The 144,179-nt window shown below is 40.7% G+C and overlaps 3 long non-coding RNA genes across 4 annotated transcripts; all 3 read right to left on the bottom strand.

Annotated features, from left to right (window-relative positions):
- Positions 1–52,269: 52,269 nt before the first annotated feature.
- LOC138931154 (uncharacterized) lies at positions 52,270–64,933 on the bottom strand. The gene is made up of 2 exons (XR_011446426.1): positions 62,511–64,933; positions 52,270–58,068 (listed from the first exon to the last, which is right to left on the bottom strand). It is a non-coding gene; the product is annotated as an uncharacterized lncRNA (long non-coding RNA).
- A 6,014-nt stretch (positions 64,934–70,947) lies between these two features.
- On the bottom strand, positions 70,948–83,953 carry LOC138931153 (uncharacterized). Of its 2 annotated transcripts, XR_011446425.1 has the most exons (3): positions 82,735–83,953; positions 73,636–73,761; positions 70,948–71,319 (listed from the first exon to the last, which is right to left on the bottom strand). It is a non-coding gene; the product is annotated as an uncharacterized lncRNA (long non-coding RNA). The 2 variants fall into 2 exon arrangements; XR_011446424.1 differs by lacking the exon at positions 82,735–83,953 and having other exon boundaries at positions 73,636–73,813.
- Positions 83,954–85,283: 1,330 nt separating this feature from the next.
- Positions 85,284–129,782, bottom strand: LOC138931152 (uncharacterized). Its single transcript, XR_011446423.1, has 2 exons — positions 129,375–129,782; positions 85,284–89,351 (listed from the first exon to the last, which is right to left on the bottom strand). It is a non-coding gene; the product is annotated as an uncharacterized lncRNA (long non-coding RNA).
- Positions 129,783–144,179: the final 14,397 nt, after the last annotated feature.

The raw sequence follows: 144,179 nt of genomic DNA, 5'->3' as shown, positions 1-144,179 counted from the left end.
ATGTTAGCTAATCTTATTGTGATACAATTTCACAATGCATACCTATATCAAATCATCACTTTGTACACCTTAAACATAAATAGGTCTATTAGTTTCACAGGAAAAAATCCAAGATAGGAAATTGTACTTTAGTCAGAAAGTCAAAGTCAATTGAAAATTTCTTAAATATCCATTTTCCTTCAAAAGAACCCATAATGAAACCTGTGGTATAATGATATACTGAGCTGACTGACTCAGTCTTTGCTTATATTTCTCCACATTTGTAACCAGAATATGTTGGTTACTCAATACCAATGTAATGGGAAAATGTAAATCAAAACCACAATGAGATATAACCTCATGCTGCAGAGAATGAGTATTATCAGAATCATTTAACAGAATTCAACACCTGTTCCTGACAAAACTCAGCAAACTAGGAATATAAGAAGACTTCTTCAACTTTATGAGACCTCTTTTTTTTTTTTTTTGGCTGCACCACACAGAATGCAGGATCTTATTTCACTGACCAGGGATTGAACTCATGCCCCCTGCAGTGAAAACACAAAGCCCTAACCACTGGACTGCCAGGGAATTCCCAATATAAGAGACATCTATTTTATTTAAAAAAAAAAAAACTGCTAACATCATACTCAATGATAAAAAAAAATAATTAATGGTTTTCACCTAATCAGGAAAAGGCAAGGATGTCCACTCCCACTGCTTCCTTTCAATTTATTAATCACTGTAATAGGCAAGAAAAAGATGGTAAGTCATTGTGATTGGAAACAAAGGTGTAAAATGTTTTTATTTGCAAATACCATGATTGTGTATGTAGAAAACCCTGAAAGTGAAGTCGCTCAGTCGTGTCCAACTCTTTGCAACCCGGTGGAGTGTAGCCTACTAGGCTCCTCCGTCCATGGAATTTTCCAGGCAAGAGTACTGGAGTGGGTTGCCATTTCCTTCTCCAGGGGTCTTCCTGACCCAGGGATCTAACCAGGGTATCCCACATTACAGGCAGACACTTTACCATCTGAGCCACCTGGGAAGCCCCGTAAAAGAGAATCTGTTTAAAAAAAAAATCCTAGAACTAATAAGTTAATTTAATAAGGACAGAAGATACAAGTTGAACACACAAAAATCAATGGCATTTTTATATACTAGCAGCAATTGATTGGAAATGGAATTTAAATATAATGTAGACGCCCTCTCTTACAGTGAACTGATTTGATACTTTATTACATCTGTAAAATTCCTTCACATTAGCACCTAGATTAGGGCTTAATTGCATAATTTGGAGATGCTGTGTGTATACCAGATAGCAGGGATCTTGGGACCTGTCTTAGAATTCTATCTACCACAAGTATTGATACACTTAACAGTATCACTGACTCAATGGACATGAGTTTGAGCAAACTGCGGGCGATAGTGGTGGTGCTAGTGGTAAAGAACCCACCTGCCAAACACAGGAGACATAAGAGATGCAGGTTTGATCCCTGGGTCAGGAAAATTCTTTGCAGGAAAATTCGGAAACGGCAACCCAACCCACTCCAGCATTCTAAGACTGAAGCCGCTCAGCACTTAGCACGAGTGGAGACAGTGAAAGACAGGGAAGCCAGGAGGGCTGCAGTTCATGGGGTCGCGAGGAGTAGGACACGATTTAGCAACTGAACAACAAGAGAAGCTAGTAACTATTGGGAAACCGTGGAATGTGGGGTGGAAAAGAAAAGCTCCCTCAGTTTTTTGGAGGGAATAACTTTAAAAATACTTAAATAGCTACGTTTACTTGGTGCAGTTAAGATTTAAACTTGTTGATTTTAACATTGCTGTTACATCTGAAAATAAACTTATGTGATGTTCTGGTAGAAAAAAAAAAAAAAAAGAAATACACATGCTGAATTAATTCACTCACATAAAATTCCAGAAAAAGCAAGGATAATCTGTAACGAGAGAAAGTAGATCAGTAGATGTGCCTTTCTGGAGCTGGGATGTACTACTGATTGTAAATGGGCACAAAGGTACTTTAGGGATAATGGAAATGTACTATATGTCGATTGCAGTGTTGATTACACAGGCATACACATTCATCAAAACTCTCTGAACTCTTTAGATGACTGTATTTGGTGATATATAAAGTATGTATCATTTCAATTGATCTTTCAAGTGAAGGCAAAAGGAGATTTTTTTAGATGAACAAAAGCTGAATCAATTTCATATCATAAGATCTGAACTATAAGAATGACAAAAGGAAGGCATTTAGCCTGAAAAAAAATGATAGCAGATTAAAATTTCCATATATACAAAGGAATGAACAACACCAGAAATAGCATATATGAGTAAATGCAAAAAGAGGGTGTTTTTTCTCATTTTGTTGGCTATCTACATAAAAAATAAAAGTAATTTATTATTGAATTTATAACATAGGTAACAATAAAATGAACAATAACACAAAAGATGTGAAGGAGTAAATGGCAATATACTGTTCCAAGTTTCTTGCATTATACATGAAGTGGCATAGTATTGTACTATTTTGCTGCATAGTATATGGATCATAGGGCTTCCCAGGTGGCATTAGTGGTAAAGAACCTGACTGCCAATGCAGGAGACATAAGAGACACAGGTTCAATCCCTGGGTCGGGAAGATCCCCTGGAGGAGGGCATGGCAACCCACTCCAGTATTCTTGCTGGCAGAATCACATGGACAGAGGAGCCTGGTGGGCTACGGTCCACAATGTCACAAAGAGTCAGACATGACTGAAGTGACTTAGCAAGTACATAAGGATCATAAGGCTTCCTAGGTGACTCAATGGTAAAGAATCTGCCTGCAATGCAAGAGATGTGGGTTCAGCCCCTGGGTTGGGAAGATCCCCTAGAGAAGGAAATGGCAACCCAGTCCAGTATTCTTGCCTGGGAAATCCCACAGACAGAAGAGCCTGGTGGGCTACAGTCCATGGGGTCACTAAAGAGCCAGACATGACTTAGTGACTAAACAACAACAATGATATGGATCATAGGCTATGATAAGCTAAAGAGGCATATTTTAAACCCCAGAAATACCATTTAAAAAAAAACCAAATACATATAGGTAATAAGCCAATTGGAGATAAAATGGGATACTAAAAGAGAGTCAAATTTAAAAAATCAAGAAAAGGAGAAAAATGATCAAAGAACATATAGAACAATTAGAAAAGAAATAGAAAGATGTTAAAAATTAAACTAAACAGTGTATATAATGAAGTCATGAAGATTTTTGAAACATTCAATTAAAGATAGATATTTTCAGATTAGATTTTAAAAGACAACTGCATAGTCAAAGCTATCTTGTGAAATAAAAACTGAACTGGAGGGACCAGGCTCGCTAACTTCAGAATATACTACAAAGCTATCAAAACAGTATGGTACTGGCGCAAAAAACAGAACTAGATCAATGTAACAGGGTAGAAAGCACAGGGAGAAGCCCATGCATCTGTGGTCACCTAATCTTTGACAAAGGAGGCAAGAATATAAATGGAGAAAAGACAAGCTCTTCAATAAGTTGTGCTGGGAAAACAGGACAGCTACATGTAACAGAATGAATTTAGAACACTCACCAACATCACATGCAGAAATAAACTCAAAATGGATTAAAGACCTAAACTATAAAACTCTCAAAGGAAAATATAGGCAGAACATTCTTTGACACAAATCGCAGCAATATCTTTTTGCATCTACCTCTTAGAGTAATGAAAATAAAAACAAAAATAAACAAGTGGAATCTAATTAAACTTAAAAGCTTATGCACAGCAAATAAAAGCAAAAAAAAAATGAAAAGCCAACCCTCAGAATGGGAGAAAATATTTGCAACTGAAGCAACCAAGGGATTAATTTCCAACATATACAAGCAGCTCATGCACCTCAATATAAAAAAAGAAGCCAACCCAATTAAAAAATGGGTGGAAGATTTAAATAGACATTTCTCCAGAGAAGACATACAGAAAGTCAACAGGCACATGAAAAGATGCTCAACATCACTAATTATCAGAGAAATGTAAATCAAAACTACAATGAGGTATCACATCACACGAGTCTGAATAGCCATCATCAAACGTCTACAAACAATAAATGCTGGAGAGGATATAGAGAAAAGGGAACCCATTTGCACGGTTGGTGGGAATGGAAACAACCTAAATGTCCATAGACAGAGGAATGGATAAAGATGTGGTACATAATATATACAATGGAATATTACTCAGCCATTAAAAAGAATAAAATAATGCCATTTGCAACAACATGAATGGACCTAGAGATTGTCATACTAAATGAAATGTCAGTCAGAGAAGGAGAAATATCATATGGCATCCCCTTTATGTAGAATCTAAAAAGAAATGATACAAATAAACTTACTTACAAAACAGAAAAAGACTCACAGATTTAGAGAATGAATTTATGGTTGCCAGGGAGAAAGATAGGGGAAGAGATAAGGAGTTTGGGGTGGACATGTACACACTGCTATATTTAAAATGGATAAGCAACAAGGACCTATTGTATAGCACATGGAACTCTGCTCAGTGCTATGTGGCAGCCTGGATAGAAGGAGAGTTTGGGGGAGAATGGATAAAGTCTACAAACAATAAATGGTGAAGAGGGTATAGAAAAAATGGAACCCTCTTACACTGTTGGTGGGAATGTAAATTGGTGTAGCCACTACGGAAAACAGTATGGAGGTTCCTTAAAAAAAACAAAAATAGACTTACCATATGATTCCACTATTTTGTTCTTCAGCATATATCTGGAGTAAACTATAATTCAAAAAGATACATATATTCCAGTGTTCATTGCAGCATTTTTTATTAATATAATAGCCAGGATATGAAAACAACCTAAGTGTCTATCAACAGAAGAGTCAATAAAGATGTAGTACCTATATACAATGGAATATTACTCAACCATAAAAAACAATGAGACAATCCCATTTGTAGCAACATGGATGGACCTAGAGACTATCATACTAAGTGAAGTAAGTCAGACAGAGAAAACAAGAATCATATGATATCACTTATATGTAGAATCTAAAAAATGGTACAAACTAGAAGGAGATAGAAGAAATACACAAATATATTTGGAGATGTCAATAATTATCTTAGTATGAATAAGACAAGACATGAATTCATTATGATAATACTTAATCAACAGTATCAATCAAGTAGCCTTGATTGATATTTATAAAACACTATATGCAACAACTTCAAAATATATATCCTCAGGAGCATACAGGAAATTCACTAAGACTGATCACATGTTGGGCCATTAAATAAGATTCAATATATGTAGAAGGGCTGAAGTTATGCAAAGTATTTTTTCTTACCACAAAAGAATTAAAGACAAATAGAAATATATATTTTAGAAAGCCCAAGCATGAAGTTATCACACTTTTAAATCATGGGACAAAGAAGAAATGACAAGGAAAACTAGAAAATATTGTGAACAGAATGAAAAGTTAAAACTGTATATAGCTAAAGCAGTATATGGAGGGAAAGGTACAGGTCTAAATGATTTTTTCTACTTATTTAGCTATGATTGACAAATTTAAAATTGTATATGTCTAAGGTGTACAACATGATGTTTTGATGTAAGTATACCTTGTGTAATATACCAAAGTGGAGCTAATTAACATATCCATAGCCTCACACCGTTATCATTGTGTGAGAGTTGAAAACACTTAAAACCTACTCTCTTTGCAAATTATAAGTATACAAAACATTATTAACTGTAATTATCATACTGTACATTACATCTCTAGATCTTATTCATCTTATAATTGAAAGTTAACACCCTTTGCCCAATATCTCCTTATTTCTCCCATCCCACAGTCCCTGGCAACCATCATTCCATTCTGTTTGACTATATTCCCTTTCTCTTTAGGTTCCATATACATGCAAGACAACTGGCAGCTGGAGTAATTATTGCCTTGATCCTTAGAGGGGAAAGATTGAAGGTGGGAGGAGAAGGGGACGACAGAGGATGAGATGGTTGGATGGCATCACTGACTCCATGGACATGAGTTTGAGCAAGCTCCGGGAGCTGGTGATGGACAGGGAAGCCTGGTGTATTGCAGTCCATGGAGTTGCAAAGAGTCAGACACAAGTGAGCGACTGAACTGAATTGAGAGGGGAAATAAGGTATATGGTGGCACATTACAGTATACATGTATTAATAGAATGACCTGGTTTATTCCACCTTAAACACCCTTTCCCCCAATCTTCATTCATGTCTAATCCCTCTAGCATCATACTCTGTTCTAATTCCTCGTTATTTAGTTCTGAGTGCTTCCACATCAAATCTCAGATATTCTTGATTAATTAGGAAATATGGAGAGGGTGCTGACCTCATTATTCTCAGAAACCTCAGTAGCATAGATAGAATACCTCAAGCTAACCTAAGTTACTCAAGATGGTGTCTATCAAGGCCCTACCCCTAGAAGTGCTCCATCTGAGTTTGTTGTGAATCTAGTAAGCCATGTCCAAAGGAGCCAATATATTTAGGTTGTAGAGTTCTCAGACTTGCCTGGATTCAATGAGGTGCTTACCCACAGCAGCCTAAAACAAAGCACTGAAGAAGAGTTTAAACTATCACCAGTGAAGGAAGTTGGAGGTCAGAGCCAGAAAAGGAGCACCCATCAAGTCTGAGGGATAAGGCAAGGTCTTAAACATTAAAAAAACAATAACAACAACAACAAAAAAAAAGGCAGTATTTTCTTACGTTAACCTGTCTAGGTGGCCAGCCGGCCACCTATACTATTTGGAAATTCTCTACATTAAATATGTATTTTTCATTAGAATTTGTACACAAATAGCATGAGGAAGTGGTGGTCCAAAGAGCGGAGCGCTTAACCAGGGATTTAGAGAAAAAATGTCTAAAGAAACACGACTCTGTCACTTACTCATATCACATACAATAAATCACTTAACCTAACTGAGACTCACATTTTTCTCATATCTAAGATGAAAATATGAATACAGTACCCATTTCCCAGAATTGTTGCTGGGATTCAGTGAATTAGCAAATATAAAACTGGCTTCACATTAGTGGTTAGTGAAAATGACTCAAGTAACAGTGATACAGGCTAAGTCCTAGATGGACCTGCTTCATGCAGATCTGTAAGAAGATACTTCTCAGCACATCACAGCACTACAGGCCATCCATTAAATGGACAACTTTTCCGTTTGTGTTCATAAAAATTAGTTCCTGATTGACTCTTTTATATCTTTTGGAGCAGCTCACTCTCTCGGTTCTCCTGTAACCTGCTGTCAAGGTGGTCTCGTGAGGTCTTTCACTGATCTGTAGCCTCTGGCTGCACTTCCTGTTTTCGCTAATGAACTTAAGGTTCTTAGTCTGCTGTCTTTCCTTTCTTTCTTTTTCTTTCTTTCTTTTTTTCTCTCTCTCCTCTCATATGTTTAGAGTGCAGCTGCCCTTCCTCCAAGCACAACCAGATATACTGGAATTTGCTTTTCTCAAAAACAAGATCTTCCCTCTATGGATTCTACTGAAGATCGTACCAGAAAATAGAAGATATCAAAAACAACAGACTCCAAGGTGTATCAGTAGGTTACAGAACACAGATTTTTCACCATCCCCATTCTCTATCATTCAAAACTCCCTTTTGAGTTGGGTCTTCGACCCCGGTAAGTGGAGCTCCCCCTTTCTGCCCACCTTCAATTTCCTGATTGCCACCTGAGGGTGTATTCTACATCCTTTGAAAGCTCATCTTGAATACATGCAATGCCCTAAATATCCCTTTCTCTAAAGGCCAGTAGGCATCTCTGAGGTAATCCAGACAGACTGACCCCTTGCTCACGAAACCTCTGGATATTTTATTGCTCACATTGCTCCTCACAGTCTGCAGCTCCGCTCCTGCTTAGTCTTTCCACTTTATAATAAAAGTTATCCTGCTTTCCAGCTCTCATTCGTCATGTTTTATGTCTGTATTCTGACTAGCGTACTTCATTCAGAGGACACTCGGCCATTTCAAAAACCAAGATACAATCTTTGTTCTTTTCCATGCCCACAACTATTCTAGCGCCTAAGAATAGTAATGTGTGCTCCTTCCTGGAAGAGCAGTAGAATTGATCACAGACACAATTCTAATATGCTCCCCAGACACAGCCATGTACACGACCCAAGCTGGCCTCACTTCAACCATCTCCATGGAAACTAGAAAAAGTATGCATTTTGAGCAGCCAGAGGTCAAGTCCCTGCGGCACATATATTTTCCACACTGAACGATGCAGGTGAAAATGACTCAAGTAACAGTGATACAGGCTAAGTCCTAGATGGACCTGCTTCTCCCTAGCCAACCATCAAAGGTCACACTGAGGTTTCTCAATTTGCCATAATACCACCAACTGACAGAATGTTATCATAAACTTTCTTAGCCTTGCTATCCAAGTAGCTAAATTTTCAAAGAGGAACAAGCTTTGAGAATCTATGGCCTCTTTTTCTCCATCACCCAAGCATGAAACGCCCTGACCCATGGGGCCATCCATTCATTCATTCATGAAACAATTTTGTGTGAAAAGAATTTGCAGAATGGTGCATTACTATGTTGTTCTTGCCTCCTCCTATATAAACAGCCTTAGGACTGAGCTGTCCAGTGCTGTAGAAAGAGTCACCTTCAAGGTGACATCATTAAGGTGATGACATAGATTGTTCATGATTTTAGTCCCCCTTAGGAGAAAACGAACTAGTCACTATCCATAGAAAAGATTCCATCGTGAAAATTCCAGAACCCAGGGATAAGGCTGAAACCCCTCCCTGGACCACAGAGACTGAGAAGGACTACATGGGAAGGATACTTGGACCACAAGACCCTTACCCCATGCCAGCACAGTGCTGCACTGAGAGGGCCTCTCTGAGCTTTTGGTTCCTCCAGTGGGAACATAGAGCCCAAGGTATAACAGGACACTTCCAGGAAGGCCCACTTAAGTTTCACCTAATGGGGATCACTGGAAGAATCTATGGGGCTCAACTACTAAAGATCAGATAGGGACTGAGAAAGAGGACAGGATTTATAGCAACCAGCACTCAGCTCTTACAACTCAACAGCAGGAAAACAAATACTCCGATTAAAAAATGGACAAGAGGAGGAATCAAGATGCCAGAATAGGGTGATGTGGCCTTTGTGTCTCTTCATGGGTACATCAAGAATACATCTACAAATGGAACAGTTCTCATAGGGTACTTGCTGAACATTAGCAGACTTCAGAAACCTAATATGGCTTACCTGGTGGCTCAGACGGTAAAGCGTCTGCCTGCAATGCGGGAGACCCAGGTTCAATTCCTGGGTCAGAAAGATCCCCTAGAGAAGGAAATGGCAACCCACTCCAGCACTCTTGCCTGGAAAATCCCATGGATGGAGGAGCCTAATAGGCTACAGTCCATGGGGTTGCAAAGAGTCGGTCACGACTGAGCGACTTCACTTCACTTCACTTCAGAGACCTAAAAGGACAAGAAAAATCCTTTTGCAACCAGGTAGGATGAAAGAAAGAAAAGAGGAATCAGAAAAGGGACCAGCAACCCTGGAGGGAAGCTGAAGGTGAGGAGACGTTTCTTCACTCAGCAAAAGCCCTCACAGTGAGGAAATTAGCTCCAACAGAGAGGGACCTTCTGGGGATCTAAGAGGAATAAGGCAGGGCATGGACAAAGGAAGAACCGTATGGTCTGTGCCACAGCCCTGCGCACCCCAGCCTGAGTTGTGTGTCTCCTGTTGCAGAGGGGGGCTCAGTACTGGAAACTGAGGTTTGGAGAGCAGACCCAGGGTGTGGACAGCTGTGGGTTGTGAAAAGACAGTCTTAAGGGACACAGGTGAGGAGTTGCACAACCAGTTGTGGCCACCACACTCCCCCCAGTCCTGAGTGAGTAAGTGTGCCCTAGTCAGCCACTGCTTTTGACTTCTCTCACCTGGGCAGGGAACAGATGACTGAGGGTGGCACACACACAGCTGCTGCTGCTGCTAAATCGCTTCAGTCGTGTCTGACTCTGTGCGACCCCATGGACGGCAGCCCACCAGGCTCTGCCATCCCTGGGATTCTCCAGGCAAGAGTACTGGAGTGGGTTGCCATTTCCTTCTCCAATGCATGAAAGTGAAAACTGAAAGTGAAGTCGCTCAGTCATGTCCAACTCCTAGCGACCCCATGGACTGTAGCCTACCAGGCTCCTCCATCCATGGGATTTCCCAGGCAAGAGTACTGGAGTGGGGTGCCGTTGCCTTCTCCGGCACACACATAGAGGTGGGGCCAAAACCAAAGCTGAACCCCAGGGGCACTGTGGCTAAGGAAGAGGACTGGAAATCTTTCCATGCATATGCACAAGACACAGATTAAATCCCTGTGATTGGCTTGCTAAATCCTGCATCTGTGGAATATCTCAATAGACATCAAGTGTTCCCACAACTGAGACCAGTCTAGCTTTAGCAGCAGTGGAATCTGGGGCAAGCACACATGCGCATTGGGCCAGGTCAGAGTCTGAGCTGGTCCCACAGTGCACACAGCAGGTCCAGAGACCTACCTAGAAGTATCTACCTCAGCACCAAGACCTGGCTCCACCCAAGTGTCTGCAGGCTCTGGTGCTAGACACCTCATGCCAAACAACCAGCAAGACAGGAATATAGCACCACTCATCCTCAGACAGGCTTAAAGTCATACTAAGCTCACAGACACCCCAAAACACATCACCTTATGCAGTTTCTACCCATCAGAGAGAAAAGACTCAGCTCCACCCACCAGAATGCAGGCACCAGTTCCTCTCACCAGGAAGTCTACACAAGCCCCTGGACCAACCTCACCCATCAGAAGATAGACAACAGAAGCGAGAGGACTATGGATTCTCCAGAGTACATCACATCTTGGGTAACAAAACAAGTCTCAGTATATTTAATAAAATTAAAATCATATCAAGCATCTTTTATGACCACAGCAGTATGAGATTAGAAAAGAGTTACAGAGAAAAAACTGCAAAAAACACAAACACATGGAAGCTAAACAATATACTACTAAATGAACAAGAGATCATTGAAGAAATCAAAGAGAAAAAAAAACTAGAAAAATTACCATGAAAACACAATGACCCAACACCCATGGGATGTAGCAAAAACACTTCTAAGAAGGAAGTTTATAGCAATATAATCTTACCTCAGGAAACAAGAGAAATCTCAAACAGCTGACCTTACACCTAAAGCAACTAGAAGAACAAACAAACTCCAAAGGTAGTAGAAGGAAAGAAATCATAAAGGTCAGAGCAGAAATAAATGAAATAGAGACAAAGAAAACAGTAACAAAGATCCATGACACCAAAGGCTGGTTCTTTAAGAAGATAAACAAAATTGATAAACCTTTAGCCAGACTCATCAAGAAAAAAAAAGGGGAGAGGACTCGAACCAATAAAATTATACATGAAAAAGGCAAAGTTATAATAGACACAAAAGAAATATTAATACAAAGGATCATAAAAAACTATTACAAGCAACTATATGTCCCTGTCCTAGAAGAAATGGACAAATTCTTAGAAAAGTACAACCTTCCAAGACCAAACCAAAGAGAAACAAAATATGAACAGACCAATCACAAGCACTGAAATCAAAACTGTGATCAAAAATCTTCCAACAAACAAAAGCCCAGGGCCAGATGGCTTCATAGGCAAATTCTATCAAATGTTTAGAGAAGAGCTAACACCTATCCTTCTCAAACTCTTCCAAAAAATTGCAGAGGGAGAAACACCCCAAAGCTTATTCTATGAGGCCATCATCACCCTGATACCAAGACTAGACAAAGATATCACACAACAAAGAAAATTACAGACCAATGTCACTGATGAACATAGATATAAAAATCCTCAATAAAATACTAGCAAACAGAATCCAACAACACATTGAAAAGGATCATACACCATTATCAACGGGAGTTTATCCCAGGGATGCAAGGATTCTTCAACATATGCAAATCAATCAATGTGATATACCATATTAACAAATTGAAAGATAAAAACCATAGGATAATCTCAGTGGTTACAGAAAAAGCTTTCAACAAAATTTAACACCCATTTATGATTAAAAAAAAAGCTCCAGAAAATCAGCATAGAAGGAACCTACCTCAACATAATAAAGGCCATATACAACAAATCCACAGCAAATATTATTCTCAAGGGTGAAAAACTGAAAGTATATTCTCTAAGATCAGGAACAAGACAAAGGTGCCCACTCTCACCACTATTATTCAACATTGTTTGGGAAGTCCTAAGCCATGGCAATCAGAGAATAAAAAGAAACAAAAGGAATCCATATTGGAAAAGAAGAAGTAAAACTCTCACTGTTTGCAGATGACATGATACTGTACAAAGAAAATCCTAAAGATATCATCAGAAAATTATGAGTTAATCAATAAATTTAGTAAAGTCACAGGATACAAAATCAGTACACAGTGTTGGTATATTGTAAAAACCAACACAATATTGCAATTATCCTTCAATTAAAAATAAAGAAAAAAATTTTAAATCAATACACAGAAATCCCTTGCATTCCTATACACTAACAATGAAAAATCAGAAATAAAAATTAAGGAAACAATCTCATTCACCACTGCAACAAAAAGAATAAAATACCTAGGAAAAAACCTACCTAACGACACAAAAGACCTGGATGCAGAAAACTGAAAGATGCTGATGAAAGAAATCAAAGATGACACGAACAGATGGAGAGATATTCCTGGATTGGAAGAATCAATGAAAATGACTATACTAACTCAAAGCAATCTACAGATTCAATGCAATCCCTATCAAATCACCAAGGGCATTTTTTTCACAGGACTAGAACAGAAAAATCTCACAATGTGTATGGAAACACAAAAGATCACAAGCAGTCAAAACAATCTTGAGAAAGAAAAACAGAGCTAGAGAAATCAACTTTCCTGACTTCAGGAAACCTACAGTAATAAGATAGTGTGGTATTGGCACAAAAAAAGAAATATAGATCAATGAAACAAGATACAAAGCCCAGAGAATTTTCTGTAATTTCAACCTCTCACCCTCTACTGGCTTCTTAAATAAAATGTCTACTGTTGCTCAGATTACTCAACTCCCATTTACTCCGAATCTGCTACTTTCATGCTCGTGCTTCAATGACAATAGCTCTGGAAGAGTTCACAAATATCTCTCATATTGCTACTGTGAGAGAGCATACCTCAATCTAACCTTATTTGACCTTTCACAACCTTAGACGGTTGCTGAATACAACTTGGCTACACGTTTTCTCTTCCCTGAGCTCAACGGCATCACTATCTCACGGTTTTACTCTTCTCTCCACAGCTGCTGCTTTTCCTTCTCTTTTACTGGAATCTTTTTTCCCCCATTACTTAAATGTTGCTATTTTTCAGGGACTTGATCTTTCCAGGACTTACTACCATCTCAGACCATACCAGTTTTTTTTTAACTGACAATGCTCCAAAATCACCTGTGTAACACTTTTCAAAAAGTTTAACCAAATTCCATACCTAGAAAGTGTGGCCAGTAGACTTATTTTCCATCTTTCTTTCCTTTCTCCCTCCTTCCCTCCTCTCTTTCCTTCCTTCCTTCCCTTTTCCTCATTTTATTCCTTCCACTATTTCTCCCTGCCTCTTTTTCACTCTATTTAACTCTCTTTCCTATTTTTCCCCCTCTCTCTCTCCCACCTAACCGATAACTAAGCATTTGCTGAGCACTTTATATATTTCAGATATTATGTTTTGCACAGTGAATGAACCAAAGACTATAAACATATATACATTGCTTTAGAGGACATTGTAAAAAGCAGCTAAAATTGAATGTGAAAGCCCCATTTCGTACCCCAATCAAATCTTGCTCACCTTTATCATAAGCATAAATTTGAATCCAGATTAAGACAGTGAATCTGATGCCTGAATTGCTATCCCCCTGGTACGTTTTTGAGACTGGGGAAATGTTGAGGCATGTGAATGAGATGGCCAACTCTGCTCATTCTATTAGGAAGCAGATAATGTGACTGAGTTGCCCGCGATGAACTCTGAAATGAAACCTCTTCTCATTCACTGAAGAGGAGAAACAAGAGTAGCATGAAGACCTCACATACCATGGGATAATTATAATTTAAAAATAAAATAAAAAACAAGTGCTGACAAGAATGTGGAGAAACTGGAAGCCTTGTTCACTATTGGTGGGAACATAAATGATAAAGCAGCTATAGAAAACAGTATGGTGGTTTTTTAAAAGTTAAAAGCAGAACTATCACATGATCCAGCAACCCCACTCCTGGGCACATATCCAAAAGCACTGAAAGAAAGGTCTTGAAGAAATAATGGCGCACCGTGTACATAGATGCATTATTCACAATAGCCAAAAGGGAAAACAACCCAAATGTTCACCAACAGATCAATGGAGAAGTAAAATGCAATATATACAAATAATGGACTATTATTTGTCCTTTAAAAGAAAAAAAATCTTTCACGTGCTTCAGCATGGATGAACCTTGAAGACATTATGCTGTTAAATAATCCAGTCACAGAAAAACGAATAGTGTTCTGTTCCACTTATATGAGTGTCTAGAGTAGCCAAATTTACAGAAACAGAAAGTAGAAGAGTGATTCCCAGGGCCTGAGGGGAGGGGGGAAATGCAACCTGGCGATAGGGCTTGGAAACCTCAACGTGACTGCAGTTACATTTCTGCCTCTCTGTCAAAATTGAGATTCAAAGTAGAAATAAGTTTAGTTATTTTCTTTTAAAATAGCTCTATTTCTGGTAGGCTTGAGAGTCATGATGAGATGGAAACTTGCAATGACACCAATCATACCTTAGAAGTATGCTCATGAGAACTGTCATCTCTATTCATATCAGTTTCAGTGCTCTCTCCAGTGGGTCTTGAAGGTGGCAAGACACCGACACTCTGCAATAAATATTCCAGTTTACTATCTCTGATTATTCAGATGGAATATAAATGTGTGAGAAATGAGTGAGCTCTGGAAAAAGTGGTTATAAGAATTTGGGAGCTGTGTGTAAAGAAATGAGGAGCTAGAAGTGCAATGTGATAGGATTTTACAACCTATCGAACTCAGCAATAGACCTAGGATCGGCTCTAGAGCTTCCAGCAGGACCAGGTGCAGTGGACATGACAGAATGACCAGCACGAATCTCTTACTTGATGGTTTACACTGGTTAGCCCTACCTGTAGACGGAAACCACAGAATGATCTCAGTCCAACTCAAGGCTATCCTATAGATCATATAGTCCTTCCTGACACACAGCAGGCCCTGATGTCAAAGTCGTGCTGGTGGGCGTAGAAAATGCAAGTGTGAAACTCACAGTGGCTTAGTAGGCACGTGCAAGAAATATATATGTTCTTCAAGTGCTATATTTAATTCATATACTTCCTCTGGTTTGAGAGTATGAGGTCATGGATATTTAGGTATGAATCTGTAGGGCCTAAAAGTGAACCTTCAAGCCAGAATGTTTTCATGTGAGTCAACCTAATGCAAAACCTGGTCCAGAAAGCAATGCCCATCTGACAGTGAGTCAACAAGTCCACACACCCATACTGGCTATTTCTCTGTCTCTGGATGTATAATTGGAATGCACATTCTTAGATTCTACAAGATCTCTCCCATCGCTTCTCTGACCTCTGGATTAAGGACTATCAAAATAGGAAGGGCCAAATGAAAACCTCCGTTAGAGGGTTTTCTTCCCCTCCCAGAAATCCAAACTGGAAGAATCACCACATTGCCAAAGGGACTGCAGAAACTAATGTCAGCATCAAAGATTTCAAAGATAGGCTAGAAGGATCTTATTATAATTCTCTCAATTCTCCAAATTTACCCCTACAAAATCAGGTGGTTCATGCCTGGTGATAGCGAACTATTATAAGCTTAACAAAACTGGAGCCCTGCTATGCTGGATGTGCTATTTTATGAAGGCAGTTCAACCTAATATCAGGCACTTAGTATAAAGCTATTGATTAGACGGAATGCTTCCTTTGTGACCCACATGAGCAGGGAAGACTGATAGCAATTCACTTTTTTGTGTCAAAAGTAGCAGAGTACATACATTTTCTTGTCTGAGTGCTGTGTTAACTCTCTTGCTCTTTGATATACTATCATGAATATCTTGACCCTGAATATCTTGAAATTCCTCAGAATATCATTATGGCCTGCTGCTGCTGCTAAGTTGCTTCAATCGTGTCCAACTCTGTGCGACCCCATAGACAGCAGCCCACCAGGCTCCCCCGTCCCTGGGATTCTCCAGGCAAGAACACTGAAGTGGGTTGCCATTTCCTTCTCCAATGCATGAAAGTGAAAAGTGAAAGTGAAGTCGCTCAGTCGTGTCCAACCCTCAGCAACCCCATGGACTGCAGCCTTCCAGGCTCCTCCATCCATGGGATTTTCCAGGCAAGAGTACTAGAGTGGGGTGCCATTGCCTTCTCTGCATTATGGCCTACCTTACGTTAATTGGACTTGATAATCTGGAAATGGCAAATACCCTGAATAAGACCTGTATACCAAAAGGTGGAAAATAAGTTCTATAAAGATTTTTGGACCTACCATAGTGTTAAAATTTTTAGGGGTTTGCTTGTACACCAAAAGGTGATAAAGAAACCTCAAAAAGTTTTGGGGGCCTGCCATATTGGTGAAGTTTTAGTAGGGGGGTTGTCTTGAAAGATACTACAATATTTTTCTAAAGTAAAAGACACATTGCTGTACTTTGTAACTCTTAGAACCAAGAGAGAGGAACAGTGGCTATTTGGCCACAATAGGAGAGTCATAAAATAGTCACCAAGGGATAAACAAGGTACTACTGTATAGTGCAGGGAACAATATTAAATATCCTGTGATAAGCCATAATGGAAAGTAATATGAAAAAGAACATGTGTGTGTGTGTGTGTATCTATCTGAGTCACTTTGCTATACAGCAGAAATTAACACGACATTGGAACTCAGATATACTTCAATAAAATTTTTTTTAAATAAAAAAACAGACACCTAGGACTCTAGAGAAAGAACACACCTTCCACAGCAGAGAAACACTGTTTACAAAATGTATTCTGCTGAATTACTGTGCCCTGGTCAAGACTGGACACCTGCCCAGAGGATACCAAAAGAACTTGCAAAGAGAGATGCCCATCATGAGAACACCACGGTGTCAGAGCCACCACGACATAAGTCGGGGTAATTAGAACAGCTATCCATTTAACCCCCTGTACAATGAATTAATGCATTTGGAACTAGATTGAGGCAAGTCCAGAACGTATGAATCAACTACATGAGTAGATGGCCCAGATACCCACGTCGCCTAACTTTGTTGCATTAACGCCTGTTCTTCAACTCATATCAGTGGCCTCATGAGATCTCTGTAACCAACTGCGAGAAGAGGGAATCACAAGGTGCTAATTTATAGACAGAGCAGCACAGTAGTTTGGCATCAGAAATAGACTTCTGCTGCCATGTTACAGCACTACTCCATGACCAAAATTGGGGGACTGAGTATAAGGAAGGGGTATATGGATGAATCCATGGGAATAGACATAAAACACATATATCTTTATGTCTCAAGTTAATATCTACCAGATAATAGACATTGCAGAGAAATTTCATAACAATCACGTAGACAAGAGACTTACTCATGAAGTGGATCTCAGCCCATGTCTCTCCTCAGCTACTCCACTACTTACACAACGTGCTCCTGAAAAAAGGATGCCAGCTATGCGTGCATGAGCCCAACCACATGAGCTCCCTTTGAAAAAGGTTAATCCATCTGCAACTGCTGATTATTTCAAACTTGTACTAGTAGAACCCAATATGGCATCATTCCTTGAGTAGCTCAGCCAGACAACTGGTAGAAGGGCAATTACAACAGACTCCTTCCAGTTTAGGCAGAGCCTCAGTTACCCTCTGTCTGAATAGATACATATAAGATAGGTGTTTGCCATCTTTGTAGAACCTCCATCCTCCCCACCAAGCAAGAACTGAGAAAACTTCTGATCCACTGGCATTGAATTTTGCACAAAAATGTCCAATACCAGCAACCTATATTACAGCAAAGGAGATGCAACAATGGGCTTATGAACATGATAATCCCTGGAGTTACCATGTATCTCATCAGCTAGAATCAGCAAGCTTACAACAATGGTGCATAGACGTGTCCAAGGATGAGCTAAGGCACCAGCTCAGCCACAGCCTCTTTAGATGTAGTATAATCACTAAAGCCATCATCAGTATATGATTTTCTTGAAAAGCTGGAAACCTTAGATTCAGGAACCAAAGTAGGGGGCTACTTTCACTTGATGACACCCACAGTAAGTGTTTCAATGAACCAGAAATTGCAATTCCTATCTTGCAACCTTGGGCAAGATAGGACGTTCCTAATGTCAATGGAACAACAAGCAAAGAAACAAACTCTTATAAGGTCATCACCCTAATTTATGTCAGCAGAGTCACTACTTTACACAGAGATAGGGAGAATTATGTTTGGAACTCAGGATATCAACTGAAACATTTCTTAAAGTGTCTATTCTCAATGATAACTGAATACCTAATTGTAGCAACCCTGGCCCAAAAAGGAAAAGGCAACTGAGTGCTCAGACCCCTCCAGGATGAAGGTCAGGGTCCTCTCACCAAGCAAGAAACCTAAATTAGCCAAGATGCTAGTTTATTGTGAGGAAAATACTAAAATGGTGGTCATATAGGGAGATGATTAATATAAATTAAGGTTCTGGGGTGAGATAGAATAGCAGGAACTGTATCTTGGTGTAAAAACCCTTTTGTGAAGTCGCTCAGTCATGTCTGACTCTTTGCGACCCCATGGACCATAGCCCACCAGGCTCCTCCGTCCATGGGATTCTCCAGGCAAGAATACCGGAGTGGGTTGCCATTTAACCCTCTTAGACCTTTTCCAAAAAGTATAAATGGCCACCATTTTGAAGAAATGCTCCCTCATGCAGGAAAGAAACAGAGTTTCCAAATGATAGTATCAAGGGGCAGATGATATCATCCTGAATTTATGCCTGTCTTCAGTTTACACAAGAGGAGTGCCTGACCTGCCAGGTCCTGGGCCACTTGCTCAAAGGTCATCTCTGGCTATTACTGCTATCACCTTGTCTTGTAATATCACTGACGCCCATGGCCTTCCTTGGGCTGAGATCTAGGTTCCACTAGGGCCCCTTCATGCCTGATTTGATGGAAATGACAGCAGCCTCAGCACAAAGCCTGACCCTATCAGACTCATGGAAACTCTGGCTTTTTCCACTTCTTTCAGCCTTAAATGAAATGGTATTCCATGGGCTGTGGGCTCTGACTCTCCAATGATTATTTGAAAGATGGAGAGGAGGAACACAAGGGCAAGCTCAAGGGATCTTAATCAGCTGAACCAGGGCGCAGTGGTTCCACAGTGCTTATCCAGACACATCCACTGTGAACCAGCAACCAGCTGTGTTTTCTCATGAAACTGCAGGAATCCCTGGAAGTGCTACTTTGTATTGCTTTCTCTCCCTCCTTGCCTCATTTCCTCTCTCTGCCCACTCTTAACTGCTCTGAAATTGCAACCCTCGATAAGCCCTTAGCACAAAAGCTTTGCTTCAGTCTCTGTTTTCCAATGAACTCAGGCCAAGACACGCTCCTATACTTCTTGGTCATCAGCACCATAACTCCAGTTTCAAGGGTCACAAGCCTTAAGGGTGTTCCCACACACTTCCCTCTTATTCAGTCTCCATGTCCACTCCCGATCACCAGAAAGTCTAAACACTGAAACCTGGTGAACGATGACCTCCATGCTGCAGCTCCTGCCCTCTCTACAGCCACATTCCTTGTTCTTTTCCTCGTTTTGAGGTTCCTCTCAGCTACCATGATCTACTTGCAGGATCTTGTATGTTTCCTTCTGTACATCTTCTCATGAGCCTCTGAAATTCACCGTTTTCTGTTCCTTTGTTCTCCAGGTCCACCTGGCAAAAAACTACTCATCACTCAAGGTGAAGTCCATAGGTCAGATCTTCCATGCAACTGTACCTGACACTGCTGCTAGAGAGAATTTAAAAAACACAAAACACACACAACTAAAACTTAGGTATTAACAGTCGTTACTCTGTGCTGTCCTAGGTGCTTGGCATGTAATATATTCACTCAGTCTCTGCAATAATCCTATAAATTACACACCAAGATTATGCCCTCTTCCCAGATAAGGAAACTTACACACAAAGAACTTAGGTCACATAAGTAGGCCAGTATTTACGTGGATATCTATGTTCTTAAAAATTGCACTCTCCTGTCGTGCCATCACACAAGTCTGCCTGGCCAGGCATGCTGTATTCTCTGCTCTATCACAGCATGATGTTTGATGACCAGCTTTGTTCAAACACGTGCCTCCCAAATAAACTCTGTTGCCAGACCTTAAGACACTGAAATCACTCCTGTGTGCCTAGCAGAGAGCACAGAATAGGTACCTGGTAAACATTTGCTTAACTAATTAATTAATTAATCTGGTACAATTTTTAACAATGGTAGATCTTAGACTTGAGTTTGCTATTTTACAAAACACTTTCCCATGAATCATCTTATTTGGTCCTTGCAATATGACTATGCCAAAGCCTTTGACTGTGTGGATCACAATAAACTGTGGAAAATTCTGAAAGAGATGGGAATACTAGACCACCTGAGCTGCTTCTTGAGAAACCTGTATGCAGGTCAGGAAGTAACAGTTAGAACTGGACATGGAACAGACTGGTTCCAAATAGGAAAAAGAATATGTCAAGATTGTATATTGTCACCCTGCTTATTTAACTTATATGCAGAGTACATCACAAGAAATGCTAGACTGGAGGAAGCACAAGCTGGAATCAAGATTGCCGGGAGAAATATCAATAACCTCAGATATGCAGATGACACCACCCTTGTGGCAGAAAGTGAAGAAGAACTAAAGAGCCTCTTGATGAAAGTGAAAGAGGAGAGTGAAAAAAAATTGGCTTAAAGCTCAACATTCAGAAAACTAAGATCATGGCATCCAGTCCCATCACTTCATGGCAAATAGATGGGGAAACAGTGGGAACAGTGGCTGACTTTATTTTTGGGGGCTCCAAAATCTCTGCAGATGGTGGCTGCAGCCATGAAATTAAAAGACACTTACTCCTTGGAAGGAAAGTTATGACCAACCTAGACAGCATATTAGAAAGCAGAGATATTACTTTGCCAACAAAGGTCCGTCTAGTCAAGGCTATGGTTTTTCCAGTGGTCATGTATGGATGTGAGAGTTGGACTGTGAAGAAAGCTGAGTGCAGAAGAATTGGTGCTTTTGAACTGTGGTGTTGGAGAAGACTCTTGAGAGTCCCTTGGACTGCAAGGAGATCCAACCACTCCATCCTAAAGGAGATCAGTCCTGGGTATTCATTGGAAGGACTGATGTTGAAGCTGAAACTCCAATACTTTGGCCACCTGATGCAAAGAGCTGACTCATTTGAAAAGACCCTGATGCTGGGAAAGACTGAGGGCAGGAGGAGAAGGGGACAACGGAGGATGAGATGGTTGGATGGCATCACCCACTCAATGGACATGGGTTTGGGTGGACTCTGGGAGTTTGGTGATGGACAGGGAAGCCTGGCTTGCTGTGGTTCATGGGGTTGCAAAGTGTCAGACATGACTGAGCAACTGAACTGAATATGTCTATAAAATATTTATTCTTAGTGTGGTTAAAGATTTAATAAGTGCAACAGGCAAGGCTTGAACTCAAATATTTTCACACAAAACCCAGTGCTTTTCCTGAGTGTATACACTGACTCATCTGTGGTTTGTGTGTGACATAAGGTGAATATTAGGAACAGTTGTGAATCTTCTCATTCTTCTCCCTCCAGGGCTAGGTAAGACAGCTACATCTATGGAATTCTTTAAAGAGATGGCTAGGCTTGGGCAAAATTTTATAGATCCAAAGTTGTACTTTATCACAGTAGATTCACTCTAACAGAAAATAAGATTAAACAAGCCATCTAATTTACAGAAAAGTTACAATCTGTTCTGGCCAACAAATTGTATCACCAGTATGTTAAAGACAGTAGTACCAAGCATTGCAAAAGTTCTTGCCTTTGATGTTAAAGGACCCTTCACCTCCCTTAGTAACCATCTTTTGAAATTCCCCTTGGTAATCCTCCTAATAGGATTTACTAACATTTAAATTTATTAACATATGTCCTTTAGTCAAACCTTTGAAGCTCACTGAAAGTGTTATTAATGTATTTAGCCACTCAGACAATTTAATTGAATGGTTCAAAATGAAAATCATTGTTACGTCTTGAAAATAATTACAATCTTTCATACAAACAAATGATCATGCAAACAATGACTGAAATTCTAATATATACTAAACACTGTACCTAGCACAGCTGGAAATGAAAGAAGTTCCAAAAGCGTGTGGACACTGTTTTAACTCACTATTGCCTCTAAATAATTAAGCACAGTGCTTGGCAAGAAGGAGGTACTCAAAAATATTTGGCATAATATATAAATAAAATATCAGGAGTGCATGGCTGCTATCCTTGAAAATATTGCAATATACAATATTTGAACCTCAAGAATCTATCTTGAGCCCATGGACAAGTTTATGGTCCACAACTGCACATGAGCATTTGTGGGGCCACTAGACCAACCCAGGAGAGCCAATTTTAGGTATGATATGATATAATATTTGCATTTCAGGCAAAGATGGGCACAATAAAGGACAGAAACAGCAAGGACTTGACAGAAGTGGAAGAGATTAAGAAGAGGAGACAAGAATCCACAGGACTATACAAAAAAGGACTTAATGACCTGGATAATCACAATGGTGTGGTTACTCACCTAGAGCCAACAGTCAAATGGGCCTTAAAAAGCATCACTATGAACAAAAGCTAGTGGAGATGATGGAATTCCAGCTGAGCTATTTCAAATCCTAAAAGATGATGCTGTGAATGTGCTACACTCAATATGCCAGCAAATTTGGAAAACTCAGCAATGGGCACAGTGTTAGAAAATGTCTGTTTTCATTCCAATCTCAAAGAAAGGCAATGCCAAAAAATGTTCAAACTACCATACAATTGTGCTCATTTCACATGCTAGCAAGGTAAGTACAAGATAGATTCAGAAAAGGCAGAGCAACCAGAGACCAAATTGTCAACATCCGTTGGATCACAGAAAAAAACAAGAGAATTCCAGAAAAAAACATCTGCTTTTGCTTCACTGACTATGCTAAAGGCTTTGACAGTGTGGATTACAACAAACTGTTGAAAATTCTTAAAGAGATGGGAACACCAGACCGCCTTACCTGCCTCCTGAGAAATCTGTATACAGGTCAAGAAGCAACAGTTAGAACCAGACATGGAACAACAGACTGGTTCCAAATAGGAAAAGGAGTACGTCAAGGCTGTATATTGTCACCCTGCTTATTTAACTTTTATGCATAATGTGAAATGCCAGGCTGGATGAAGCACAAGCTGGAATTAAGATTGCCGGGAAAATTATCAACAACCTCAGATATGCAGATGATATCACTCTAATGGCAGAAAGCAAAGAGGAAACAAAGAACCTCTTTTTCTTTTTTTAAGAGCCTCTTGATGAGAATGAAAGAGGAGAATGAAAAAATTCAACATTCAAAAAAGTAAGATCATGGCATCTGGTCCCATCACTTCATGGCAAATAGATAAGAAAAAAATGGAAAGAGTGACAAATTTTATTTTCTTGGGCTCCACAATTACTGCAGACAGTGACTCCAGCCACAAAACTGAAAGACACTTGCTTCTTGCAAGGAAAGCTATGACAAACCTAGACAGCATATTAAAAAGCAGAGACATCACTTTGCTGACAAGGTCAAAGCTATGGTATGGTTTTTAGTAGTCATGTATGGATGTAAGAGTTGGACCATAAAAAAGGCTGAGAGCTGACAAATTGATGCTTTTGAACTGTGCTGCTGGAGAAGACTCTTGAGAGCCCCTTGTACTGCAAGGAGATCAAACCAGTCAATTCTAAAGGAAATCAACCCTGGATATTCATTGGAAGGACTGGTGCTGAAGCTCTAATGCTTTGGCCACCTGACGTGAAGAGCCAACTCATTAGAAAAGCCCCTAATGCTGGGAAAGATTGAAGGCAGGAGAAGAGGGCGACAGAGGATGAGATGGTTGAATGGCATCACCGACTCAATGGACCTGAGTTTGATCAAACTCCAGGAGATAGTGAAGGATAGGAAAGCCTGGCATGCTGCAGTCCACGGGGTCTCAAAGAGTCAGACACAACTGAGCAAGTGAACAACAACGATAATATGAAAAGCACAGTGACATGTGGTGTTAGAAGGGAGAGGCCAAGATCGTGGAAAAGAAAAATGACATAGGTGTGCTCAGGGCTCTTACAATGCTCACTGTAGGAGGCTCCATTTCTCTAATTGATCCCTTTGGAGAAAAGAATCAGGTTGGGGAATGTCGAGGCTGTTCGGACGATCTTTGCAGAGAGCTACGACATAGTAGGTGTTTCATACATACTAGGGCATGAATGAAACTGAGTCAAATCAAATGGCTGCTCAGCCCCAGGAGACACAAGAGACTCCAGCTAAGCTCTATATCAGCCTCTTGTGGTTATCATTGCACATAACACCCAGGCCCAGAACCAGGACTGAGGAAGATCAATTCACTTCCACAAGTGGGTGAGGGCAAAGAAGCTTAGTGGTGGGTGGGAAGTCGATGGGGGAGGGGGGACAGGCAGCAAACGTTTTCTAAGGGAAGGGCTGCCCCCCACCTTGGTGGCTCTGTCCCAGGACTTGGTGACCCACAAGCAGGGGCTTCAGCAGCCTATTCTATTTTCTGTTTAGAAAGGCAAGTCTGGGCTAGAACTGGGCTGACAAAGTGATTTATCTTGAGAAATTTAGGCCATCCCAGAACTCAGAGAATAGGGTTGGGGTAAGTACCTGCCTTATCTTTCCGACGCCAATGTTAAGCAGTTTGGGTGAAGGTAAGGAATTGAGTTGCCATATCACAAATGTATGAAAACAAAAACTGATCTGAAAATGGCAGAATTGAGAAGACATATAATCCTGACCTGGAAACAGAAGGGATAAGTTGGAGAGGGGTTTATTCCATCAGTCCTTGAATGTTAGATCTACCCTCCCTACTCATATGCCTCAAAAGACACTTTTTTTTTTTTCATCCACTTACCAGCCATAAAAAGAAATGAAGTACTGATCCAGGCTACTACATGGATGAACTTCCAAAATGTCATGTTAAGTATAAGAAGTCAGACACAAAATGCCACATATTTTATGATTCCATTCATATGCAATGTCAAGAACAGGCAAATCCATAGAAACAGAAAGCAAATCAGTGGTTGTCAGGAGTTGGGGGTAGGGGTGGGAAACTGGGAATGAGAATGTAATAGATATGGGGTTTCTTTCAGGGGTGATGGAAAGTCCTAGAATTAGACAGTGACAGTTGTTGCAAAGCTTTGTGAATATGCTTTAAAAAAGGCACTGTATTGTGCATTCAAAAAGGGTAAATGTTATGGTATGTGAACAATATCTCAATTTCGTTAAAAAAAAAAAGCAGTAAGAATATACAAATCAGACACAAGAAGAAAATTTCAGGCCACCCTGAACTTTGTGCACAATTCTATGCAGCAGGTCAGCCTTTGGGAAACCCTGGGGACTTCGGTCATTATCAAGCAGCATTGTACCCTTGAGTGTGCATAGCACCGCCCGCTGGGAGCTTGGCTACTGTCCCAGAAGCAGCATTTTATGCATGGGCCCTAAAGCTGTGCTCCTGGGTCAAATATTTACACCAGACGGAATGGCTTTCTGTCTGTGGGTGGAGGGAGTTTCTACTTTCATATGTTCCCAGAGAACACTGGGACTCAAATAATATGCTGCCAGGCCTGTCTCAACCCAGAGCATAGCAGCAACTACACCAAGCGCAGGGCTTTGAAGAAAACGAAGACCAAAGAGCACTTAGCAGCCACCAGACACAGTTTATAAAACCAGGACAAAGCCCAAAGACAAAAACCAGGAGCTCTGAGTGGGAAAAGCCATTTAAAAGGAGAGGGGTAATTTCGGTGGCCTCACCATGAGAGTCCACGATGACAAATTAGAGGAGCTACCATATATGCTAGGTGTCCTCTGAAGTGTTTAGACATACAGGTTCATTTTGTTCCCACAACTCCACGAGGTCGGTACTATTGCAATTCTCCCTGTATTTATGAGGACACATAGGCACAGAGAGGTTAAGTAACTAGCAGAAAGTCACACAGCTACCAAGATGTTGTCTGTGTCCTTAGCCCAGCCCACAGTAGTTGTTGGCTGGGTTATGCTGAAGTCAAGAAAGAACATGGACGCCCGTCTTCTACAACGTGAGGGAGGAGGGCAATAGGTCCGGGGAACACAGGGACAGTCAAAGACAGCTGCATTCGCAGCATCTATCCTTGCTGATTTTATTGCTGGAGGGAGTCATTCACACTGTGTGATCAGAGAAGGGACAGGATGCTAAAGGGTGGAGTGTCCCGGGTAGAGCAGGAAGTGGTTTTTTTCAGCCTTCATTCACTCAGAGATGTGTGTGAGATATGAGGGGAAGACACGGGGGTGCCGTTTGTCCCCAGTCCTAGTTTCACTCACCAGTTAAGGACGAACTTGACCTGTGAAAAGCTGCCCTTAGCCCTGGAAGAGAGGCGAGGCGTCCAGGCAGGTCTCTGTCTCCATCTAGCGGCCACTATCGGGAACGACACCCAGAGGCGACCCTGCAGCTGAGAGCCGAACTCAAGTTGGGAGGAGAATAGAGGAGGGGTTCTGAGCTCCAGGGGTTCGGGGGAAGGGCGGGAGGTTGTGTGAACATAAATCCCCTTGAATCATATGTAAAAGCAGCTGCGGGGCATTTCCCCGCAGCGGTCACCAGGTCTGCAGAGGCTTTTGTGAAGCACACAAGTTCAGAACCACAGCTGGAGTGTCGGAAAGTGGGGCCCAGAGCAGGTGGCTCCAGGCTGGGGGACCCTCCCCCTGTGTCGGAGCCCAGTGAGCAGAGAGCCTGCAGGCGGGGCCCAGCCCTGCGCCCTCTGCTCACAGAGGCAGGACGTTGGAGGGAGTACTGCACCCACGAGACCTTCTGGGTGGTGGCGTTGGGGCCCTCTTGGTATTCAGACGGCCGGGCGGGCCTCGTGACAGGGGCCCCTGGGACGGCTCACCTCCTTATCGGTCAGAGGCTGGCCCGTCGGCTCTCGGGGCCTTGCTCCCCTCAGCAGCCCACAGACTGGCACAGGCCCAGCCTGTCGCCCAGGCTCTCCTTCCCTCCCTTTGCTGTAAGACCCGGGACCCTGCCTCCTCCCCTCTCTGTAGCTGCCCCCTCCACCCCTCCCTTTGCTTGCCCTTTTCCCTGGAGGCCTGGCTGCGGAGGGGGTCACAGCCCCCCTGCGCCTCCCTTCCTGGGCCTGGAAGCCAGGCAGGCAGAGCATCCTGCTTCAAGGGCTGCCCTTCGGATCAGGCACGAGACGTTCAGGGCACACACAGCAGGGCCACTAACACTACCAACTAACTACTAACACTACGTAACCAACCACTAACACTACCAACTAACTACTAACACTACTAACCAATCACTAACACTACCAACTAACTACTAACACTACTAACCAACCACTAACACTACCAACTACCTACTAACACTACTAACCAACCACTAACACTACCTACTACTAACACTACTAACCAACCACTAACACTACCTACTAACTACTAACACTACTAACACCACCAACTAACTACTAGCACCACTAACTACTAAACTACTACCTACCTACTAACAATATACCGAGAGCAGCAGGAGAGCGCCCTCCAGAGGTCTCGGAGGCCCCACTGCGGGTCTGTGGGTTTCTTCGGCCTTTGACTCAGTGCTGACACCTGGAGGCCAACTTGGGCTCCTGTCCTTCCCTTTCTTCTCTGATGGTTGACTCTACGCACCTTCCCGTTTTAGTGTGCCGCCTTGAAGCATACTCTCTGACCTGAATTCCGTTCCTCATCCCGAGGAAGTAAGGATTCTTCTGAGCTGCGGAGGCGTTTCTCTAACTCCAGATCCCCTTACACTTTTTTTCTTCCATTAAGTAAACCTCACTATTCATATTTAAAGACTGCATGCGGGCTTATCCGCTCAGTCATGTCCGACTCTGTGGGATCCTGCGGATTGTAGTCCGCCAGGCTCCTCTGACCATGGAGATTTTTCAGGCAAGAATACTACAGTCGGTTTCCATTTCCTCCTACAGGGGATTTTCCCCACCCAGGGATCGACCCCGTGTCTCCTGCATTGCAGGTGGATTCTTTATCCAATAGCCACAAGGGAAGCCCAATATATACTTTCTTCTATTTGCAGTGCAAACCAGCCTCACATGGGGTTGTGCAGGAGAGCTGAGCCTTTTTCTCAATTTCTTGAGAAAATTATTCTCAGATGAAATTAATTGGCCCTTATCTGCACAGGAATTGATAGTCAAAGATCTAGTGGTAAGAGGATACCTGGTTCATCTTTCTCAGAAATACTAGCGTGGGCAAGACAAACTCTAAGCCACCCCAAAGTCATGTTATCTGGATACTGTTTGTGAGTCTGGGATAAACTCAGGTAGAGGTGGGTGAGTTAGAGTATCAAGAATAAGGTGAAAGACCTTGGGAGCTTATTAGAACAGGCAAGAACCAATGTAATCAAGTAAGTAAGTCTGAAGGACTAATGCTGAAGCTAAAACTCCAGTACTTTGGCCACCAGATGTGAAGAAATGACTCATCAGAAAAGACCCTGATGCTGGGCAAGATTGAAGGCAGGAGGAGAAGGGGACGAGAGAGAATAAAATGGTTGGATGCCATCACCGACTCGATGGACATGAGGTTGAGTAAACTCCAGGAGTTGGTGATGGACAGGGAGGCCTGGCATGCTGCAGTCCATGGGGTTGCAAAGAGTCGGACATGACTGAGCGACTGAACTGAACTGAAGTATGAACCACAATGAATGAGAAAGGCAAAGACCAGAGCTTGAAAAGCTATAGGAAACACTAGTCCTGACCTTAGCTCAGATGAATGAGGGAAGACTATAAATAGGCAGAATGGAATTGTTCAGGTCAGAGGCATAAAGATTACAAAGCAAGCAGGGAACAAGGGACTGGTAAGAATGAATAAGAGGGAGGCTGCAACCCTATAAGAGAGTCAGAGGTTTGTTTTCATATGGTACCAACTACCGAGTGTTGAGATATTGAAGGTAACTTCACTACAATATGATTCAGAAAAATATTCCCTATGACTCAATTTGTTTAGTGCTTTAAAAACTTACCCCATACGGCTTTTTTTAAATGTCATAAGGTCTCACAGAGAGCGAAATTACAAAACAAATTCGTGGAAATTGTAAGGCATTCCTTAGAATGCCTCCACTTTCAGGAAAAATTAAACGTAACTTTCCTTAGGAAAATGCACTGATTACAACCCAGCCATAATTCTAAGCTTCAGTCAACGACTCAGTTGCTAATAGATTCAGTGGTTCTCAACCAGGGGTGATGGCATAGGGTTTCGGGGGCATAGCAGAAACACTTGTGAAAATTAAAAACACTCATGTCCAGTCTACTTGTACCCACCATGCTTGGAAGGGTCAGGGGGAGGACAGGACAGAGGCAGCAACACAGAAAAAAAAAATCTTTCCCAGGTGGTTTAACACATAGACATAAACACATTTTTCCATTGAAGAAATGTTGAATTATGATGAGTAGTTAAAAGTAAGCACATCTTTTTTTTGGGGGGGGGGGTGTTAGTTCTAAAAGGTCTTGTAGATCTTCATAAAACCATTCAACTTCAGTTTCTTCAGCATTACTGGTTGGGGCATAGACTGTGATACTGAATGGTTTGCCTTGGAGACAAACAGAGATCATTCTGTCGTTTTTGAGATTGCATCCAAGTACTGCATTTTGGACTCTTTTGTTGACCATGATGGCTATTCCATTTCTTCTGAGGGATTCCTGCCTGCAGTAGTAGATATAATGGTCATCTGAGTTAAATTCACCCATTCCAGTCCATTTTAGTTCACTAATTCCTAGAATGTTGACGTTCACCCTTGCCATCTCTTGTTTGACCACTTTCAATTTGCCTTGATTCATGGACCTGACATTCCAGGTTCCTATGCAATATTGCTCTTTACAGCATCAGATCTTGCTTCTATCACCAGTCACATCGACAACTGGGTATTGTTTTTGCTTTGGCTCCATCCCCAAAAAAGATCTCCTTTTCATTATAGGGGACTGGAATGCAAAAGTAGGAAGTCAAGAAACACCTGGAGTAACAGGCAAATTTGGCCTTGGAATGCGGAATAAAGCAGGGCAAAGACCAATAGTTTTGCCAAAAAATTTACTGGTCATAGCAAACACCCTCTTCCAACAACACAAGAGAAGACTCTACACATGGACATCACCAGATGGTCAACACCGAAATCAGATTGATTATATTCTTTGCAGCCAAAGATGGAGTAGCTCTATACAGTCAGCAAAAACAAGACCAGGAGCTTACTGTGGCTCAGATCATGAATCCTTATTACCAAATTCAGACTCAAATTGAAGAAAGTAGGGAAAACGGCTAGATCATTCAGGTATAACCTAAATCAAATCCCTTATGATTATACAGTGGAAGTGAGAAATAGATTTAAGGGCCTAGATCTGATAGATAGAGTGCCTGATGAACTATGGACGGAGGTTCATGACATTGTACAAGAGACAGGGATCAAGACCATCCCCATGGAAAAGAAATACAAAAAAGCAAAATGGCTGTCTGGGGAGGCCTTACAAATAGCTGTGAAAAGAAGAGAGGTGAAAAGCAAAAGAGAAAAGGAAAGATATAAGCATCTGAATGCAGAATTCCAAAGAATAGCAAGAAGAGATAAGAAAGCCTTCTTCAGCGATTACTGCAAAGAAATGGAGGAAAACAACAAAATGGGAAAGACTAGAGATCTCTTCAAGAAAATTAGAGACACCAAGGGAACATTTCATGCAGAGATGGGCTTGATAAAGGACAGAAATGGTATGGACCTAACAGAAGCAGAAGATACTAAGAAGAGGTGGCAAGAACACACGGAAGAACTGTACAAAAAAGATCTTCACGACCCAGATAATCATGATGATGTGATCACTAATCTAGAGCCAGACATCCTGGAATGTGAAGTCAAGTGGGCCTTAGGAAGCATCACTATGAGCAAAGCTAGTGGAGGTGATGGAATTCCTGTTGAGCTGTTTAAAATCTTGAAAGATGATGCTGTGAAAGTGCTGCACTCAATATGCCAGCAAATTTGGAAAACTCAGCAGTGGCCACAGGACTGGAAAAGGTCAGTTTTCATTCCAATCCCAAAGAAAGGCAATGCAAAAGAATGCTCAAACTACCACACAATTGCACTCATCTCACATGCTAGTAAAGTAATTCTCAAAATTCTCCAAGCCAGGCTTCAGCTTGTTTTAGAAAAGGCAGAGGAACCAGAGATCAAATTGCCAACATCCACTGGATCATGGAAAAAGGAAGAGAGTTTCAGAAAAACATCTATTTCTGCTTTATTGACTATGCCAAAGCCTTTGACTGTGTGAATCACAATAAACTGTGGAAAATTCTGAAAGAGATGGGAATACCAGACCACCTAACCTGCCTCTTGAGAAATCTGTATGCAGGTCAGGAAGCAGCAGTTAGAACTGGACATGGAACAACAGACTGGTTCCAAATAGGAAAGGAGTACGTCAAGGCTGTATATTGTCACCCTGCTTATTTAACTTATATGCAGAGTACATCATGAGAAACACTGGACTGGAAGAAGCGCAAGCTGGAATCAAGATTACTGGGAGAAATATCAATAACCGCAGATATGCAGGTGACACCACGCTTATGGCAGAAAGTGAAGAGGAAGTAAAAAGCCTCTTCATGAAAGTGAAAGAGGAGAGTGAAAAAGTTGGCTTAAAGCTCAACATTCAGAACACGAAGATCATGGCATCTGGTCCCATCACTTCATGGGAAATAGATGGGGAAACAGTGGAAACAGTGTCAGACTTTCTATTTTGGGGCTCCAAAATCACTGCAGATGGTTACTGCAGCCATGAAATTAAAAGATACTTACTCCTTGGAAGGAAAGTTATGACCAACCTAGATAGTATATTCAAAAGCAGAGACATTACTTTGCCGACTAAGGTCTGTCTAGTCAAGGCTATGGTTTTTCCTGTGATCATGTATGGATGTGAGAGTTGGACTGTGAAGAAGGCTGAGCGCTGAAGAATTGATGCGTTTGAACTGTGGTGTTGGAGAAGACTCTTGAGAGTCCCTTGGACTGCAAGGAGATCCAACCAGTCCATTCTGAAGGAGATCAACCCTGGGATTTCTTTGGAAGGAATGATGCTAAAGCTGAAGCTCCAGTACTTTGGCCACCTCATGGGAAGAGCTGACTCATTAGAAAAGACTCTGATGCTGGGAGGGATTGGGGGCAGGAGGAGAAGGGGACGACCAAGGATGAGATGGCTGGATGGCATCACGGACTCAATGGACGTTGAGTCTGAGTGAACTCTGGGAGTTGATGATGGACAAGGAGGCCTGGCGTGCTGCGATTCATGGGGTCACAAAGAGTCGGACACAACTGAGCAACTCAACTGAACTGAGTTAAAAGTAAAATGTACTTAATGATCAGTTCAATTCACTTCAGTCGCTCAGTCATGTCCCATTGTGCAACCCCATGGACTGCAGCGCCAGGCCTCCCTGTCCATCACTAACTCCCGGAGTTCACTCAAACTCATGTCCATCGACTGGGTGATGCCATCCACCCATCTCATCCTCTGTTGTCCCCTTCTCCTCTCACCTTAAATCTTTCCCAGCATCAGGGTCTTTTCAAATGAGTCAGCTCTTTGCATCAGGTGGCCAAAGTATTAGAGTTTCAGCTTCAACATTAGTGCTTCTAATGAACACTCAGGACTGATCTCCTTTAGGATGGACTGGTTGGATCTCCTTGCAGTCCAAGGGACTCTCAAGAATCTTCTCCAACACCGCAGTTCAAAAGCATCAATTCTTCGGTGCTCAGCTTTCTTTATAGTTCAACTCTCATATCCATACATGACCAATGGAAAAACCATAGCCTTGACTAGATGGACCTTTGTTGGAAAAGTAATGTCTCTGCTTTTTAATATGCTGTCTAGGCTGGTCATACCTTTTCTTCTAAGAAGTAAGCATCTTTTTATTTCATGACTGCAGCCACCATGTGCAGCTATTTTGGAGCCCAAAAAATAAAGTCTGCCACTGTTTCCGCTGTTTCCCCATCTATTTGCCATGAAGTGATGGGAATAGATGCCATGATCTTCGTTTTCTGAATGTTGAGTTTTAAGCCAATTTTTTCACTCTCCTCTTTCACTTCTGTCAAGACGCTCTTTAGTTCTTCCTCACTTTCTGCCATAAGGGTGCTGTCATCTGCATATCTGAGGTTACTGATATTTCTCCCGGCAATCTTGATTCCAGCTTGTGCTTCCTCCAGCCCAGCGTGTCTCATGATGTACTCTGCATAGAAGTTAAATAAGCAGGGTGACAATATACAGCCTTGACATACTCCTTTTCCTATTTGGAACCAGTCTGTTGTTCCATGTCCAGTTCTAACTGTTGCTTCCTGACCTGCATACAGGTTTCTCAAGAGGCAGGTCAGGTGGTCTGGTATTCCCATCTCTTTCAGAATTTTGCACAGTTTATTGTTATTCACACAGTCAAAGGCTTTGGCATAGTCAATAAAGCAGAAATAGATGTTCTTCTGGAACTCTCTTGCCTTTTCAATCATCCAGCAGATGTTGGCAATTTGATCTCTGGTTCCTCTGCCTTTTCTAAAACAAGCTTGAACATCTGGAAGTTCACGGTTCATGTATTGCTGAAGCCTGGCTTGGAGAATTTTGAGCATTACTTTACTAGCTTGTGAGATGAGTGCAATTGTGAGGTAGTTTGAGCGTCTTTGGCATTGCTTTTCTTTGGGATTGGCATGAAAACTGACCTTTTCCAGTCCTGTGGCCACTGCTGAGTTTTCCAAATTTGCTGGCATATTGAGTGCAGCACTTTCACAGCATCAACTTTCAGGATTTGAAATAGCTCAACTGGAATTGCATCACCTCCACTAGCTTTGTTCATAGTGATGCTTTCTAAGGCCCACTTGACTCCATATTCCAGGATGTCTGGCTCTAGGTGAGTGATCACACCATCATGGTTATCTGGGTCATGAAGATCTTTTTTGTATAGTTCTTCTCAGGAGAGGCTGAGAGGGGCTACCTCACGTTCAAGGTCGGGACGGCGACTGAGAGGAGCAACCCCACGTCCAACGAGCGGCGGCTGCATGGTGCAGGAGGGCCAAAAGGAGCCACTCCACGTTCAAGGTCAGGAGGGGTGGCCATGAGGAGGTACCCCTAATCCAAGACAAGGAGCAGCGGCTGCGCTTTGCTGGAGCAGCCGTGAAGAGATACCCCGTGACCAAGGTAAGAGAAACCCAAGTAAGATGGTAGGTGTTGCAAGAGGGAATCAGAGGGCAAACACACTGAAACCATAATCACAGAAAACTAGCCAATCTGATCACATGGACCACGGCCTTGTCTAACTCAATGAAACTAAGCCATGCTGTGTGGAGCCACCCATGATGGACAGGTCATGGTGGAGAGGTCTGACAGAATGTGGTCCACTGGAGAAGGGAATGGCAAACCACTTCAGTATTCTTGCCTTGAGAACCCCATGAACAGTATGAAAAAGCAAAATGATAGGATACTGAAAGGGGAACTCCCCAGCTCAGTAGGTGCCCAATATCCTACTGGAGATCAATGGAGAAATAACTCCATAAAGAATGAAGGGATGGAACCAAAGCAAAAACAATACCCAGTGTGGATGTGACTGGTGATAGAAGCAAGGTCTGATGCTGTAAAGAGCAATATTGCATAGGAACATGGAATGTCAGGTCCATGAATCAAGGCAAATTGGAAGTGGTCAAACAGGAGATGACAAGAGTGAACGTCGACATTCTAGGAATCAGCAAACTAAAATGGACTGGAATGGGTGAATTTCATGCATTATATCTACTACTGTGGGCAGGAATCCCTTAGAAGAAATGGAGTAGCCATCATGGTCAACAAAAGAATCCAAAATGCAGGACTTGGATCCAGTCTCTAAAACGACAGAATGATCTCTGTTCATTTCCAAGGCAAACCATTCAATATCATGGTAATCCAAGGCTATGCCCCAACAGTAATGCTGAAGAAGCTAAAGTTGAACAGTTCTATGAAGCCCTACAAGATCTTTTAGAACTAACACCCAAAAGAGATGTCGTTTTCATTATAGAGGACTGGAATGCAAAAGTAGGAAGTCAAGAAACACCTGGAGTAACAGGCAAATTTGGCCTTGGAATATGGAATAAAGCAGGGCAAAGACTAATAGAGTTTTGCCAAAAGAACGCACTGGTCATAGCAAACACCCTCTTCCAACAACACAAGAGAAGACTCTACACATGGACATCACCAGATGGTCAACACTAAAATCAGACTTATTATATTTTTTGAAGCCAAAGATGGAGAACCTCTATACAGTCAGCAAAAACAAGACCAGGAGCTGACTGTGGCTCAGATCATGAACTCCTTATTGCCAAATTCAGACTTAAATTGAAGAAAGTAGGGAAAACGGCTAGATCATTCAGGTATGACCTAAATCAAATCCCTTATGATTAAACACTGGAAGTGAGAAACAGATTTAAGGGACTAGATCTGATAGACAGAGTGCCTGATAAACTACGGATGGAGGTTGGTGGCATTGTACAGGAGACAGGAATCAAGACCATCCCCAAGAAAAAGAAATGCAAAAAGGCAAAATGGCTGTCTGAGGCCTTACAAATAGCTGTGAAAAGAAGAGGCAAAAAGCAAAGGAGAAAATGAAAGATATAAGCATTTGAATGCAGAGTTCCAAAGAATAGCAAGGAGAGATTAAGAAAGCCTTCTCCTCAGCGATCAATGCAAAGAAATAGAGGAAAAGAACAGAATAGGAAAGACTAAAGATCTCTTCCAGAAAATTAGAGATACCAAGGGAACATTTCATGCAAAGATGGGCTCGATAAAGGACAGAAATGGTATGGACCTAACAGAAGCAGAAGATATTAAGAAGAGGTGGCAAGAATACACAGAAGAACTGTACAAAAAAGATCTTATGACCCAGGGAATCACTATGGTGTGATCACTCACCTAGAGCCAGACATCCTGGAATGAGAAGTCAAATGGGCCTTAGAAAGCATCACTATGAGCAAAGCTAGTGGAGGTGATGGAATTCCACTTGAGCTCTTTCAAATCCTGAAAGATGATGCTGTGAAAGTGCTGCACTCAATATGCCAGCAAATTTGGAAAACTCAGCAGTGGCCACAGGACTGGAAAAGGTCAGTTTTCATGCCAATCCCAAAGAAAGGCAATGCCAAAGAATGCTCAAAGTACCGCACAATTGCACTCATCTCACATGCTAGTAAAGTAATTCTCAAAATTCTCCAAGCCAGGCTTCAGCAATACGTGAACCGTGAACTTCCAGATGTTCAAGCTTGTTTTAGAAAAGGCAGAGGAACCAGAGATCAAATTGCCAACATCCACTGGATCATCAAAAAAACAAGAGAGTTCCAGAAAAACGTCTATTTCTGTTTTATTGACTATGCCAAAGCCTTTGACTGTGTGGATCACAATAAACTGTGCAAAATTCTGAAAGAGATGGGAATACCAGATCATCTGACCTGCCTCTTGAGAAACCTGTATGCAAGTCAGGAAGCAACAGTTAGAACTGGACATGGAACAACAGACTGGTTCCAAATAGGAAAAGGAGTATGTCAAGGCTGTATATCGTCACCCTGCTTATTTAACTTCTATGCAGAGTACATCATGAGACACGCTGGACTGGAGGAAGCACAAGCTGGAATCAAGATTGACAGGAGAAATATCAATAACCTCAGATATGCAGATGACAGCACCCTTATGGCAGAAAGTGAAGAAGAACTAAAAAGCCTCTTGATGAAAGTGAACGAGGAGTGAAAAAGTTGGCTTAAAACTCAACATTCAGAAAACGAAGATCATGGCATCTGTTCCCATCACTTCATGGGAAATAGATGGGGAAACAGTGGAAACAGTGGCTGACTTTATTTTGGGGGGCTCCAAAATCACTGCAGATGGTGATTGCAGCCATGAAATTAAAAGATACTTACTCCTTGGAAGGAAAGTTATGACCAACCTAGATGGCATATTCGAAAGCAGAGACATTACTTTGCCAAGAAAGGTCCGTCTACTCAAGGCTATGGTTTTTCCAGTGGTCGTGTATGGATGTGTGAGTTGGACTATAAAGAAAGGTGAGTGCTGAAGATTTGATGCTTTTGAACTGTGGTGTTAGAGAAGACTCTTGAGAGTCCCTTGGACTGCAAGGAGATCCAACCAGTCCATCCTAAAGGAGATCAGTCCTGGAGGTTCATTGGAAAGACTGATGCTGAAGCTGAAATTCCAATACTTCGGCCAGCTCATGGGAAGAGTTGACTCACTGGAAAAGACCCTGATGCTGGGAGGGATTGGGGTCAGAAGGGGACGACAGGATGAGATGGCTGGATGGCATCACCAACTCAACGGACATGAGTTTGGGTAAACTCTGGGAGATGTTGATGGACAGGGAGGCCTGTTGTGCTGAGATTCATGGGGTCACAGAGAGTCAGACATGACTGAGGGACTGAACTGAAATGAACTCTGTGTATTCTTGCCACCTCTTCTTAATATCTTCTGCTTCTGTCCTTTAATGAGCCCATCTTTACATGAAACGTTCCCTTAGTATCTCTAATTTTCTTGAAGAGATCTCCAGTCTTTCCCATTCTATTGTTTTCTTCTATTTGTTTGCACTGATCACTGAGGAAGGCTTTCTTATCTCTCCTTGCTAATTCTTTGGAACTCTGCATTCCAATGGTTATATCTTTCCTTTTCTCCTTTGCTTTTCACTTCTTCTTCTTTTTATAGCTATTTGTAAGGCTTCCTCAGACGTCCATTTTGCCTTTTTGCATTTCTTTTCCATGGGGATGGTCTTGCTCCCTGTCTCCTATACAATGTCACCAACCTCCATCCATTGTTCATGAGGCACTCTGTGTATCAGATCTAGTCCCTTAAATCTATTTCTCACTTCCACTGTATAATCATAAGGGATTTGATTTAGGTTATACCTAAATGGTCTAGTGGTTTTCCCTACTTTCTTCAATTTAAGTCTGAATTTGGCGATAAGGAGTTCATGATCTGATCCACAGTCAGCTCCCGGTCTTGTTTTTGCTGACTGTATAGAGCTTCTCCATCTTTGACACTCAATGATAACTCGAACTTTAAAAAAAAAAAAAAAGAAAAGAAAAAAACATAAAGACAAGTGTGAAACATTTAATTGTATTTATTTAATAATGTAATTGCCAAAGTATATATACTTTAATAGAGGTATGAAGAAAGTCATTTGTCCATTTCTTTGAAGTGATGAACAAAATGTTATATAAACAGAAATGGGTGGTTACTTGGTTGTTTTCACAAAAATGCAATCATTTACTCCATAACTTGTTTTTCTCACTTACTATATGATGGACATCTATCCGAGTCAACTATATATATATATATAATTGCTTTTAATAGTTGCATAGTAATTGATAGCAGCAATGTATAACACTTTATTTAACTATTCCTTTCTCTTCTGGGTGAAACTTCAGTTTGGTTTCAGTTTTTTTTTTTTTTTTGACAGTACAAGTAAAGCTGAAATAAATATTTTGTACATATATCTTTGTGATCCCAAAGGACTGATTCCCCAAAGTCAGTGTGCTGAGTAAAAGAAAATGTTTTATACTATTACCAAACATTATCATAACTATTTCATTAAAAGCTTCTAGCAGTTTATACCCCCACCAGCAGTGTGTGGCCAGCTCTTTCCCTCTCCATCTTCACCAGCAGAGGATTTGCTCCTTTAGTGATTGGTGCTTCACTTTGCAGCTCCCTCACAAATAATAAAGTTAAGAATTTTTGCATGTTTATTGGACATTTTTATTTTCTCTTCAGGGAATTTCCTGTACATCACGCATTTTTCTATTCATTCGTTTGATTCACTCTGATCAAGATATATTTAATCTTTGTCTGACACATGTGCCATATATTTCAGTTTATTGTTTCTCATTTGGTTTTGTCTTTAGTGATTTCTTTTTGCTGTTTGTTTCTACAGAGGACTTAGTTTAGTTTATTTGGAGAGGGGTTAATTTTTATTGAAGTATAGATGATTTACAATGTTAGTTTCTGCTGTATAGCAAGGTGCTATATGTTATACATGAACATATATGTTATACATATACATATTCATATATCTACTCTTTTTTACATTCTTTTCCCATATAGGTCAGTACAGAGTATTGAGTAGAGTTCCCTGTTCTATACACTGGGTGCTTACTAGTTATCTATTTCATACATAGCAGTGTGTATATGTGACTTCTCGGTTACTTATAAAGGTCTTGCCTATTTAAAGACTACCCCACTTTTCTTTTAAAGACTACCACATTTTTCTTTCATGTTGCATTGTTTTACTTAAGGTATTAATCCAGCCGTATGTTACTTCCACACAAAACATGAGGAAAGGGGCTGGTTTAATTTTGCTCCATGAATTTCCAATTTTTCCAGTATTATTTATAAAAAAAACATTCTTTGCTGACAGACACTGAACACTTCTTTTGTTATGTGGCTGTTCACTTGCAAAGTCATGTCCAGCTCTGCGACCCTACGAACTGTAACGCGCCAGGCTCCTCTATTCTTCACTATCTCCTGGAGTTTGCTTTCTGGTCCACCTCTCACATCCATACATGACTACTGAAAAAACCATAGCTTTGACTATACAGATCTTTGTTGACAAAGTGATGTCTTTGCTTTTTTGTTCGTTGTCTAGTTTTGTCATAGGTTTCCTTCCAAGGAGCGTCTTTTAATTTCATGGCTACAGTCCCCATCTGCAGTGTTTTTGGAGCCTCTAGAAAATAACATATGTCACAGCTTCCACTTTTGCTCCTTCTATTTGCCATGAGGTCATGGGACCAGATGCCATTATCTTAGTTTTCTTTTAATGTTGACTTTTGTCATGTATTAATCATTAATCCACATATATCAATACTTGGATCCATATCTGAAATCTCTATTTGTCCCCCACTAATCTACTTGGCATTTTTTACTCCAATCTATGGGTCAGCAAGAGCTGGAGTAAAATGACTAATTCTCTTGAAGAATATGTATGACTTACTGTGTTCCCTTTTAATTCAGATCAGATGAATTGAGATTTCTAATTAGTGTTTATATCTTAGGTGCTAATGAAAATTTTATTCAAATTTAAGTCTACAAAATAATACATAATAAAGAAAATATAGCATCTGTACTTAAACAGTACAAAATGATTGCTAAAGCAATTTTCTCACTTTGGTATGCTTTCAAATTGCCTAAACATGATTTCAATTTACTGGTCTTGATGGATAAGCATAACTTTTATTGTTATAATGAACATACAATATTATATTAGCTTCAAGTGTACAACATAGCGATTCAATATTTTTATCCATTATGAAATGATCTAAGACCAGTTACCATCTGTAACCATACAAAGTCATTACAATATTATTGGCTGTATTCATTATGTGTACATCACATCCCTGTTATCTACTTATAGTTGAATTATGTACTGTTTAATCTACTTCACCTATTTCATCCATTGCTCACATACCTCCCCTCTGGCAACCACTAGTTTATTCTCTGTATCTATGAATCTGTTTCTGGGTATTTTTATTAATTTGTTCACTTGTTTTATTTTTAGATTCCACATATAAGTAATAACATACAATATTCATCTTTACCTGATTTAGTCCACTTACATAATGCCCTCCAAGTCCATCCATGTTGTCAAAAATGACAGATTTCATTGTTTTTTTCTGGCTATTATGCCATTGTAATATATATACCATATCTTCATATAGATGCATCTGTGGATGGACACTTAGGTTGCTTTCATATCTTGACTATTGTAAATAATGCTGCAACTTTTAATTCATGGTAAAATACATATAACATAAAACTTACTATCCTAACTATCAAGTGTGCAGTTAACTATTGTTAAGTGTATTCACACTGATATGCAAACAACTGCCAGAATTATTTCATATCCATGAATCACAAACTCCTGATCTCTCCTTTCCCCAGCCTCTGGCTGGCAACCACCATTCTACTATTTTTATGAATTTAACTTCTCTAGATGACTCATATTTGTCTTTTTTGTGAATCTTATTTTTTAATTGAATTGTTTATCTTTGGCTGCACTGGTCTTCACTGTTGCACACAGACTTTCTCCAGTTGTGGCAAGCAGGGGCTATTCTCTAGTTGTGATACATGATCCTATACATATAGGCTTTTCATTGTGGTGGCTTGTCTTGTTGCAGAGCATGCGCTCTAAGATGCACAAGCTTCAGTAATTGTGGCACACAGGCTTAGTTGCCCTGAAGCATATGGAATCTTCCCGGACCAGGGATCAAACCCTGTCTCCTGCATGAGCACCTGGATTCTTAACCACTGGACCACCAGGGAAGTCCTGTGACATTTATGTGACTTAGTGCAACGTCTACAGGTTTCATCCATATGATAGCACATCTCAAAATTTTCTTCCTTTTTAAGTCTGGGCTGAATAATATTCCATTGTGTGTATATCTGTCAGTGGACATTTGGGTTGCTTCTACCATTTGGCTATTGTGAATAATACTTGATGATGCTTTCAGCTTTTCACTGTTAAGTATGATGTTAGCTGTGGGTTTTTCATTCCATTTATCTTTACTATGTTGAGGTATGTTCCCTCTATGCCCACTTTCTGGAGAGTTTTTATCATAAACAGATGTAGAATTTTACCAGAAGCTTTTTCTGCATCTATTGAGGTGATCATGTGGTTTTTATACTTTAACCTGTTAATGTGGTGTATCACACTGATTGATTTGCAGATATTGAAAAATCCTTGCAGCCCTGGGATAAATCCCACTTGATTATGGTGTATGATTCTTTTACTGTATTGCTGGATTTGGTTTACTGGTACTTGAGGATTTTTGCATCTATGTTAATCACTGATATTGGCCCATAGTTTTCTTTTTTGTGTGCTATCTTTGTCTGGTTTAGGTATCAGAGTAACGGTGACCTCATAAAATGAGTTCAGAAGTGTTCCTTCCTCTGCAATATTTTGAAACAGTTTTAGAAGGATAGGTGTTAACTCTCCTCTAAATGTTTGGTAAAATTCACCTGAAGCCATCTGTCCCTAGACTTTTGTTGGGGGTTTTTAAGTTACAGATTCAATTTTAGGATTGGTAATAAGTTTGTTTATATTTTTTGTTTCTTCCTGGGAAATTGTACCTTTCTAAGAATCTGTCCATTTCTTCTAGGTTGTTCATTTTATTGGGATGTAGTTACTTGTAGTAGTCTCTTATGATTCTTTGTATTTCTGCAGTATCAGTTATAATTACCCCTTTCTCATTTTTGATGCATATATCCGGAGAAAACTCATGCACCTCAATGCTTGTGGTAGCACTATTTACAATAGACAAAACATGTAAGCAACCTAAGTGTCCATCAACAGATGAATGGATAAAGATATGGTATATGAATACAATGAAATATTACTCAGCCATTAAAAATGCCATTTGCAGCAACATGGGTGGAACTAGAGATTATTATACTAAGTGAAGCAAGTCAGCCAAAGAAAGATAAATATCATATGACATCAGTTGACTTTTGTATATGAGACAGTAGTTGAGCTTCATTTTTTTTGCATGACTCTACAGTTTTGCCAGTACCACCTACTGAAGACACTAGCCTTTTTCCATTACATGTTCTTTGCTCCTTTGTCCTAAATTAATTTTCCATACAAATACATGGGTTTATTTCTGGACTCTCAATTTTGTCCCATTGATATATGTATCTGTTTTTATGGTAATACCATGCTGTTTTGATTTTTATGGCTTTGAAAGAGTGTGATACCTCCAAATTTGTTCTCTTTTTTTTTTCCCTCAGAATTGTTATATAGAATTTTTTGTGGTTCCATAGAAATTTTAGTTCTATTGGAAATAGTTCTATTTAGTTCCATAGATATAGTTCTATTTCTGTGAAATGTGTTTTTGGGATTTTGGTAGACATTGTATTGAATATGTATATTGCTTTAGGTATATGAATATTTTGACAATGTTAATTCTTCAAATTCATGAGTGTGGATATCTTTCCATTTATTTGTGCCTTCTTCAATTTCTTTCAACAATGTCTCATAGTTCACTATAGGCATAAAAATTTCAAAAGAACTTTATGTATTGATTTTTGCATACTGAAACTTTACAGAGTTGATTGGTTCTAATAGCCTTTTGGTGGAGTTTTAGGGTTTAGTTATGGTTTGTTGTATATGGACTTTCTTATGTTGAAATAAATCCTTTCTATACCTACTTGATTGAGAGTTTTTATCATAACATTTTGTCAAATGCCTTTTCTGCATCTAATTCAGATGATCATATGGTTTTTGTCCTTCATTTTTTTAATGTAATGTATCATGTTGATTGAGTTGCAGATATTGAACCATTCTTCAATTCCTGGAATAAATCCCACTTGGTTGTGGTGTATGAACCTATCAATGAATTTTTGCTTAGCTTGTTACTATTTTGTTGAGGATTTTTGCATCTACATTCATCACAGATACTGGCCTGTAATTTTTTTTCTTTTTGCAATGTCTTTATATGGTTTGGGTATCAGGTTAATGCTTATCTCATAGAAAGACTTTGGAATCATTCTTCCTCTTCAATTCTTTTGAAATATTTTGAGAAGGATAGGCATTAAATTGTCTTTGAATGTTTGGTAGAATTCACCTGTGAAGTTCTCTGGTCCTGGACTATTGGTTGAGGGGAGATTTTGATTACTGTTTCAATCTCTGTGAAGTCATATTGATCAGTGATACAACTTCAGATTTTCTATTTCTTCATGATTCAGTCTTGGAAGGTTGTATGATTATAAGAATTTGCCCATTTCTTCTACATTGTACAATTTGTTGACATATAGTTGTTCCTAGTATTCTCTAAAACTCCTTTCTACTTCTGTTGTATCCACTATTATTCTCTTTCATTTCTGATTTTATTTACTAGAGCTATCTCTTTTTCCTTAGTGAATCTAGATAAAGGTTTGTCAATTTTATCTTCTCAAAGAACCAGCTCTTCATTTCATTGATCCACTCTGATTTTTATTATTTCACTCCTTCTATTAACTTTAGGTTTCATTTCTCTTCTTTTTATAGTTCCTCTAGGTTTAAAATTAGATTATTTATTTGATATTTTTCTTGTTTCTTGAGGTAGGCCCATATTACTATAAACTTACTTCTTAGTACCACTTTTGCTGGATCCCATAGATTTTGGTATATTGTATTTTCATTTTGGCTTGTATTTGGGTACTTGTTAATTTCTCCTTTAAATTCTTTATTAACCCAATAGTTGTTCAGTATCATGTTGTCCAGTCTCCACCTATTTATGATTTCTTCCAGCTTTCTTCTCATAGCTGATTTCTAGTTTCATATCACTGTGCTTATAAAAGGTGCCTGATGCAATTTCAGTGTTCTTAAATGTATTGAATATTGTTCTGTGTCCAAACATATGATCTATACTTTAAAATGTTCCATATGTGCTTGAGAAGAAAGTGCATTCTAATGCATCTGGATGGGACATTCTGTGCAAATCTATCACATCCATCTGATCTAATATTTCATTTAAGGCCACTGTTTCCTTGTTGACTTTCTATCTGGATGATCTGTCCATTGATGTAAGTTGGGAAATGGGGGTAAAGTCCCCTGTTATTATTGTGTTGCTGTCAATGTCTCCTGGAGGCAGCATGTATTAATAGTTAGGTCTTATTTTTAAATTCATTCAACTAGTCCATGTCTCTTGATTGGTGAATTCAATCCATTTAAATTTAGAGTAATTGCTGGTAGATAAGGACTTAGTACTAACATTTTATTTTTGCTTTCTGGTTACACTGTATCTCAGTTGTTCTTTTTCCTTTTTTTCTGTCTGCCATTTTGGTTTGGTGGTTTCCCATGATGTTTTAACTCAGATTCGTCTTTTGTATGTTTCATGTCTCTGTTCTAGATTTGTTTTGTGGTTCCGATGAGTTTAGTTTAAAATATCTCATAGATAAACTAGTCCCTTTTCTGTTGATAGCATCTTCACTTACCTATATGGGTTCCATCCATTTTTTCTTCCCCTTTTGCATTTTTGTCGTCTCAAATTTTCCCTTTTTGAGTTATGAGTCTGTTACCAAATTGAGGTAGCTATAGTTTTGTGTCCTTTCCTCCCCTTTAACCTTTATACTATTCTAAAGTATTAAAAAATTAAAAAAACTTATTCTGATAAAGAGTTTCCACTTTCAGATTCTGCCTACCTATCATCTTACTTGATGTTTTGTATATTTTTGCCTTTTCACTTCTGGTAGAAGAACTCCTTTCACTATGTCTTGTAAGGCAGGTCAGCATTGATGAATTACCTATGCTTTTGTTGTCTGAGAAAGTTTTCATTTCTCCATCATATCTGAATGATAACTTTGCTGGATAGAGTATTCTCCGGTGACAGCTTTTATCTTTCAGTGTTATGAGAATGTCATTCTGTTCCTTCTTGGTCTGTAACTTCTGCTGATAGCCTAATGGGGATTCCTTTGTAGTCTACCATCTTTTTTTCTCTGGCTGCCTTTAAAATCCACTGACTTTTGACAGTTTCAATATGACATGTTTTGAAGGCCTTTTTGCATTGAGTAATTAGATGTTCTCTTAGCTTCATGAACTTGTATATCTAGCTCCTTCCCCAGGCTTCTAAAGTTCTCAGTCATTACTTCTTTAAACAAACTCTCTGCTCCCTTCTCCCTCTTTTCTTCTGGGATACCCACAACAAAATAGTCTCCTTCATAAAAAGTCAGATAGCTTATGTAGAAATCCCTCACTTTAAAATAGCTTATCTCTTCTACTTGTATTATTTCTAGATTTCTATCTTTGACCTTGCTAATTCTCCCTTCCATATGGTCAGCTCTATTTCCAATGATTTCTAGTATATTCTTCACCTTATTACATTCTTCAGTTCCAGAACTTGTTGTTTCAGAGTTTCAATCTCTTTAGTAAAGTATTCCTTCTGTTCATTGATTTTGAGCTCATTAAACTACCTTTCTGGGTTTTCTTGCAGTTTGTTGGGTTTCCTCATGACAGGTATTTTAAGTTCTCTCTCAGATCACAATATTCCATGACTTTAAGTATGGTTTCTGGAGCACTGTCACTTTCTTTTGGTGGTATAGTGTTACTATGATTCTTCACGGTGCTTGATGAATTGTCCCCTTGCCAATACATCTGAAGTTAAATGATACATTAGAAGTTAAGAGTTCTTTGCTTCCCAGTTTTTGTTTCTCTTACCTGTGCTGCTTCTGGTTATACTTGAGAGTTGACTTTCCAGCCTTCAATGTCTTTGTTAAAAGTGTGGCTCCATACCCTTGTTGCTTCTTGTGCCTCCAAGGTCTTTGTTGTCTTGATTCTGCCAGACCCCCTGTCATCACAGGGATTGTGGGCTCTCCCCTTGTGCCCAGGATCCCCTGATTTGCAAGCTGTACCATGGGGGAAGGGAGTCAGTGAGGGAAGAGACAGGATCAGACAAGTGCCTCTACACTGTCTGGCGTAAGGTTTGTGGTATCCACCTCTGCGGATGGCGGTTTAGGGGCTAGGGTTGTGTGTCTTAGAAACTGGAAGAATGGGGTCCCAGTCCCCACTGCCATGGCTCCCAGTTACCTGTAACCCTTGGGAAGCTAGAGTCCTATGCACTGCCTTCCCTGTTGATACTGGGTTCTCTAAAGACACAGATTCATCTGCTGTTTTCAGAGGGCTGGGATTACAAGCACCAACTTCCCTGTTCCTCAGGTTCTGCCTCCTCTCCATGTTCCACTATATGAACCTTTAGATGTACAGATGTGTGCAATTCTCTGGCTTCCTGTTGTGTTGGGCAAAAGCATCTTAAATTGTGAATGCTTTAGTGGTTGTAGATTAAAGTAGAGAAAGGTAGTTTTGCAGTCCGCCATGTTGTCTTTTTGAAAACAGCCATCCTAACAGATGTGAGGTGATATCTTATTGTGGTTCTTATTTGCATTTCCCTGATGATTAGTGATGTTGAGCATGTTTTCATATACCTATTGGCTATTGTCTCTTTTTATCTTTTCTTGAGATATGGTTGATGTAGAATATTATGTTACATATATACAACATAGTGATTCAATTATTAAAGGTTATACTCCATTTATAATCCTTATAAAATATTGACTATATTCCCTGTGCTGTATAATGTATCATTGTAGCTTATTTATTTTATACATAGTAGTCTGTACCTCTTAATCCCCTACTCCTGTCTTGTCCCTTACCCTTTCCCTCTCTGCACTGGTACTAATTTCTCCTCTACATCTGTGAGTCTGTTTCCTTTTTGTTATATTCACTAGTTTTCATTTTTAGAGTCCATATATAAGTGATACACATTATTTTGTCATTGCCTGACTTATCTCAATTAGCATGATACCCTCCAAGTCCATCCATGTTACTGAAAATGGCAAAATTTCATTCTTTTTTATGAGTGAGTGGTAATCCATTGTGTGTGTGTAGGGCACACCTTTGTCCATTCATGTGTTGATGAACATTTGGGTTGCATCTATATGTTGGCAATTGGAAATAATGGTGCTAGAACATTGGAGTGCATATATATTTTTGAATTAGTATTTTCACTTTTTTTGGATAAATGCCCAGGAATAAAATTACTGGGTCATATGGTTTTATTTTTAGTTTTTTCATAAACTTCTATACTGTTTTCCAGAGTCTGCATCAGTTTACATTCCCAGAAACAGTGTATGAGTTCTTTTTTCTCTGCATCCTTGGCAACATTTGTTATTTGTGTTCTTTTTGATAACAGCCATTCTAACAGGTGTGTGGTGATATCTCATTGTGGTATCTCATCAGAGAATTTGCATTTCTCTGATGATTAATAATATTGAGCATCTTTTCATGGGCATGTTGGCCGTTGGTATGTGTTCTTTGGGAAAATGTCTACTCAGGTCTTCTGCACATTTTTTAACCCAATTATTTTTGACATTGAGTTGTATGAGGTGTTTATATATGCTAGATATTAACGTTTATTGGTCATCAGTTCAGTCGCTCAGTCATGTCTGACTCTTTGCAACCCCATGGGTTGCGGCACACCAGGCTTCCCTGTCCATCACCAACTCCCGGAGCTTGCTCAAACTCATGTCCATAGAGTTGGCCATCCAACCATCTCATCCTCTGTCATTCCCTTCTCCTCCCAGCTTCAATCTTTCTCAGCATCAGGGTCTTTTACAATGACTCATTTCTTTGCATCAGGTGGCCAAATTATTGGAGTTTCAGCATCCAGTGAATATTCAGGACTGATTTCCTTAATGATTGACTGGTTTGATCTCTTTGCAGTCCAAGGAACTCTCAAGAATCTTCTCCAACACCACAGCTCAAAAGCATCAATTCTTCAGCACTCAGCTTTCTTTATAGTCCAACTCTCACATCCATACATGACTACTTTGACCAGACAGATCTCTGTTGGCAAAGTAATGTTGCTGCTTTTTAATATGCTGTCTAGGTTGGTCATAGCTTTTCTTCCAAGGAGCAAGCTTCTTTTAATTTCATGGCTGCAGTCACCATCTGCACTGATTTTGGAGCCCCCCCGAAAAATAAAGTCTCTCACTGTTTCCATTGTTTCCCCATCTATTTGCCATGAAGTTATTGGTCATATCAATAGCAAATATTTTCATTTGGTTGAGGGTTTTCTTTGCTGTGCAGAAGTTGTATATCTGACTAGGTTCCATTTGTGTATTTTTGCTTTTTCTTCCTTTACTTTAGTAGACAGATCAAAAAAATCCCTATGATTTATGTCAAAGAATGTTCTGCCTATGATTACATCTACACAGGGATCTTATGGTTTCTGGTCTTACATTTAGGTCTTTAATCCATCTGGGGTTTATTTCTGTATATAGTGTGGAAAATGTTCTAATTACACTCTTTTACATGTAACAAACTTTTCCAGTTTTCCTACCATCACTTACTGAAGAGTCTGTCTTTTCTCTATTTTATATTATTGTCTCTTTTGACAGATTAATTGACCACAAGTGTGTAGGTTTATTTCTGGGTCTCTATTCTGTTCCATTGTTCTGTTTTTGTGCCAGTACTAACCTATTTTGATTACTGTATATTTGTAGTGTCATCTGAAATCAGGGAACATGATTCTTCCAGCTCTGTTCTTCTTTCTAAAGACTGCTTGGCTACTTTATATTCATAGATATTTTAAATTATTTGTTCTAGTCCTGCAAATAATTCCACTGGCATTTCGATAGGGATTATACTGAATCCGTAGATTACATTGGGTAGTATGATCATTTTATCAATATTAATTCTTCTAAACCATGAACATGGTATATCTTTCCATCCTTTTCTATCATCTTCAATTTCTTTTGTTAGTGTCTTACAGTTTTTGGAGTACAGGTATTTTATTTCCTAGGTATTTTATTCTATTGACACAATTAAAAATGGGATTGTTTCCTTAACTTTTCTTTCTTGAAGTTTGTTGTTACTATATAGAAATGGAACAGATTTAAAGCATATTACATTTGTATCTTGAAACTTCACTGAATTTATTGATGTGCTTTGGTAGGTTTTGGTGGCATGTTTAGAATTTTTCACGTATAGTATCGTTATGTTCAGTGACATTACAACTTCTTTTCAATTTAGATTCCTTTTATTTCTTTTTCTTCTCTGACTGCCACAGCTAGGACTTCCAAAACTATCTTGAATAAAAGTGGCATGAGTGAGCATCTTTATCCCGATCCTCATCTTAAGAGAAAATACTTTCAGCACTTCACCATTAAGTATGATGTTACCTATGGATTTATCATTATATGGCCTTTATTAAAGTATGTTCCCTCTACACAGAATTTGTGGAGATTTTATTGTACATGAATATTGAATTCTGAAAAAAAAAAACTTTTCTGCACCTGTTATCACACATTTTTATTCTCCGATTTGTTAAGGTAGTGTGTCACACTGATTGATTTACATATACTGACTCATCCTTGCATTGTTGGATTAAATCCCCTTTGATCAGGGTAAATGATCTTTTTAATGTATTATTGGACTTGGTTTGCTACTATTTTGTTAACAACTTTACATTTACATTCATCGTTGATATTTGGTGTATAATTTCTTTTTTTCTGAGTTTGATATGAGAATGATGCTGTCATCATAGAATGAGTTCCAAAGTATTCCTTCCTTTGCAATTTTCTGGAATAATTTCAGAGGGATAGGTGTTAACACTTCTCTAAATGTTTGCTAGAACTCACCCGTGTAGCCATTCTGGTCCTGGTATTTTGCTTATTGAGTATTGATTCAATTTCAGGAATGGAAATTGGTCTGTTCATACTATCTATTTCTTCCTGGTTCAGCTTGGCAGATTGGACATTTCTAGGAATTTGTCCACTTCTTTAGTTTGTCCATTTTATTGGCATATAGTTGTTGGTAGCAGTCTCTTATAATCCTTTGTACATCTGTGATCTTATTTTTAACTTCTCCTTTTTCATTTCTAATTGTATTTATTTGGTCCCTTTCTCTTTTTTCTTGCAGAGTCTTGCTGAAGGTTAATCATTTTGCTTATCTTCTCGAAGAACCTGATCATTTCTATTTTTTTAAATCTCTAATTCACTTATTTCTGCTCTGATCTTTATGATTTCTTTCTTTCTAACTTTGGGTTTTGTTTGTTGTTTTTCCTTTAGGTGGAAAGTTTTGAGATTTCTCTTGTTTCCTGAGGTAGGCTTGTATCATCATCAGCTTCCCTCTTGGAACTGTTTGCTGCATCCCATAGGTTTTCTATCAGTGTGTTTTCATAGGTCTCCACACGTCGTTTGATTTTTTTTTTCATTGGTTCATGACCCGTTTAGTAGCATTTTGTTTAGTCCCCATGCATTTTTTTTGCAGCTTTTTCTTACAATTTATTTCTAGTCTTATAGCTTTGTAGTCAGAAATTATGCTTAATATGATTTCAATTTTCTTAAATTTATTGAGGTTTAAATAAATTCTTAAATTTATTTTGTCTGGCCTAACATGTGATTCTAGGAATGTTCCATATGCACCTGAAAAGAATGTGTATTCTGCTGCTTTTGGATGGAATGTTCTATACCTCTTAAGTCCATTTGGCCTAATGTGTCATTTGAGTCCAGTGTTTCCTTATTGATTTTCTGTCTGGATGATGTGTCCATTAATGTAAGTGGAATGTTAAAGTCTCCCCACTATTATTGTGTTACTGGGGATTTCTCCCTTTATATCCATTAACATGTGCTTTATGTAATTAGGTGCTCCTATGTTGGGTACATATTTATACATAAATATATATATATATATATATTTGTAATTGTTATATCTTCTTCTTGGATTGATCCCTTCATTATATACTGTCCATTTGCTCTTGTAATCATCTTTATTATTCCATTATTTTGACTGATGCAAGTATTGACACCTTGGCCTACTTTTGCTTTCCATTTACATGGAATGTTTTTCCATCCCTTCATTTTCAGTCTTTTCAGTGTCTTTAGATATGAAGTGAGTCTACTCTTGGCAGCATACATACAGGTCTTGTTTCTGTATCCATTCAACCACTCCGTGTCTTTTAACTGAAGCATCTAGTCCATTTATATTTAAGGCAATTATTGATGTGTACTTATTACCAGTTTGTTAATTGTTTGGGAGTTATTTATGTAGGTCTTTCACCTTGCTTCTTCTTTGTTCTCTTCTCTTGTGATTTGATGACTACCTGTGGGTTCCTTCTTTTAATATATCTATCTATCATAGGCTTTTGATTTGTGGTTACCATAAGGTTTTTATATAGCTAGATGTGAATATATATACATATATATGTTTTAAGTTCCATTTTCCTAATTTCACATGCACTGTAACAAACATGTATTTGTATTCCTCTCCCCTCATGATTACTGTTTTTGATATCATATTTTACATTTAATTGTCTTGTGTATCTCTAACTTGGTTATTGTGGATATAGATGATTTTACTAATTTGTCTTTTACCCTCCCTGCTAGCTTTCTGCATAGATGATTTACTATGTGTACTGTATGTTTGCCTTTACTGGTGAAGTTTTTCATTTCATGATTGTCATGTTTCTAGTTTTTCCTTTTCTTTTTCATTTAGTCAATTTCCTTTCACATTTCTTGTAAAGCTTGTTTGGTGGTGCTGAACTCTTAGTTTTCACTTGTCTGTGAAACTGTTGATCTCCCCATCAAATCTCAATAAGAGCCTTGCTTGGTAGAGTATTCTTGGTTGTAGGCTTTTCCCTTCAATCACTTTAAATATATCATGCCGCTGTATTCTGTTCTGCAGAATTTCTGCTGAAAAGTCAGTTGATGGCCTTATGAGTATTCTCTACTTTGTGATTTGTTGCTTCACCCTTCCTTGTTGCTTTTAATAGTCTCTCTTTATCTTTAGTTTTTGCCATTTTAATTTCCATGTGTCTTGATGTGGTCCCCTTTTGTTGATAATCATTTTCTTTCTCAATCAAACAGAATAGGTTGATATTTATTATTGACGTTTTCAAAGAGTCTAGAATTTATTATTTCTATTGCATTTTTGGCTTTCTACTTCCTTGAATTTATTTTTATAATGATTGACTCAATCTTTCCTTTTAAAGAGAATGTTTTTGTTGTTTCATAATATTTAGTAAAATGAACTCATTCTTTTTGGTATTCTTTAATTAAAAACATTACAAAGGCATTTATGGATGAAAGCTTCCTTTTGTGTAAAACATCTACAGAAAGAATAGAATGTGATTTCATGTCTTCCTTCTTTAATTCCTTGATGGATATTATATAAATTACCTTTTTCTTTTCTATTTGAGTCAAAGGAAAAATGTGCTTCCTAATTTCAAATTAGATAAGATTTGGTAACTTTTCATTATTTGTAACAGAGAAGGCAATGGCAACCCACCCCAGTGTTCTTGCCTGGAGAATCCCAGGGACAGGGAAGCCTGGCGGGCTGCCGTCTATGGGGTCGCACAGAGTCGGACACACTGAAGTGACGCAGCAGCAGCAGCAGCAGCAGCATTATTTGTAAAATTACTGGACAATAGACAATGTGGACTACAAGATACTAGCAGTTTTAATATATTACATGATTTGGGGGCCAAGCAAATAACGAATTTCTATCAATACTTCAAATTTTTTTAAAATAAACCTCATTCCCTAAGAGGGGAAATGTAAGATTATATAGTTAGTAAGTAATTTATGTTTATTAATTAATTCAATTCTCTTGTGTTCTACAAGAACCTAAGATTGGTGTATGTGTAAAGCAAAAGAATCAGAAGTGAATATCCATAAGTTTATTCAGTGTTTATTTTGACATAGTCCATTTATATTCGTGATTTTCTTTTTTTAAGAACATTTCTTTATTTCCTCAGTCCTTTTACAAATAAAAGGGCGTTTTCTACTAAAAAATAGTAAAAAAAAAAAATCAATAAATAATAAAGTAAAAATCTTAAGATATATAAAAGGAAAAGGTTACTCAATGACATTGGAAATGACTTCTACTGTAATCTTAAATGAAACCAACAATAAGCATACACTACATTTTAAAAAGTCTTTTATGAAAGAAGTGTACAGAAGTGTGTCACTGCATGTGAGGCATTGTTTTGAATAAAGAGCACTAAATAGGCCTTACTATTGGGCTTAGAAAAGGGTTATTTTGTTTAGAAAAGAAAAAAACAAAAAACCAGGGGTATGACTGCTAAGATAAAAAATGGAGTCAGAATCTCTGAGAGCCTCAGAGATAAGCTGTATGGCTAGGGGTATCCTCTTCTACACGTTGAACTTGCAGCATTTCTTTTTCTTTTAAATTTGGATATGTCAGAACTATCCCTTGAGACATAAAACTTGGTACCAACGGAAAATACTGAATATGAAATGCTGAATGAAGAAAACAAGAAATGCTTAGGCTAAGTAGATATAATTTCTGAAAGCACAAGATGTCTGATGAGGGTGAGTGGTTTTAGGCCTCAGTTTGATTTCATGGAAAACCAAAATGCAGAAGTGTACCTGCTTGAGCAAGTTTCCTCAAATTGGACAAAATGCTATCTTGGTTCTTTTGTCTCTTTGTGAAGTTTTTTCAAATTGGAAGGGCGGGAGAAGAGAGCTAAGGACAGGGTCTATTGACATGGCTGGAGCGCTACTGCCATCATGCGGAAACAGTTTCAAAACATCCTAGGTTGTTACACTGTCCTTGTAAGTTCTACTAGTCAAGGAATATCAGACCTATGAGAAGGTAGAACAGGCTTGGGCCCTCAGCTGGACCTCCTTGCTTTCTTTTCTAAAGCCTACCGGAGACCTGGATGTTGGGGGCATCTTGGCCTAGAATCTGCAGGGTGAGGGGGCCTAGAATCTGCTGGAGTAAGCCAGGTGCCACACGTCATACTTCACTTGGTAAAGAATCTGCCCACAATGCAGGAGACCTGGGTCCAGTTCCTGGGTCAGGAAGATCCCCTGGAGAAGAGACTGGCTACACACTTCAGTAGTCTTGCCTGGAGAAGTCTATGGACAGAGGAGCCTGGTGGACTACAGTCCACAGGGTCTCAAAGAGTCTAGACTGAACGACTAACATTTTCATTTTCACCAGGAGGTCAAGGTACAGAAAGTTGTAGGGTGGGGGTTAGGTTTCCTTCCAAAATGGGCTGGACTAGTAGAACTCACACAAAGACTAATGTAAGCTTCTGTAAACATTTGTCCCCTGTTCTTGCCCCTTGCAAGCAGAGTTAACACACTTTCATATGGTGTCCCTATGCTACAGGGCTTCAGTTCCTTCGGCTAAAGTATTAAAGCATGATGGACAAGCCTATTCCAAGGGAAATTCAGCAGCATTTGGTTTGACTGTTCTGAGTCTCAAGTCAGAAAAAATTATAGAGCCCCACTGCCCGGAAACAAAGGGGGCAAGTTAGAAGTAGAGGCTAATATGCCCAGTCTAACTTAGGCTAGCTAAAGAAAAAAGATCTACCCAAGAGGGAATCTTGATCTCCTCTCAAGTGTCACAAGAAGGGAAGACATAATACTCTTAAGACCTGAGACCACTAATCACATTATAGTAATCAACATTCTCTGATTTTGCTTCATAACTAAAGCTGGATGGAGATGAAGGAATTTCATAGGCCTGTCCTCTTGTGACACCTGAGATAATATCAAGACTCCATTAAGCATTTCATCTAGGCCTAATAAACAGCTACAAATCTACTGTAGCTGCCTTCTCCTTCCAGACCTAGCAAATACTTCTTGGTCTTCTTTTCCATTTGGTAACTTCACTAGGATGTGTAAGTCTATTCAGCTAGCCAGCGCTACATGGGACTCCAGAACGGCATGGTCTATGACGTACAAGCATACCAGATACTGCTAAACTGCCCTCAGAACAAACTTAATCATCTTGCAGATGCTTCAGCCACAAGAGACCCAGGCGTAGATGAAACTGAACAATTTCCTATGCCTGAAAAACAAGTGGACTAATAATTACAAGGTCAACAGAATCTGACTTATTTTTACCTGTGTTCCTGTATGCCAAGAATCCAAGATGGAACTGAACTTATTTCCTGAATCCTCTCTGCACCTGAGTCTTAGAGAATGCAAGAAAACCAGAAAAAGTTGGAGGCTTCCACAAAGCGCTCCAGAACTGAGCCTACAGTTTATTTCTCTAGTGCTTAAGAGTTTGAGTGCTAAAGTCTGATTATTCTGCTTTTGTCTATATTATTAGCCATCTAAGCTTGGAAAAGGTTTGTAAAATTTCTGTGCTATGTTTCCTTATTTATTAAGTGGCAAGAATCACTCTACTCATCCAGAGGGATACTGTGAAGAATCAATCTATGAATTCTTATCAAAAATCTGTGGAATACTTACTGGTATGCTGTAAATACTCAATAATTATCAGCAAAAGTTATTGCCTAGAAATGCCCTAATGTTGTCCTTCATGTTCTGGAATGATCTTTTTTCTCCTAGGTCTGCCTCCTTGAGACTTACCCTGGGAAGAAGACTATATAATACCTTGAAAAAATACATGGGATGTAAATCTGCATGAAGAAGAACAGAACTAGGTCAGGTAGAAATTCAGTTCTTGCTAAAGAAGATGCCTGATGGAGACACAGAGTTTAGGTCTCAGTTTTGATATGAGTGGAAACGAAAAGCAAGAGAACAACAGCATGAGCAAGTTTCCTGAATGGTCAGTCATGTCCCACTTTTTGTGACCACATGGACTATAGCCAGACTTCTCTTGTCCATGAAATACTCCAGGCAAGAATACTGAAGTGGGTTGCTATTTTCTACTCCAGGAAATCTTCCCAAATCAGGGATGGGACCTGTGACTCCTGTATCTCATGGACTGCTAGGCGGATTCTATACCATTGTGCCACCTGGAAAGCCAAGCAACTTTCTTGCTGCTGCTGCTAAGTTGCTTCAGTCGTGTATGACTCTGTGCGACCCCATAGATAGCCTTCCACCAGGCTCCCCCCGTCCCTGGGATTCTCCAAGCAGGAACACTGGAGTGGGTTGCCATGTCCTTCTCCAATGCATGAAACTGAAAAGTGAAAGTGAAGTCGCCCAGTCGAGTCCGACTCTTGGCGACCCCATGGACTGCAGCCCACCAGGCTCCTCCATCCACAGGATTTTCCAGCCAAGAGTACCGGAATGGGATGCTGTTGCCTTCTCCAAAGCAACGTTCTTAAAACCCTCCAAAATACAAGGCAGCCATGTTTCCTGGTGCCTTTGTCTCTTGGCGGTGTTTTTTTCAGACTGGTTGGGTGGAAGATGAGAGCTCAAGGACCTAGCCGGCCTACATATCTGGGGCACTACTGCCCTCATGAGGAAATTGTTTGAAAACACCGAAAACCCTTACAACTTCCTTGCTTTGAGGCCAAAAGTTGTAGAAGAGCACACATGTGGGGACTTGGAAAAGGCTTGGACCCAAGCTGGGCCTCCTTCCTTCTTCTCTATGGCCCTACAGGATTCTTGAACACTGGTGGAATCCTGGTGTACAGTGTGGGGAGTGAGGGGCTAGAACTGAGCCAGCAGCTGCCTGGTCCAGGCAAGCAAGTCATGGGTAAGGCCTTGTTCCCCACCCAATGCAGACAAGATTAGAGAAATCCACTGAAGGACAAAGGCAGGCTCTGGTGGGTATGTCTCCTATTCCTGCTCTTTGGAACAAAATGTAGTAGGCTTTCAAGTGCTACCCAGGTATAAGGGGATGTGGATCTTTAATGGCAGCAGCGTCAGGACATCAAAGACAAGCCAGTTCCTGGTAGCATTATGACAGGAGCAGGTGTGCTTGCTAAGTACTCGGGTTCACCCAGATGTTTACAGGCCCACTGCCTGGAGTTCACAGGGCCTGAACAGAGGCGGAACCACCCAGCCAAACAAAGGAGTGTTAAATGACCTTGTGTTATTTCTTCATATATATCTGTTGTAGCAGGTACTTTCTGAAGAAGCACGATTCTTTCTAGAAAGGAAAACCATGTGGCAAATATGATGTCACTGAAGATGGTGAAGCAGGGAACTCCAGTGATGCATCCCTCCATAAAAGTAACAAAGGAGCTGATAAAGTGTCAAGATCCAATTTTACAGAGCTCTAGATCTAGTTGAAAACGTAAGACAATCAGCAATGGCTTGGTGAAGAAAGAAGTGACTACTTTGCAGTGAGAGAGGACTGTGACATTCAAAATTCCCCACCTACCACCCCTAAAAACCACACTGCCTTAAAGATGGCTCTTGTCATCCTGGTGCGTGATGTGAGTTCCGGAGGGGGAGATACGGAGTTACTCTCAAAGAATTGTGGTTGTCAAGTTTGACCTCTCTGGAGGCTCCCTGAAAGGTTGGTGCAAGAACTTGTCTTTGTCTTGACTTCCTTGGAGTGTTTCCACCGCTGAGCTGTCTTGAAGAAAGGCATTTACTAAAAAAATTTAAAGGCACAAGAATTGACCAGAAAAGCCTGGGGCAATAGACAATACTTAGGACAAGAAGTAGACAAATGGAGAAGCACAGAAAGGAGAAGGCTATGAAAGGAAATATACTGCGGAAGAAAGAACTTTAAAAGTTCTTACATGTGCTGGAGAAATTAGAAACGTGCAGACCTCTGCAGGGCTACACGACTATTCAGATGAGGCCTGAGGCCCTAAATATTCGTATCTCTTTAGGCTCCTTGCAAGCTGGAAGTGAAGGATAGAGCTGTGAGCAGTCTTTATAATCATTGAAAGAGTTCTCGAGACAAATTCAATTGCAAAGACTGGCAGCATTTTTCAAATGTTTACAGAAAGTCTGTCACAACACTACTGATCACCAAGCTAACACAACATAGACGTGAGTGACCACACATGACCAAGTACAGACTTGACAAAAATAATAGAGAAAAGTCACTAAACAAGAAAAAAGCAGTACACAAGAAGTGCCATCAACTAAACCTGTGTGTTGGAAATCTAATTTCCATGTTGATACATCAGAAAATTCAAAATGTTCAGTTTTCACCACCAATTAAAAAATGAGACATCCAAAGTAACAGAGGTATATGTGTGTTTATAGGAAAAACCAATAAACTAAAGTCGTCTAGAATAAAGGCTAGGAAATGGATATATTAGAAAAGACTTTAAATAAACTCCCCTAAATATGGGGATATTTGATGGACATCTTTAAATATGAAAGGGATTTAAAAAAAAAAACTAAATACAATGAACTGATGAAAACCAGGAAAACAATGTAACACTAAAGTTTATAATCAAACTTACAAGAGCCACGAAGCAAGAATCTTGCAAGCATCAATACACATTATCATATACAAAGTAGCCTCAATACAATTTGCAGTTGATTTCTCTTCTGAAACCTTTAAAATTCTAAAAGAAAAAGAAAACCTATCAACCAAGGATTCCACATCCAGCTAGACTCTTCCAAAAATGAAGGAGAAACTAAGACATTCCTAGAAAAGAAAACAAATGAAGTTTGTTACTAAAAGACCTAGCATAACAGAAATGTAAAAGGGAGTCCTCTAAGGTGAAATGAAGACACTAATCAATAACTTGAAGTCATATGAAGAAATAAAGAACAAAGATACAGGTAACATTTAAATGCGATAATGAATAAATAAATTTAAATGCCATAATAATAGTGTGTGTGAGTTTAGTTACTAAGTTCTAGCCAACTCTTTTGCAACCCTATGGACTGTATACACTGCCAAGGCGCCTCTGTCTGTGGGATTTTCCAGACAAGAATACTGGGGTGGGTTGACAATTCCTTCTCCAGGGGATCTTCCCAACCCAGGGTTTGAACCTGTGTTTACTGCATTGGCAGAAGGATTCTTTACCACTGAGCCACTACGGAAGTCATGTATATTTGCTTGCAGGATTTTAGTATACATGTCAGACCAGGGATTGAATCCCAGCCACAGTAGTGAGAGCACTAACTCGAAACTCCTTATTTTTGTTTTCTAATCTTTTCTTTTCCTTTGGAATTTAAAATGTAAGACAAGTACACAAGGAAAATTATAAATCTAAGTTAATGGGAATGCAGTGTACTAAGATATAATCTGTGAAAATAACATAAAAGATTTTAAAGCTGCAAAGGATAAAAACAAAAATAAACAAATGGGACCTAACTAAAATCAAAAGCTTCTTCACAACAAAGGAAACTATAAGCAAGGTGAAAAGACAGCCTTCCGAAAGGGAGAAAATAATAGCAAATGAAGCAACTGACAAACAACTAATCTCAAAAATTTACAAGCAACTCCTGTAGCTCAATTCCAGAAAAATAAACGACCCAATCAAAAAATGGGCCAAAGAACTAAATAGACATTTCTCCAAAGAAGACATACAGATGGCTAACAAACACATGAAAAGATGCTCAACATCACCCATTATCAGAGAAATGCAAATCAAAACCACAATGAGGTACCATTTTACACCAGTCAGAATGGCTGCGATCCAAAAGTCTACAAGCAATAAATGCTGGAGAGGGTGTGGAGAAAAGGGAACCCTCTTACACTGTTGGTGGGAATGCAAACTAGTACAGCCACTATGGAGAACAGTGTAGAGATTCCTTAAAAAGCTGGAAATAGAACTGCCTTATGACCCAGCAATCCCACTGCTAGGCATACACACCAAGGAAACAAGAATTGAAAGAGACACGTGTACCCCAATGTTCATCGCAGCACTGTTTATAAGAGCCAGGACATGGAAGCAACCTAGATGTCCATCAGCAGATGAATGGTTAAGAAAGCTGTGGTACATATACACAATGGAGTATTACTCAGTCATTAAAAAGAATACATTTGAATCAGTTCTAATGAGGTGGATGGCCGATTAATGAACTGGAGCCGATTATACAGAGTGAAGTAAGCCAGAAAGAAAAACACCAATACAGTATACTAATGCATATATATGAAATGTAAAAGATGCTAACGATAACCCTGTATGCGAGACAGCAAAAGAGACACAGATGTATAGAACAGTCTTTTGGATTCTGTGGGAGAGGGAGAGGGTGGGGTGATTCGGGAGAACGGCATTGAAACATGTATAATATCATATATGAAATGAATCGCCAGTCCATACTGGATGCTTCGGGCTGGTGCACTAGGATGACCCAGAGGGATGGTACAGGGAGGGAGGAGGGAGGGGAGTTCAGGATGGGGAACATGTGTTTACCCGTGGCGGATTCATGTTGATGTTTAGAAAAACCAATGCAACATTGTAAAGTAATTAGCCTCCAACTACAATAAATAAATTTAAATTAAAAAAAGATATTAAAGCTGCAAAGGAACAAAAGTAATTTGATACTAAACTATTAAGTATACTTTAATTATACATACCTGACCAAAAAAGACTTAAATCTGGAAAAAAGATGCCTGATGAGGTTGGGTCACTTAGATCACAGTTTGATATTCAACGGAAACCACAAATTATATAAAAAGACTATTGTAAGGTAATTAGCCTCCAATTTAAATGAATGAATTTATATTTTAAAAGAATAAAATGAATGTCATATATGATTAAAAAAAGAAAAGGAAAGACTAGAAGCTGAGTTCCTCAAACCAGGAAAGAACAAACTAGCCATATACCCTACTGCCTTCCTCTGTTCAGAGTGTTTTTTCAGACTGGAAGGGCGGGAGAAGAAAGCTGGGAGCAGGGCTTCTTGTCTGTTCTGAGACCATACTGCCATCGTGCGGAAAGTGTTTCATCGGGCCCAAGCTGTGAGCTGCTCTCCTTTGCAAGGCCTAGCAGTGGAGGCAGCTCAGACCAATGTAGAACCAACAGAACCTGACCTCAAGCTTGGCCCCTCTCTACCTTTTTCCTCTGTGGTCTGGCAGGATCAGTGGACAGTCAGGTTCTGGGCTCAGTATCTGATCAATGAGCGACCTGGGCCCGGGAGCCCTCCAGCTGCTGCCCGGAAGTCCGGCCACCGGAAGGAGGGAGGCGGGGCCTCAGTTTCCTAACAGTGTGGGCTGGACTTAGAGCCAAGCAAGAGAAATGGGGGTATTTGTCTTGTGAATCTGCCCTTTGAGGTTCAGGCCTCCTGGTTACCCCTGTGTTGTAGGGTCTGGGCCCACTGTGACAAGAGCAACAGAGCGCAATGGACGGGCCAGTGCCAAGAACCCTACAGAGCCGGTGTCATTGATGGAGTTGAGGGTGACCAAATGTCTAAAGTACCATGGCTTGGAGCAAGAAGGACCTGTATGGAAAGAATGGGCATACACCGTTTTGGTGCTGTGAGCCAGAACATCTCGGAGAGTGCAGTTGCTCAAGGGAATGAAAGTCAGGAATGTACTGGATCGGCCGGCTGGCTCCTGGGCCCTGGCCCCTCACGGAGCTGACTGACCGCCCCTGCTCCTGCCAGACCACAGAGAAAAAGGTAGAGAGGCCAGGCTTGAGTTCAGGTTCTGTTTTCTCTTCCATTGGCCTGACCAGGTTGTCAAGGAGGAAGAGCTCACAGCTTGAGCCTGATCAAACTGTTACCGCACGATGGCGGTATGGTCTCAGAACAAACAAGGAGCCCTGCTCCAAGCATCTTTCTCCCGCCCGTCCAGTCTGAAAAAACGCCATGAACAAAGATACAGGAAAATATGGCTGCCTGGTATTTTGTTCGGTTTAATGAAACCTGTTCATACTTTTGCATTTAATGTTTGCTTTCCGTTAGATATCAAACTGAGATGTAAGCCATCCAACCTCATCGGGCATCTTCTCTTTTCCAGATTTCCTTTTGTACTTGACCAAGGTTTCCCACATTTGCTCTTATTCTCTCACCCTTTTATCTCCAGCAATTTTTCAAGCTATCAAATTGATTCGTGGTGTCAAGAGGCAAGCCTCAGGAATTCATGCCAAAGGAAGAAACAACAACAAAAAAATGATATACCTAAGGACTTGGTCAGTCTAGGCAACAGCCCACGTGGTGGTGATTATTCTATCGCATTTTCCAAACTCCCTGGGGTCTTCATATGTTAGACCTTGGGTGTTGTGTTGGAGCAGCCACTTGGTGGAGCCCTAGGAGGAAGGACCAGAGACCTCACATGACTGAATGCAGGCAATCTCCTACTCCAATCTCCTCGTTATGATCATACATTCTTCAGTTCAGTTCAGTTCAGTCACTCAGTCGTGTCCGACTCTTTGCGACCACATGAATCGCAGCATGCCAGGCCTCCCTGTCCATCACCAGCTCCCGGAGTTCACTCAGACTCGCGTCCATCGAGTCAGTGATGCCATCCAGCCATCTCATCCTCTGTCGTCCCCTTCTCCAACTGCCCGCAATCCCTCCCAGCATCAGAGTCTTTTCCAATGAGTCAACTCTTCACATGAGGTGGCCAAAATACTGGAGCTTCAGATTCAGCATCATTCCCTCCAAAGAAATCCCAGGGCTGATCTCCTTCAGAATGGACTGGTTGGATCGCCTTGCAGTCCAACGGACTCTCAAGAGTCTTCTCCAACACCACAGTTCAAAAGCATCAATTCTTTGGTGCTCAGCTTTCTTCACAGGCCAACTCTCACATCCATACGTGACCACTGGAGAAACCATAGCCTTGACTACACAGACATTTGTTGGCAAAGTAATGTCTCTGCTTTTCAATATGGTATCTACGTTGGTCATAACTTTTCTTCCAAGGAGTAAGCATCTTTTAATTTCATGGCTGCAGTCACCATCTGCAGTGATTTTGGAGTCCCCCAAAATAAAGTAGTTAAAAACACCAATACAGTATGCTAACGCATAAATATGGAATTTAGAATGAGGTAACGATAAGCCTGTATGCAAGACAGCAAAAGAGACATGGATGTATAGAACAGTCTTTTGGACTCTGTGGGAGAGGGGGAGGGTGGGATGATTTGGGAGAACGGCATTGAAACGTGTATAATATCATATATGAAACGAATCACCAGTCCAGGTTCCATGCATGATACTGGATGCTTCGGGCTGGTGCACTGGGATGACCCAGAGGGATGGTATGAGGCGGGAAGAGGGAGGGGAGTTCAGGATGAGGAACACACCTGTATACCTGTGGGGGATTCATGTTGATGTATGAAAAACCAATAAAATATTGTAAAGTGTTGTAAATAATGTAAAGTAAACCGATACAATTTGTAAAGCTAACCTCCAATTAAATAAATTTATATTAAAAAATTAAATAAACGTCATATATGATTTTAAAAAAAAGACAAGACTAGCAGATGGTTTCCTCAAACCAGGAAAGTACAAAGTAGCCATATTTCCTACTGCCTTTGTCTGTTCACAGTGTTTTTTCACACTGGAAGGGCGGGAGAAGAATGCTTGGAGCAGGGCTCCTTGTCTGTTCTGAGACCATACCGCCATCGTGCGGAAAGTGTTTCATCGGGCCCAAGCTGTGAGCTGCTCTTCTTTGCAAGGCCTAGCAGTGGAGGCAGCTCAGACCAATGTAGGACCAACAGAACCTGAACTCAAGCCTGGCCCCTCTCTACCTTATTCTGTGTGGTCTGGCAGGATCAGTGGACAGTCAGGTTCTGGGCTCAGTATCTGATCAGTCAGGGCCCCAGCCAGGGAGCCCTCCAGCTGCTGCCCAGAAGTCCAGCCACCCGAAGGAGGGAGGCGGGGCCTCAGTTTCCTAACAGTGTGGCCTGGACTTAGAGGCAAGCAAGGAAAACGGGGGCATTTGTCTTGTGAATCTGCCCTTTAGAGTTCAGGCCTCCTGGTTACCCGTGTGTGGTAGGGTCTGGGCCCACTGTGACAGGAGCAACAGAGCGCAACAGACGGGCCAGTGCCAAGTACCCTAAAGAGCCAGTGTCATTGATGGAGTTGCTGCTACTGCTGCTGCTAAGTCACTTCAGTTGTGTCCGACTCTGTGCGGCCCTATAGACAGCAGACCACCAGGCTCCCCCGTCCCTGGGATTCTCCAGGCAGGAGTACTGGAGTGGGGTGCCATTGATGGAGTTGAGGGTGACCAAATGTCTAAAGTACCATGGCTTGGAGCAAGAAGGACCTGTATGGAAAGAATGGGCATACACCTCTTTGGTGCTGTGAGCCAGGACATCTCGGAGACTGCAGTAGCTCAAGGGAATGAAAATCAGGAATGTACTGGAAGCAGCCGGCTGGCTCCTGGGCCCTGGCCCCTCACGGAGCTGACTGACCGCCCCTGCTCCTGCCAGACCACAGAGAAAAAGGCAGAGAGGCCAGGCTTGAGTTCAGGTTCTGTTTTCTCTTCCATTGGACAGAGCAGGTTCTCAAGTAGAACAGCTCAAACTTGAGCCTGATCAAACTGTTACCGCACGATGGCAGTATGGTCTCAGAACAGACAAGAAGCCCTGCTCCAAGCATCTTTCTCCCGCCCTTCCAGTCTGAAAAAACGCCATGAACAAAGATATAAGAAAATGTGGCTGCCCAGTATTTTGTTCAGATTAATGAAACCTGTTCATACTTTTGCATTTAATTTTTGCTTTCTGTTAGATATCAAACTGAGATGCAAGCCATCCAACCTCATCGGGCATCTTCTCTTTTCCAGATTTCCCTTTGTACTTGACAAAGATTTCCCACATTTGCTCTTATTCTCTCACCCTTTAATCTCCAGCAATTTTTCATGCTATCAAATTGTTTCATGGTGTCAAGGGGCACACCTCTGGAATTCATGCCAAAGGAAGGAAAAAAAAATGAGATACCTAAGGACTTGGTCAGTCTAGGCAACAGCCCACGTGGTGGTTATTATTCTATCGCATTTTCCAAACTCCCTGGGGTCTTCATATGTTAGACCTTGTGTGTTGTGTTGGAGCAGCCACTTGGTGGAGCCCTGGGAGGAAGGACCAGAGACCTCACATGACTGAATGCAGGCAATCTCCTACTCCAATCTACTTACAATCATACATTCTTCAGTTCTGTCCAGTTCAGTCGCTCAGTCGTGTCCGACTCTTTGCGACCCCATGAATCGAAGCACGCCAGGCCTCCCTGTCCATCACCAGCTCCCGGAGTTCACTCAGACTCATGTCCATCGAGTCAGTGATGCCATCCAGCCATCTCATCCTCTGTCGTCCCCTTCTCCAACTGCCCGCAATCCCTCCCAGCATCAGAGTCTTTTCCAATGAGTCAACTCTTCACATGAGGTGGCCAAAGTACTGGAGCTTCAGATTCAGCATCATTCCCTCCAAAGAAATCCCAGGGCTGATCTCCTTCAGAATGGACTGGTTGGATCGCCTTGCAGTCCAACGGACTCTCAAGAGTCTTCTCCAACACCACAGTTCAAAAGCATCAATTCTTTGGCGCTCAACTTTCTTCACAGTCCAACTCTCACATCCGTACGTGACCACTGGAAAAACCATGGCCTTGACTAGACAGACCTTCGTTGGCAAAGTAAAGGCTCTGCTTTTCTAAATGCTATCTAGGTTGGTCATAACTTTTCTTCCAAGGAGTAAGTATCTTTTAATTTCATGGCTGCAGTCACCATCTGCAGTCATTTTGCAGTCCTCCAACATAAAGTAGTTAAAAACACCAATATAGTATCCTAACGCATAAATATGGAATTTAGAAAGATGGTAACGATAAGCCTGTATGCGAGACAACAAAAGAGACACAGATGTATAGAACAGTCTTTTGGACTCTGTGGGTGGGGGGGGGGGGGCGGAGATGATTCGGGAGAATGGCATTGAAACGTGTATAATATCATATATGAAACGAATCGCCAGTCCAGGTTCCATGCATGATACTGGATACTTCGGGCTGGTGCACTGGGATGACCCAGAGGGATGGTACGAGGCGGGAAGAGGGAGGGGAGTTCAGGATGGGGAACACATGTATACCTGTGGGGGATTCATGTTCATGCATGGAAAAACCAATGCAATATTGTAAGGTAATTAGCCTTCAATTAAAATAAATTTAAATTTAAAAAAAGATTTTAAAGCTGCAAAAGAACAGAAGTAATTTGATACTAAACTATTAAGTATACATTAATTATACATACCTGACCAAAAAGGACTTAAATCTGGAAAAAAGAAGATGTCTGATGAGATTGGGTCACTTAGATCACAGTTTGATATTCAATGGAAACCACAAATTATATGAAAAGACTTGTAAAGTAATTAGCCTCCAATTAAAATCAATAAATTTATATTTAAAAAATAAGATAAATGTCATATATGATTAAAAATGAAAAGACAAGACTAGCACCTGGTTTCATCAAACCAGGAAAAAGTACAAAGTAGCCATATTTCCTACTGCGTTTGTCTGTTTCACAGTGTTTTTTCAGACTGGAAGGGCGGGAGAAGAATGCTTGGAGCAGGGCTCCTTGTCTGTTTGAGACCATACCGCCATCGTGCGGAAAGCGTTTGATCGGGCCCAAGCTGTGAGCTGCTCTTCTTTGCAAGGCCTAGCAGTGGAGGCAGGTCAGACCAATGTAGAACCAACAGAACCTGAACTCAAGCCTAGCCCCTCTCTACCTTTTTTTCTGTGGTCTGGCAGGATCAGTGGACAGTCAGGTTCTGGGCTTACTATCTAACCAATGAGCGACCAGGGCCCGGGAGCCCTCCAGCTGCTGCCTGGAAGTCAGGCCACAGGAAGGAGGGAGGCGGGGCCTCAGTTTCCTAACAGTGTGGCCTGGACTTAGAGCCAAGCAAGGAAAACGGGGTATTTATCTTGTAAATTGCCCTTTGACATTCAGGCCTCGTGATCACTTCTGTGTTGTAGGGTCTGGGCCCACTGTCACAGGAGCAACAGAGCGCAATGGACGGGCCAGTGCCAAGAACACTAATGAGCCGGTGTCATTAATGGAGTTGAGGGTGACCAAATGTCTAAAGTACCATGTCTTGGAGCAAGAAGGACCTTTGTGGAAAGAATGGGCGCTTTGGTGGTGTGAGCCAGGACATCTTGGAGACTGCAGTTGCTCAAGGGAATGAAAATCAGGAATGTACTGGAAGCAGCCGACTGGCTCCTGGGCCCTGGCCCCTCACCGAGCTGACTGACCACCCCTGCTCCTGCCAGACCACAGAGAAAAAGGTAGAGAGGCCAGGCTTGAATTCAGGTTCTGTTTTCTCTTCCACTGGCCTGACCAGGTTGTCAAGGAGGAACAGCTCACAGCTTGAGCCCGATCAAACTGTTACCGCACGATGGCGGTATGGTATCAGAACAGACAAGGAGACCTCCTCCAAGCATCCTTCTCCCGCCCTTCAAGTCTGAAAAAACGCCATGAACAAAGATACAGGAAAATGTGGCTGCCCGGTTTGTTCAGTTTGATGAAAGCTGTTCATACTTTTGCATTTAATGTTTGCTTTCCGTTAGATATCAAACTGAGATGTAAGCCATCCAAACTCATCGGGCATCTTCTCTTTTCCAGATTTCCTTTTGTACCTCACCAAGGTTTCCCACATTTGCTCTTATTCTCTCACCCTTTTATCTCCAGCAATTTTTCGTGCTATCAAATTGATTCAGTGTCAAAGGGCAAGCCTCAGGAATTCATGCCAAATGAAGAAACAAAAAAAGAAAATTATATACCTTATGACTTGGTCAGTCTAGGCAACAGCCCACATGGCGGTTATTACTCTATCGCATTTTCCAAATTCCCTGGGGTCTTCATATGTTAGATCTTGTGTTGTGTTGAAGCAGCCACTTGGTGGAGCCCTGGGAGGAAGGACCAGAGACCTCACATGGCTGAATGCAGGCAATCTCCTACTCCAATCTCCTAGTTACCATCACACATTCTTCACTTCTGTCCAGTTCAGTCCAGTTCAGTCGCGTCGGACTCTTTGCGACCCCATGAATCGCAGCATGCCAGGCCTCCCTGTCCATCACCAACTCCCTGAGTTCACTGAGACCTCACGTCCATCGAGTCAGTGATGCCATCCAGCCATCTCATCCTCTGTCGTCCCCTTCTCCAACTGCCCCCAATCCCTCCCAGCATCAGAGTCTTTTCCAATGAGTCAACTCTTCGCATGAGGTGGCCAAAGTACTGGAATTTCGGCTTCAGCATCATGCCCTCCAAAGAAATCCGAGGGATGATCTCCTTCAGAATGGACTGGTTGGATCGCCTTGCAGTCCAACGGACTCTCAAGAGTCTTCTCCAACACCACAGTTCAAAAGCATCAATTCTTCGGCACTCAGCCTTCTTCACAGTCCAACTCTCACATCCCTACGTGACCACTGGAAAAACCATAGCCTTGACTACACAGACATTTGTTGGCAAAGTAATGTCTCTGCTTTTCAATATGCTATCTAGGTTGGTCATAACTTTTCTTCCAAGGAGTAAGCATCTTTTAATTTCATGACTGCAGTCACCATCTGCAGTGATTTTGGAATCACCGAAAATAAAGTAGTTAAAAACACCAATACAGTATGCTAACGCATAAATATGGAATTTAGAATGAGGTTACGATAAGCCTGTATGCAAGACAGCAAAAGAGACATAGATGTATAGAACAGTCTTTTGGACTCTGTGGGAGAGGGGGAGGGGGGGATGATTTGGGAGAACGGCATTGAAACGTGTATAATATCATATATGAAACGAATTGCCAGTCCAGGTTCGATGCATGATACTGGATGCTTTGGGCTGGTGCATTGGGATGACCCAGCGGGATGGTACAGGGAGGGTGGAGGGAGGGGGGTTCACGAAGGGGAACACGTGTATACCTGTGGGGGATTCATGATGATGTATGGAAAAAACAATACAATATTGTAAAGTAATTAGCCTGCAATAAAAATATATAAATTTAAATTTAAAAAGATTTTAAAGCTGCAAAGGAACAAAAGTAATTTGATACTAAACTATTAAGTATATGTTAATTATACATACCTGAGCAAAAAGGACTTAAATCTGGAAAAAAGATGTGTGATGAGGTTGGGTCACTTAGATCACAGTTTGATATTCAATGGAAACCACAAATTATATAAAAAGACTATTGTAAGGTAATTAGCCTCAAATTAAAATAAATAAATTTATATTTAAAAAATTAAAACAAATGTCATATATGATTAAAAAAAAAAAAAGACAAGACTAGCAGCTGGTTTCCTCAAACCACGAAAGTACAAAGTAGCCATATTTCCTACTGCCTTTGTCTGTTTCAAAGTGTTTTTTCAGACTGGAAGGGCGGGAGAAGAATGCTTGGAGCAGGGCTCCTTGTCTGTTCTGAGACCATACCGCCATCTTATGGAAAGTGTTTCATCGGGCCCAAGCTGTGAGCTGCTCTTCTTTGCAAGGCCTAGCAGTGGAGGAAGGTCAGTCCAATGTAGAACCAACAGAACCTGAACTCAAGCCTGGCGCCTCTCTACCTTTTTCTCTGTGGTCTGGCAGAATCAGTGGACAGTCAGGTTCTGGGCTTACTATCTAATCAATGAGCGACCAGGGCCCGAGAGCCCTCCAGCTGCTGCCCGGAAGTCCAGCCACCAGAATGAGGGAGGCGGGGCCTCAGTTTCCTAACAGTGTGGGCTGGACTTAGTGCCAAGCAAGGAAAACGGGGGCATTTGTCTTGCGAATCTGCCCTTTGGGGTTCAGGCCTCCTGGTTACCCATGTGTTGTAGGGTCTGGGCCCACTGTGACAGGAGCAACAGAGTGCAATGGATGGGCCAGGCCAAGTACCCTACAGAGCCGGTGTCATTGCTGGAGTTGCTGCTACTGCTGCTGCTAAGTCACTTCAGTTGTGTCCAACTCTGTGCGACCCCATAGATGGCAGACCACCAGGCTCCTCCGTCCCTGGGATACTCCAGGCAAGAACACTGGAGTGGGTTGCCGTTTCCATCTCCAATGCATGAAAGTGAAAAGTCAAAGTGAAGTTACTCAGTCGTGTACGACTCTTAGCGACCCCATGGACTGCAGCCCACCAGGCTCCACTGTCCATGGGATTTTCCAGGCAAGAGTACTGGAGTGGGGTGCCATTGGTGGAGTTGAGTGTGAACAAATGTCTAAAGTACCATCGCTTGGAGCAAGAAGGACCTGTACGTAAAGAATGGGCGCTTTGTTGGTGTGAGCCAGGACATCTTGGAGACTGCAGTTGCTCAAGGGAATGAAAATCAGGAATGTACTGGAAGCGCCGGCTGGCTCCTGGGCCCTGGCCCCTCACCGAGCTGACTGACCGCCCCTGCTCCTGCCAGACCACAGAGAAAAAGGTAGAGAGGCCAGGCTTGAGTTCAGGTTCTGTTTTCTCTTCCATTGGCCTGACCAGGTTGTCAAGGAGGAACAGCTCACAGCTTGAGCCCGATCAAACTGTTACCGCACGATGGCGGTATGATCTCAGGACAGACATGGATCCCTGCTCCAAGCATCCTTCTCCGGCCCTTCGAGTCTGAAAAAACGCCATGAACAAAGATATGGGAAAATGTGGCTGCCCAGGATTTTGTTCAGAATAATGAAACCTGTTCATACTTCTGCATTTAATTTTTGCTTTCCGTTAGATATCAGACTGAGATGTAAGCCATCCAAACTCATCGGGCATCTTCCATTTTCCAGATTTCCTTTTGTACTTGACCAAGGTTTCCCACATTTGCTCTTATTCTCTCACCCTTTTATCTCCAGCAGTTTTTCATGCTATCAAATTGTTTCGTGGTGTCAATGGGCAAGCCTCAGGAATTCATGCCAAAGGAAGGAAAAAAAAAAAAAGATATACCTAATGACTTGGTCAGTCTAGGCAACAGCCCACGTGGTGGTGATTATTCTATCGCATTTTCCAAACTCCCTGGGGTCTTCATATGTTAGACCTTGGGTGTTGTGTTGGAGCAGCCACTTGGTGGAGCCCTAGGAGGAAGGACCAGAGACCTCACATGACTGAATGCAGGCAATCTCCTACTCCAATCTCCTCGTTATGATCATACATTCTTCAGTTCAGTCCAGTTCAGTCGCTCAGTCGTGTCCGACTCTTTGCGACCCCATGAATCGCAGCATGCCAGGCCTCCCTGTCCATCACCAACTCCCGGAGTTCACTCAGACTCGCGTCCATCAAGTCAGTGATGCCATCCAGCCATCTCATCCTCTGTCGTCCCCTTCTCCAACTGCCCCGAATCCCTCCCAGCATCAGAGTCTTCGGCGCTCAGCTTTCTTCACAGTCCAACTCTCACATCCATACGTGACCACTGGAAAAATCATGGCCTTGACTAGACGGACCTTCGTTAGCAAAGTAATGTCTCTGCTTTTCAATATGCTATCTAGGTTGGTCATAACTTTTCTTCCAAGGAGTAAGCATCTTTTAATTTCATGGCTGCAGTCGCCATCTGCAGTGATTTTGGAATCACCGAAAATAAAGTAGTTAAAAACACCAATACACTATGTTAAGGCATAAATATGGAATTTAGAAAGATGGTAACGATAAGCCTGTATGCGAGACAGCAAAAGAGACACAGATGTATAGAACAGTCTTTTGGACTCTGTGGGAGAGGGTGGGGGTGGGGATGATTCGGGAGAATGGCATTGAAACCTGTATAATATATATGAAACGAATCACCAGTCCAAGTTCGATGCATGATACTGGATGCTTCGGGCTGGTGCACTGGGATGACCCAGAGGGATGGTACCAGGAGGGAGAAGGGAGGGGAATTCACGATGGGGAACACGTGTATACCAGTGGGGGATTCACGTTGATGTATGGAAAAACCAATACAATATTGTAAAGTACTGTAAAAAATGTACAGTAAACTGATACAATATTGTAAAGCTAACCTCCAATTAAAATAAATTTATATTAAAAAAATAATAAATGTCATATATTATTTAAAAAAAAAAGACAAGACTAGTAGCTGGTTTTCTCAAACCAGGAAAGTAAAAAGTAGCCATATTTCCTACTGCCTTAGTTCACAGTGTTTTTTCAAACTGGAAGGGCGGGAGAAGAATGCTTGGAGCAGGGCTCCTTGTCTATTCTGAGACCATACCGCCATCGTGCGGAAAGCCTTTGATCGGGCCCAAGCTATGAGCTGCTCTTCTTTGCAAGGCCTAGCAGTGGAGGCAGGTCAGACCAATGTAGAACCAACAGAACCTGAACTCAAGCCTGGCCCCTCTCTACCTTTTTCTCTTGGTCTGGCAGGATCAGTGAACAGTCGGGTTCTGGGCTTAGTATCTGAGCAGTCAGGGCCCAGGGCCCAGGAGCCCTCCAGTGGCTGCCAGGAAGTCCAGCCACTGGAAGGAGGGAGGCGGGGCCTCAGTTTCCTAACAGTGTGGGCTGGACTTACAGCCAAGCAAGGAAAATAGGGACATTTTTTTGTGAATCTGCCCTTTGGGGTTCAGGCCTCCTGGTAACCCCTGGGTTGTAGGGTCTGGGCCCATTGTGACAAGAGCAACAGAGCGCAATGGACGGGCCAGTGCCAAGTACCCTAAAGAGCCGTTGTCATTGATGGAGTTGAGGGTGACCAAATGTCTAAAGTACCATCGCTTGGAGCAAGAAGGACCTGTATGGAAAGAATGGGCGCTTTGTTGGTGTGAGCCAGGACATGTAGGAGACTGCAGTAGCTCATGGGAATGAAAATCAGGAATGTACTGGAAGCTGGAAGCGGTCCGCTGATTCCTGGGCCCTGGCCCCTCAGGGAGTTGACTGACCGCCCCTGCTCCTGCCAGACCACAGAGAAAAAGGTAGAGAGGCCAGGCTTGAGTTCAGGTTCTGTTTTCTCTTCCATTGGCCTGACCAGGTTGTCAAGGAGGAACAGCTCAAACTTGAGCCCGATCAAACTGTTACCGCACGATGGCGGTATGGTCTCAGAACAGACAAGGAGCCCTGCTCCAAGCATCCTTCTCCCGCCCCTTGAGTCTGAAAAAACACGATGAAAAAAGATATAGGAAAATGCGGCTGCCCAGGATTTTGTTCAGTTTGATGAAACCTGTTCATACTTTTGCATTTAATTTTTGCTTTCCGTTAGATATCAAACTGAGATGTAAGTCATCCTACCTCATCAGGCATCTTCTCTTTTCCAGATTTCTTTTCCTAATTGACCAAGGCTTCCTACATTTGCTCTTATTCTCTCAGCCTTTTATCTCCAGTATTTTCTCATGCTATTAAATTGATTTGTGGTGTCAGGGGGCAAACCTCGGGAATTCATGCCTAAGAAAGGAAAAAAAAAAATGATATACCTAAGGACTTGGTCAGTCTAGGCAACAGCCCACGTGGTGGTCATTATCCTATCGCATTTTCCATATTCCCTGGGGTCTTCATATGTTAGACCTTGTGTTGTGTTGGAGCAGCCATTTGGTGGAGCCCTAGGAGGAAGGACCAGAGACCTCACATGACTGAATGCAGGAAAAGTCCTACTCCAATCTCCTACTTACAATCATACATTCTTACATGAGTATAAATTCCAATCACATGTGACACGTGACTTTGTCTCATGTTATCATTTAACATTAGAAAAAACAGGTATTTTCAGTACCATTCAATGGCCTTCAACTTTACTGTGTATGTTTGTCACTTTTCTTTTCCTTCAAGATCAGTCTTAAAATAGTATTTTCTCATCACTAAGACACAGAGTATGTTTCTACCTTTGCACAAACTCTTTAGCAGGACGTTATTTCATTTACCCATATCCATATCAATAGATCTTTCAGAGTGCTTGAATTTTCTTATATTTTATTCTAGAACACATTTTAAAAATTACAAAGTCAAAAAAATGTCTTAGAACCTTCACTATGAGAAGAATTAATCACGTTCAAAATGTCTTTGCCATGCATCATCATCCTTTCCTTACATATGTAAGATATGTACTTTTATAAAACACTGTTCAAATTTCCCAATACTCTGATTGTTACAACAAGTTCTTATCTAGCTTGAACGCTTTTCAAATATCATTAAGAAATCTTTGGAATACTGACATGTTTAAAATATTGCCATTATTACAATTTGAGGTAAAGTTCTTATAACATAAAATTAATTATTTTCATATGTATAATTCAGTGACTGGAGAAGGCAATGGCACCCCACTCCAGTACTCTTGCCTGGAAAATCCCATGGATAGAGGAGCCTGGAAGGCTGCAGTCCATGGGGTCACTGAGGGTCAGACTGAGCGGCTTCACTTTCACTTTTCACTTTCATGCATTGGAGAAGAAAATGGCAACCCACTCCAGTGTTCTTGCCTGGAGAATCCCTTGGACTGGGGAGCCTGGTGGGCTGCTGTCTATGGGGTCGCACAGAGTCGGACACGACTGAAGTGACTTAGCAATTCAGTGACATTTAATACACATGGAATGTTGTGCCAGGTATTATCTCTCTCTATCCTCAATTCATTTTCATTACCCCAAAAGAAACCCTAGATCCATGAACTAGTTTTTCTCCATTACCCAATTTGTCCAGCCCTTGGCAAATACTAATCTGCTTTTGCCTCTGTTGGATTCACCTACTCTAGCTATATCATATAAATGGAACCATACATAATGTGGCATTTCCTGTCTCTACTTTACCACTTGGCAGAATGATTTCAAGGTGCGTCAATGTCAGAACATACACTGGTGCTTCATTTCTTTTTATGGTGGAATAATATCCATTTTACCTATCCAGAGTAATGTAGAAAAACTATATCATGGGTCTAGGGTTTCAAGAAAATTAGAGATACCAAGGGAACGTTTCATGCAAAGAAGAGCACAATAAAGGAGAGAAATGGTATGGACCTAACAGAAGCAGAAGATATTAAGAAGAGGTGGCAAGAATACACAGGAGAACTGTACAAGGAAGATCTTCATGACCTAGATAACTATGTTGGTGTGAAAACTCACCTAGAGCCAGACATCCTGGAATGCGAAGTCAAGTGGGCCTTAGGAAGCATCACTACAAACAAAGCTAGTGGAGGTGATGGAATTTCAGTTGAGCTATTTTAAATCCTAAAAGATGCTGTGAACGTGTTGCAACTCAATATGCCAGCAAATTTGGAAAACTCAGTAGTGGCCACAAGACTGGAAAAGGTCAGTTTTCATTCCAATCCCAAAGAAAGGCAATGCCAAAGAATGTTCAAACTATCTCACGACTGCACTCATCTCACACACTAGCAAAGTAATGCTCAAAATTCTCCAAGCCAGGCTTCAACATTACAAGTACATAAACTGAGGACTTCCAGATGTTCAAGCTGGTTTTATAAAAGGCAGAGGAACCAGAGATCAAATTGCCAACATCTGCTGGATCATTGCAAAATCAAGAGAGTTCCAGAAAAACATCTATTTCTGCTTTATTGACTATGCCAAAGCCTTTGACTGTGTGGATCACAATAAACTGTGGAAAATTCTGAAAGAGATGGGAATACCAGACCACCTGACCTTCCTCCTGAGAAATCTGTATACAGGTCAAGAAGCAACAGTTAGAACTGGGAAAGGAATAGGTCAAAGCTGTAAATTGTCACCCTGCTTATTTAACTTCTATGCAGAGTATATCATGCAAAATGCCGGGCTGGATGAAGCACAAGCTGGAATCAAGATTGCCGGGAGAAACATCAATAACCTCAGATACGCAGATGACACCATCCTTATGGCAGAAAGCGAAGAAGAACTAAAGAGGCTCTTGATGAAAGTGAGAGAGAAGAGTGAAAAAGTTGGTTTAAAACTCAACATTCAGAATACTAAGATCATGGCATCTGGTCCCATCACTTCATGGCAAATAGATGGGGAAACAATGGATACAGTGACATCCTTTAATTTGGGGGGCTCCAAAATCACTGCAGATGGTGACTGCAGCCATGAAATTAAAAGACACTTGCTGGTTGGAAGAAAAACTATGACCAACCTAAATAGCATATTACAAAGCAGAGAGATTACTTTACCAAGAAAGGTCCATCTAGTCAAAACTATGGTTTGTCCAGTAGTCATGAATGGATGTGAGAGTTGGACTATGAATAAAGCTGAGTGCCGAAGAATAGATGCTTTTGAACTGTGGTGTTAGAGAAGACTCTCGAGAGTCCCTTGGACTGCAAGGACACCAAACTAGTCAATCCTAAAGGAAATCAGTCCTGAATATTCATTGGAAGGACTAATGCTGAAGATGAAACTCCAATACTTTGGCCACCTGACGCAAAGTACCGAGTCATTGGAAAAGACCCTAATGCTGGGAAAGATTGAAGACAGGAGGAAAAGGGGATGACAGAGGATGACATGGTTGGATGGGATCACCGACGTGATGGACATGAGTTTGGGTAGGCTCTGGGAGTTGGTGATGGACAGGGAAGCCTGGCGTGCTGCAGTCCATGGGGGTTGCAAAGCGTCAGACATGACTGAGCGACTGAACTGAACTGAGGGCTTCATTTGGGGTAATGAAAATGATTTGGAGGTGAATAGTGATAATACTTTGGAGAAGGGAATGGCAACCCACTCCAGTATTCCTGCCTGGGGACTCCCATGGACACAGGAGCCTGGCGGGCCACAGTCCATGGGGTCGCAGTAGAGTCAGACATGACTCAGCGACTGAGCGCTTGATAATATTTGCACAGCATTTGGAGTATCCTAAATGTTGCTGAATTATGCCCATTAAAATGGTTAATCTATATCACATCTTGTTTATCAAATCATCAAGTGATGGAAATATTGCTTGTGTCCACCTTTTGGCTGTTGTGAATAGTCCGCTCTGAATATATCTATATACATGTATGTGCAAGTATTTGTCTTCAGTTCTTTTGGGTATATATCTTCCCAGGTGGCTCAGTGGTAAAGAACCTGCCTGTCAATGCAGGGGATGAAGGAGATGCGATTTAGATCCCTGCGTAGGGAAGAGCCCCTGGAGATGAATCCTAATGGCAACCCACTCCGGTATTCTTGCCTAAGAAGCTTGGAGGGCTACAGTCCATGGGGTCACAAAAAGTCGGACATGACTAAGTGACAGAGCACGCACACATGCTTGGAGTAGAATTGCTGGGTCATATTTAATTTTGTTTTGCTGCAGGATAAATTCTAAAAGAATTCCAAATGACCTTTTAACAGTTCACCTGCAACTCTTACTGTTCTGAAATGAAAGATCTTGCCTTCAGAAATAAAGTTATGATAGTAAATTTCTTGAATTAACTTTGTGCCATATGATTATTCTATGTTTAAATATTTGAAACATCACCAAACTGTTTTCCATAGAGCCGCACATTTTCAATTCCCACCAGCACTGCATGAATGTTCTAATTCCTCCACATCCTCATCAATGCTTGTACTTTTCTTTCCTTTCTTACATTGTACTGGCCATAAAGAGGTACCACTTGGTGGGTTTAATTTACATTTTTGTTTTGACTGCTATGTATCTTTTCATGGGTTTGCTGGCCATTTATGTATCTCCTTTATATGTATGTCTATGGATGATTCATGCTGATGTTTGGCAGAAGCCAACACGATTCTGTAAAGCAATTATCTTCCAATTAAAAAATAAATTTTAAATTTTAAAAAGTGAAAGTGTAAGTGTTAGTTGCTCACTCTGTTCGCCTCTTTGCAACCCCATGGGCTGTAGCCCACCAGGCTCCTCTGTCCATGAGGCTTTCCCAGGCAGCAATACTAGAGTGGGTAGCCATTCCCTTCTCCAGAAGATGTTCCCGACCCAGGAATCGAACCCAGGTCTCCTGCATTGTAGGCAGATCTTTCACAGTCCAAGCCACCAGGGAAGCCCATGTATCGTGAAGAAACATATATTCAAGTCCTTTTCCTATTTTTTAAATTGGGTTGTCTTTTTGTCATTGAGTTCTTTATATACTCTGGATACTAGAACTTTGGAAGACAAACAGTTTGCAAGTATTTTCTCCCATTTTCAAGACTGCCCTTTCACTTTCTTGATAGGGTCCTTTGATGCACAAAAGTTGTTACCATTACCAAATTCAAGGTCATGAAGCTTGTCCTTATATTTTTCTCTACAAGTTTATACTTTCAACCTCTTACACTTAGAACTTAGACACATACTGAGTTTATTATTGTATATGGTGTGAAGTAGGTGTCTAAGTCATTTTTTATTTCAGCACCATTTGTTAAGAGACAACTCTGCCCTTTAAATTACCTACACACCTTTTTCAAAAATCATTTGATCATAGAGTATGGGTTGATTCTCCACTCGCAATCTATTTAATTGTTCTAAGGGTCTATTCTTATTTGGTATCACACTGATTTGATTATTGTAGGTTTCTAGCAAGTTTTGAAATATGGAAATCAGTCCCCCAGCTTGGTTTTTCACATTCAAGATTATTTTGGCTACAGAAGTCAGTTGCAATTCCATAGAAATTTTAGGATTAGCTTTTCCATTTCTGCAAAAAGAGTGTTGTTGGGATAATGACAGAGATTATAGTGAATTTGTAGTACCCTTTGGGGTAGTACTACTGTCTTGACAATATTTAGTTTTCCAACCCATGAATAAAGGATATCTTTTATTTATTTAGATCATCCTTAATTGTCAGTAATTTTCAATGTACTAGGCTTCTATTTCCTTGGTTATATGTAGTCTTAAGAATATTATTCATTTTGAAACTATTACAAATGGAATTGCTTTCACTTCATTTGCAGATTGTTCATTGCTAGTTTCTACAAATATGAGTTGATTTCTGTGAGTTGCTTTTCTATCCTATAGTACTTGCTAAATTCATTAATCAGCATTTATATTGCTTTTGTGGATTTCTTAGATATTAAATGTAAGCATTTTATTTCTGAAGACAGATAATTTTACTACTTCTTTTCTAATCTGGCTGCCTTTAATACATTTTTCTAGCCTGATTACCTTGGCTAAAATATTCAATAGAATTGACAAAAGTGGGTATTCTTCTCTTTTTTCCGGATGTCAGGAGTAAAGAATTCAGAAATCTTCTTTGAACGAGTTAAAAATGATAAAAACTTGTTTGTTAACAAACATAGTACTTGGGAATTTGAACATTATTTTATAAAAGTACATATCTTACATACTTACGTACAGGGAAGGGATGATGATGATGCGTGGAAAGGACATTTTGAAAGTGGTTCATTCTTCTCATTGTGAATGACCTAAAATATATTTTGACATTATAATATCCTAAACATGTTTGGCTCAGATGGTAAAGAATCTGCCTGCAGTGCAGGAGACCCGGGTTTGAACCCTGGGTCAGGAAGATCCCCTGAGAAGGAAATGGCAACCCACTCCAGTTTTCTTCCCTGGAGAATTCCATGGACAGAGAAGTCTGGTGGGATACAGTCCGTGGGGCCGCAAAGAGTCGGACACAACTGAGCGACTAATACAACAAATGTGTTCTAGAATAAAATATAAGAAAATTCAGGCTTCCCTTGTGGCTTAAGGGAAAGAATCTGCCCGCCAATGCAGGAGACACAGGTTCAATCCCTGATCCTGAAATATCCCACATGCCATGGGGCAACTAAGCCTGTGTACAGTTACAAATCCTGTGCTCTAGAGCCTGGGAGCTGCAACTACTGAGCCCATACATTGCAACTACTGAAGTCCGTGTGCCATATAGCCTGTGCCCCATAAGAAGAGAAGCCATCACAAGGAGAAGCTCCTTGCAACTAGAGAAAAGCCCACACAGCAGTGAAGACCCAGCAGAGTAAAAAATCTTTTCTTTAATAGAAGAAAAGTTAATAACGCTGAAAGATACCTTAATATGGAAATGTGTAAATGATACAAGATGCTGCTAAAGACTTTGTGCAAAAGTAAAAATAAGCTCTGTTTCTTACCAATGAGAAAATACTATAAAATGGATCTTGAAGTAAAAATAAAAGTGTCAAACATAAACAGTAAAGTCTAAGGCCATTTAATGGCATGGAAAATGCTTGATTTTTAGTGTCAAATTATGTGACAAAGTCACAGGTCACATCTGATTGGAATTTATACTCATGTAACAATGTATGATTCTAATTAGAAGATTGTCTACATTCAGTCATGCGAGGTCTCCAGTCCTTCCTCCTAGAGCTCCATCAAATGGCTCCTCCAACTCAACACACAAGATCTAACATATGAAGAGCCCAGGGAATTTGGGAAGTGAGATAGAATAACAATCATTGCCCATTGCCCAGATTGGCCAAGTCCTTAGGCATAGTCATTTTCTTTCCTCTCTTAGGCATGGATCCCTCAGGTTTGCCCCTTGATACCTCCAAACAATTTGATATCATGAGAAAATACTGGAGATAAAGTGTTGGGTGAAGAAGAGCAAATGTGGGAAGACTTGGTCAAGTAGAAAATGGAATCTAGAAAAATGAAGATTCCTGATGAGGTTGGGCCACTTAGATCTCATTTTGATATCCAATGGAAACCAAAAAACTAACAAAGACTAAGACATGGTTTCCTCAAACCAAGCAAAATACAAGGCAGCCATATTTCCTGGTGTCTTTGTTCCTGGTGTTTTTTCAGACTTGAAGGGCGGGAGGAGAATGCTTGGAGCAGGGCTTCTTGTCTGTTCCGGGATAATACTGCCATCGTGCGGAAACAGTTTGATCGGGCCCAAGCTGTGATCAGTTCTTCCTTCAGAGGAACAGTGGAGGTAGCTCAGGTCAATGCAAGCCTAACACACCTGAGCCCAAGCCTGGCATGCTCTTTGTTGCCTGGCAGGAACAGGGACAGAGTCAGGTTTCGGCTTAGTGTCTAATCAGTGAGGGGCCAGGGCCCAGGGGCCCTCCAGTTTCTGCCAGGAAGTCCAAGCATAGGAAGGAGGGAGGCGGGGCCTCCATTTCCCAACAGTGTGGATGGGACTTAGAGCCCAGTGCAGAAAAGGGAGGCATTAGTGTTGTGATTCTGCCTTTTGGGTGTTGTGGGGCCTGGGCCCATTGTGACAGGAGTGACAGAGGGCAGTGGACTGACTAGTGCCAAGTACCCTAAAGAGCCGGTGTCATTGATGAAGTTGAATCCACCCAAAAGCCTATAGTAAAGCCAGGAAAACCCATGGACAAATGAGCATGGCAGGCTACAGTCCATGGGGTTGCAAAGAGTCAGACAGACCTGAGCAACTGAGCACAAAAGCACACACACACCATAGCTTGGAGTAAGAAGGACCTATTTGGAAGAAATGGGAATAGACTGACTTGCTGGTGTGAGCCAGAGGCTTCTTCTAGGAGACTGTAAATTTCTCAAGTGATGAGAATTCACAAACCTTCGAAGGTCAAATAGAAACAGTTGATCACAAATGCCATGTTCCTGCGGCATCTAGCATTACCAACATGATAAATATTCAAATATTATGTATGATTAATCACAAAAGCTGATACCATTTAAGTAAATAGATACAGGCCAATCAATCAGTGTGTGTGTGTTAGACACTCACTTGTGTCTGACTCTTTGAGACTCCATGGACATAGCCCACCAGGCTCCTCTCTCCATGGAATCCTCCAGGTAAGAATACTGCAGAGTATTGCCATTCCCTTCTCCAGGGGATCTTCCCGACCCAGTAATGGAACCCAGGTCTCATGCATTGCAAGCAGATTCTTTACCTTCTGAGCCACCAGGGAAGCCCATCAATATTTGATCAAAGGAGTGTTCACGTACATACATAGACAATCATAGAAAATCTTAGCTCAATTCCATCCTGGTAACAAAATAGGTAGAATTAAGTGCCATGGATATTTCCCACAATTTTAGATAATTCGAAATTTCCAATAGTATTATTCTTTATGTGGTAACTAATAATACTTTCCTTGCTAAATCTTATAATACCTTTAAAATTGTTGTTCAAATCCTAAGGATATTAAAATATCTGGCAAAGAAATACAAAATTTGACAATTATAAAGTAAATGTAGGATATTCATTATTGGCCAAAGCTCAGTAAAATCTCAACATCTAAATTTATTACAGTCCGGTTGTTATTCTATTTATAATTTTAAAGGCTGCAGCAGGTGTGTATGAACGTTTTGTTTGTTAAGGATTTCAAATGACAATTTTTATGTGGAATTTCCATACAGTTGGAGATTTGTCCTGTTAGTTTCTTAGGTCTTATATAGAGAGGCTACTTAAATGTCATTAAGTATAGATGACTGGATTTTGTGTCAAGTAATGATTTATTAAAACCCTTGACTATAACAGCGAAATATTTAGTCATTTCATTATGTGGATAGTGCTGTGTCATTTTTAGAGAATATGATGTTATACAGAATACTATCAAAATTAAGCCTTGTTCGTCACTATACATGGGCAAAATTGAAAGTACACCCACAAAAAAATCACCTTAGAAGTGAAGACACCATTAGTTGTTTTCTCCAAATATTTAAACATAAATTCCAATGTTAATATTGGCTTTGTACAATACGTAAATGTATGTTTGGTTCAGACTTACCACATTGCTTCAGTTCAGTTCAGTCGCACAGTCATGTCCGACTCTTTGCAACCCCATGCACACCAGGCATTCCTGTCCATCACCAACTCTCGGAGCCTGCTCAAATTCATGTCCATCAAGTTGGTGAGGCCATCCAACCATCTCATCCTCTGTCATCCCCTTCTCTTCCCACCTTCAATCTTTCTGAGTATCAGGGTCTTTTCAAATGAGTCAGTTCTTCACATCAGGTGACCAAAATATTGGAGTTTCATCTTCAACATCAGTCCTTCCAATGAATATTCACGACTGATTTCCTTTAGGATTGACTAGTTTGATCTCCATGCAGTCCAAGGGACTCTCAAGAGTATTCTCCAACACCACAGCTCAAAAGCATCAATGCTTTGACACTCAGCTTTCTTTATATTCCTACTCTCACACTGATACATGACTACTAGAAAAACCATAGCTTTGACTAGATGGACCTTTGTTGGCAAAGTAATGTCTCTGCTTTTTAATATGCTATCTAGGTTGGTCATAGCTTTTCTTCCAAGGAGTAAGCGTCTTTTAATTTCATGGCTGCAGTCACCATTTGCAGTGATTTTGGAGTCCCCCAAGATAAAGTAGTTTAGAAGTAGAGTAAAACCATAGCTTAGAAGTAGGTAAAACATGATCCTCAAAGTGCAGCAGTTTGCTTTCCATCTTAAATCACAGGAAGGAAATAATGCCATCTTGCCTGGCAGGCTGCAGTCCATAGGGTCGCACAGAGTCTGACATGACTGAAGAGACTTTGCACACACCAACCCCAAAGCCAGGTCTTTGCCCACCCTGCAAGAACTGAGATAACATCAGGGGCAGGTCAGGACAAAGGTATTGACCCTGGGCTTTACAGTGAACCTGGAAAGACACATAAGTTCCCAGCTGGTGGGTAGGTTCAGAGAATGTAGGCCTTCCACTACATTTGTGATTTTCATCCACTTGACCATCTGCAGGCTCCTAGAAAATGTTCTGACTCAAACCAGCAAATCAGTGTATTCCCATTCCTTCCATACAGGTATTTCTTGCTCCAGGTCATGGTACTTTGTTTAGACTTTTGGTCACCCTCAACTTTGTCAATGACATCAGCTATTTAAGGTACTTAGCATTAGCCAGTCCACTGAGCTCTGTCATTCCAGTCACAATGGGCCCAGGCCCTACAAAGGGCAGATTCACAAAACAAATGCCCCCATTTTCAGTGCTTAGCTCTAAGGCCCACCACACTGTTAGGAAACTGAGGCCCCGCCTCCCTCCTTCCGGTGGCTGGACTTCCTGGCAGCAGCTGGAGGGCTCCTGGGCCCTGGACCCTCACTGATCAGATACTAAGCCCAGAACCTGACTGTCCACTGATCCTGCCAGATCACACAGAAAAAGGTAGAGAGGCCAGGCTTGAGTTCTGGTTCTGTTGTTCCTAAGTTGCTCTGACCAGCCTCCACTGCTAGGCCTAGCACGGAAGACCAGCTCACAGCTTGGACCTGATCAAATTATTTCCGCATGATGGCAGTGTTGTCCCGGTACTGAAACTTCCTAAGCCAAGCATTCTTTTCCCTCCGCCCTTCGAGTCTGAAAAAAACACTGTAAACAGACAAAGACACCAGGAAATATGGCTGCCTTGTATTTGACTCAATTCAAGGAAACCTGGTCATATTTTTGCATTTTCTTTTTGGTTTCCATTGGATATCAAACTGAGATCAAAGGCACCCGACTTCATCACACATCTGTTCTCCAGATTTCAGTTTTTACTTGATCATGTCTTCCCACATTAGATCTTTTCCACTCAGTTTTTTGTCTCCAGCGTTTTCTCAAGCTATCATATTGTTTGGAGGTATCATGGATTCAGGATCCATGCCTAAGAGACAAAAGACAATGACTGTACCTAAGGACTTGCCAAATCTAGGCAACAGGCCACATGTTTATTATCTTGTCTCACTCAGAAGGTAAAGCATCGGCCTGCAATGAAGGAGACCCAGGTTTGATCCATGGGTCAGGAAGATCTCCTGGAGAAGGAACTGGCAAAACATGCCAGCATTCTTCCCTGGAGAATTCAATGGAGAGAGGAACCTGGTGGACTACAGTCCACGGGGTCTCAAAGAGTGAGGCACAACTGAGCGAATAACACACACACTTTCCAAATTTCCTGGGGTCTTCAAATTCTAGGCTTTGTGCATTGACTTGAAGAAGCCATTTGATGAAGCTCTAGGAGGATGACCCAGATACTTCTCATGATTGAATGCAGACAATTGCCTACGTGTAATCATACACTCTTACAGGACTATAAATTCCAATCAGATGGGACACGCAACTTTGTCTAATGGTATCATCATACAACATTGGAAAAAAAAACAGGCATTTTCTATGTCATTACATGGCCTTAGACCTTATTGTATATTATCACTGTTTTTTTACTTAAAGATTCATTTTATAATATTTTCTCATTAGTAAGAAAGAAACAGAGCTTGTTTTTACTTATGGACAAAGTTTTTGTTAGCACCTTGTATCATTTATACATATCCATATTAATAGGTCTTTCAGAGCGCTTGAATTTCATATATTTTATTCTAGAACACAGTTAGTTAGGATATTATAATGTCCAAAATACATGTTAGGTCATTCACAATGAGAAGAATTAACCACTTTCAAAATGTCCTTGGCGTGTATCATCACTTCGCTATGTACGTGCAATATGTACTTCTGTAAAATACTGTTCAAATTCCCCAGTACTATGCTTTTTAAAACACTTTTTATCACTTGGAGCTTATTCAAACAAGATTCATGAATTCTTTACCTCTGACACCCAGAACAAGATAAGAATGCTCATATTTGTCAATTCTATTGAATATTTTAGCCAGGGTAATTAGGCAAGAAAAATATATTAAAGGCATCCAAATCAAAAAGGAAGTAGTAATATTATCTGTCTTCAGATAACATGGTTACATACAAAGAAAATATCAAGAAATGCAAATTTTAGTGCTGATTAATGTATTTAGCAAGTACTATAGGCTTCCCTTGTAGCTCAGTCGGTAAAGAATCTGCCTGGAATGCAGGAGACCTGGGTTCAGTCCCTGGGTTGGGAAGATCCCCTGGAGAAGGAAATGGCAACCCACTCCAGTATCCTTCCCTGGAAAGTCTCATGGACAGAAGAGCTTGGTGGGTTGCAGTCTGTGGGGTCGCAAAGAGTCAGGCATGACTGAGCAACTAACACTTACATATTTATAGGATAGAAAAGGAGCTCACAGAAATCAGTCATATTTGAATAAACTAGCAATGAACAATCTGCAAAGGAAATGAAAACAATTCCATTTGCTATAGTTTCAAAATGAACAGTATACTTAGGACAATAAATAAGTAAAAATTAGAAGTACATTGAAACTTACTGACAGTTAAAGATGACTTAAAAAAGATATCTTTTACTCATGGGTTGGAAGTCTAAATATTGTCAACACAGTAGTACTACCCCAAGAGACCTACAAATTCAATATAATCTCTGTCATTATCCCAACAACACTCTTTTTGCAGAAATGGAAAAGCTAATCCTAAAATTGCTATGGAATTGCAACTGACTTCTGTAGCAAAAATAATCTTGAATTTGAAAAACCAAGCTGGAGGACTGACTTTCATATTTCAAAACTTGCTAGAAAGCTACAGTAATAAAAGCAGTGTGATACTAAAATACGAATAGACGTGTGATACTAAAATATGAATAGATGAATGGAACAATAAATAGACTGGGAGTGCAGAATCAAGCCATACACTATGGTCAATTGATTTTTAAAAACGATGCTTGAGAATTCAAAGTGTTACAGGGAAGAACTGATTCCGTGATGGATCTGTTTATTTTTCTCTAACCTTTGCTTCCTATTGGTTTTGTTCACAAAAAGGATACTGTTGATACATAATGGGCTGCCTTGGGAAACCCTGCCCCTCTGCCTGAATGTTAAACCAAATGCCTTTGTTCAACACACCATATATCTATGGATGGCTACAGGAAGGAAAAAATTAACACATCTCCTCCATGAGGTTGGCAATTCCAGGAGATATTTGAAAGATTAATGTCCTTTTATCTCCCCCCATCACTGTTCTATAATAGAACCTGGCATCCAGACCCCTGTATGATCATCATTTTGCGACATAACTCTGCCATCTTCTTGGCCTGCTAGCTTTCTAAATAAAGTCATATTCCTTGCCTTAACACTCTGTCTCTCAGTTAATTGGCCTGTCATATAGAGAGCAGAGCAAGCAGAGTTGCCTATTTAACAAATAAATGGTGCTAAGAAAACTGGCTACCCATATACAAAAAAATGACTTCAGACACATCTTCACACCATACCCAATAATTAAATCAGTATGGGTCAAAGTTCTAAATGTAAGAGGTGAAAATATAAAACTTAAGAGACAAATATAAGGACAAAGCTTCATGACCTTGGATTTGATCATGGTTTCTTAGATATGTCACTAGAAGAAGAGGAAAAAAATTTTTTTCATCAAAATCTAAAAATGAAACAAAACCCCCCACAAACATTTGTGCATCAAATGACACTATCAAGAAAGTAAAAGGACAATCTGGAAAATGGAAGAAAATCAGTTCATTTCAGTTGCTCAGTCATGTCCGACTCTTTGCGTCCCCATGGACTGCAGCACGCCAGGCCTCCCTGTCCATCACCAACTCCGGAGTTTACTCAAACTCATGCCCACTGAGTCGGTGATGCCATCCAACCATCTCATCCTCTATTGTCCCCTTCTCTCACCTTCACTGTTTCCCAGCATCAGGGTCTTTTAAAATGAGTCAGCTCTTCGCATGAGGTGGCCAAAGTACTGGAGTTTCAGCTTCAACATCAGTCTTTCCAAAGAACATTCAGGACTGATTTCCTTTAGGATGGACTGGTTTGATCTCCTTGCAGTCCAAAGGACTCTCAGGAGTCTTCTCCAATACCACAGTTCAAAAGCATCAATTCTTTGGGGCTCAGCTTTCTTTATAGTCCAACTCTCACATCCATACATGAACAATGGAAAAACCATAGCCTTGACTGGACGGACCTTTGTTGACAAAGTAATGTCTCTGCTTTTCAATATGCTGTCTAGGTTGGTCACAACTTTTCTTCCAAGGAGTACACATCTTTTAATTTCATGGCTGCAGTCACCATCTGCAGTGATTTTGGAGCCCAAAGAAATAAAGTCTACCATTGTTTCCACTGTTTCCCCATCCATTTGCTGTGAAGTAATGGGACCAGATGCCATGATCTTCGTTTTCTGAATGTTGAGCTTTAAGCCAACTTTTTCACTCTCTTTCACTTTTATCAAGAGGCTCTTTAGTTCTTCACTTTCTACCATAAGGGTGGTGTCATCTGCATATCTGAGGTTATTGATATTTCTCTCAGCAATCTCAATTCCAGCTTGTGATTCATCCAGCCCAGCATTTCTCATGAAATGGCGTCAGGAGTGGCATCTATGCTTTGCTGGAGCAGCTGTGAGGAGATAACCCACATCCAAAGTCAGGAGCAGCAGCTGCACTTCGCTGGACCAGCCGTGTGGAGATTCCCCATGCCCAAGGTCAGAGAAACCCCAGTAAGATGGTAGGTGCTGGAGCGGTTGTGAGGAGATACCTCATGTCCGAGGGCAAAGGAGAAGCCCCAGCAAGACAGTAGGAGGGGCGAATTCACGGTTAGAATCAAATCCCATTCCTGCCAGAGATGCTCAGAGGGCTCAAACAAACCTTGTGTGCACAGGACCCAGGGACCCCACAAAGACTGAGCCAGAACTGTGTTTGAGTGTCTCCTGTGGAGGTACGGCTCGGCGGTGGTCTGCCTCAGGACAGGGGCTCTGGGTGCAGCAGACCTGGGTGTGGGATAAGCCCTCTTGGAGGAGGTCACCATTAACCCCACCATAGAGCTGCCAGAACCTTGTGCACAAACAGAAGCTTGTGCACGCTAGGACCCAGGGGAAAGGAGCAGTGACCCCACAAGAGACTGACCCAGACTTGCCTATGGGTGTCTGGGAGTCTAGGCGGAGGCGTGGGTCGGTGGTGGCCTGCTGCAGGGTTGGGGGCACTGAGAGTAGCAGTGCGTGCATGGGACCTTTTGAGGGAGGTCTCCATTATCTTCATTACCTCCACCACAGTTTGGAAGAAAATATTTGCAAATTATTTATCTTTCAAAGTTCTAGTATCTATAGTATATAAAGAACCCAGGAATGAAATGACAACCTAATTCAAAAAATAGGAAAACGACTTGAATATACATTTCTCACAAGAAGATATATAAATGGCCAGTAAGAACATGAAAAGATACATAACAGTCAAAACAGAATTGTAAATTAAAACCACTAAGCAATACCTCTTTATGCCCACTATAATGCAAAAAATAAAGGAAAGTACAACAATTGATGAGGGTATAGGAACTGTGCTGACCTGAATCCAAAATATGCAGCTGCCATGGAAAGCAGTTTGGCAATGCTTCAAATATTTAAACACAGAATTACCTTGGGGCACAAAATTATTTCAAGAATTTTACTACCGTAACTTTTATGTCTGAAGGCAGGGTCTTTCTTTGCAGAACAAAAAGAATTGCAGGTGAACTGTGAAAAGGAAAGGTGTTCTTCTAGAATTTACCCTGCAGCAAAACAAATAAAATAAAATATTTAAATAAATCTCAGTCTAAGTTCATCCAATGTAAGCAGAAAATTTTCAAGATGGTTTTTAAACTTAATCCCAGGTGACTTACCCAGGGATATTGCTAACGGTGTGACAAGGGAAGAAGAAGAAAGACTGGGAAAAAAAATTACCATATAACCAGGCAATTCTACTCCAAAATATATACCCAAAAGAAGTGAAAAAAAGTACTTATACAAGTACACATATAAACACATATTCATAACAGCCCAAACCCAAATATTTCCATCACTTGATGATTTGATAAATAAGATGTGATATAGATTAAGCATTTTAATGGGTATAATTCAGCAACACTTAGGATATTCCAAATACTGTGAAAGTATTATTTCTATTCACCTCCAAATCATTTTCATTACCCCAAATGTAACCTTATATCCATAAAATAGTTTTTCTCCATTACCCTGTGGATATGTAAAATGGATATTATTCAGCCATAAAAATAAATGAAGCACCAATATATGTTATGACATTGATGTCCCTTGAAATCATTCTGCTAAGTGGTAAAAGAAAAACAGGAAATGCCACATAATGTATGGTTCCATTTACATGATATAACTAGAGTAGGTAAATTCAACAGAGGCAGAAAGCAGATTAGTTCTTGCAAAGAACTGAACAAGTTGGGTAATGGAGAAAAACTAGTTCATGTATTTAGGGTTTCTTTTGGGGTAAAGAAAATCAGTTGCAGGTAGATACAGAAAATACTTGCACGACATTCCAAGTGTATTAAATGTCACTGAATTAATAATTAATTTTATGTTACATGAATTTGACCTCAAATTGTAAAAGTAGCAATATTTTAAACATGCTAGTATTCCAAAGATTTATTAATGATATTTGAAAAACATTCAAGCTATAAGTGACAGGAACTTAACAATCATAGTACTGCGGGACTGGAACAGTATTTTATAAAAGTATGTATCTTATATACATAGGGAAGGGATGATGATGCATGGCAAAGACATTTTGAAAGTGGTTAATTCTTCCCATAGTGAATGATCAAGCATATATTTTTGACTTTATAATTTCCTAAACGTGTTCTGGAATAAAATATAAGAAAATTAAAGTACTCTGAAAGATCTATTAATATGGATATGGGTAAATGATATAAGGTCCTGCTAAAGACCTAGAAATCCTGATAGCTCAGCAGGTAAAGAACCAGCTTGCCAATGCAGGAGACTGAGGAGATGTGGGTTCAAACCCTGGGTTGGGAAAATCCCCTAGAGAAGGAAATGGCAACCACTCCAGTACTCTCGCCTGGAGAATCCCATGGATAGAGGAGCCTGGAGGGCTACAGTCCCTGGGGTCCTGGAGTTGGACACAGCTGAGTAAGCACCTACTGAAAAGACCTTGTCAGTTCAGTTCAGTTCGGTTGCTCAGTCATGTCTGGCTCTTCTGCAAAGGTAGAAACAAGCTCTGTGTCTAACTAATGAGAAAATATTATAAGGTTGTTCTTTAAGTAAGAAAACACACAGACACACACATTGACACTGTTGGGTGCAAATGCAAATTGATACAGCCACTATGGAGAACAGTATGGAGAATACTTAAGAAAATCAGGAATAAAACTACCAGATGACTCAGCAATCCCACTACTGGGCATATACCCTGAGGAAACAATAACTGAAAAAGACACATGTAATCCAATCAATGTTCATTGCAGCACTATTTACAACAGCTAGGACATGGTGGCAGCCAAGATGTCCATCGACAGATGAATGGATAAAGAAGTTGTGGTACATATACACAATGGAATATTATTCAGCCATAAAAAGAATGCATCTGAGTCAGTTCCAATGAGATGGATGAACCTAGAGCCTATTACACAAAGTGAAGTCAGAAACAGAAAGATAAATATCATATATTAACACAAACACATGGAATCTAGAAAGATGCTAATGATGAACTTACCTACAGAGCAGCAACGGATGTACAGACAGAGAACAGACTTTTGGACACAATGCAGAAGGGAAAAGGTGGGATGATTTCAGAGAGTAGCACTGAAACATATATATTTACATATGTAAAATAGATGGCCAGTGGGAATTTCTAGTATGACACAGGAAACCCAAACCTGTGCTCTGTGACAATCTAGAGGCACGGGATGGAGAGGGAGGTAGGAAGGAGACTTAAGAGGGAGGGGACATATGTATACCTATGACTAATTCATGTTGATGTATGGCAGAAACCATCACAATATTGTAAAGAAATCATCCTTCAATTAAAAATAAAATAAAATTTTAAGTGATGTACATACACAGTAAAGTAGCAGGAAATTTAGTGATATGGAAAATGCCTTTTTCCAATGTTATATGCTGATACCATGAGACAAAATCACATGTCCCATCTGACTTGAATTGATACTCATGCCAGCAAATTTGGAAAACTCAGCAGTGGCCACAGGACTGGAAAAGGTCAGATTTCATTCCAATCCCAAAGAAAGGCAATGCCAAAGAATGCTCAAACTACCGCACAATTGCACTCATCTCACAGGCTAGTAAAGTAATGCTCAAAATTCTCCAAGCCAGGCTTCAGCAATACGTGAACCGTGAACTCCCTGATGTTTAAGCTGGTTTTAGAAAAGGCAGAGAAACCAGAGATCAAATTGCCAACATCTGCTGGATCATTGCAAAAGCAAGAGAGTTCCAGAAAAACATCTATTTCTGCTTTATTGACTATGCCAAAGCCTTTGACTGTGTGGATCACAATAAACTGTGCAAAATTCTGAAAGACATGGGAATACCAGACCACCTGACCTGCCTCTTGAGAAACCTATATGCAGGTCAGGAAGCAACAGTTAGAACTGGACATGCAACAACAGACTGGTTCCAAATAGGAAAAGGAGTACGTCAAAGCTGTATGTTGTCACCTGCTTATTTAACTTCTATGCATCATGAGAAACGCTGGGCTGGAAGAAGCACAAGCTGGAATCAAGATTGCTGGGAGAAATATCAATAACCTCAGATATGCAGATGACACCACCCTTATGGCAGAAAGTGAAGAAGAACTAAAAAGCCTCTTGATGAAAGTGAAAGAGGAGAGCGAAAAAGATGGCTTAAAGCTCAACATTCAGAAAATGAAGATCATGGCATCTGGTCCCATCACTTCATGGCAAATAGATGGGGAGACAGTGGAAACAGTGTCAGACTTTATTTTGGGGGGCTCCAAAATCACTGCAGATGGTGACTGCAGCCATGAAATTAAAAGATGCTTACTCCTTGGAAGAAAAGTTATGACCAACCTAGATAGCATATTCAAAAGCAGAGACATTATTTTGCCAACAAAGGTCCGTCTAGTCAAGGCTATGGTTTTTCCAGTGGTCATGTATGGATGTGAGAGTTGGACTATAAAGAATGCTGAGCACCTAAGAATTGATGCTTTTGAACTGTGGTGTTGGAGAAGGCTCGAGAGTCCCTTGGACTGCAAGGCGATCCAACCAGCCGATTCTAAAGGAAATCAGCCCTGGGATTTCCTTGGAGGGAATGATGCTGAAGCTGAAACTCCAGTACTTTGGCCACCTCATACGAAGAGTTGACTCATTGGAAAAGACTCTGATGCTGGGAGGGATTGGGGGCAGGAGGAGAAGGGGACAACAGAGGATGAGATGGCTGGATGGCATCACTGACTTGATGGACGTGAGTCTGACTGAACTCCGGGAGTTGGTGATGGACGGGGAGGCCTGGTGTGCTGCGATTCATGGGGTCGCAAAGAGTCGGACATGACTGAGCCACTGAACTGAACTGAAGAATGTTATGATTATAAGTAGGAGATTGGAGTAGGAGATTGCCTGCATTCAGTCATGTGAGTCCTTCCTCCTAGGGCTCCACCAAATGGCTGCTCCAACACAGCACACAAGGTCTAACATATGAAGACCCCAGGGAATTTGGGAAATGAGATAGAATAATAACCATCATGCGGGCTGTTGCCTAGACTGACCAAGTCATTAGGTATATCATTTTTTTTTCCTTCCTTTGGCATGAATTCCTGAGGTGTGCCCTTTGACACCACGAAACAATTTGATAGCATGAAAAATTGCAGGAGATAAAAGGGTGAGAGAATAAGAGCAAATGTGGCAAACCTTGGTCAAGTACAAAAGGAAATCTGGAAAAGGGAAGATGCCCGATGAGTTTGGATGGCTTGCATCTCAGTTTGATACCTAACGGAAAGCAAAAATTAAATGCAAAAGTATGAACAGGTTTCATCAAACTGAACAAAATCCTGGGCAGCCACATTTTCCTATATCTTTGTTCATGGCGTTTTTTTCAGGCTCGAAGGGCGGGAGAAGAATGCTTGGAGCAGGGCTCCTTGTCTGTCCTGAGATCATACCGCCATCGTGCGGTAACAGTTTGATCGGGCTCAAGCTGTGAGCTGTTCCTCCTTGACAACCTGGTCCAGCCAATGGAAGAGAAAACAGAACCTGAACTCAAGCCTGGCCTCTCTACCTTTTTCTCTGTGGTCTGGCAGGAGCAGGGGCGGTCAGTCAGCTCCGTGAGGGGCCAGGGCCCAGGAGCCAGCCGGCCGATCCAGTACATTCCTGACTTTCATTCCCTTGAGCAACTGCACTCTCCAAGATGTCCTGGCTCACACCACCTAAACGGTGTATGCCCATTCTTTCCATACAGGTCCTTCTTGCTCCAAGCCATGGTACTTTAGACATTTGGTCACCCTCAACTCCATCAATGACACCGGCTCTGTAGGGTTCTTGGCACTGGCCCGTCCATTGCGCTCTGTTGCTCTTGTCACAGTGGGCCCAGACCCTACAACACAGGGGTAACCAGGAGGCCTGAACCTCAAAGGGCAGATTCACAAGACAAATACCCCCGTTTCTCTTGCTTGGCTCTAAGTCCAGCCCACACTGTTAGGAAACTGAGGCCCCGCCTCCCTCCTTCCGGTGGCCGGACTTCCGGGCAGCAGCTGGAGGGCTCCCGGGCCCTGGTCGCTCACTGATCAGATACTGAGCCCAGAACCTGACTGTCCACTGATCCTGCCAGACCACAGAGAAAAAGGTAGAGACGGGCCAGGCTTGAGTTCAGGATCTGTTGGTTCTACATTGGTCTGACCTGCCTCCACTGCTAGGCCTTGCAAAGGAGAGCAGCTCACAGCTTGGGCCCGATCAAACATTTTCCGCACGATGGCAGTATGGTCTCAGAACAGACAAGAAGCCCTGCTCCCAGCATTCTTCTCCCGCCCTTCCAGTCTGAAAAAACACTGTGAACAGACAAAGGCAGTAGGAAATATGGCTAGTTTGTACTTTCTTGGTTAGAGGAAACCAGCTCCTAGTGTGTTCATTTAGTTTGTGGTTTGTATTGAATATTTAACTGGGATCTAAATGACCCAACCTCATCAGGCATCTTCTTTTTTCCAGATTCAAGTCTTTTTTTCGTTAACTATGTATAATTAACATAAACTGCATAATTAAACAACTACTTTTGTCCTTTGCAGCTTCAAAATGTTTGTTATTTTCACAAGTTATACGTTCAAACACTGCATTCCCATTAACATAGATTTATACTTATACCTTGTGTACTTGTCTTACCTTTTAAATTCCAAAGGAAAATAAAAAATTAGAAAACAAATATAGGGAGTTCCCTGTAATCCAGTGGTTAGGAGTTAGTGTTCTCACTACTGTGGCTAGGTTTCAATCCTTGGTTTGACATGTACACTAAGATCCTGCAAGCAAATATATATATGACTTTCCTAGTGGCTCAGTGGTAAGAATTCTCCTGCCAATGCAGGAGATGCAGGTTCAGTCCCTGAGCTGGGAAGATCACCTGGCGAAGAGAATGGAAACGCACTCCAGTATTCTTGTCTGGAAAATCACACAAAGGATAGCCCTAGGATTGCAGACAAATTGGACAGGATTTAGGGACAAACCACACACACATACATATAATACCAGCACACACATATTAATCTATGTAATATATATTACATAAAACTATTATTCTGTTATTTATATATATCTATGGAGTTACTTTTTCCATGTTTTTTTGTTTCCATGAATATGAGTTACTGATCAGTGTCTTCATTTCACCTTGGAGGACCCCCTTTTAGATTTCTGGAATGCCAGGTCTTTTAGTAACAAACTGCATCTGTTTTGTTTTTGTTTTTAGAATGTCTTAGTCTCTCCTTCATTTTTGAAAGAGTCTAGCTGGATGTGGAATCCTTGGTTGACAGGTTTTCTTTTAGAATTTTAAATGCTTTTTGGCTTCCAAGGTTTCTAAAGAGAAATCAACTGCAAATCTTATTGAGGCTACCTTGTATATAATGATGTGTATTGATAAGTTGGACAGGACTGAGTGACTTTCACTTTCATTGATGCTTACAAGATTCTAGCTTCAAAAAAAAAAAAAAGATTCTAGCCTCGTGGCTCTTGTAAGTTTGATTATAACGTGACTCATTTTCGACATCTTTGTGTTTATCTTATTAAAAGCTCCTTGAGCTTCTTAGATGTAAATATTCACTTCTTCCATCAAATTCCTAGTGTGGGCCCTTATTCTTCAACTAGTGTTTCTGCCTCTTTCTCTCTCTCCTCCTTTGGTAACATTATGTGTAAGATAATTTACTAAATCATGTCATATAGGTCTTGCAATCTCTGTTCATTTTTCTTCATTCTTTTTTGTTCCGCTCTGATTTTTGTTTCTGATTGGAAAATCTCAACTGACCAAGATTCAAGTTCCTAATTCTTTCTCCTGCCTGTTCAAATCTACTGTAACAATATTGTAGTGAGTTCTTCAATTTCAGTTCATGTACTTTCACTTTCCAAATTACTATTTTGTTCTCTTTCTATAATTTCTATATGTTTATAGGTATACTCTATTTAGTGAGACATTGTTTTCCTGGTTTTCATCAGTTCTTTGTATTTAGTTTTTTATCCCTTTCATATTTAAAGATGCCCCTCAAATATCCCCATATTTAGAGGAGTTTATTTAAAGTCTTTTCTAGTACATCCATTGCCTAGCCTTCATTCTAGACAACTTTAATTTATTGCTTTTCTCCCTGTAAACGGATATGCCTGTTAGTTTGGATGTCTCATCTTTTTTATTGGTGGTGAAAACTGAACATTTTAAATTTTACAATGTAACAACATGGAAATTAGATTTCCAACACACAGGTTTAGCTGACGGCACTTGTTTTGTACTGCTTTTTTCTTGTTTAGTGTCTTTTCTCATTTTTGTAAAGTCTGTACTTTGTCGTGTGTGGTCACTCACATCTATGTTATGTTAGCTTAGTGATCACTTAGCATTGTGACAGGCTTTCTTTAAACATTTGAAAAATACTGCCAGTCTTTGCTTTTGTAATTCGGAACTCTTTCAATGATTATATAGGCTGTTCACAACTACTGTACCCTTCCTTCCAGCTTTGCGGTGTGTGCGCTCAGTGGTGTGCGACTCTGTGAGACCCAAGGACTATAGCTCACCAGGCTCCTCTGTTCATGGGATTTTCCAGGCAAGAATACTCTTGTTAATTCCTCCTCACTTCCAGCTTGCAAGGAGCCTAAAGAGACACAAATATTTAGGGTCTCAGGCCTCATCTGAATAGTCGTGTAGCCCTGCAGAGGTCTGCACGTTTCTAATTTCTCCAGTACATGTAAGAACTTTTAAAGTTCTTTCTTCCGCAGTATATTTCCTTTCATAGCCTTCTCCTTTCTGTGCTTCTCCATTTGTCTACTTCTTGTCCTAAGTATTGTCTATTGCCCCAGGCTTTTCTGGTCAATTCTTGTGCCTTTAAATTTTTTTAGTAAATGCCTTTCTTCAAGACAGCTCAGCGGTGGAAACACTCCAAGGAAGTCAAGACAAAGACAAGCTCTTGCACCAACCTTTCAGGGAGCCTCCAGAGAGGTCAAACTTGACAACCACAATTCTTTGAGAGTAATTCCGTATCTCCCCCTCCGGAACTCACATCACGCACCAGGATGACAAGAGCCATCTTTAAGGCAGTGTGGTTTTAGCGGGTGGTAGGTGGGGAATTTTGAATGCCGCAGTCCTCTCTCACTGCAAAGTAGTCACTTCTTTCTTCACCAAGCCATTGTTGATTGTCTTATGTGTTCAACTAGATCTAGAGCTCTGTAAAATTGGATCATGACACTTTATCAGCTCCTTTGTTACTTTTATGGAGGGATGCATCACTGGAGTTCCCTGCTTCACCATCTTCAGTGACATCATATTTGCCACATGGTTTTACCTTTCTAGAAACAATCATGCTTCTTCAGGAAGTACCTGCTACAACAGATATATATGAAGAAATAACACAAGGTCATTTAACACTCCTTTGTTTGGCTGGGTGGTTCCGCCTCTGTTCAGGCCCTGTGAACTCCAGGCAGTGGGCCTGTAAACATCTGGGTGAACCCGAGTACTTAGCAAGCACACCTGCTCCTGTCATAATGCTACCTGGAACTGGCTTGTCTTTGATGTCCTGACGCTGCTGCCATTAAAGATCCACATCCCCTAATACTTGGGTGGCACTTGAAAGCCTACTACCTTTTGTTCCAAAGAGCAGGAATAGGAGACATACCCACCAGAGCCTGCCTTTGTCCTTCAGTGGATTTCTCTAATCCTGTCTGCACTGGGTGGGGAACAAGGCCTTACCCATGACTTGCTTGCCTGGACCAGGCAGCTGCTGGCTCAGTTCTAGTCCCTCACTCTCCACACTGTACACCAGGATTCCACCAGTGTTCAAGAATCCTGTAGGGCCATAGAGAAGAAAGAAGGAGGCCGAGCTTGGGTCCAAGCCTTTTCCAAGTCCCCACATGTGTGCTCTTCTACAACTTTTGGCCTCAAAGCAAGGAAGTTGTAAGTTTTTGGTGTTTTCAAACAATTTCTTCATGAGGGCAGTAGTGCTCCAGATATGCAGGCCGGCCAGGTCTTTGAACCCTCATCTTCCACCCAACCGGTCTGAAAAAAAAAAAAAAAAACACAAAAACATCACCAGGAGACAAAGGCTCCAGGAAACAGGCTGCCTAGTATTTTGGAGGGTTTTAAGAAAGTTGCTTGGCTTCCCAGGTGGCATAATGGTATAGAATCTGCCTAACAATCCATGAGATACAGGAGTCACAGGTTCCATCCCTGGTGCAGGGAAGATTTCCTGGGATAGAAAATAACAACCCACTTCAGTATTCTTGCCTGGAGAATGCCATGGACAAGAGAAGTCTCGCTGTAGTCCATGTGGTCACAAAGAGTGGGACATGACTGACCATTCAGGAAACTTGCTCATGCTGTTGTCTCTTGCTTTTCGTTTCCACTGAAATCAAAACTGAGGCCTAATTTACATATTTCCATCAGGCATCTTCTTTTGCAAGAACTGAATTTCTACCTGACCTAGTTCTCTTCTTCTTTACTTAGCTTTACTTCCTATGAATTTCTCAATGTATCAATAGTCTGCTTCTCTGGCCAAGTCTCAAGGAGCCAGCCAGGCCTAGGAGAAAAAAAGATCAGTCCAGAACATCAAGGACAACATTAGGGCATTTCTAGGCAACAACTGTTGCTGATAATTATTGAGTATTTACAGTATACCAGTAAGTATTCCACAGATTTTTGGTAAGAATTCATAGATTGATTCTTGACAGCATCCCTCTGGATGAGTAGAGTGATTCTTGCCACTTAATAAATAAGGAAACATAGCACAGAAATTTTACAAACCTTTTCCAAGGAATAGAGACAATTTAAAAACCAGAATAATCAGATTTCAGAACTCATACTCTTAAGCACTAGAGAAATAAACTATAGGCTCAGTTCTGGGGCACGTTGAGGAAGCCTCCCAACCTTTTCTGTTTTGCTTACATTCTCTAAGACTCAGGTGCAGAGAGGATTCAGGAAACAAGTTCAGTTCCATCTTGGATTCTTGGCATACAGGAACACAGATAAAAATAAGTCAGATTCTGCTGACCTTCTAAACATTAGTCCACTGGTTTCTCAGGTTAAGCTCTTTCTACAATGTGCTGCGTTTTATTTCAAACCTTTAAACTTTCCAAATTCTCCTAACTTGACTTTCATTTGGATAAGCAGGCCTAGGAAGAAATTTCCATAAAGGCCCTATTTATACTCAGCTACCTGTATATCTCTGGACTCCTCTGGCTCAGAAAATGCTGATGAATTGGGAGTGGAGAGGAAAGGAAACACATTCAAGTCTCTGTGTTTCAATAATCAGAAAAAACCTGCTAACATTGTTCAACTGTGTAAGTGCTGCATTGTCTTCATATATATTTGCCAGTATCTTATCATGAATTAATTTTGGCTATTTACCAAATATTTCTATTACTCCTTCTGGATACTGTTAAGATCAGCAATATTGGGCCAAGGGATGAAGTCAAACTGAGAGGCCTGATTTAAAGAAATACCCCAACCTATCCTTGAAATCATACCAGAACCCTCTGGCAGAACATAACCAGGACTCATAAATATGGCAAGGTAGCCAGATTATGTAATCAATTCAGGTCAACCATTTGAGGCACAGTGAAAGTGAAAGTCACTCAGTCCAGTCCGACTCTTTGCGACCCCATGGATTATGAGGCACTGAGTAGTAGAGAAAAATGAATAGTGAATAAAGAAGAGGATATAAAGTTAGCCAGCAGAATTCCAACATACATATAAAGATAAAATACATATATAAAATACAAATAATATTATAGGCCTCTTTGTGTTCACTTATCTGAATTCCACATGAACTAAATATTCTATATTGAATAAAGGTTATTTTTCATAAGTAATAAACAGTTGTTTTTGTTTTTGTTTTTTTCTGGCTGCACAGTGAGGTTTGCATTTTCCAACGAGGGATGTAACCTGTGCATTCTGCAGTGAGAGTGAGAAGTCCTAACCACTGGACCACCAGGGAATTCCCTTTTTTCATATTTTTAAATTATAGTTTGGATAACTAAACTACTCAAAATGCTCATAAAATGCAAAAGGGAAAAAGGTATAAAACGAAACAGATAAGTAAGAAAATACCCAATTATTGTAAAACATGTATGTATATATATAAATTAAAAATGCATCAATATATTTTTGTAAATATAGAACATGGTAAAGATCAAATAAAATGTAATCAGTGTTTGTCTCAGGACTATGGAACTGTAAATACAGTGAACATTCCTCTTAGCTTGCCTTGGGAAATTACAGTTTACAGCAGCTGTCTAATTTAGTCCATAAATTATGTAAGCACTTAGAGTACACAATTTATAATTTCTACTTAATTATCAAATTCATTATTAAAAACACATTATATATTCTTAGAAAACATTAATACTTATGCAAAAATTAAAATACGGATCTATATGAGGCATAAAAGTATAAAGAAACAAGAAAAGTCATTTGATAAAAAACTTGAATCTTAAAGTGAAAGTCACTCAAAAACTGTGACATTCAAAAACCATGGGGTTGGTAGATGCAAACCATTACATTTAGAAAGGATAAACAACAAGGTCCTACTGTATAGCATAGGAACTATATTCAATAAGCTGTGATAAACCATAATGGAAAGATCATAAATAAAAAGTGTACATATGTATATAACTGATTCACTTTGCTGTGCAGCAGAAATTGGCACAACATTGTAAATCAACTATACTTAGATGAAAAAAAAGAAAAACCTATGTAGAGTTTGACTCTAATTTCTCTAAAAAAGAAAACCACAGGCCCAAAATGGAGTCACTTACGCTAGGCCATACCAGCAAACTAGGGCTTAATGTCTAACTGAATTGACAATTCAACCTCCTTCAGAAATACAGTCTTAATTGAAACAATCAATAACTTTCCCATTAGCACCACGACGTACTATGTTACATGGGCCCTCTCCATCCCCCAAAGGAAGATGAGGTAAATCAAATAATAAAACTCCCTTATTCCAGAAGGGAGAAGACCTACTCTGAAATAACAGTTTTCTCTATTTATGACTTACTTGTCCTGCCTTTGAAAATTTTTCCCTTCCTGTACCCCTTTGGAGCTCCCTTCTACATGCTAGGTGGGTGCTGCCTAATTCATAAATCATTCAATAAAACCAGATTTAAAATTTTTCTCTTTTGAACTTTGGTTTTTAGCATTTCCTTAAATGAAACTAACTAAATATGAATGCTTATTTTGAGTTACTAGTGTGCTCTCCGATCTACAAAGACATTGAAAAGGAGAGACACCATTTTGGTTACTTTCTAAAGTATGTGAGCCAGAAAATGGAGGACTCCATAGGAGCCTGAGGTGGACAGGGAGGCTTGGCGTGCTGCGATTCATGGGGTCGCAAAGAGTCGGGCACCACTGAGCAACTGAACTGAACTGAACTGATAGGAGCCTGAAAGTGAAAGTGATAGTGGCTCAGTCATGTCCTACTCTTTGTGACCCCATGAACTGTAGCCAGCCAGACTCCTTTGTCCATGGAATTCTCCAGGCAAGAATACGGGAGTGGGTTGCCATTTCTTTCTCCAGGGGAACTTCCTGACCCAGAGATTGAACTGTCTGAGTCACCAGGGAAGCTGAGAAACGAGCCAAACCAAACACCACAAAGTCCAGTGCCTGCAACTGGCTTCCTGCAAGCTTTGGCATTCCAGCAATTTCTTTTCCCCTTGCAGGGATCCCTGAGACTTGAGCCCTGCATCAGTAAACTTGCAAATGCAGAAAATTCTACAGAGTGTTGAATGAGGAAGGGAGAAAGCCAATTTGGACTTCATGTAGGAAATGTTTCTCTGACTTGCTTTTATTATTATAATCATACTCAATGATTTGCCTGGAGGACCCTGCAACTCTGCTTGACTGTATACTAAAGTGCCTTTGTTCAGCTCATGGAGAGGTAGCTTGTAACTGCCAACCTGTGATTAGATATGATTCAGTCAGTTAACTTCAGTCGCTCAGTCACGTCCAACTCTTTGTGACCCCATTGGACAGCAGCATGCCAGGCTTCCCTATCCATCATCAACTTCCAGAGCTTGCTCAAACTCATGTCCATCAAGTTGGTGATGCCATCCAACCATCTCATTGGCTGTCACCCCCTTCTCTTCCCTCCTTCAATCTTTCCCAGCATAAGGGTCTTTTTCAATGAATCAGTTCTTCCCATCAGGTAGCCAAGTATTGGAGTTTCACTTTCAGTATCAGTCCTTCTAATGAATATTCAGGACTGATTTTCTTTAGTATTGACTAAAGTTAGAAGAGATTAACAAATCTTTCAAAGGTTGGACATTCTCTTAGAGATGTGTTACAATCTTCCTCTCTATTTTCCTTTTGACTTTAGTTCCTCATTGCTTCTTACACTCTGATCTATAAAAGAACCTGGCATCCAGACCCTAATAAGATCCTTATTTTGAGATGCTAGCCTGCCATTTTCTTGGTCGGCTGGCTCCCAGGTTAAAGTCCCTTCCTTGCCTCAACACCTTGCCTCTCCCATTCATCGGCCTATCCAGCAGAAAGCAGAGTAAGCTTGGACTCGGTAAAAAGCTCTGCAAAAGAACTCTTGAAAAGATGGCTGATGAGGGTTGGTGATTTTCGGGTGCATTTCGATTTCAAATGGAAACCAAAAGCAAAAAACAAACACTGCAAGCCTGTCTCCCCAAAATGGATTTCAAATGTGGCAGCCATGTTTTCCAGCTCCTTTACCTCTTTGTGGTGTTTTGTTCAGACTGTATGGGCGGGAGAAGAGGCGCTGGGGGCAGGGCTGGTTGCCTTTCCTGGAGCCATACTGCCCTCACGAGGAAGTAGTTTTAGAAAAGCCAAAATTCGTATTTCTGATGACCCAGTGGCTAAGACTCCATGTTCCCAATACAGGGAGCCAGGGTTCAATCCCTGGTTGAGGAAATAGATCCCACATGCCTCATCTAAAAGCTCTTGAAGGCAAGAACAACAACAAAAAAAAAGGCATCCCAAATGCCACAATAAAGATCAGGGATCCACTAACTCTATGAGGATCCAAGAGCCCATGACTAAGACCCTGGCAGTCAAATAAATAAATACTATTTTATTTTTTAAGAAAAAAAAAATGTTATTGTGAATTTCCATGAGATCTGGCCTTAAAGAAACTTATGGCTAATTCCCAGGCTGAATGAGCCCTGACCAACCTGGGTCTCCTTTACTTGAACTCTGAGGCTGTCTAGGAGCTCTGGACAAGACTGTGGCAGGGGGGTTTTGTTTCCTCCCACTGTGGGCAGAATTAGAGGAAAGAGAATTAAGTCTTCTAAAGGACTTAAGAGGACTACTTCAGTCAGTTGAGTTGCTCGGTCCGTCTGACTCTTTGTGACCCCATGGACTACGGCATGCCAGGCTTCCCTATCCATCACCAATTCCTGGAGCTTGCTCAAACTCATGTCCATCAAGTTGATGACACCATCCAACCATCTCCTCCTCTGTCATTCCCTTCTCTACCAGCCTTCAATCTTTCCCAGCATAAGGGTCTTTTTCAATGAATCAGTTCTTCGCATCAGGTGGCCAAAGTATTGGAGCTTCAGCTTCAGTATCAGTCCTTCTAATGAATATTCAGGACTGATTTCCTTTAGGTGACTTAAATTAGAAGAGATTGACACATCTTTCAAAGGTTGGACATTCTCTTGGAGATGTTTTATAAGACTGGAGACCTTTTAACTTTACTTCCCCACTGCACCTTCCTCTCTATTCTACCTTTTGACTTTAGTTCCTCATTGCTTCTTTCACTCTGATCTATAAAGAACCTGGCATCCAGACCTTAATAAGATCGTGATTTTGAGACACTAGCCTGCCATTTTCTCGGTCGGCTGGCTCCTAGATTAAAGTCTCTTCCTTGCCTCAGCACCTTGCCTCTCCCATTCATAGGCCTATCCTGCGGAGAGCAGAGTGAGCTTGGACTCGGTAAAAAGCTCTGCAAAAGAACTCTTGAAAAGATGTCTGAAGAGAGTCGGTGATTTTCGGGTGTCTTTCGATTTCAAATGGAAACCAAAAGCAAAAGCTCGGTAAGGCAACTCTGTCCCCGCAAAATGGATTTCAAGTGTGGCAGCCATGTTTTCCAGCTCCTTTACCTCTTTGTGGTGTTTTGTTCAGACTGTATGGGCGGGAGAAGAGGCGCTGGGGGCAGGGCTGGTTGCCTTTCCTGGAGCCATACTGCCCTCACGAGGAAGTAGTTTTAGAAAAGCCAAAATTCGTATTTCTGATGACCCAGTGGCTAAGACTCCATGCTCCCAATACAGGGAGCCAGGGTTCAATCCCTGGTTGAGGAAATAGATCCCACATGCCTCATCTAAAAGATCTTGAGGCCACAACTTTAAAAAAAAAAAAAAAAGGCATCCCAAATGCCACAATAAAAATCAGCGATACAAGACCTCAATGATGATCCAAGAGCCCATGACTAATACCCTGGCAAGTCAAATAATTAAATACTATTTTATTTTTAAAGAAAAAAAAATGTTAGTGTGAATTTTCATGAGATCTGGCCTTAAAGAATTTTATGGTGAATTCCCAGGCTGAATGAGCCCTACCAACCTAGGTCTCCTTTACTTGAACTCTGAGGCTGTCTAGGAGCTCTGGACAAAGGTAGAATCGTGGTAGAGACGCTTCTGAGTGAGGGGCCAGGACTCTGGCAGGAGGGTTTTGTTTCCTCCCATTGTGGGCAGAATTAGAGGAAATGGAATGAAGTCTTCTCAAGGAAAGAGGACTACTTCAGTCAGTTGAGTTGCTCAGTTGGTCTGACTCTTTGTGACCCCATGGACTACAGGATGCCAGGCTTCCCTGTCCATCACCAACTCCCAGAGCTTGCTCAAACTCATGTCCATCAAGTTGATCATGCCATCCAACCATCTCATCCTCTGTGGTCCCCTTCTCTTCCCTCCTTCAATCTTTCCCAGCTTATGGGTCTTCTTCAATGAATCAGTTCTTCGCATCAGGTGGCCAATGTATTGGAGCTTCAGCTTCAGTATCAGTCCTTCTAAAGAATATTCAGGACTGATTTCCTTTAGGTGACTAAAGTTAGAAGAGATTAACATATCTTTCAAAGGTTGGACATTCTCTTGGAGATGTTTTACAAGACTGGAGACCTTTTGACTTTACTTCCCCACTGCATCTTCCTCTCTATTTCCCTTTTGATTTGAATCCTCATTGCTTCTTTCACTTTGATCTATAAAAGAACCTGGCATCCAGACCCTAATAAGATCGTTATTTTGAGATGCTAGCCTGCCATTTTCTCAGTCTGCTGGCTCCCAGATTAAAGTCTCTTCCTTGCCTCAACACCTTGCCTCTCTGATTCATTGGCCTATCTGGCGGAGAAGGCAATGGCACCCCACTCCAGTACTCTTGCCTGGAAAATCCCATGGGCGGAGGAGCCTGGTAGGCTGCAGTCCATGAGGTCGCTATGAGTCAGACACGACTGAGCGGCTTCACTTTCACTTTTCACTTTCATGCACTGGAGAAGGAAATGGCAACCCACTCCAGTGTTCTGGCCTGGAGAATCCCAGGGACGGTGGAGCCCGGTGGGCTGCCGTCTATGGGGTCGCACAGAGTCTGACACGACTGAAGCGACTTAGCAGCAGCAGCAGAGAGCAGATTGAGCTTGGACTCGGTAGTAAGATCTGCAAAAGAACTCTTGAAAAGATGTCTGATGAGGGTCGGTGCATTTTCGGGTGCATTTCGATTTCAAATGGAAACCAAAAGCAAAAGCAAGGTACTGCAAGCCTATCTCCCCAAAATGGATTTCAAGTGTGGCAGCCATGTTTTCTTGCTCCTCTACCGCTTTGTGGTGTTTTTTTCAGACTGTATGGGTGGGAGAAGAGGTGCTGGGGGCAGGGCTGGTTGCCTTTCCTGGAGCCATACTGCCCTCACGAGGAAGTAGTTTTAGAAAAGACAAAATTCAGACTTTGCTGATGACCCAGTGGCTAAGACTCCATGCTCCCAATATAGGGAGCCAGATTTCAATCTCTGGTTGAGGAACTAGATCCCACATGCCTCATCTAAAAGATCCTTAGGTCACACATACAATGAAGGATTCCAAATGTCACAATAAAGATCAGCGATCCACTAACTCTATGAGGATCCAAGGGCCCATGACCAAGACCCTGGCAGTCAAATAAATAAATACTATTTTATTTTTTAAGAAAAAAGAAAGTTATTGTGAATTCCCGTGAGATCTGGCCTTAAAGAAACTTATGGCTTCCCTGGTGGCTCAGATGGTAAAGCATCTGTCTACAATGCGGGAGACCCAGGTTCAATCCCTAAGTCAGGAAGATCCCCTGGAGAAGGAAATGGCAACCCAGTCCAGTACTATTGCCTGGAAAATCCCATGGATGGAGGAGCCTGGTAGGCTACAGTCTCTGGGATCGCAAAGAGCTGGACAGGACTGAGCGACTTCACTTTCACTTTCCCAGGCGAATGAGCCCTACCAACCTAGGTCTCCTTTACTTGAACTCTGAGGCTGTCTAGGAGCTCTGGACAAAGGTAGAATGTTGGCAGAGAAGCTTCTGAGAGAAGGGCCAGGACTGTTGCAGGGGGGTTTTGTTTCTTCCCATTGTGGGCAGAATTAGAGGAAATGGAATGAAGTCTTCTCAAAGACTTAAGAGGACTACTTCAGTCAGTTGAGTTGCTCAGTTGGTCTGACTCTTTGTGACCCCAGGGACTACAGCATGCCAGGCTTCACTGTCCATCACCAACTCCCGGACCTTGCTCAAACTCATGTCTACCACGTTGGTGATGCCATCCAACCATCTCATCCTCTGTGGTCCCTTTCTCTTCCCTCCTTCAATCTTTCCCAGCAAAAGAGTCTTTTTCAATGAATCAGTTCTTCGCATCAGGTGGCCAAAGTATTGTATCTTCAGTATCAGTCCTTCTAACGAATATTCAGGACTGATTTCCTTTAGGTGACTAAAGTTAGAAGAGATTAATACATCTTTCAAAGGTTGGACATTCTCTTGGAGATGTTTTATAAGACTGGAGACCTTTTAACTTTACTTCCCCACAGCATCTTCGTCTGTATTCTGCCTTTTGACTTTACTTCCTCATTGCTTCTTTCACTCTGATCTATAATGAACCTGGCATCCAGACCTTAATAAGATCGTTAGAGATGCTAGCCTGCCATTTTCTCAGTCGGCTGGCTCCCAGATTAGTCTCTTCCTTGCGTCAACACCTTGCCTCTCCCATTCATCGGCCTATCCTGCGGAGAGCAGAATGAGCTTGGACTTGATATAAGATCTGCAAAAGAACTCTTGAAAAAATGTCTGATGAGGGTCGGTGATTTTCGGGTGCATTTCGATTTCAAATGGAAACCAAAAGCAAAAGCACGGTACTGCAAGCCTGTTTCTCCAAAATGGATTTCAAGTGTGGCAGCCATGTTTTCTAGCTCCTTTACCTCTTTGTGGTGTTTTTTTTCAGACTGTATGGGCGGGATAAGAGGCGCTGGGGGCTGGGCTGGTTGCCTTAGCTGGAGGCCTACTGCCCTCACGAGGAAGTAGTTTTAGAAAAGCCAAAATTTGGACTTCCTCATGACCCAGTGTCTAAAACTCCTTACTCCCAATACAGGGAGCCAGGGTTCAATCCCTGGTTGAGGAACTAGATCCCACATGCCTCATCTAAAAGCTCTTGAAGGCAAGAACTTTAAAAAAAAAAAGCATCCCAAATGCCACAATAAAGATCAGCGATCCACTAACTCTATGAGGATCCAAGAGCCCACCCTGGCAGTCAAATAAATAAATACTATTTTTTAAAAAAATGTTAGTGTGAATTCCAGTGAGATCTGGCCTTAAAGAAATTTATGGCTAATTCCCATGCTGAATGAGCCCTGACCAACCTGGGTCTCCTTTACTTGAACTCTGAGGCTGTCTTGGAGCTCTGGACAAAGGTAGAATGTTGGCAGAGAAGCTTCTGAGTGAGGGGTCTAACTGTGGCAGAGGGGTTTTGTTTCCTCCCATTGTGGGCAGAACTAGAAGAAACGGAATGAAGTCTTCTCAAGGACTTAAGAGGACTACTTCAGTCAGTTGAGTTGCTCAGTCCGTCTGACTCTTTGTGACCCCATGGACTACAGCATGCCAGGCTTCCCTATCCATCACCAACTCCCGGAGCTTGCTCAAACCATGTCCATCAAGTTGATGACACCATCCAACCATCTCACCTCTGTCCTCCCCTCCTCTACCCGCCTTCAATCTTTCCCAGCATAAGAGTCTTTTTCAATGAATCAGTTCTTCGAATCAGGTGGCCAAAGTATTGGAGCTTCAGCTTCAGTATCAGTCCTTCTAACGAATATTCAGGACTGATTTCCTTTAGGTGACTAAAGATAGAAGAGATTAACATATCTTTCAAAGGTTGGACATTCTCTTGGAGATGTTTTATAAGACTGGAGACCTTTTAACTTTACTTCCCCACTGCATCTTCCTCTGTATTCTGCCTTTTGACTTTAGTTCCTCATTGCTTCTTTCACTCTGATCTATAAAAGCACCTGGCATCCAGACTCTAATAAGATCATTATTTTGAGATGCTAGCCTGCCATTTTCTCGGTCCTTTGGCTCCCAGATTAAAGTCCCTTCCTTGCCTCAACAACTTGCCTCTCCCATTCATCGGCCTATCCTGCGGAGAGCAGAGTGAGCTTGGACTCCGTAAAAAGCTCTGCAAAAGAACTCTTGAAAAGATGTCTGATGAGGGTCTGTGATTTTCGGGTGCATTTCGATTTCAAATGGAAACCAAAAGCAAAAGCTCGGTAAGGCAACTCTGTCCCCGCAAAATGGATTTCAAGTGTGGCAGCCATGTTTTCTAGCTCCTTTACTTCTTTGTGGTGTTTTTTTCAGACTGTATGGGTGGGAGAAGAGGCACTGGGGGCAGAGCTGGTTGCCTTTCCTGGAGCCATACTGCCCTCACGAGGAAGTAGTTTTAGAAAAGACAAAATTCGTATTTCTGATGACCCAGTGGCTAAGACTCCATGCTCCCAATACAGGGAGCCAGGGTTCAATCCCTGGTTGAGGAAATAGATCCCACATGCCTCATCTAAAAGATCTTGAGGCCACAACTTAAAAAAAAAAAAAAAAAGCATCCCAAATCCCACAATAAACATCAGTGATCCAAGACCTCAATGTTGATCCAAGAGCCCACGACTAATAACCCTGGCAGTCAAATGATTAAATACTATTTTATTTTTAAAGAAAAAAAAATGTTATTGTAAATTCCCATGAGATCTGGCCTTAAAGAATTTTATGGTGAATTCCCAGGCTGAATGAGCCCTACCAACCTAGGTCTCCTTTACTTGAACTCTGAGGCTGTCTAGGAGCTCTGGACAAAGGTAGAATCGTGGTAGAGACGCTTCTGAGTGAGGGGCCAGGACTCTGGCAGGGGGGTTTTGTTTCCTCCCATTGTGGGCAGAATTAGAGGAAATGGAATGAAGTCTTCTCAAGGAAAGAGGACTACTTCAGTCAGTTGAGTTGCTCAGTTGGTCTGACTCTTTGTGACCCCATGGACTACAGGATGCCAGGCTTCCCTGTCCATCACCAACTCCCAGAGCTTGCTCAAACTCATGTCCATCAAGTTGATCATGCCATCCAACCATCTCATCCTCTGTGGTCCCCTTCTCTTCCCTCCTTCAATCTTTCCCAGCTTAAGGGTCTTCAATGAATCAGTTCTTCGCATCAGGTGGCCAATGTATTGGAGCTTCAGCTTCAGTATCAGTCCTTCTAAAGAATATTCAGGACTGATTTCCTTTAGGTGACTAAAGTTAGAAGAGATTAACACATGTTTCGAAGGTTGGACATTTTCTTGGAGATGTTTTACAAGACTGGAGACCTTTTAACTTTACTTCCCCACTGCATCTTCCTCTCTATTTCCCTTTTGATTTGAATCCTCATTGCTTCTTTCACTCTGATCTATAAAAGAACCTGGCATCCAGACCCTAATAAGATTGTTATTTTGAGATGCTAGCCTGCCATTTTCTCAGTCTGCTGGCTCCCAGATTAAAGTCTCTTCCTTGCCTCAACACCTTGCCTCTCTGATTCATTGGCCTATCCGGTGGAGAAGGCAATGGCATCCCACTCCAGTACCCTTGCCTGGAAAATCCCATGGGCGGAGGAGCCTGGTAGGCTGCAGTCCATGAGGTCACTATGAGTCAGACACGACTGAGCGGCTTCACTTTCACTTTTCACTTTCATGCACTGGAGAAGGAAATGGCAACCCACTCCAGTGTTCTGGCCTGGAGAATCCCAGGGACGGTGGAGCCCGGTGGGCTGCCGTCTATGGGGTCGCACAGAGTCTGACACGACTGAAGCGACTTAGCAGCAGCGGAGAGCAGATTGAGCTTGGACTCGGTAATAAGATCTGCAAAAGAACTCTTGAAAAGATGTCTGACGAGGGTCTGTGATTTTCGGGTGCATTTCGATTTCAAATAGAAACCAAAAGCAAAAGCAAGGTACTGCAAATCCAAAATGGATTTCAAGTGTGGCAGCCATGTTTTCTAGCTCCTTTACCTCTTTGTGGTGTTTTTTTCAGACTGTATGGGCGGGAGAAGAGGCGCTGGGGGCAGGGCTGGTTGCCTTTACTGGAGCCATACTGCCCTCACGAGGAAGTAGTTTTAGAAAAGCCAAAATTTGGACTTCCTCATGACCCAGTGTCTAAAACTCCTTACTCCCAATACAGGGAGCCAGGGTTCAATCCCTGGTTGAGGAACTAGATCCCACATGCCTCATCCAAAAGCTCTTGAAGGCAAGAACTTTAAAAAAAAAAAAAAAAAGCATCCCAAATGCCACAATAAAGATCAGCGATCCACTAACTCTATGAGGATCCAAGAGCCCATGACTAAGACCCTGGCAGTCAAATAAATAAATACTATTTTTAAAAAAAATGTTAGTGTGAATTCCAGTGAGATCTGGCCTTAAAGAAATTTATGGCTAATTCCCATGCTGAATGAGCCCTGACCAACCTGGGTCTCCTTTACTTGAACTCTGAGGCTGTCTTGGAGCTCTGGACAAAGGTAGAATGTTGGCAGAGAAGCTTCTGAATGAGGGGCCTGACTGTGGCAGGGGGGTTTTGTTTCCTCCCATTGTGGGCAGAACTAGAAGAAATGGAATGAAGTCTTCTCAAGGACTTAAGAGGACTACTTCAGTCAGTTGAGTTGCTCAGTCCGTCTGACTCTTTGTGACCCCATGGACTACAGCATGCCAGGCTTCCCTATCCATCACCAACTCCCGGAGCTTGCTCAAACCATGTCCATCAAGTTGATGACACCATCCAATCATCTCACCTCTGTCCTCCCCTCCTCTACCCGCCTTCAATCTTTCCCAGCATAAGAGTCTTTTTCAATGAATCAGTTCTTCGAATCAGGTGGCCAAAGTATTGGAGCTTCAGCTTCAGTATCAGTCCTTCTAACGAATATTCAGGACTGATTTCCTTTAGGTGACTAAAGATAGAAGAGATTAACATATCTTTCAAAGGTTGGACATTCTCTTGGAGATGTTTTATAAGACTGGAGACCTTTTAAGTTTACTTCCCCACTGCATCTTCCTCTGTATTCTGCCTTTTGACTTTAGTTCCTCATTGCTTCTTTCACTCTGATCTATAAAAGCACCTGGCATCCAGACTCTAATAAGATCATTATTTTGAGATGCTAGCCTGCCATTTTCTCGGTCCTTTGGCTCCCAGATTAAAGTCCCTTCCTTGCCTCAACAACTTGCCTCTCCCATTCATCGGCCTATCCTGCGGAGAGCAGAGTGAGCTTGGACTCCGTAAAAAGCTCTGCAAAAGAACTCTTGAAAAGATGTCTGATGAGGGTCTGTGATTTTCGGGTGCATTTCGATTTCAAATGGAAACCAAAAGCAAAAGCTCGGTAAGGCAACTCTGTCCCCGCAAAATGGATTTCAAGTGTGGCAGCCATGTTTTCTAGCTCCTTTACTTCTTTGTGGTGTTTTTTTCAGACTGTATGGGTGGGAGAAGAGGCACTGGGGGCAGAGCTGGTTGCCTTTCCTGGAGCCATACTGCCCTCACGAGGAAGTAGTTTTAGAAAAGACAAAATTCGTATTTCTGATGACCCAGTGGCTAAGACTCCATGCTCCCAATACAGGGAGCCAGGGTTCAATCCCTGGTTGAGGAAATAGATCCCACATGCCTCATCTAAAAGATCTTGAGGCCACAACTTAAAAAAAAAAAAAAAAAGCATCCCAAATCCCACAATAAACATCAGTGATCCAAGACCTCAATGTTGATCCAAGAGCCCACGACTAATAACCCTGGCAGTCAAATGATTAAATACTATTTTATTTTTAAAGAAAAAAAAATGTTATTGTAAATTCCCATGAGATCTGGCCTTAAAGAATTTTATGGTGAATTCCCAGGCTGAATGAGCCCTACCAACCTAGGTCTCCTTTACTTGAACTCTGAGGCTGTCTAGGAGCTCTGGACAAAGGTAGAATCGTGGTAGAGACGCTTCTGAGTGAGGGGCCAGGACTCTGGCAGGGGGGTTTTGTTTCCTCCCATTGTGGGCAGAATTAGAGGAAATGGAATGAAGTCTTCTCAAGGAAAGAGGACTACTTCAGTCAGTTGAGTTGCTCAGTTGGTCTGACTCTTTGTGACCCCATGGACTACAGGATGCCAGGCTTCCCTGTCCATCACCAACTCCCAGAGCTTGCTCAAACTCATGTCCATCAAGTTGATCATGCCATCCAACCATCTCATCCTCTGTGGTCCCCTTCTCTTCCCTCCTTCAATCTTTCCCAGCTTAAGGGTCTTCAATGAATCAGTTCTTCGCATCAGGTGGCCAATGTATTGGAGCTTCAGCTTCAGTATCAGTCCTTCTAAAGAATATTCAGGACTGATTTCCTTTAGGTGACTAAAGTTAGAAGAGATTAACACATGTTTCGAAGGTTGGACATTTTCTTGGAGATGTTTTACAAGACTGGAGACCTTTTAACTTTACTTCCCCACTGCATCTTCCTCTCTATTTCCCTTTTGATTTGAATCCTCATTGCTTCTTTCACTCTGATCTATAAAAGAACCTGGCATCCAGACCCTAATAAGATTGTTATTTTGAGATGCTAGCCTGCCATTTTCTCAGTCTGCTGGCTCCCAGATTAAAGTCTCTTCCTTGCCTCAACACCTTGCCTCTCTGATTCATTGGCCTATCCGGTGGAGAAGGCAATGGCATCCCACTCCAGTACCCTTGCCTGGAAAATCCCATGGGCGGAGGAGCCTGGTAGGCTGCAGTCCATGAGGTCACTATGAGTCAGACACGACTGAGCGGCTTCACTTTCACTTTTCACTTTCATGCACTGGAGAAGGAAATGGCAACCCACTCCAGTGTTCTGGCCTGGAGAATCCCAGGGACGGTGGAGCCCGGTGGGCTGCCGTCTATGGGGTCGCACAGAGTCTGACACGACTGAAGCGACTTAGCAGCAGCGGAGAGCAGATTGAGCTTGGACTCGGTAATAAGATCTGCAAAAGAACTCTTGAAAAGATGTCTGACGAGGGTCTGTGATTTTCGGGTGCATTTCGATTTCAAATAGAAACCAAAAGCAAAAGCAAGGTACTGCAAATCCAAAATGGATTTCAAGTGTGGCAGCCATGTTTTCTAGCTCCTTTACCTCTTTGTGGTGTTTTTTTCAGACTGTATGGGCGGGAGAAGAGGCGCTGGGGGCAGGGCTGGTTGCCTTTCCTGGAGCCATACTGCCCTCACGAGGAAGTAGTTTTAGAAAAGCCAAAATTTGGACTTCCTCATGACCCAGTGTCTAAAACTCCTTACTCCCAATACAGGGAGCCAGGGTTCAATCCCTGGTTGAGGAACTAGATCCCACATGCCTCATCCAAAAGCTCTTGAAGGCAAGAACTTTAAAAAAAAAAAAAAAAGGCATCCCAAATGCCACAATAAAGATCAGCGATCCACTAACTCTATGAGGATCCAAGAGCCCATGACTAAGACCCTGGCAGTCAAATAAATAAATACTATTTTTAAAAAAAATGTTAGTGTGAATTCCAGTGAGATCTGGCCTTAAAGAAATTTATGGCTAATTCCCATGCTGAATGAGCCCTGACCAACCTGGGTCTCCTTTACTTGAACTCTGAGGCTGTCTTGGAGCTCTGGACAAAGGTAGAATGTTGGCAGAGAAGCTTCTGAATGAGGGGCCTGACTGTGGCAGGGGGGTTTTGTTTCCTCCCATTGTGGGCAGAACTAGAAGAAATGGAATGAAGTCTTCTCAAGGACTTAAGAGGACTACTTCAGTCAGTTGAGTTGCTCAGTCCGTCTGACTCTTTGTGACCCCATGGACTACAGCATGCCAGGCTTCCCTATCCATCACCAACTCCCGGAGCTTGCTCAAACCATGTCCATCAAGTTGATGACACCATCCAATCATCTCACCTCTGTCCTCCCCTCCTCTACCCGCCTTCAATCTTTCCCAGCATAAGAGTCTTTTTCAATGAATCAGTTCTTCGAATCAGGTGGCCAAAGTATTGGAGCTTCAGCTTCAGTATCAGTCCTTCTAACGAATATTCAGGACTGATTTCCTTTAGGTGACTAAAGATAGAAGAGATTAACATATCTTTCAAAGGTTGGACATTCTCTTGGAGATGTTTTATAAGACTGGAGACCTTTTAAGTTTACTTCCCCACTGCATCTTCCTCTGTATTCTGCCTTTTGACTTTAGTTCCTCATTGCTTCTTTCACTCTGATCTATAAAAGAACCTGGCATCCAGACCCTAATAAGATCATTATTTTGAGATGCTAGCCTGCCATTTTCTCGGTCGTTTGGCTCCCAGATTAAAGTCCCTTCCTTGCCTCAACACCTTGCCTCTCCCATTCATCGGCCTATCCTGCGGAGAGCAGAGTGAGCTTGGACTCGGTAATAAGATCTGCAAAAGAACTCTTGAAAAGATGTCTTATGAGGGTCGGAGATTTTCGGGTGCATTTCAATTTCAAATGGAAACCAAAAGCAAAAAACAAACACTGCAAGCCTGTGTCCCCAAAATGGATTTCAAGTGTGGCAGCCATGTTTTCTAGCTCCTTTACAGCTTTGTGGTGTTTTTTTCAGACTGTATGGGCGGGAGAAGAAGCGCTGGGGGCAGGGCTGGTTGCCTTAGCTGGAGGCCTACTGCCCTCACGAGGAAGTAGTTTTAGAAAAGCCAAAATTTGGACTTCCCTGATGGCCTGGTGGCTAAGACTCTATGATCCTAATGCTGGGGGCCCAGGTTCAATCCCTGGCTGAGGAAAGGGATCCCATTTGCCTCAATTAAAAGATCTTGTGTGCAGCAACTAGAAAAAAAAAGAAGAAAGAAAGAAACCATCCAGCATGCCACAACAAACATCAGAGATCCCTAACAACAAAGATCTGAGATCTCAAATAAATAAATAATATTTGAAAAAAGGAAAAGACAAAATTGTTAGTGTGAATTTCTGTGAGATCTAGCCTTTAGGAAATGTAAGGCTAATTCCCAGGATAAATGGGCCGTGACCAAGCTGTGTCTCCTTTACTTGAACTCTGAGACTGTCTAGGAGTTCTGCACAAAGGCAGAATATTGGTAGAGAAGTTTCTAGGTGAGGGGCCAGGACTGTGGCAGGGGTGGGGGTTCAGAGCCAGAACTAGAGGAAATCATTTAGAGTCTGTGCAGACCTTGGGCATCTGTCTCCCGCCTCTTACAGAATGAAACAGTTGTACTCTGGGGTCTAGGCACCCTGTATCAGCAGGGTCAGAGTTGGGGTCTGGGATGGGAATCTCAGTCCATGTCACATCTAACAGCAGCTGGTCTGTGATCTGGAGTTCTCCGGGATACCCAAATGGTTGGTACACTCATTGCCTGGAGCAAGGATGGTCACACTGCCATGTCAAGCCGATGAATTCTAGAGCATTAGTAGGAGTGCCGATGTAACAACCATATGGGAACCAAGAATGGAGAAGGCAGCCTGGAGTTATCTTCTCAGCCCAGGAGGTTGTGACTTTGCAGCTTTTCTCTAGGGCTAAAGCAATCCAGTCATCAGGTACAGAGATGAATTCTTAAGTGGTTAGCTTTTACCTAAGGAAGATGAGACCCTTGGGGTTTGGGACCTAATCATTCATTCATCTCAGCTAGTATTATTCTCAGAGCCTGCTTCTTAGCCTTTCATTGATGAAGACTCTTTATAGGCTTCATAAGATATCCTCTTCAGAAAACCGAGTACATCAGACTCCTGAACTCTCACCTATTTTAGTGCCACTTACTCTTCTGTACCTGATATCATCTCAGTATATAACCCCTTAGAGAAAGGCCGAGCAGTCCATGGAAACAAGCTTTGTATCTTTATCTTCTTTCTCCTGCTCTTCCTTCTAAATCTGTTCCATTTGAATGTTCCCATGTATAGCTCTCATGGGGTTGTGTAAGAATATCCTTATGAGGATACCTTAGTATAAGGATACTTATATAAGGATATTTTGGCTAAGATCAAGTGGTGGCTCAGACGGAAAGCGTCTGTCTACATTGTGGGAGACCTGGGTTCGATCCCTGGGTCGGGAAGTTCCCTGGAGAAGGAAATGGCAACCCACTCCAGTACTCCTGCCTAGAAAATCCCATGGACGGAGGAGCCTAGTGTCCATGGGGTCGCAAAGAGTTGGACACGACTAAGTGGCTTCACTTTTCTTTTTTTCTTTTTTTTTAGTATAAGGATATCCTTGGGTTTGGGGTTGTTTTCCTTCTGTCGTACATTTCTGAGTCCTTTTATCACAAGGGCATCTCACAAGTCACTAAATATCCTTCAGATCATTGGATTTTGTATTACTTAGAAGTTTGCCCAAAGATATTTGTTTTCTTTACTGAAAAAAACTGACCTTTTCCATTTCCATTTGTGGATAGAACTATGCAGATTTTTTTAAAAGAAATGAAATCTTACATGGAAGGTTATCCTAAAGCCTGAGGGCTATATCTTGGTTTTTTGATTTCAAATGTAACCCAGGCTTGTTAGTATTTCAAAGATTCAGACATGTATAAAGTTAAAACTTGATGGCATAACCTTAGAAAAATTACTCGAGAAAGGTAGATACAAAAAACTGTTTGCTTAGAATCCTTCCATTGTGCATATTCACTCTTTCGAATCCATATATATTTATGTATTCAACTTTGAGTAATAATACATGTGATAAGCATAGACTTTACTTTTCCCTTTCTCTTTTCTTATATTAACAAACTAGGATGATTTGATTCTGAAGATAATTTGCTTTAATCCCTAATCAAAGGGTGTGAGATACCTTGCCTGATCATAGAGAATGGAATTCAGTCTTCACAAGGACTTAAGAAGACTATCCAGCGTAACTGAACCAAGTGAGATCCAACCTGAGAACAATGGGTCCTTTCCCTCTGCAATGTCAGCCATTGTAAACGAAAGCGCAATGAATCTACTTTCCCTACACTCTCATCTCCTATTGCAATGTGGCTGTGTGATCAATTTTGGAAGGCATAGTATCTGGAGGAAGGGTATGGTCATGTGAAATATGCACATAAATTGTCCTCGGACAAGTTAAATCAATTGACTGCTTCCCAGCTCATAGGAGCTTGTCTGTTTCTACAAATAATCATACACTGGGCAATATTGCTGGCTTCATTTTCAGTAGCTCGCTCAGGATATATTCATTGGGAGATGGAGATGGTTGAGAACTTCTTGAACCATAATTTACTTGGGTAATGGTGAATTTGAGAACCTCTGCCAACAGACTTTTCTGTTCCATGGCCTTTTTCTTCTGGGAAGGTTGAGCCCCGTTCTTTTTTCTCCTTTCCTGCTAAATTGTTTTCCTTTACCTTTCCATTTAATAGCCAATGATTCGTAATGAATGTCAATCGTTGAAGGGCAGTAATATTGACAATAGTTGTTCTTAGTATCTAGTTTTTGCTATTTTCACTGTAACTGAAATTCAGGGAGAAAGTATTTCCTTAGTCTTCTATCCAGTCTTTGTCCATTGGCTTCTGTTAAGGATAGCTGGGGTGAAGTGAACACAGTACTTTTGAGCCTAAGGAATTCCAGAGCTGAGGCCACTGCTTGTGTTGCTCACGATTCTCTCTCTATACATTTGTCTACTCTACTCAAGCATGTGGCTAAGTCAAAGTGCTGATTTCCAGCACATCTGGTCCAGGCTTTCTCTCTTGGTCTGTTTCAGCAGAAATTTTAGGAGGTCAGGAGTCACCTTTCACTTTCATAAGGCACCAGGGGTCACTGAGGCATGTTCCACCAAATGTCTTCAAGACTCTCCTGAGAGCTAATGACACTTTGTCATTGATCAATTACGCTTCTCAGCTCAAACACACTCTTCAAAATATCTCATGATCAACAGATTTTTTCCCCTGCACTCTGAGCTCTGACACCACTGCCAAATGGTGCCAAGGTCCCAGTGTGCCGAAGTTTTGAGTCCCAGACTGTCTCCCTCATGCTCAAGGGACACGAAAGTGAAAGTGAAAGTGAAGTCGTGTCCGACTCTGCAACCCCGTGGACTGTAGCCCTCCAGACACGAAGAGGAGGATCAGAAATTCTGCTCTGGGTCTTAAACCACTTCCTGTAGTGCTGCCTGCAATGGGAGAGGCTCCACCCCGACTTCCCGTGCCTGGATTTCCTGGCAGCTGCCTGTTCGGTAGCAGATTTTACAATTATGTCGTGTCTTTGCCAATGTATCTGAGATGAAGGCAAGGATGCAAAGCTTGGAGTTATAGTATGCTCAACCTCCCACAGGTCCAACAGTCTTCAACTTCTGGGTTTCCTGAGAGAAAATAGTAATGGACTTAGAGCTCCACCAAATGATTTCCTCGTGATGGCAGTAGTGCTCCAGAAATGTCAACCAGCCCTGCCCTGAGGCCCTCTTCTCCCGCCCGTCTAGTCTGAAAAAAAAAAAAAAGGCAGCAGGAAGCAAAACTGTCTCACACACGGCCCAGTTCGCTCACGCTACAGTGGTTTTGCTTTCCATTTCTGTGTATAATTAAACTGAAGCCTAAACTACTCCTCAGCATCAGGCATCTTCTTCATAAAGCATTTGCTTTGCACCAGATCTCAGCTTCACAGTTCAGCTCATCTTCACTCAGCATTAGTTCTCCAGCACTTTATCCCAATTATCAAGTTCAGGACAAGTCTCAGAATACCAGGATTAAATGGAAGAAAATGCTGGAAGTTCAAGCCTGGAGGAGACTGTCTCTAGTCACCTGTCCTCAAGGGCTTCCCAGGGAGAGTCTCCATCCATTTTCTGGGACACATTAATACTTTTATGTTTGGTGGAAGGCTGTTTTTTGACTCAGCTCCTGAGATTCTTTCTTTAAGGCCTAAAGTAACTCTTACTGGTTAATGGCACATCCAACTTGGAATTCCATATGTACACCTATATTCATTTTTAAATTTAAAATGTATATTATTTTTCACATTTCTATCACTTCTATGGCAGAAGCTAATTTTTGCTTCTCTAGGTTAGCATAGATAGAAGATTATTTGTTTCCAGTGAATCTTGGGGACATATTATTAGAACTTAAGATTTCAATGCATGCCTGTCTATATTTTGAATTTTCATTTCCAACATCTGCTTTTTCAAGTAGAAGTACATTTTATTATAGGTACCTTTTTGATGATATTTTTCATGCATATTTGTTTAGGAATCTGTTTTTACACACATTGACATAAATTATATAATTCGGCCAACAAAAATGAATTTATTTGGTGAATGTGACTATATGTGCACATGTGAGTTTTTAGAAATTGTGTTTGATATTATTGAATCTAATTTTGCCCTATATTTTTAACACAATAATTATTGTACATGGGCCCATATCCTTAATTTATATTTTACTATGAGAATAGCTTTATTTTCCCACAGCTACTAAGGTGATATGCATCACTTTAAAATATTCAAAACTAAAAAGGTTATAAATTAGAAATGAATAAATGTTCATAATTCTACTCTTTATAGGTAGTAACTAGAATTTTAAAATTTTGTGGCTCTTTTCTTTGCCTTGCAGATATAATATTAATAGTTTTTATTCATAAAATAAATTTATACTTAATATATGTTTTTATATCTTTCTTTGGTTACATACTGCATAATGAACGTCTTGCCAAAATCTTATATTCTTGGGGTTTGTTCCTAGATATTAAACAAACAACTCTATTTGTTTCATTAATTTATCATAGTTATTTTTGAAATATCCCTATACTTCATATGTATCAAAATGAAAACATGTTTTTTAAAAATCGCATTTCGCTTATGCATAATGACTGAAATAAATTTATTATATATTTATCTATAGATGTATACAAGCTACCTAAAATATCTCTCAAGAATCTAATTCATATTAAGTATTTATATCAATGTGACCTACTTGGCAAAATTTATGTCATAATTTTCTGAGCCCCTTGGATGCATCCTGGTTTCCCCTCTGTCTGGTGTTTAATTATCATTTTGATATTTCTTTCATCCACATTCTGGGGATTTCTTTTTCATATCTCCTCTATGAGAGCTCCAATTTCCTGAAACCCATATTTTCCCTTTTAATTGTAAAACTTTTTGAAAAGACAGGCTAAAGGAACTTTTTGAAAAAGGCTCTAAGGCAAGTAATAAGATTTTGCAAATCAAGGATATCTTTATCCTTATATTTCAGTGAAAGTTTGGTTGTGTATAGAATTCTAGGTTGGAAATATTTTTCCTCAGTATTTTGAAGACGTTGTCTCATTGAATTCTAGTTTCCAGTGTTGATGTTCAGAAGTTCAAAGTCATTCTAATTCTCTGTATTTATAGGTGATAAGATTTTCCCTGTTACTGGTGTGATGAAATTTCATAATAATATGTCCTCAGGTAGGTCTCTTTTTACTCACTATGTTGGCAACTTAATGGTCCCTTTCAACCTGGTATATAGGATTTTACATTTCTGTGAACTTGCTGGGAACTCCTATTATTTGGATATTAAATCACATTTACTGATGCACTTCATTTTCTTAGTTTTCTTCCCTTTTTCAGTTTTTAAAATTACAAGTATGGTCTTTTTCCAACCTCTTTGATGAGTTTAGTATTTCTGCTATGTTACTTTTAATTGTGTTCTTCTTCATTGTAACCTTATTTTTTTCACCATATCCTTTCTATTATAGTTGAAATATTATCTCTTGCTTGTTTGAAGATATTGATAATAATTATTTTTTAAAGTTCTCTTCTCCCTTAAAGTTGATCTTCTCCAATATAGTTCTTCTATGTTTGGGTCTATATCCTTTACCATTAGGAGTCTCCTTAGATATTGAAACAGGCAGTATGGCTTTCTTTTGATTATAATGTTTGCTTGGTATACATTATCCCATCATTTTTATTTTTAACATATCAATATCTTTATATTTATTTATTTTTTTTAAATATTTTTTTTATCTTTATATTTAAAGTGGATTTCCTGCAGCCAAAACATACTCAGTTCTTACTTTAAGTAACACAATCTGAAAATCTCTGTCTCTTAAATACTTGCTTGGATCATTTATATTGAATGTAATTATTAATATGGCAGCAATTAAATATATCATTTTTCTGGTTGCTTTCTATTAGTTCTTTTTTTTTTTCATCTTTCCTGAAATTCTAGTGGATCTGTTGAGCATTTTTATGATTCTAGTTTTATTACTATTAGCTCATTATTTATACTTCTTTTTAAATTTGTATGTGGCTGTGTGCATGTGTGTGCTTACTTGCTCAGTCATGTCCGACTCTGCCACACCAAGGATTGTAGCCCGCCAGGCTCCTGTGTCCATGGGATTCTCCAGGCAAGAACACTGGAGTGGGTAGTCATTCCCTTCTCTAGGGGATCTTCCCAACCTAAGAATCAAACCAGGGTCTCCTGCATTAGCAGGTGGATTCTTTACCCTCTGAGCCCCCAGGGAAGCCCATATGTGGTTGACCTCAGGTTTAGAAACTATACATGCAATTAATCCCAGTTTGATTTCAAATAAATATATCGCATCTCACGTAGTGGAAGAGCCTTATAACAATACGTTCTTGCTTCCTATCTTTTGTGCTGTCTTTATACCTCTAAAATAAACTACTATTCTTCTAACAGACAATCAAATATATTTGAAAACAATTAGAAATAAGGAAAAACGCCTTTTGTATTTACTTTCATTTTAACCATTTCTATAGATCTCTAATTCTTTGTGTCAATCCTGTGTGTCTGTCTGACACCACATTCCTTCTGCCAGAAGAGTTTTCTTTAATATTTATTGTAGTGAAGGTCTGCTAATAATGAATTCTCTTAGATTTTGTCTGAAAAAGCATTTCTCCTTATTTTGAAAGACATTGTTGATGGTATAAACTTCTGGGTTGATCATTTTATCTTTGTTTTGTCTTCAGTACTGTTAAGATGCCAGTCTGTTTCCTTGTAGCTTGCATAATGCTTGTCCAGTCTTCTATAAACCTTATATTTGCTCCTCTCCACGGATCCTCTAAATTTTCTCTTTATCCTAGGTTTCAGGAGTTTGAGCACCGATGTGTCTTTGTATGTGTTTTTAACTACTTGAAGTTTTCACCCCACAACTTCCTGTGCTGGAACTTCCTTGTGGCAGATGGCTTAGTCCAGCCAGTCCCACAGGCCAACTCCTAGACCTGGACCTCTCCTTTGTCATAGCAGCATTAGGCCTTTGGCCAGAGCTCCTATAATCATTCAGAGAAGACAGGGAGGCCTAATTTAAGACCAGGGCTCACATAACCCTTCCACTGAATGGATCTTTCGAAACTGAAAGTCATCACAGAAACAAAACAAAACGAGTGGGTAGATTTTAAATTATTTCCGCATGATGGCAGTAGTGCTCTGTCTATGCCAGCAAGTATTGTCCTCCCTGCCCCCCAGCCCTCTTCACCTGTCAGAAAAAAACGTTACCTACAGGCAAAGTCACCAGGTAATATGGCTGCCTAGTATCTTGCCCAGTTTGAGAAAACCTGCTCACTGCTGTCCTTATGCTTTGATTTTCATCTGAAAACTGAAGCCTAAAACTACCCACTCTAATCGGGCATCTTCAATTTCCACTAGGCCTAGTCTTCACAGTTCTGTTTTTGCTCACTCAGCATTTCATCCCCAGCCTTTTCCCAAGTCATCAAGTTATCTGCTTCTGTGGATAAGTCTCAGGGATCCAGGCCTAAACAGAAAAACAAAATGCTGAAAATTCATCCAGGAGGGCATCTCTACACATCCATGTATCCTTGCCTGGCTTATCTCTACACCTCTCAAGGGATGTCCCAACATTTTCTAGGTAAAGACTTAGGCTCTATGTGTTGAATTGTCATCAGACATTTGACGGGGACCCCAAGAAGAGGGTCCACGTAGCTCTCCTCATATGTCATACAATGACCCACATCAGAAGTTACTTTCTCATGTCATTAAATGGCCTCCAATTCCTTTTCTAATAGGGTATAAGTATGTGTGTGTTACCATTTGTCTCTTAGAGATCAGTTTTAAAACCATTTCCTCACTAATAAGTAAGATGTACTTGCCAAGGATTCAGAAATAACCATGTGCTGATTAAGAGCAAAGATCTACCATAAAACTTATGACCACTCATAACCTTTTGGATTATGTCTTTCCACTCCTCTCAATACATGGAATTCTACATTTGGTTCAAACACAACAATAATTTATATTAAAACTGTATATTAGTACATTATGGTTTCCATAGAAAATTTCACTCTTGATTCCCAGGCATTTTAAGGTTATATAAAATTTGCAAGTCCTAATTTTAGTAAATAGTTTATGAAAATGCTTTTTATCACGCTATTTATCATATATTGAATATATAATATATATAAGGTATCTGTTATATGCATATGTACACATGTACTCACTTGTTCCTGCTTAATCACAATTTTACTTATATTGGGTGTAGTTTTACACAAAGTTTTCTGCATAACCTTATATAAATATCAATATATATTTTACCCAGCTTGAAATTTCTTTACATTTTATTCTAGAAAGAGGTCTCTCCTTAAGGCAGTTAAAAGAGTGATGCCTAACTGTTGGCAACCTGTTCATATTTTATTAATAAAGCCAAAAATAAATGGTAGAAATAACTTTTAACCTATCTTTGCCATATGTTCTTACATATTTCCTGTGCACATATATTCTTTAGCCTAAAATCCCAGTTTCCTTGTACCTCAAGTGTTCAAACATGTTTTCTTCACTGATTATAGTTTCAGTTCCTTGCAAACATCATTAAATGTTCCCTGGAATACTTCCTATTTCTAAAGGTGCCTCCCATCTTTTTGCATTTCTTAGATTTAAGCATTCTTGTTTACAAAATTACCAGGTACATCAGCCATTCTTAAAGTGCAGTGATGCCCATTCAAGCAGGTAATTATTTTCAAAATATTGGTGTGTCAAATGGTGTTTTTTGTGACCAGTTAGAGATATAAAGACATTAGTTATCAAATGGCCACCAAATAAGTTATGTTAATCATTTCTTCTGTGCGTATCTGTTCTAAATTTGTTCTCAAATTACAAATTTATTATTGGCTTCTTGAAAAACACAGTCTATCAAGAACAAATATAAACACTTTATCCAAAATTCTTCTTTCCCAAGGGAACCATTATTAGCAGATTGATGAGTATGTTTGTTTAAATTTAATAAAAGTGATATAAAACTATTCTCAACAGCTAAATAGATTTAGTCTACATGTCATCATTATACTCCCTATATTCCTCAGCGCAACACTAAACACACACACACACACACAAAACATTTCCTTTTTTTTTCTTCAAACCCAACTTGGTCACACTATACATGGAGTTTGGTGCCATGAATTTTTGAGTCAGCAGTGGACAGTGGGCAGTTGCTAACAGCATTAACTATTCATGAGCAGTACAATAGTTTTTCATGGTTAAATTTCATAGTATCCCTTTATTATTGATCAAATCATAAAATAACATGCATCTAGAAAAGACTCAGTAATTTGACCAAATATAAAGCAGTAAAGAAATGATACTCTAAGTCACAGGAACTCAACAGACATTCCATTGATATCTAAGCTATTGCATTTTGCTTTTATGTTACATTTATTATATAATTATACATGTGTGGGCACCTGTGTAATGGATTTCATGGTTTGCTGTATGGATTTTGACTTACATGATTCAGGTGCAATATCCTTGAAGTTTGAGTTCCTTCCTTCTATCATTTTCTTAGGTCTTATATCATAAAAGCCTTTTCATATGACATTAAATATGCTTTAGAAAACCAGATTTTCTAGTAAGCACAATTTAGAAATGCCATTCTGCTGGCATACTAATTAAGAGTGAGGTCTTTAAATCCTGCATATACATAGACCTATGCACATACTTATAAGAAAAATAGATCTTGTAACACAGTCTTTTCTTAATTGCATATTGGGATAATGTTCCTTTCTTCTTTAAACAATTTCAAATGCAAGCTTTTCTTGCTTTCAACACTTCAACACTTCAGACAAGAAGAAAGTTAAAACTTGAAGGTAAGCCATGGGAAACATCACTCAACAAAGTTAGACACTGTCTGTTGTTTGGTTGTTCACTTTCTAGATACTTCCCTTGTGCCTATTCACTTTTTAAAATGCATGTGTTTATGTGTTCAACTTGAATTAATCATGAATGTAATAAGTAGAAAAAGATAAGCTTTTTCTTTTCATTTTCTTGTATTAGTCACATTGGATGGTTTGATCCTGAAGTTTCAGTATTTTGCTTTTTGCCCCTGAATCAAAGGTTTGGACATCTCTCCTGAGAAGGACTAAACAGAATGGATTTCAGTTTTTCCAAAGGTGGACAAAGATTGCCTGCGCTAGCTGAACTTGCTGTAGCTGAACCTAGAAAATGGACCTTTTGCCCCTCCCATTCTTATAAAGGAAACCTTCATGATCACCCTTGGCCCCACCTTTCTGCTTTGCTGTGAGAGTGTGCCCGTGTGATTACTTTTGAGAGGCAGAGTCTCCGTACAAAGGGTATTCTCCTGTAAAAGATAACCAATTGACCAATTGGTCAATGCTGACCGTTTGACCTCCAAAGAGTTGTGTCAGCTGACAATACATGTCACCTGGTTAGGAGGTTGTCCAATTCCATCATACAAATCATTACACAAATTGGGTGATATTGTTTTATTTTCAGTGGTTTGCTCAGGGTTATAAGGAAGAATGAAGAGTATCATAAGAGCACATGTGGGATTGAAATTTACTTTGGAAGTGGTGAATCTGAAAATCTCTACTAGTAAGACTGTTGTGTTACATGGCCTTTTATTGTCTGCTCTTTCCTTTGCCACCTTTCCTACTAGGTGGGCTTTTTGTTGTTGTTAACTTTTCATCCGGAAGCAGCTTTTGATCTGAGATGAGTGCCAATGGTTGAGCAGTAGTTAGGGTTGGCAAGAGTTACAATCTACTGCTGGGTCATGGTGTCACGTTTGAATTCCTGACACTCAGAAAGGTACTGTTGTTTTAGGCTTCCATCCACTTCCTGGCCAAACACAGTCTCTTAATGTATACCAAAATCTGTGAACTGAAAATTCTTGAGCATGAAGAACTCCAGGTCTAGGGAATTCTGTCACACTCAACTCTAACTGCAGATATGGGTCATTGTCTTCATACATCTAGCTTCCTTAGTCTAGCATATGAACAAGTCAAGCTTACAGAATTCAGGCAGCTTAGTTCATCTGACACAAGCTTTCTTTGCTATCTGCTTAGCTGAAGTAGGGTGCAGAGGTCAAAGGTCACATTACATCTTCATAGGGTTTTTGACCATTGGGATATGCTTTCTTAAATGTCTCCATATCTTCCTTGACGGCCCTTAACCAAGAACAGCCTCAAGAACATCTAGACCCAAATGTTTCAGGTTTGAAGTGAAGGCCCAGCTCAGGGCCAGCATCCCCTCAACCTTGCAAAAGGCAAGCTTCTCAACTTCTAGGTCTCACAGGAGTTCTAACAACCTTGGGTTCTGTCAGACTACTTCCTCTTGGTGGCAGTATTGCTCTGGAAAAGCCAATTAACCCAGCCCGCCTCCACCTACCCTAGGTCTATTCCCGCCCAATCCATCTGAGCCACCAAGAGACAAAGAAGTCAGGAAACAAAGCTACCTTGCTATTGCCCAGTGTGGGGGAAATTTGCTCAAACAGACATATTTTTGCTCCTAGTTTCCCTCATAAATCAAACTGAGGCCTAAACCACCTACCTTCATCAGCCATGTTTTCAAGAATTTCATTTCTACTCTACCAAACCCTTCCCTGCCTTGATCCCCAACATTGTCCCTTGTTATTTACTCTAACTGGCAGTCTTAGGGATCCAGGGCTAAGAGAGAAAAGAAAATGATGGAAATAAGGCCCTGGAGAAGAACAAACCTACGCACTAGGCCACGTGGTTCTTCACTGGATCTCACTGCCAGGTTCCTTGGGAGTTCTAAATTTTCTGAGTGGGCACTAGGCCTGGTGTTGAGTGGAAAGCAGCTACTTGACTGGAACCCTAAGAGGAGGGTCCAGATAGCTCTCCAATCTGAATTCCATACACTGTCCCACTTGAAATGACATGGATACTTAAACGTATATAAATTCCAGTCAGAAGGGACAGGATTTTGTTTCATGGTTTCATCATTTAACACCGGAACACAACCACATTCCCATGCATGTGATTAGGACCTTCGATGGCTTCCTGTGACTTTATTATTATGTATATATACGCCATTAATTAAGTCTTAGGTATCAGTCTCCTTTATTTTCTTATAAGCAACCAACACATGGTGCTTGCAAAGCATTCGGAAAATAACCATGTGCTGATCAAGAGTAAACATGCTGTCAGAAAATCTGTACTAAACACTGATAATCTTTTGCACATTTGCTTCCATTCTTTCAACACACACACATTTAGTTCTGTATTTATGGTAATAACTTACAATAAATTGACATTAAATTGGTTTTATATAAGCATCCTGTTTTAGATCCCAAATTTTCACTCTGTTCCCTGGGTAGTTTGAAATTACCATGGAACGTCTGCAAGACTTGGATTTCAGACAATAAAACAGTTGCAAAGAACTACTTGACTGACCCATTAATTAAAGAATATTAGTTAGGTTCTCACTTAATCTTTTTAAAATTCATCCACAGGACCTAACATACCAATAATGCCACCACTCAGGAATTTTGATTTTGAGATTTGCCTTACCTAATCATTAATACTACGACATACATGTACATGCTTTTTTTCTCTAAAACTAATATTGGAACAGACACTGGATACTCCTGAGCCAAAACGTTAAGATTTCTTTTTTAAATACTTCTCAAAATTCATACCCGATTTTTATCTTAAAAATTTCTTTTAAAATTATAAAGAAAGAAAACAGAACTCAATAACTGAAGATTGAAATTGGTATCTCTCAAATTCCATCACCCAGATGTGTATCCTAAGACTTTAAGGAGATAGATGCACTCACACCCTTTACATGCAGCTATAATCTTTCATTAATACCTTATGTTATTTATATGTCGCCTGAGAATTTCAAGTTGAAAAGCATACTCGTAACTACAACACTGACCATCATTTTAAATATGTAGCTTTGAAAAATGCTTATATATATATGTATAAGTATATACATAAATACATGTTTACACATACATATACAGACACACAAATATACAAACATGCACATACATAGTCTGCTTCTCTCTAAACAGAACTGGACACATATTGTAGGTTGTAGTTTTACACAATCTTCAGCACTACCTTATATCATATGCCTATCTGCATACCAATATATTTTTGTGTGCTTCAAAATGTTTTATATATTACTCTAGAAGACTTTCCTATTTTAAGAAATTACAAAAGTTATAGCTACTGCTGGCAAAGTATTCAAATTTTAAGAAATTATAAAGCTGGAAACAATCGGTACCTCAGTCAGAAAAACCACTTTTAAAACGTCTTTGCCAAGCATTCTTCTCTCTTCACTTTTCACATATATGTACTTAAAAAACAACGTTCAAATTCCCTCTACTTTGAGCATTAAAACAAGTTTTCTTACTTTGCAGCTTGAATGCTTTTTAAAACAGCATTAAATATTCTTCGGAATTTTGACATGTTTTAAAATTTTGCCACCTGTTTTCACATTTCTAGAAATAATCATGCTTCTTTACAATGTACCTGCTACAACAGCCATGTATGAAGAAGTGAAGCGAGGTCACAGGTAATGCCACCTCCGGCAGACAAGGACTTTTAAAACGTGGGTTCATCTTCAATCCTCTTCCCTTGTTTCTGCTTCCCATCTGTTTGCGTGAGGTCTGCTCTCATAGCAGAAGTACTAACCTTTCTTGGCTTGGCTGGGTGGTTCCACTTTTCTTCAGGCTCTACCAGCTCCAATTTGGATACACCTGAGACCTCCAGCAACACACTGGGTCTTGCTATAAGCCCCCAGGCATTGTCCTCTGTGCCCTGATTCTGCTACCACAAAAAGCCCAGGTCCCAGAGCAAGGGAATACCACGTGCTCAGAAGGGCTGGGAGAGAAAAACACCCACAGGCCTAAGACTTTGTTAGTGGCTTCCTCTGGTCCCGCCCACCCTGGGAGAATAACCAAGACCCCACCCCACGACTTCCTGTGCCTGGACTTCCTGGCAGCTGCTGGCTGTCTTGCCTCCCCAAAGGCCAGCCCCTAGAGCTGAACCCCACCTTAGTCCAGAGCTCCCAGTTGGCTTCTGGAGGAGGCACTGAGCTCAGGCTGGGTGCCCAGCCCTTCAGTCTCTTCACAGAAGGGACCTTTCCAGATGAAAAGTCCTTTCAGAGGAAACCTTTGGGACTTCTTCCAGTGACTTCCTCATGATGGCAGTATTGCTCCAGAAATTCTATCTAACATCACACCTCCCGCAGCCCATGCCCTCTTCTCCCGCCCGTCTGGTGTGAAAAAAATGTGACCAAGAGAAACAGGCAGCAAGAAACATGGCTGCTTTGCTTCTTGCCCAGTTTTAAGAAACATGCTCACACTATTGTGATTCTGCTTTTGGTTTCCATCAGCATCAAACTGAGGCCTAAACCTGTACTCTCCTCAGACAACTTTTTGGTTCAAGAACTCAGTTTCCACTTACCTAGTCTTTGCAGTTATACTTTTTCTTCACTCAGCATTTTATGTCCAGTGTTTTCTCGTTACCAAATTATCTTGGGATATTTTAACCTCTGGGATCCAGGCCTAAGGGGGAACAGAAAATATTTGCACCTAAGGGTTTGGAGAAGAGCAAATCTAGGCACTAGTACACGGACCTGGCTCACTTTCCAGGTTCCCTGGGCATCCTGCTCCATTTTACTGGTTTGGGTGCTAGTACTTGGGGGTACTAAGAGAGAGGTAACTATTTGTCTGGAAGCCTAAGATAAGTGTCTAGATAGTTCTCAAGACTGTATGCACTACAGTGCCCAAGTGAAATGATACATATACTCAAATATGTACAAATTCCAGTTAGAGGGGACAGACATGATTTTAGCGTCATGGTTTAATCATTTAACACTGGAACAGTGACACATTCCTACATCATTAAAGGGCCTCAGTGGCTTCCTATGACTTTATTGTATATATGTTTCACTGATTATATCTTAGGGGTCAGTCACATAGCACTTTCTCACATGTAAATACGACATGGTGCTTGCAAAGGATTCGGAAAATTGCCATGTGATGATCAAGAGTAAAGCACTGTCATAAACAGTACTCGTTAGTACCACTGATAAACATTTGGATTATGTTTTCAACATGCTCATACAAACTGCTTCCATATATGCATGCTCTCATTTCAATAAACACATACATACATACATGTATATTTAGCTTCAAAGGCAACAAATTTACATTAAAATGAGATTAATTTGTATGTCATAATTTGGATCATATTTTCATGAAAAATTTTCAAGACCTGATGTTTAGTAAAACACTTGCAAAGAGCTTCTCAATTGCCACATTCACCAAAAATATTCGGCTCTTAATGAAGAAATGTTCAGCTCATAAGACACTTACTTAACAACTGAAATTTAATGCCTATGATGCCAACCCTCAGACACCATTACTTTAAGATCTACATTTTCTAGTCTTCATTATGCTAACACGATATATATATATTCTTAAAACAAATATTGAGTGACAACTATACACATATGCCTCAGAAAATATAGGATTTTCCCACTTCTCAAAACTTTAAACTATATTTTTATATAAAATTTAATATTAATATTTTATTAGAAAATATAACAACAGATTACATTACTGTATAAATAAATAAATTTGTGTCTATATCACCCTAACATTGTGATCCAGGTGTATATTCTATCAAAGAATCATGATGATGAAAGCAGTCACATTTTTTATAATCATCAATAATAGTTCATCAATGCTTATTTATTTACCTATTAAAAATTAAGTTGTAGCAATTTTTCATGATAATTACAAGCTTTCCAGGAAACAGAAGTGAAAATATGATAGAAATGATGATATATGAATATATTCCTTTTTTTTTTTTGGCTGCACAGTGTGCCATGTGGGATCTTAGTTTTCCAATCTAAGGTTGAACCCATGCCGCCTGCAGTGGACCACTGCAGTGTAGCCAACCACTACACCACCAGGGAGGTCCCAATAAATTTCATTTTAGTATAGACTATTTTGTATGAAGCTAAATATCAATTTATACTTTTGTGTGTGTGTGTGTATATCTATACATATATATGTATATATATATGGGGCTTCCCTGGTGGCTCAGACAGTAAAGTGTCTGCCTGCAATGAAGGAGACATGGGTTCAACCCCTGGGTCGGGAAGATCCCTGGAGAAGGAAATGGCAACCCATGCCAGTATTCTTGTCTGGAAAAATCCCATGGATGGAGGAGCCTGGTGGTCTACAGCCCATGGAGTTGCAAAGAATCAGACACAACTGAGCAGCTTCACTTTCACTTTTCATATATATATATACACACACATACACATAAAGACACATTTCATACATGCATATATGGACACAGAAGGTGAAGTTTAATTGCATTCTTATCATAATAATCACTATGATTAAATATATAATTTTTACTCATGTGTAGACATACACATGGTTATATGTGATGTACAAATATTTATGTTTTTTCTTTAAACATAATTGGATACATATTGAAGGTAGTTCTGATGAAATAATCATTATCTTATACAATTTCCATATTCTCATATACATATTTGGAGAACTTGGAATTTCTTTATTCTCCTATAGGAAGAGCCTTATTATCCAAGAGATTTACAAAAGAAATATCTGTTGTAGGCAAACTGTTCAAATTTTGAGAAGTCAAAAGGCCAAAAATAATGAATGTTCAATCCCAACAAGAAAAAAGACTTTTAAAATGTCATTCTCACCTCTTACACAATATACTAATAACTTTTTAAAATAAAATGAAAATTCCTTCAGATTTCTAGTGTTCAAATATGTTTTCTGCATTTACTGAAGCTAGAATAATTTCCAAACTTCATCAAATATTCTTTGAAATGTTGGTTATTTTATTAAAGAGTAGTCTCTTGAGTTTGGGATTTCTCAAAATTAGACATGGTTCTTAATAGTAAGTCCAGGTACAACAGTCAATTTACAAAGAAGTGCAAGGAAGTCACAAGCCTAAGAACTTAAAAAATAAGTTGTCTCTTCAAGCCTCCCGTTGTATATGTTCAGATCTGTCAGTACTCCTGAGATAAACACAGCAAGTTGTCATGAATAATTTTTCCCACACATATTTGTTCTGTACTTGCTATTGAATTACACTATAGTATAAACATTGTGAAGACTATTGCAGAATACACACATCTCTGAAAGACATATGGAAACACTTCAGCCCAAATCAATCTATCCCAAGGGAAACACTATGGACAGCTTAATGGGTACATGTGTTCAAATGTAGACAAGATGTACAACCATTCATTCATGAGAGCTGATATTACTTAACGAAACAAATATAGCCTACTGTCCATCAATAAACTTCCCGATTTGCTCACACAGTGCTTGAAACACAAAACTTTCAACCAACCACAAATAAACACATCATTTTTTTCAGTTGTATCCTGGTTATACCATAGGTGGAGTTTTTGTCATTGTTTCTTCACTCAGCATTGGATAATGGATACTCATAAAATTCCTTTGCTATTGATCAAATTCTAATGACAATATACATATCTGGCAAAGAAATGATAAATTAATCAATTACAAAAGAGGAGATTCTCACTGACAAACTCAACTGATATGGCAATCAATCGCATTCTGTCCTTTTTTTCTATATGTATTGTATTTGTGTGCATGTGTGTGTATTTCTGTGCTTCTAGACAGAGGATTTTAGCTATAAATTTTAACTGACATCATCCATATATGGGATTCTTCTTGTGGTTAGAAACTTTTTCTTTTTCCATGTTTTTCTCAGATCTTTAATAGCAAGGCCACTTTCAATTAAACATACCCAAGAACACTGGATTTTATGTTAAGTAATAATTTGCCAAAAGCTTTTGTTTCCATGACCATTAAAGGCAGGACAGTTAATCATTCCAGCATGTACATAGAAAGTGAAAGGGTTAGTCACTCAGTTGTGTCTGACTCTTTGTGACCCCATGGACTGTAACTCACCAGGCTCTTCTGTTCATGGAATTCTCCAGGCAGGAATACTGGAGTGGGTTGCCATTTCCTTCTCCAGGGGATCTTCCCGACCCAGGGATTGAACCTGGGTTTCCTGCATTGTGGATAGACTCTTTACCAACTGACTCTTTACCACCAGGGAAGACCCATGTACATAGAACTGTGTCTATTTCTTTCTTTTTATTTATTTACTTTTTGGCCTCGTGGCATGTGGGACCTTAGTTCCCCCAACCAGGGATCAAACCAGCACCCCTGCATTGGAAGTTTGGAGTCTCAAACACTGGACCACCAGGGAAATCCTAACTATGTCTATTTCTATAGAAAAAATAGCATCTTACAATAACTGATCCTTTATAACTTGCTATTTCATTACATTTATAATAGGACCATTTCTGTTTTGTTTTTTTGTGTGTGTGTGAATTTCAAAAATAACCTGAGTTTGCTTTCAAACATTCAGTCTTTAAGACAGGCATAATTAAAACATGTAGACTTTATCATGTATTCTTCCCCACCCCTCCAGCTTTTTGAGATATAATTGACATATAATCTACCTTACGTTCTTGAGAGGTAGATCCTATTAGTAGTTTGCTTAGAAGCCTTCCAGATACTTTGCTTTGTGCATATTCATTCTTTACAAACTAAATGTGTTTATGGTTGTAGGTAATCATAAAATAGAGAAAATGGTCTTTCATTTTGTTTCTTTTTCTCAGAAAACTGAGAGTTTTATCCTGAAGGTAAGATAATTTGGTTTCCTCTAAATCAATGGTGTGAGATATAGAGATAGGAATTTAGTCTTTATGAATTCTGAAGATTCCCTTAAGTGTTTGCAGGAGCATGGATGTGTATAGAATCTAAAACTTTAGATGCACATACAAGCATGAAAATGTGACTCATAACCAAGAGAAAAATTAGCCAATAGAACCTGACACAGATGTAACTGAATAAATTGAGTGAACAAACAAAGATTATAAGAGTTCTTACAAATACAGTCAAGGATTTAAAGGAAAATCTGACCATAATAAGAGAGAAAAACAGAAAATGAAATAAACAAATAGAAACTAAAATCAGAACCAAAAGGAAATTCTAAAACTAAAAAATTTTTTGAAAAGAAAAATTCACAGGATACTCAATAGCATATTTAACACTGTGAGGAAAATATCAGTGAATATGAAACATAACAATAATCATCCAACATTAAGCACAAAGATAAATAAGGACAAAAAGATGGAAAGATAAAAACAAACTTTTGGTTACCAAAGGGGAAACATGAGGGAGAGGGGTAAATTAGGAGTTTGGGATTAACATATATATACTACTATATATAAAATAATCAACAAGGACCTACTGTATAACACAGGGAACTCTACTCAATACTCTATAATAACCTATAAGAAAAACAATCTTAAAAAAGTAAATACATGTATATGTATAACTGATTCACTTTGCTGTACACCTGAAATTAACACAATATTATAAATCAACTATATTCCAATATAAATTGAAAAATTAAATCAGAAAAAGATGGAAAGAATCACAGTAACCTTTGGGATAATATCAAAATAACATTCATGTACTTTGAGTTCATGAAAGAAAAGAGAGAAAATGCAGGCATAAAGGGCAGAAAATATTTGCAGAAATAAAAGTAAACCATTTACCAGGTTAAATAAAAATTATAAATATTCTGATTGAGGAAGGTCAAATAACACAAAGAAAACCAAAATAAGGGAAAGCAATCAAGTTTCTAAATACCACTGACAAAAAGAAAATCAACAGTAGGCTGAACAAAAAGACTGGTTACATGGAGCAGAACAGCAATAAAAATGCCAGATGACTTCTTATCAAATTTGATGCAAAATAGCCAAAGGATTACCATCTATAAATCACTGTTAGAAAAACCTGCCAATCTATAATTTTCTATCCAGAAAATCCAGCCTTCAAAAATTAAGGTAAAAAAGGCATTTTCAGGCAAACAGAAGCTGATAGAATTGGCTACCAGCACACCTGCTCTAATATAAATGTTAAAGGAAGTTCTTCAAGCTAAAATTTAATGATGGCATATGGAAACTCCAGATGACAAGATAAAGATTTCTGGAAATAGTAAATATATAGGCAAATGTAAAGCAGGTTTTACATATTCTGATTTTTTTAAAAAGAAAATTGACTACATAAAATAAAAATAATAGCATATTGTGATATTTAAAACATGTAGCAATAAAATATCTGTAAATAAAACCAGAAGATTTGAGTAGTAAAGCACTCTTGTAACTTTATTCCATTATTTTATACCTAAACAAGCATAATATTATTTGACGGTAGAATATAATAAAAGTTTTATATTTTAAACCCTAGCATTGACCACAAATGGTGGTGTATCTAAGAAGTCAAGAGAAGGAATAAAAACATACTTTAAAAAGCACCCAAATAATTCAAAAGATGACACAAAAGAAGCAAAAAGGAAGAAAGACCAGACTGGACTAACTGAAAAGAGCAAAAGAGTAGACATAAACCCAGCCATATTAATATTAAATATAAATGGACTCAATTCCAACTAAAAGGCAGAAATCGCCAGTATGGATAAGTAAAGAAAACCCACTTACAGGATGTTTATTGTACATTTAATCTGAAGAACATAGACTAAAATTAAACAGGTGGAAAAGTTACATAAACACAAATCATAAGATAGCTAAAGTAGTTATGAGCATACTTCATTTTATTGAACTTTGCTTCATTGGAATTTACAGATACTGTGTGTTTTACAAATTGGAGGTTTGCGGCAACCCTGCATAGTATTTGCATATAATCTACACACATTCTCCCACATACCTTAAATCATGTCTATATTACTTATAATACCTAATATAATGTAAATGCTATGTAAATAATTGAAAAAATATAAATGCTATGTAAATAGCTTCAAGTTTTGTTTTTTGGAACTTTCTAGAATTTTTTATCTTTCAAATATTTTCAGTCTATTGTTAATTAAATCTGCAGATGCAGAATTTATGGATACAGAGTGCTAACTGCATAGTCTTTTGTATTTATCCAGATAGTCAAATTTTCTGATGTTCTTTGTTGGCTCCTGAAGATCTGTGTAATCCCCTGGTGTCATTTTTCCTCAGCCTAAAGAATGTCCTATAGCATTTATTTTAGTGTATGTCTGCTGGTGACAAATAATCTTAGCTTTATTTTTTCTGAAAACATTTCATCTTCATTTGTGGAGGATATTTCCAGTGGATATAGAATTCTGGGTTGATTTTTTACCCATCAGCACTTTCAAGACAATATTCCAGGTACATTTAAAACTAATATAATATTGTAAATCAACTATATTTCATAAAAAAAGAAAATCACAACAAAGAGGATGTTCCATTGTCTTCTGCTCCCCATGCTTACTAATGAGAAATCCATAGCTATCTAAATGAGATGTGATATATGATGGTAGTGTCATTTCAAGTCTATGGGGGAGTGACTGCCTTTCAATAAGTGGGCCTGGGACTACTGGCTATCCGTGTGTACCAATGAATCTTTTCTCCTCCTTCACACTATATACAAAAATCAATTTCATAGTCCCTTTTCAGGAGTCAGAGAAGGTAAATGCATCATAAATCTGTACTGGCACTATGGAAAGCCCAAGAAATGGTGGAGACCTTTGATGGATTTGGGAGGTGAGACTCTCTAAACAAGGGTTAGAAAACTATGGCTCACAGAGTAAATCTGGCTAATGATCTGTACTTGTAAGGCCTGAAAGCTAAGAAAAGTCCTTACATTTTTAAAGAGTTGTTTGAAAAAATGAAGAGTATATATATAACAGAGACCATATATTGCCTACAAAGCTTAAATTTGTCACTATCTGAGCCTTTGCAGAGTTCGCTGTCCCCTTCATGTAGAACTACAGATACTTTTACCTGCATTATTTCCTAGTTAAATAAAGAGCAGTTTCTAGAATCCTCACTGTGATCAAATGGGTACTTCTTCACGGAGATGGCATCACTGAAGTAATCATGTGATGGTCCAGACCAGTATTTATGTTAGGCCAGGCCCTGGAAGTCTATTAGAATGACCTCCAGACATAAGTTATAACATTACCTATGATAGGATCTTACACAAAACCAAGAGAAATCATTCCTGCCTGAAAGGCAGAGGCCTAGTGAATTAGGGTGCACGCTAAGTCGCCTCAGTCATGTCCGACTCTTTGCGACACTACGGACTGTAGCCCGCCAGGCTCCTCTGTCTGTGGGATTCTCCAGGCAAGAATACTGGAGTGGGTTGCCATTTCCTACTCCAGGGGATCTTCCCAACCCAGGGATTGAATCTGCATCTCCTGCGGCTCCTGCATTACAGCCAGATTCTTTACTGGTCACCAGGGAAGTCCAAATTAGGGTAGGAGATCACTATTTCTGAAAAATCTCTCAGATCACTGTCACACAGAATCAACGGGCACCTCATGGTGTTCTATTTTATATCTTCATGTCTTAGATTCTCAAAAGATAGAATGTTGAGAAGAGAAGAAATGAAGAAGAATATGGGAGACCACTGGAATCTTGGTTCAGGAACTGTGAGAGTCAAAATGAAACTTCGAACTACAGAGGCAGGATGGTGATTTTGAGAACTGTTGGTTCTTTTAAATTTGTTTCTTCAAGTGATAAGCTCTGCTATGTCCTGAATGTTTCCCAAGATGGTCAACAGTCGTAGCCTTAAAAGTGTTTATTTTTTTTATTTGTTTTTGGTTCTGCTGGGTCTTTGTTGCTGCTCGGGCTTTCTCTAGTTGCAGCAGGTGGGGGCTACTCTTCATTCTGTGGCTTCTCTTGTTGCGAAGCATGGGCCCTAGGGCACACGGGCTTCAGTGCCTGCAGTTCCCAGGCTCTGGAGCACAGGTACGATAGCCGCGGTGCGTGTGCTTAGTTGCTTCACAGCATGTGAAATCTTCCTGGACCAGGGATCCATCCCCTGTCTCCTACATTAACAGGTGGATTCTTAACCACTGAGCCACTAGGAAGTCCCCAAAGTCATATCCTTTAAGTCAGAATTATCTGGGTACTAGTCATCTGGGGTCCCAGGGAAGGGAGGAGTGGACAGTGGCTACTGTACCTTCCTCTGCAGCCAAGTTTTAGAAGACACGCATAAAGAACCGTGAAGCGGAGTCTGAAATGGCAGTTACTGGGGCGATAAGAGTGGAGAGGAGAAAAAGAGAAAGGAGAGGGGAAGAAAGAGATGAACTTTCCTGCACGCATAGATACACACACACACACACACACATCCATCCATTAACACCTCTGACTTCATTCTACCACAGTGATTTTTTTTTCTGTTTAACATTTATGGAGCTAAATTATTATTTTTCCCCCAAAATGGTTATGCCATTTTATTAATTTTATTATTATTTTGAAAAGCAATTTTTACTGAAGAATTTGGAGGGTAAGTCTCATAATAGTAAAAATACTAAAGACTTTCTTTTTTAAAAATTTATTTTATTGAAGCATAGTTGATTTACCATTGTTGTGTTAATTTCTACTGTACAGCAAATTGACTCAGTTACACATATAGATTCTTTTTCATATTATTTTCCATTATGGCTTATCACAGGATATTGAATATAGTTCTCTGTGCTATAGTAGGACCTTGTTGTTTATCCATCTATACATAAGGGCTTGCATCTGCTAATCCCAAACTCCCAGTTCATCCCTCCCCACCCCACTCCCCCTTGGCAACCACAAGTCTGTTACTACATCCAAGAGTCTGTTTCTGTTTTGTAGATAAGCTCATTTCTGTCATACTTTAGATTCCACTTATAAGTGATATCATATGGTATTTGTCCTTTTCTTTCTGACTCACTTTACTTAGTATGATAATATCTAGGTCCATCCATGTTGCAGCAAATGGCATTCTTTCCTTCTTTTAAATGGCTGAGTAGTATTGCCAGGGGTGCTAGTGGTAAAGAATCCACCCGCCAATGTAGGAGACACAAGAGGCATGGGTTCAATCCCTGCATTGGGAATATTCCCTAAAGAACGAAATGGCAACCCAATCCAGTATATTGCCTGGGAAATCCCATGGACAGAGGAGCCTGGGGCTACAGTCCATGGGGTCGCAAAGAGTCTGAGATGACTTAGCAACTAAACAACAACATCTGTGTGTGTGTGCACATGTGTGTGTGTTAAGTCGCTTCAGTCATGTCTGACTCTTTGTAACCCTACAGACCATAGCCTGCCAGGCTCTTCTGTCCATGGGATTCTTCAATCAAGAATACTAGAGTGGGTTGCAATGCCCTTCTCCAGGGAATCTTCCCTACCCAGGGATTGAACCTGTGTCTCTTAGGTTTCCTGTACCAGCAGGCAGGTTCTTTACCGCTAGCACCACCTGGGAAGTGGTGTATATATACATTCTTTTTTTTTTAATTATTAATTTTAATTGGAGGCTGCTGCTACTGCTAAGTCACGTCAGTCGTGTCCAACTCTGTGTGACCCCATAGACGGCAGCCCACCAGGCTCCAGTCCCTGGGATTCTCCAGGCAAGCATACTGGAGTGGGTTGCCGTTTCCTTCTCCAGTGCAGGAAAGTGAAAAGTGAAAGTGAAGTTGCTCAGTCATGTCCGACTCTTCGCGACCCCATGGACTGTAGCCTACCAGGCTCCTCCATCCATGGGATTTCCCAGGCAAGAGTACTGGAGTGGGTTGCCATTGCCTTCTCCGAATTGGAGGCTAATTACTTTATAATATTGTGGTGGGTTTTGCCATACATCAGCATGCATCAGCCATGAATGCACGTGTGTTCTCCCATCCTGAACCCCCTCCCACCTCCCTCCCACCCTATCCCTCTGGGTTGTCCCAGAGCACTGGTTTTAAGTGCCTTGCTTCATGCATCAAACTTGCAATGGTCATCTATTTTACATATGGTAATATATATGTTTCAATGCTATTCTCTCAAATCATCCCACCCTCGCCTTCTCCCACACAGTCCAAAAGTCTGTTCTGTACATCTGTGTCTCTTTTGCTATCTTGCATATAGGGTCATTGTTATCATCTTTCTAAATTCCATATATACGTGATAATATACTGTATTAGTGTTTCTCATTCTGGCTTACTTCGCACTGTATAATCGGCTCCAGTTTCACCCCCCTCATCAGGACTGACTCAAATGTATTCCTTTTAATGGCTGAGTAATATTCCACTGTGTATATGTACCACAGCTTTCTTATCCATTCATCTGCCAATGGACATCTAGGTTGCTTCCATGTCCTGGCTACTATAAACAGTGATGTGATGAACACTGGGGTACACGTGTCTCTTTCAATTCTGGTCCCTCGGTGTGTATGCCCAGCAGTGGTATTGCTGGGACATATGGCAGTTCTATTTACAGTTTTTTTAAAAGAATCTCCACACAGTTCTCCATAGTGGTGGTACTAGTTTGCATTCTCACCAACAATGTAAGAGGGTTCCCTTTTCTCCACACCCTCCCTAGCATTTATTATTTGCAGACTTTGATGACAGCCATTCTGACCAGGGTGAGATGGTACCTCATTGTGGTTTTGATTTGCATTTCTCTGATAATGAGTGATGTTAAGCATCTTTTCATGTGTTTATTATCCATCTGCATATATATATACATTCTTTTAAAAATATTCTTTTCCAGTATGGCTTATACCAGGAGACTGTGCACCTTATCCTTTCTATATGTAAGAGTTTGCATTTACCAACCCCAAACTCCAAGTCTATTCCTTTTGCTCCCTGCCTCCTCCTTGGCAACCTCAAGTCTGATCTCTATGAGTCTGTTTCTGTTTTGTATATAGGTTCATTTGTGCTGTATTTTAGATTCCACATATAGGTGATATCATATGGTATTTGTCTTTTCCTTTCTGACTTAGTGTGACAATCTCTAGTTGCATCCATGTTGCTGCAAATGGCATTATTTTGTTCTTTTTTTATGGCTGGGTATATTCCATACCACATCTTCTTTAATCATTCATTGGTAGATGGACATTTGGGTTGTTTCCATGTCTTAGTTATTGCAAATGTAGCTGATATGAACATTTGGGTGCATGTATCTTTTCTATGTATGGCCTTTGTAATTAGTCAAAATGTCCTGCTAGCATTTAAGATATTCTTTTTGTTACACTGTGCATACAGTGACCACCCAGGAGATTGGGCAGTGTGTGAGTCCATGGGATAGGCTTTGAAGCCTGTCACATATCAAAGAGGCTTCTCATCCCCACTTATCACACTCATCATTGACACTTCACTAGGGTGTCCAGGGGATAGGTATTAGAAAAGGGCTTCAAAGAGCTGAACAGAGCTGTATCACCAGCTGCCATACCATCATAGTATTCTGGATATAGGTCAATGTCTTTAGGGCACTGTGTCTCTCACCAACTCCCTCAGCAGACTTCTGCTGGTGCCTTGAATTAAGAGTTCATCTGGCCACCTAGTATGTGTCTCACCCTCGGCTGCCCCTTCAATTCACACAGGGGGCTTTTTTAAAATACCAAAGCCTATACTGCACACCCAGAAATTCATTTGTTCATTGCTAGTTTATACAAATATGACTGATTTCTGTGAGTTGCTTTTGTATACTATAGTACTTGCTAAATTCATTAATCAGCATTTCTATTGTTTTTGTGGATTTCTTGGAATGTTCATGAAATGTAAACATTTTATTTTTGAAGACAGATAATTTTACTACTTCCTTTCAATTTGGATGCCTTTAGTACATTTTTCTTACCTGATTACGTTGGCTAAAATATTCAATAGAATTGACAAACCGGGCATTCTTCTCTTGTTCTGGATATCAGCAGTAAAGAATTCAGAAATCTTGTTTAAACAAGATATAAATGATAAAAACTTGTTTTAAAAATCATAGTATGGGGGAATTTGAACAGTATTTTAAAAAATACATATTCTGATCAGGTCACAATTATCTTGCAAGGCAGCACGCTAAAACAGGGGAAGGTGCGGAGAGTTAATCATCAAGAGAAGAAAGCAAAGGACAGGAGCCCAAGTGGGCCTCTAGGTGTCAAAACTGAGTCAAAAGGAAAAGGCCCCACAGACCCGCAGTGGGGCCTTGGAGACCTCTGGAGGGCGCTCTGCTGCCTGCTGCTCTCGGTAGTATTGCTAGTAGTTAGTTAGTAGTTTAGTAGTTAATTGGTGGTGCTAGTAGTTAGTTGGGGGTGCTAGCAGTTAGTAGTGTTAGTAGTTAGTAGTTAGTTGGTAGTGTTAGTGGTTGGTTAGTAGTGTTAGTAGGTAGTTGGTAGTGTTAGTGGTTGGTTAGTAGTGTTAGTAGTTAGTTGGTAGTGTTAGTGGCCCTGCTGTGTTTGCCCTGAACGTCTCGTGCCTGAGCCGGAGGGCAGCCCTTGAAGCAGGATGCTCTGCCTGCCTGGCTTCCAGGCCCAGGAAGGGAGGCGCAGGGGGGCTGTGACCCCCTCCGCAGCCAGGCCTCCAGGGAAAAGGGCAAGCAAAGGGAGGGGTGGAGGGGGCAGCTACAGAGAGGGGAGGAGGCAGGGTCCCGGGTCTTACAGCAAAGGGAGGGAAGGAGAGCCTGGGCGACAGGCTGGGCCTGTGCCAGTCTGTGGGCTGCTGAGGGGAGCAAGGCCCCGAGAGCCGACGGGCCAGCCTCTGACCGATAAGGAGGTGAGCCGTCCCAGGGGCCCCTGTCACGAGGCCCGCCCGGCCGTCTGAATACCAAGAGGGCCCGAACGCCACCACCCAGAAGGTCTCGTGGGTGCAGTACTCCCTCCAACGTCCTGCCTCTGTGAGCAGAGGGCGCAGGGCTGGGCCCCGCCTGCAGGCTCTCTGCTCACTGGGCTCCGACACAGGGGGAGGGTCCCCCAGCCTGGAGCCACCTGCTCTGGGCCCCACTTTCCGACACTCCAGCTGTGGTTCTGAACTTGTGTGCTTCACAAAAGCCTCTGCAGACCTGGTGACCGCTGCGGGGAAATGCCCAGGAACTGCTTTTACATATGATTCAAGGGGATTTATGTTCACACAACCTCCCGCCCTTCCCCCGAACCCCTGGAGCTCAGAACCCCTCCTCTATTCTCCTCCCAACTTGAGTTCGGCTCTCAGCTGCAGGGTCGCCTCTGAGTGTCGTTCCTCATAGTGGCCGCTAGATGGAGACAGAGACCTGCCTGGACGGGACTGTTCGGGGCTGCTGCTGCTACCGGCTTAGTTTCTTCAGTCGTGCCCCCGACTCTGTGCGACCCTATGGACTGCAGCCTGCCAGGCTCCTCTGTCCATGGGATTCTCTAAGTAAGAATAGTAGAGTGGGTTGCCACGCCCTCCACCAGGGAATCTTCCCGATCCAGGGATCGAACCCAGATCTCCTGCATTGCCGGCAGATTG

This window comes from Ovis canadensis, chromosome X (assembly GCF_042477335.2).
Source record: "Ovis canadensis isolate MfBH-ARS-UI-01 breed Bighorn chromosome X, ARS-UI_OviCan_v2, whole genome shotgun sequence".
Classification (NCBI taxonomy): domain Eukaryota; kingdom Metazoa; phylum Chordata; class Mammalia; order Artiodactyla; family Bovidae; genus Ovis; species Ovis canadensis.
Note: the sequence above shows the minus strand (reverse complement) of the source record. Positions and strands in the feature narration are given on the sequence as shown.